The sequence below is a fragment of the Pelophylax lessonae genome (genome assembly GCF_965119305.1).
Source record: "Pelophylax lessonae genome assembly, chromosome: 1".
In the NCBI taxonomy this organism is placed as follows: Eukaryota; Metazoa; Chordata; class Amphibia; order Anura; family Ranidae; genus Pelophylax; species Pelophylax lessonae.
In genome coordinates this window covers 209,733,880-209,867,718 of record NC_138768.1, presented here as the reverse complement: position 1 = coordinate 209,867,718, position 133,839 = coordinate 209,733,880, and the positions used below count along the sequence as shown (strand labels likewise).

Here is a 133,839-nt window from a genome sequence, read left to right as displayed (position 1 = left end):
CTGCCTCATCATTTTTTTCTATTATAAATACATATGCCTCTGCCAGTACCTAGTTCTTCACGAAATGTGAGCCTCTTTTGATTCTGTGTTCAAATATACACTCATGGATGGGAGCAGATGTGATAAAAAAAAGTAGCATTGGTGTGGGTGGTCACAGATATAACAACTGTACACTGTATACCAATACAATATACATTGTTGAACAAGGGAAATTATATAAAAAAAAAAAATCATAAGTATGAATTCCCCTGCATCTAGGAGCAGTATGGCCTACCTGTGCTGCAGTGTCATTTTGTGGCTGCAATACGTATTTCATAATGCAGCCACTCATGTAGGTACCTTCTGCAAATACTTACTCAGCCAAAAAAAAGAAAAACTTTGGGCTATGTATGGTATTTATTTAAAGTATTTACTTACTTTACCATGAGCATAAATGGATAAATATACCTGATCCTGTTTTGTAAATCATGCAATGAATGCAAAAAAAAAAAGAAGCAAAAAGCATCTGTACATATATGCTCCTAAAGGGCAGATTTCTAACAAAGGATGTCATGGAAACCTCCTTGGAAGGTTGCCAGCATACAGTAGATTCAGCTGTAATTTTTTCATAATAAAAATGTCAGTAGGTACTCTTTTATCTAATATTTTAAGAACCCAATTAGCATTATTTATTAACACGGTGCAGAGTACAGGTATTTTCACGAATCCATAGCAACCAATCAAAAAGCATCTTTCATTAGTCTGACTAAACAAGCTGCGAGTACTGTACTTATCCATTGACCTCCATGCCAGATAGATGCCAAAAAGAACTGGACAGTTGGTCCGGTATGTGGTAATTATATGTATAATTAAAGTCTAGGGCTGGAAGAATTAAAAGTAAAAACCCCTCCCCCCCTCATGACAAGGGTTAAATGCTTGTTTCATCTGGGGAGAAATGACAAGACTGCATTTTTCACCTTACCCCTGCAACAGCACTGTCCTTATTCACCTCCAATGCGGTCCCTCTACTGTGGAGTCCGTCTGCGGACTCTGTTTATCTCAGCGGGGGATCGATCCACCGATCCCCCGCTGAGCAGGCGGATGGCTGCTCTGTCTCCGATCTGTGTGCGGAGACAGAGCTGTCAGGTCCCCGCTGTTCTCTATGGGGAAATCGGATGGGAACGGACTGACTGTCCATTCTCATTCGATCCCATTTGATCCGCTGGACGGATAGAAAATAGGGTTTCCATCCGTCCAGATTTGACGGATCGGATGTCAGTGGACATGTCTCCGCTGACATCCGATGCCCCATAGAGATACATGAGGCATCCGTTCAGATCAGCCAAAAAAATGGACAGGTGGATCTGAACGTTCCACCTGTGTGAAAGGGGCCTAACGCAGCATTGTACATAGGGTATGTGAGTGTGAGAGTCCTAGGCGGCTGTGAGGACTCGGTTAGAGAGACTCTGCTGGAGCAAGGAATAAGGTAAGTATTTCACCAAATTCCTCTACCCATTGGCAAAAAAAGAGAATGTTAGCTCTTGCAACATGGATGCCCCCACTGAAATTGTAGGTTTTTTTTTTTTTTGTGCCTGGAGTTGGGATTTAAAGTTTACCATAAACATTTCTTGACATGCCACATTAACATATTTTTATTTTCTTTCACTTTTACGTTCTAAAATGTTGTTTTTTTTTTTTTTTTTTGTAGCTTCTAGCAATTGACGTTGCCTAGCTTGAAGTATAACTAAGGGAAAAACTTTTTTTTTTTGTATTGGATTGAGTGGAGAGGAATAAGAATCCCTGTCCGTTTTTATTGATGCCAGCTTGTGCCCCTGTTATGGAGATTCACCCTCTCTATTTATTCTATTTACCATATTCATTGAAAGTGAAAGTAAAAGAAAATTCCCAATTTTGGGTTGTCCCCAGAAAAGTAATAAAGGGGAAATCTTCCAATGGGGAACACTGGTTCAGGTGACCTGGGTGTCCCCCAGGAATTTGCTTAATCTACAGGGATTTCCTCTCACTTCCTGTTTGGCTATGGGACAGGAAGTGAAGGGAAATCTCTGAAATGGGACACAGATGTAAAAAAAAAAATATATATAACACGGGTTAAAACCTTCTCTTATTCTATCCAAAATGAGAAAAAAAAGTTTTGCGTATAATTGTACAAAACAAAATCCACGAGAGAAATGGGGAGGAGAGAACACCGTGGGTTTGTGATACCAAAGGAAAATGTAACACAAGTATTTTATTGAAAACAATTAAATGACCCTGTAAACACCACTATAGGGGTAAGTGAATGTAAACATTGTTGACAAACCATAAAAGAAAGATTTCATACAACATATAGTAATATTCCTGATTGTAAAATTCCAAGAAGTCCCAACACGTTTTGACCTTGATGGTCTTTCTCAGGGGATTTCCTTTGGATAACAAATCAGGAAACTCTCTAGGGTACAATAGGACAGTAAGTATGTACAGTATATAGACAGAGGACACAAAATGAAGATCATAACACGATGCACTTTCATAGCTTATGATGTACAACAAACAGAGCAGGTTCTATGATGCTGGAGGTCCACAGAGAGAGGAGGAACTGGGGGGAGGGATTTTTTGCCTCAATGCCCAGTATATGTGTCCCCAGCACAAAGGATAACGATCAGTCTGATGGTGTAGTAGAGCTTCCTATAAGAAGAATGGGGTGAATGACCTCAAAAATAAAAAATGGTATAACTTGTAGCTACATGCTATGCTTATGCTACATGACATGTTACATTTTCCTTTGGTATCACAAAGCCCCAGCGTTTTCTCCACCCCATTTCCCTTGTGAATTCTGTACTGTACAAATTCTGGGGCTGATACCTATCATTGGTGTGCTTTAGCTGCATCAGGTATATAGTATACACAGGCCTATAATTCTTAAAAAAATTTGGCGAAGGCGCCTAGCCCTAATAAAAAGATATTAAAACCTGCTGCCCTTTTAATTGTTAAAAAACAATAAACAGGTATAGATGATTGGTAAAAAGGCGCTGGTGATCTTTTTGTGATGTTAAAAAATATTCAAAATATTTTCCATACAAAACATAAATAGTGTATATATAAATAATCAATAGTAAAGTGCCGGTGCTATCCTCTACTTATATAGAAAAATTAAATTAAATTATTCAAGTGCTTGCCAGTGTAGTCACATAATACATTAATATACCATAATAGTGCATATAAAATCAATAAATCCGATTATTAAATTTACTAATCGGATTTATTGATTTTATTTGCACAATTATGGTATATTAATGTACTATGTGACTACACTGGCAAGCACTTGAATAATTTAATTTAATTTTTCTATATAAGTAGAGGATAGCACCGGCACTTTACTATTGATTATTTATATATACACTATTTATGTTTTGTATGGAAAATATTTTGAATATTTTTTAACATCACAAAAAGATCACCAGCGCCTTTTTACCAATCATCTAGGCCTATAATTCTACTTTATTATAATCTCATCAGTCTGCTGCAGGCATGAGGAAACATTTCCTCAGTCTCCTCTCCCCCATTGATCAGACTGCAACACATGGGCATCCGCAGGTAGGGGAAAGAGGGGGGCAAATCCCCCCCCCCCCCGGAATCTCAACGCCCCTTTTAAAGTGGTTGTTAGGCCACTTTATACTATCCTGTCTGGTCTGTTTATTAACCCTGTGTGCCCCTGTGTCTGTGTATGTGTTTTAAAAAATAAGGCGTTCTTTACCAGTTTTCAGAGCGCCGAGCACCGATCACGTGACCCGTCAGGTCTCTCCTCTCCCCATCTGACAGCTACCTGCAGCGGGTGGGGCCGAGGATTCCTCGCTGTCATCAGGGAGTAGAAGGGGTGGAGGGGAGAGGCGGTGGGTCACGTGAGCGGCGATTGGCGCTCTGAAAAGAATGGCTTATTTTTATAAAACACAGACACAGGGGCACACAGGATTATTAAACAGACTGTAGCCAGGATATGAAACCTTAAATGAAACTACAGCAGCTGGAGGGGAGGGGGGGCACTGACAAAGGAGCAGACAGGCAGGGAGGGAGGGGGGGAGAGAGGACAGGACACTGACCACGGTGTCAGGGCTCAGCAGCCATGGTATACCGTGGTCAGTTTACAGAGGGGAGGACATAGCCAGCCAGGTATTTTAGGTAATACGGGGGGGGGGGGGGCAAATTACACAGCACAAGCACTGTGCTGTATAACATGCTTTAAGGGAACAGGATCAATTTTCATGACAATGTCCCCTTCATGACATTGTTAAAAAGTGGTGGAGCATGGGTGACCTTAAAATGATGCCCCCCCTGAAAACAGTTATGCGGACGCCCATGCTGCAACATTGTAACTTCATAGTAACATTGTGAGAAGCAGACATTTATGAACACAGCCAAGCACTGTACATGCTCCAGGATTTACATGATGTTGTACCTGGATATTGCCCATCTGTTTGGAAATAAAATCAGCAGAAGGCATTGTTAAAGGGAATATGTAGCTTTTCCGAGAGATAATAAAAACCTACACTACTTAGCAAGCGTGAGCTTAACATAAAAAAAAAAAAACACATTTAAAATAGGTTTTTTTAAATACAACCAGTTCAACTCCCTAAATTAGTTTTACATTAGCTTCCTTTAACTCCCAAAACAATATGGATCATACTGAAAAAAATAGGGTAGTAATTTGAATCTACACTGCATGGTGCTGCAAATACTGGGAATTTGTTGAGGAGGAGAACATTAAAGCCCCTTCCTGAAAATCAAATGCGTCCATTAAGCAGGCTGGGGGTAGGTTGGGGACCAAGTTGTATTGCTTGCAGTGGAGAAATGTTAGGTCATCACTATGCTGTTTAGGGGGGAGTGTCTGGATCATAAATAAGGGGGAACAGAATTACAAATCTTCAGGGCAGGTAAAACAGTTGAACTGTGTATTTAGGCATTTGCATTAAGTTTTACATTATATAAGAACTAGTGGGCATTGTTGCTTTTCAGTTATATCTATGAAAATAGATATGGTAATATGTAAAAATCACATGACACTGTGAACTTGGTATTTCTACACTGTGAAACATGTAATATTTTGATACCATATTAGTTTGTATATTATCTGCTTCTGCTTTAGGTTTGGGTGGCCTTATTCTGTAAAGTGTTTTTAAGGGAACTATATGGTGGCTTTATATATGAATTTCTTAATTTATTGTGGTCAGGATTATAAAAAAAAAATATATTTTTTTATTTTCTTAATCATTTATATATAGAATATTGCAAACCCATATTTTGTATTTTCATTTCCAGCTAGGAGGTAAACTCAGTTTGCATATATACCTGTCTAATCTTAGCTGCTTTTGTGGAAAAAAATGAGACAGTTTTTACTGTGCTATTACATTCAAAAACCCATTGTGCTCCCTAAATAATATGTCATAGGTGCACTCAGTATTAAATGTTTATTTGTAAATCTGGGATTTTATATACCCAGAAGGAAAACTTGTATAAAAACTGTTTAAAAATTGTTAAAAAAAACTCTTATTTTAGTGTTATAATAAACTTACTCAACACCATAATTGTTTTAGTTCAATATATTTTAACATTAAACTATTATAGTTGACCTTTAGGCCTCGTTTACACCTGCTTTACTCTGTAAAGCATGATCTTTGTTCAGATTGCTCTTTAGGCTACGTTCACATGTCAGCGTAGCGGATTGCGGGCAGAACACCGGGAATCTGCCAGCGATCCGGAAATCATTGCAAATCGCAGGATGCCTATGCGTTGCCGTTGATTTGCAATGGCACCCCAAACGCTGTGCGATGTTGCCGCGATTTCCGCCAGCCGCATCACGGTAACATTGCTCAAACAAAATCGCGGGTCGCATGACGCCCAAAAAAGGTACAAGAGGTTCTTTGGGGCGTCATGCGACCCACAATTTTGTTTGCGCGATGTTACCGTGATTCGGCAGGTGGAAATCGCGGCAACATCGAACAGCGTTTGGGGTGCCATTGCAAATCAACGGCAACGCACAGGCGTCCGGTGATTTGCAATGATTTCCGGATCGCGGGCAGAATCGCGGTGTTCTGCCCACGATCCGCTACGCTAACATGTCTACATAGCCTTAGAGAGCATTAGACAGGCATTGAGGAGGTGCTGTATCGCCTTCTCACTGCCTACTTTGTCCCACTAAATATCGGACAACAGCGCCGCAAACCTGTGCATTGTGTAGGGCAGTTGCATTTGGCAGGCGGGACAGCCTGCTGAGTGCGACAGGGGGTATAACTCCTGCAAGTGCTGCAAATCATCACTGTACCGGCATGTGTGCACCTCTGACTGCTGCCTCTGCAGTGAAAGGGGGGGAACAGTTGAAGGATGGTAAAAAATGCGGCTCAACCTCTGGGTTTTACCCCCACCCCCACCACCATCACCAAATAGAAGTGTAAACAAGCCGTTAGGCCGGGTTCACACATATGCAAATTGGATATGGGTTTCCTCGCTTCCAATTCACATGACGGGACAGTGTGACCGGCTCTCAGTGGAGCTGGTTCACAAAGCTCCAGGGCACAGGTCCGCATTAGGAAAGGGTCCTGTGCGTCTTTGGCTCAGAATCAGATGTGAATTTAGGCAGAATTTGGGACCTGATTCGCAACCGAATTGGTGAACAGGGACACACCAGTTCCCCTGCTGTGAACCGCGGCCACAGCATGTGTGAACCCAGCCTTGAAGTAGGCATTATGCAAATGAGTGGCTGGGGCTGTTGAACATAAAATTTGGGTGTATTTCCTCTGCCGGGACCCACAGATGCTGCATTCAACCTCCCATAGAATCCAATGGCTGCAATGGACGAATGTCCATATACCAAAGTTTGTTTATACAAGTCCCGCCATATACCTGTGTACAGCCATTGATTTCTACGGGCAGCTATATATAGTACCTGTGGCATCTGGGCAGGTAAATACCCCCAAATGTTTTGTTGTGCAGCCCCAGGCATCTGTGTGCAGAAAGCCTTAGTGTAGGTATGACAATGTTTTGCGCAGCAGAGAAGTGAATTAAAAGAATATATGTATATACATGATCTAGTCCAATTTTTTTTTTTTTTTTTTTTTTTACAGCTGTGGCCTGTGATAACATGAATAATTGTCTAACACACAATGGCTCTCTAGTTTTTGTCTACTACCCCTATTTAACAGGGGATATAGGGTCAGTGATGTTTTGGCCTACACAGAATATTGTCCAGTGTGTCACTGGGGTGGATATACCAAAGGCAAATAGACATATTGTGAAATTTGCAAATGCAGCTGCTTCAGAGCATTAAATGAAATCAAGTTTCACTTTGCAAAGAATACCCAATCACATGCAAGGAAAATAAGAAAAAAAAACAGCACTTTTGCTTGCACATGATTGGATGATAGAAGTCAGCAGTGCTTTCCCTCATTTACTAAGCTCTGGAGCAAATGCCCCTGCAGAGTGCAACTGCATTTACAAAGTGCACATTTATTTGCCTTTAGTAAATCAACCCCACGGGTTCCAGCCCATTTTATTCCAGATCATGCTAAGGGAGGGTAAGAAAAATAACTATTTTGTAATGCCAATGGATCTATTTAAAAGGCAGAACAAAGAGCAGTTGATGATGATGATGTTGATGATGTTCAAAGTACATGAATCCAAAGCAACCAATTCTACCAGTTTACCGAAATCAGCTATTTAAAAAATACATTTTGATTGGTTGCTATGGGTTATTGAATTTGTACATTGTACTTAGTCTTAAAAAATGTGCTCACCAGTATATCTTAAATGTGTGTATTATTTATATCCTATGGTACAAATATGTTTACGTACAGCCTGTATTTTTATATGCAGCCACATTTCTGCTCTTATGTCGTGTTTTTTTTTATCTTTTATTAAACATTTTATTATACTTTTTATGTTTTCTGTAAAATTTATTTACAAACAACTATGTAATGATTGCCTTTTGTAGAAAGCAAAGACTATTTTGTATATTACTTCCCACAAGCCATTCCCACAATTAGCAGTAACTGGGGGTTTTGCTACCGACATCAGAATTTAGCTGAAAAATTCACATACCAGATGCCTTCACTTTATTTTATTAATTTGATTTTTTTTTTATGGGTTATGGGTATTGGTACAAGAAACAAGTCTTGGGGATGCAAAATGCACCTAAAGCAGGTAAGAGGCAGTTTGACTACAGGTCAGGCGTACCTGTTTGAATTCTAAATAATTTCTGAAGTGCCACAAACCGACAAACTGATGACATGGACACTAGGCCGAAGCCCAGCGACACAGGTGCTAAAGCTGGTAAGAAGGAGATCAACTGCAGGTAAGATGCACCTGTCACTGGATTCTGATGCATCTGTGTCTTGAACTGTCAAACTGATGACAAAGCCCCAGCGATAAAAGTGCTAAAGCCAGTCAGAAGTCAGAAGAGGTCAACTGCAGGTAAATAGTATCTTAAATGAAATCTGAATGATCTCAGAAGCATCTCAAACTGTCAGACTGATGAGAATGACACAGGATCTTGCAGAGGCTGTAGCATTGGAATGATAGATCAGTATCAGACAGGGACCACCAGGGAGGGGCTGTGTCTTCTGTTGCAGGGAACTGTTTTTCCGAGATGTTTAGTTTGAGATGATGTAAAGGGTGGGGGGGGGGGGGGGTGAGCCTGGCGCACAACAGGGGAAATAGGTGTCCAAAAAACTTCCACAAGCTCCAATACAAACAAATTCTACTCTGATGAACACTGTAGCCTAATAGTATCTGTATAACAATAAGAGTCCATATAGTAGAGAGGGACTTGTGACGAGCTGGAGGGAGAAAACAGGCGCCACTCTAAGTGCAGTATATCATATCGCTGGGCAGTAACGAATGGAAGATCGGTACTTCCCATCTACCCAAAGTACCGATCTTCCATTTGTTACTGCCCAGCGCTCTGAGACCGCTTGTGCCATCCTGAATTCGGACACTGGGATCATCATTCTTATTGTCATGCTGGTTTTAAATAACCGTTTGTAAATACCTTTTCGTTGGTTTAATAAATATGTCATCCTGATATACTGCACTTAGTGTGGTGCCTGTTTTCTCCCTCCAGTTTGAGATGATGTGTAGCCCTACCCTGTTCCAGAGAGGTACACAGCAATTATCATTTATATACTCTATAGTGCAGCGGTTCCCAAACTTTTTGGCCCCAGGGACTGGTTTCATGGCAGCCAATTTCCCTAGGGCCCAAAGGGGGGTGTTGGGGGTGGCGGTCTTGATAAGGATGGTGGTTGTGATGGATGGGTCAGGGGATGGGATATTCACAAAGTCTGTCCTTAGCCCCCTTCACACCACAACCCCCCTTTACACACACTCCCCCCTTTATATCAGTTGTGTCTAAAGTCCCCCCTTTAAAGCAGTCCCACGGTGTCCTCAGTTCCTATTCACATTACAGCCCCCTTTTACATTACAGTGCCCTTTTACAGTACAGTCCCCTTTGAATTAGTGTATTTTGGACTGTTCTGTATAGGGGGCACTGTGATATAAAGGGCACTGCACTGTAAAGGGGCTCTGTAATGTAAAGGGGGTCTGTGAAGTAAAGGGAACTGCACTGTAAAGGGGGCACTGTGATGTAAACGGGCTCTGTAATATAAAAGGGGGGCTGTGATGTAAAGGGAACTGCACTGTAAAGGGGCACTGTGATGTAAACGGGCTCTGTAATATAAAAGGGGGGCTGTGATGTAAAAGGAACTGCACTGTAACAGTGCCCCTTTATATTACAGTGCCCCCTTTACATCACAGTGCCCCTGCAGAGGCTGTTAACAGTCCGTGTGTCCTCTCCCAGCTCCTCCATCTGCCAGCCCAGCTGACAATGTCATCTTATCAGCAGGGCAGGGGGTGGGAGGAGCTCTCCATTCTAATCTGCAGCTTCTCCCACCCCCTGCACTGCACTGCTGATTGGATAACATTGATGGCTGGGCAGACAGAGGAGCCTGGGAGAGGACTCACGAGCATGGCCGTACAGCAGGAGATAAGCAGCGACCGTGGTCTGTAAAAGCCCTGCGTGGACCCCAATCACCGCTCATTTCCTGCTGTGCAGCCTGGTCAGCAACAGGCAGTGGACCGCCACCAGTCCAAGGCCCAAGGGTTGGAGACCCCTGCAATAGTGCATGGAGTCACTGAAATAAGATTTTTTTGTATTTTATGGTTACAAGATTGTACTTTATAAGGCCTTGTTCACAAAGGGCGTAAATAACCGTACTCCCATGGAAGGTTGTGTTTAATCGGATGCGAATGGCAGCGTGTGTCAGTGGACATGTCTCCGTTGACATCCACTGCCCCATAGGGATGCATGGAGGATCCGATCAGATCTGCCGAAAAAACTGACAGGCGGATCTGATCGGATCCTTCGTGTCAAAGAGGCCTATCTCTGATAAAAGCTTAAAGATGCTAAAAAACGTTGCAAAAACAGCTATTCTGTGTTCATCAGCGTTTTTATAGCCATAAGCTTTTGTTGGAGTATAGTTTTTCTAAAAAACTGCTGCTGAAAAACGCTACTGCAAAACTCATTCTCCAGCTACAGCTTTCTACAGCTAATGCTACTGGTATTTTTATAATGTCCAGTCTGCATGAGGCCACTTAATAACAATAATAATAATAAGTAACCACTTGCCGACCAGCCGCCATAGTTTTACTGCCGCAGGTTGGCTCTGTTACGCGAAACGACGTACCTGTACGTCGCTTCCTGTAGCAGATATTGGGGGGGGGGCCACACGTGCTGCCAGAGGCGCGCACACACTCCGATTGGCTAGAGGGGGAGCCAATCGGTAGGTCCGACTAACACGATGTCCGCCAGGCACCCGTGATCGCTCCCCAAGGAGACAGAACAGCGGTCTGCCTTTGTAAACACGGCAGACCGCAGTTCTGTCGGTGATGAACACAGGGATCTTGTATTCCTCCTATTTAGGAACACAGGTCTCTGTATTCATCCAGTGATTACAAGCCCCCCACAGTTAGAAAGCATCCTCTAGGCACACATTTAACCCTTTGATCGGCCCTGATGTTAACCCCTTCCCTGCCAGTGTCATTAGTACAGTAACAGTGCATATTTTTAGCACTGATTACTGTAGTAATGTCACTGGCCCCCCAAAGTGTCAGTTAAGTGTCCGATCTGTCCGCTGCAATGTCGCAGTCCCGCTAAAAATCGCTGATCACCGCCATTACTAGTAAAAAACTTTCCCCTAATTTGTAGATGCAATAACTTTTGCGCAGACCAATCAATATACACTTATTCGATTTTTTTTTTTTACCAAAAATATGTAGCAAAATACAAATTAGCCAAAAATTATGAAAAAAATAGATTTTAAATGTTTTTCTATTGGGAACGTTATATAGCAGAAAGTGAACTTTTTTTTTTTTCAAAATTGCCGCTCTTCTGTTGTTTATAGCGCACAAAATACCACAGAGGTGTTTAAATACCATCAAAAGAAAGCCCTGTTTGTGGGGGGAAAAAAGCACATCAATTTTATTTGGGTACAGTGTCGCACGACTGCGCAGTTGTAAGTTAAAATAACGCAGTGCCGAATCACAAAAAATAGACTGGTCATTAAAGCGGTAGTATCCCGCTTTTTGACACTTTTACCTACAGGTAAGCCTATAATAAGGCTTACCTGTAGGTACAAATAATATCTCCTAAACCGGCACGGTTTAGGAGATATTTACAGTGCATGCAGCCGCTCGCGCGAGCGGCGCATGCGCTCTGAAGGTCCGGGGGGACCTTCAATTTATTTGCCGGGAGCTTGCTGGAAAATCACTCCCGCACGCGTGCGCAGGAGTGACATCATCGCGGCTCCGGCCAATCATCGCGCCGGAGCCGTCTCTTCCGGCCAATCACCGCGCCGGAGCCGCTGAACCCGGAAGAGACGGCGAGGGATCATGGCAGCGCCCGCAGCGATGTCCGGGGGTCCGTGTTGGGGCTTCGTTCCAAGGTAAGTTACACATAATGGGCTAGTATGCGATGCATACTAGCTCATTATGCCTTTGTCTTGCATGTTTTTTTTTTTATTTTTTTATCTTATTTTTTTAGGGTTTACAACCGCTTTAAGGGGGCAAATCCTTCCTGTTCAGAAGTGGTTAAGAGGGTAAATCCTCCCGGTCTTTAAGTAGTTAACAATGAATAGAGAGCGTTATTCAGCAGTGAACAGCTCCTACTAGTGGTGACTCCAATGAAGCTCGGAACCTTTCTGCTCTGGTTCTGTTTCCCGGCGGGGGTTGCACACGGTGTAATGTTGTGTTGGCGCCCGGTTGCTAGGCAACAGGTAAGTCATCGTATGACGGCGGCCTTGGGCGGGAAAGCCGGAGCCGTGGTAGTGAGCGGTGTGTGCCATGGCCGCCCCCCAGGATGCGGTGGTGACGGTGAGCGGCTCCGTGCAGAAATTTGTGACGAAGAAGAAGAAGGTGCTGAGTGCGGAGGAGGCCGAGCTGTACGAGTTGGCGCAGGCGGCCGGCATCGTCATGGATCAGGAGGTCTTCAAGTAAGTGGAGGCCTCCGCCTGACCACCTAGAGCGGGGACATTATTAGTGGTGGACGGGATATATATAGAAGGCACAGTGCTAGTTGTCACCCCTCCTCTGTATACACGTATATGGATCACCTTCTGTTACCATTAAACCCAGCAGAATGGCTTCTCTTGTAGAATTGCAGTCCTTGTCTATCTAGGTTCTCCTTATTTTCTTCTTCTTCCTTCCTGAAGGGACAACAGAAACCAGACAGGGCTAAAGAGAAACTGTCACTTTCTTCAATCTGATACCAAATCTATGCATACTTCCACCTGATAGTCATTGTCTGTAGCAGAGGGATGATTTGTGTCTGACACCTGTGGGATCATATTGCATGGCATCATTTAAACATATTGGACTAGGTGGGACTTTAGATGAGACCCAAGCTGGTGTGGCCCGGCGTCTCCATCCCTATACCAAACACAAAATGAGGTTGAAGGATTGTAAGAGGTGCATGAAAGTCAGCCAGCCCCCAGTTTGATGTACTCACCTTCCAGTCTGTCACCAACCAAATAAGACCTGTCTCTTGGTACAAAGAACAGGGGTTTAGTTGACACACATTTGCAAACGCATGTGAAAGCTGCAGAGCCACTTCACGGCACCCTGTTTAAATCTGCAGTCCTACACTCTTAATTTAGTGTCCTCACACTGGAGGCACATGGCCGCTAATGGGTGGATGGGGAACAGGTGAGAGGGAGACAGCCCAACCTCCCCCAACCCATCCCCATGCACGACTGGCTATTGTCTCAAAAAGTAAATAAGGGATTTCAAAGGCAGTGTGCTTTACAGGCCATGCCCCATATATAAAATCCCTTCCTATCCATATACTGCATCCACCAAGGGGATGGAGGTGTAATGCTTTTCAGCTGGTCTTCTCCAGTTTGCACCATGGTTATATTTTAACCTAATTATTTGAACTTTTTGAGACAATAGCCAGTCGTGCATGGGGATGGGTTGGGGGAGGTTGGGCTGTCTCCCTCTCACCTGTTCCCCATCCACCCATTAGCGGCCATGTGCCTCCAGTGTGAGGACACTAAATTAAGAGTGTAGGACTGCAGATTTAAACAGGGTGCCGTGACGTGGCTCTGCAGCTTTCACATGCGTTTGCAAATGTGTGTCAACTAAACCCCTGTTCTTTGTACCAAGAGACAGGTCTTATTTGGTTGGTGACAGACTGGAAGGTGAGTACATCAAACTGGGGGCTGGCTGACTTTCATGCACCTCTTACAATCCTTCAACCTCATTTTGTGATTGCATGGCATCATGGGCCGCTCCTATGCGGTGTCACCCCTGCGCTCACAGACAATGATGCAGATAGCCCCACTGATGGCCTCCACGCTGTGACAACGCTGACCAAAGATAATCACTTTTTTTCGCTTCTGGAACACCTTGCTGAAGGGGGAAGCCTTACGCTGGCCATATACTATATCAGGGGTCTTCAAACTATGGCCCTCCAGTTGTTCAGGAACTACAATTTCCATCATGCCTTGTCATGTCTGTGAATGTCAGTTTTACATTGCCTCATGGCAGGGCTTCCCAAACTTTTTTTGGGCCGAGACCCAGTGGCGGCTGGTGCTCAAAATTTTTTGGGGGGGGGGGGGGGCGCAAAAAGAAAAATGTAATAGGTATTGCTTCGCGGCAAAAAAACGCGCTAAAAAATTGCGTGATTTTGAGGTCATGGTACAGGCATGGCACAGGTGATGGCATAGGCATGTCACAGGTCATGGTACAGGAGATGTTATAGGCATGGCACAGGTCATGGTAAGGGCATGGCACAGGTGATGGTACAGGCATTGCACAGGTGATGGTACAGGCATTGCACAGGTGATGGTATAGGCATGGCACAGGTGATGGTATAGGCATGGCACAGGTGATGGTATAGGCATGGCACAGGTGATGGTATAGGCATGGCACAGGTGATGGTACAGGCATGTCACAGGTCATGGTACAGGAGATGTTATAGGCATGGCACAGGTCATGGTACAGGCATTGCACAGGTGATGGTATAGGCATGTCACAGGTCATGGTACAGGTGATGGTATAGGCATGGCACAGGTGATGGTATAGGCATGGGCACAGGTGATGGTATAGGCATGGGCACAGGTGATGGTATAGGCATGGGCACAGGTGATGGTATAGGCATGGTACAGGCATGGCACAGGTCATGGCACAGGTGATGATACAGGCATGTCACAGGTCATGGTACAGGCATGTCACAGGTCATGGTACAGGCATGTCACAGGTCATGGTACAGGCATGTCACAGGTCATGGTACAGGCATGTCACAGATGATGGTATAGGCATTGCACAGGTCATGGTACAGGAGATGGTAAGGGCATGGCACAGGTCATGGTAAGGGCATGGCACAGGTCACGGTACAGGAGGTGGGCAGAGGGACAGGTTGGGGGCCACCGTCACAGAAGATGGGTAGCATCACAGGAGGTGGGCTGAGAGACAGGACAGTGGAGAACCTCTCCAGCATCCGGTCATTAGGCAGTGGTGGGTAGTGGGGCTCGTGCAGTCCCAGTTAGGAAGGTGAGCATGGGGGGGGGGGGGTGAGGATAGATAGGCCAGGGGTGCAGTGGTCAGGAGGTGGAGGGTTTCAGGCAGGTGTCTGACTCTGACTGTTGCTGCGCTCCTCCTGCCTGTCTTCTCTCAGTGAGAAAGCTGACCCACATCGTACCGCTTGAAAGAATGAGCCATGTGTCCTCTGCTCACCTCTGATCCCAGATCCCCCCTCCTCCTCCCCGCTGCCTCCAGTCCCGGCGGACTCCCATTCAGTCACTCTGTCCAGGGCTGGGCTGGGCTCCCCGCTGCTCAAACTAGGAGCGCTCCGCTCCTATTGTAGGGCCGGCCCTGCGCACACAGGAGAGAGAGGAGGCACTGAGGCTGCTTCCAATTATCACTTACCTGCTCGTCTTGGGCTGGCTCTCTCATGACCGGGACCGGGTTGACTTCACTGGCGTCTGCTGCTGCTGCAGAGGTGACGGGAGTAGGGAGAGACTTCTCCACCAACAATGTGCGCCGCTGCTCCTCCTCTCTGAAGGCGGGCGGGAAGGTGACGGCCGGGACGGTGAGTGATTGACGCACCGCCCCCATGCGACGTCACCCAGGATGTCCTGTATGATTGGTCCAGGCTGGAGACTGGACCAATCACAGCCAGGAATCCACAAAGTGGGGGTGTCCAAGCAATGTGCCCTGCGCCCAGGTTACGCCCCCAAAAGGCAGCCAATCAGCGCCTCTTGTGGGTCGTAACCACCCCACCCCCAGCCTCCACATAGGCCGACGGCGGCGAGGTTTGCGAACGCAATTTTTTTTTTTGAAAACTTTATTGCTCATTTTGTCTTTTTTTTTCTTTTTTTAGGGGGGGCGGCGCCCTGGCGCCCCCTATGCATGGGCCGCCACTGCCGAGACCCACTTCTGAATACAGTTATTTTTTGGGACCCACTTGCTTGTAATTGAATATTGTAAAACGCTACAGAATTTGTTGGCGCTATATAAATGCAAATAATAATGCATATTTTAAAGGAAGGGGGAATGATAAATTAAAATTTTCAATTTTATTATTGAATACACTTGCCAGATGTTCTAAGTGAGGGGTCAGAAACCTGTGGCATGTGTGGTGTATAAGCGGAGTTGTAAGTATAACAGTAAAACAGTATAAGGCAGGCAGAGGACAGAAATCAACCACCCAGGACAGTGATCAGCAGGCTATATGGCACTCACCCTCCTTCCTCTCCCAGCGGTCCACAGTGAAGGTGAAGCCCCTGTTTGCCCTCTTGAGGGCCCAGCACACCTCACCCAGAGTCCCCATGAGGAGCTCTATTCTGGTCTTGGTGTCCTGGCTCTTCTCTTTCAGATCATCTACTGGGGTCACAGAAGCTGCCACTGACACCACCAGCCCACCTGGTCCTCCTATGAGGACAGCGAGGTTGCCATCTCTGCCCGCTATAGCTGAGAGATTCCCGCCTCCAGTCTAGCCACCACTGCTGCCACCCACCTATCCTACATAACAGCCCACATACATACTCACTGATGCAACAAGTATCCTCCTTGCGGGAAATGCAGACCAGCCTCCATAAACTGCATGGCCGTGGTGCTGAATCCATCGCGATTTGACTGCTCTGGCTCTCTGTAATTTGCGTGGGCTTGCACAGCACAATTTAGGTGGGCCCGCTCTCAGTGATTTCCGGCTCAGCGCGACCCACTCAAACGCAGCTCGCGACCCACCAGTGGGTCCAGACCCACAGTTTGGGAACTCCTGCCTCATGGGACGTGTAGTTCTGCAACAGCTGGAGGGCCGTAGTTTAAGGATCCCTGCACTATATGAAAAATCGTTCAAACTCATTTTTGAATAACGATCACTCAGCCGTGAGAGCAAACAATAGTGCCAATGTGTAATGACCTATAAATCCTTCAATGGACATCTGTTTTTTGTTGTGTTTTTTTCACATAAACCTAGTGCAAACCGTTTGGACTAGAAACGCAACCTTTCAATTTATTGTTCGTTTTGCAGAAAATTTTCAAACTTGTCCTTCGTTTTTGTGGCTCAAAAATGTCACAACCAATTTGTGTCCATTAAATGCCCGAAAAATGAACTAACTGTCCAAATGACCAAATTTTGGCAGATTTTTCATAGTGTATGGCCACCATAAGAGGTGCATCTCATTGGTCGGTACAGTCACTTGGCTGTGACAACCAACCTTGTCGTTGTGTCTTGCGAGCATCAAAAGCAGAGCCAAACTTACCTTTCTTTCAACAGTCCCTGTCCCTCACCTCGATAGCTGGATGCTGGTCTTTGGCCGGCTTCATTGGCTGGTGCAAGAAGATGTCAGTCATCCCAGCACACAGGAACCGTGCCAGCAATGTAAGGGTCCTTTCACACGGTCAGCTCCGTTTTTTTTTTTCCGTTCAGTCACTTTTTTTTTTTTTTAAACGGACACGGATGTCACTTTTGTAGGGTCCGTTCCGTATGTCTGTTTTTCATCCATCCGTTTGCGGATGAGAAACGGACATAATGTATGTCTATGGGCTAGTGGACGTTGGCGGATGACACCGCTGACATCCGTTTTTGCGTCTGTTCCGCTTTTAAAAACGGAAGAAAAATAGGGTTCTGTTGCGCTGCAAAAAACGGAACTTAACGGAACAGACGCAAAATGAATGTCAGCGGATGGTCATCCGCTAACGTCCGCTAGCCCATAGACATACATTATGTCAGTTTTTCATCCGCAAACGGATGGGAGGAAAAACGGATTTACGGAACGCCCGTGTGAAAGGACCCTAAAGTGAATTCTGCATGTGCAGCTCAGTTTCCATTCCAGAGAAGACAGCGAGCAGACAGGTAGGCGTATTGTATTACAAAAGAGACATGCCTGCTCACAGTCTGTGATGGCACAACTTTTAGTTGGAGGATACTTACTTTGGGGCGGTGTAAAGTGTATTGGCAGCACAGCCGCTGTGTCCAGAGGGGTGGCTAGAATGTTTGGCGTTAAAGCTAATCTTCACCTAAAGTCATAGCACTTGCTTTGATATGTAAATAACATATGTTTATTGCTGTCAGTAGCTCCACCCCATGCAGAAGCCCAAATTATGGGTGTTCCTTTGGGGGGAGGTACACGCAGCACTGAAGCCACAGCCCCCTCTCAGTTCTGCAGCCCTCCTTGCCATGGAGTCTGTGCCTCCACTGCTCTGTTTTTATGGATAAAAGACAAGCGTGCAACCTCTAACTTCCCCCTCTCCGTCATGCAGCTGTATATCCTCTGCTACTGTTAAAAGACTGAGCCCGCAAGCTGGCGGCTTTTGCTGTGTGACTGACAGGCTGGAGACCAGAATTGTCATTCACAAAAATGCAAGCATACATGACGGCCGCATACCCCAGCAGCTACTACACTATTCTCTCTGTAAGAAATGTAGCTGCTGGTGGAAATTGTTTTTGTGAATGACAACGCTGCTCCCCAGCTTCTACCATTCACACAGCAAAGCTGCCAGCAACTACAGTAGTCCTTTCCTCATAATTAGCTTGTTGCTATGGAAGTTTGCTGGCTCGGTATTTTAACAGCAGCAGAATGCACAACTCCAGAATGTAGAGGGGATTGCAGGAGGATGCAGGATCAGTCTTCTATGTGTGGAAACAGAGCAAAGGAGGCAGGGGCTGAACGGCACGGGGGGCTGCCAATGTACTGTCTGCAGTCACTGTCAGGGTATTCTGGCAGCAGTGAGTGCTGGCTGTCAGACCACAAATGCCAGGCAGGGAGATTCCTCCATCCACACTGCTTAGCATGGATAGGAGAATCTTTATTTCTCTTGTTCAGCCTGTGGACCATACAAGAGAAATCTTCAGATGTATGGCCATCCTTAAAGCGGAGTTCCACCCTAAATTTATACTTACCTCCATCTTCTCGCTCCGGGTCACCTGAAAAACAAATGGATATTCGCAATTTTTATTTTTTTTTTACTTGCCTCGTTTAGAAGAAAATATACTTACCTTACTTCCTTCTTCCTCCCCTCGGCGGCCACGGCGATTCGTCACTTCCTGGCTGAACGTCATCGCTCCCAGGAATCAATGCGCCTGCACCGGCCCCAACGTCACTTCCGGTGCAGGCGTGTCATTCCCTTCTAAACAGCTTCTGAGCATGCCCAGAAGCTGTGGAGGGATGACGCGTGCACACCGGAAGTGACAGCGGGGCCGGCGCAGTGCATCGTGGGACCGAAGAAGACGCAGAAGAGGATCGTGCTGGCTTCAAGCTGCCCACATCTGAGATGGCAGCACTGGACAATACTTTTTCAAGGTAAGTATTTCTCCTAAAAGGTAAGTGCAACCCGGGACAGATCAGAGGCTAGCCATTGTGGAATGTACTAGCCCTGACTGTCCCTGGGGTATTTTTATTAAAAAAAGTATTCCCAGGGTGGAACTCCGCTTTAAGCTTAGTACACACTAAAAGTTTTTTTTTTTTTTTGTTTAACGTTTAACCCAGCTGGCTATCTGATGTTAGTACATCGATCTCCCCTGCTGTTCTGTTTCGTTCTGACAGGGGGCAGCCCCCTCCCTGCCAGGGCACTCCGGTCAGCGCTCTCAGCCATTGGCTTGACATTCTGCCCATGTGTACTGGGCTTAAGTTCTTCAAGCCAGCTACTGCAATTTATGTTTTGTACTTGTACATGTGCACACCTACATGGTTAATATGTGGTTTCCTCATTTTACATATAGGAAGCACCAAACGGATTTCAGTTGCCATTTTTGCAGGGCAGATTAGAAAAATAATGCATGTCAGTGGTTGACATAGGCGGCAAAGAAACTTTTTAATTTGAGTCATTTTAATATTTGATTTTTGTATTTTTACTTTGGGACCCTTTTGGAGTAGCCCATCCAACTAAAGTCAATCACCAAAGCAATGTGGCTTTTGGTTATTTCAGATGTTTGCAGGGCAAAGGTAATTCAAACATTCGAAAAAGGTTAAAAAAAAAAAGATTCAAACTTGGTGGTAAAAATCCTGAAAATGAGAATTATTTCTGGTTGTAGGAAAGTAATAAGAAAGGTGGGGAGGGGGTAAAAAGCAGTGTAGACTGAGAATTGGAGACCCTATTAATGTAACAAGTTCTTTTTCATCTCTGTATATTTTTCTCTAAGGCTACATTCACACCTGAGCGTAGCGTTTTTCGCGCGTTTTTTAACGGGATTTTTGCGGCGGTTTTTACCGCGATTTTACCGCGATTTTTGTGCAGGCGTTTTTAGATTGAATAGAGATCAATGGAAAACGCCTGTAATCTGCCCAAAAAGAAGCTCATGTACTTTTTTGAGCGTTGGGCGTTTTGTGTACAGCGTCAAAACGCTCAGATGTGAACAGGGGCCATTGAAATGAATAGGATTTGTCTTGTTGGGCGTTTTGAGAGCTGATCCTAGAGCAGAAAAACGCCCCAAAAACGCCCCAAAAAGCCTAGATGTGAACGGAGCCTAAATGTTTTTATCTGATGTTTATTTTCTCCTTTGTTTTTAAACAGGATTCTTGTGGATTTACTAAAGATGAATGTGGCCCCTTTGGCTGTTTTTCAAATGCTGAAGTCAATGTGTGCTGGGCACAGGCTCACAGATTCTGTGTCTACTGAGACAAATTCTCCATCGATACAGGCAACGCATACAGAAACCAGAGGTAGGAAAGGCAACTTGGATGGTATCTTGTAGGATTGCTGTATTGTAAATATTTTATTTTTTTACATGATACTGTACAGCAATTCGAATGTGAAAGTGTCCGTGTTGTAAAACTATATTTTAGATACTGTTTTTTATTTTTTCTTTTAGAACTGAGACGCTTAAGCATTAAAGGTACCCATACACATGGGTTTTACCATCTTTACCATTTTCTCATTCAGGGTGCAAGACTCTACAATACAAAGAAAATGTCAGTAGCATTGCATTAGTGTGCTGGGTTTCTATCCTTCAAAATTCTGTCTCTTCCCCACTGTATTATGCTAGAGTGGAAATCTATAGATCCACGTATCACTTGGTAGGAACTGCGTGAACTTAACCAAACAATGCTCAAGAAAGGTAATAATTGGTACCTGTCTATGGGTACATTTTAGCAGCGCTTGACAAATTCCAGGAGCTAGATAGCTAGCTCATGTACTTTTAAGCCAGCCATAGACCTATCTAAACGGCCAAATTTCAATCCATCTATGAGAAGGCTGTCGCTTTTTTTCGTTCATTCTATTTTGACGTCTGGGAAACCTCCCGCTGTCAGAAAACACTAGCGGGGTGGGAGAGATTCCCCCATCAACACGGGCCGTGTTGATGGGGGAATCAATAAATTTTCTTTTCTTTTCTTTAACCCGTGGTTGAAGGAAAGAAAATTACATAATTTATGGCCTGCCTTAAATTCCAGTTGACTTTCTTTTTGTTATCTATGAAAACAAATATCCCTGGCTCTGTAAAAGTACCTGCGGGCTAGAAGAAGTAACTGCTTATTCTGAGCTGGTGTTTACACTAATTAGTATGCACTATTGACAGGGGATACATGAATATACAGCCTAAGCTGGCCATAGATGAGTCAGTTTTTTTTTTTTTTTTTGTTCACCTGGAGGGTTGAACGTAAAGAACTGACCGGATTCCCCAGCCCACACATTCAAAGTGGATCGGGGAATCTTCCTTTGTAAGACTGTCAAATTACAAAGATCAGCGCTGCAGTCTATAGCCTAGGCCACAGGTGTCAAACACAAGGCCCCGGGCCGAATGCGGCCGCCCCAGGCCATTTCATATGGCCCTCGCACCCCCTTTGTCTTGTCTCTGCCCCCACATTGTCTCAGTAGTCGGCAGCAGAGAGGACAGAACCTCTTTTGCCAGATCCAGCGCTTCTCTGTGCAGCTGCATAAAGGCTCCTCTTTGCCCCTTCCTTCTCAGCAGTCCGCAGCTGAGAGGAGGGCAGAACTCCTCCATCAGAGCCTGCACCTCTCTGTGCAGCCGCAACACCACCTCGTCTCTGCCTCCCCTGGTCTCAGCATTCAGCAGACTCTGGAAGCTGACTCCAGGAGGTAAGGGGGGTGCATTGTGATGTAAGGAAGGGTGGGTGACTCTTGACTTCTGATGGTGAGGGGGCTCTTGACATCTCGTGTAAGGGGGCGTGGGGGTGCTCTGGACATCTAATCTTACAGATATAACAGGCCCTTTGAGGGCAACCATAATGCTGATGTGGCCCACGATGAAATTGAGTTTGACACCCCTGGCCTAGAGTCTTTTTTAGCAGGACAGTTATACAGAACCCCCTTGGTAGCTGGACCTTTGTTCAACCACAGTGGCCATACACTGATCGAAATTAGGCGGTTCCAGCTGGACCAAATTTTGTTCCATGTATGGCAAGCTTTACTTAAGTGCTCAAAAAAAAAAAAAAAAAACAGTCTTTATATAAAAACATTTAGGCATTCAGTGGTGCCTCAACATACCCTTAGATGTCCCCCCAACCCCTACACCTTTCTTAGAACTTCCACAGCTCCCTGTTGTCTAGCACTATAAACTGGGGGCTGAACTTGGAAGTGTTAAGGACTTTCATATTAAGGTACCATAAGATTGTGGATACAAAGGCCTACAACAGAGACTTAGAAAGTATGCACTTGCACTTTATTTCTGTATACAGTTTTACAGGTTTTTAAAGTCAGCGAGTTATTTAAAATTTGCCAGAAACCTAAGCAATTCAAAGTGAGCTTCTATAACCAGAGGTCTGTTTAGTGAGAGCTACATGTTAAAACTAGATTGTGGAACTAACTTTCTAAATTCCTCCCCTAAAACTAAACCTGTTGCTTTAAGTATAACTAAAGTCAAAACTTTTTTTATATAGTTTTGGATAGAGTGGAAAGGGAATAGAACCCCTGTCAGTTTTTATTGCCGTCTGTGTCCCTGTTAGGGAGGTTCACCCTCTCTGTTTGCCCGGTTTACCATTATTGAAAGTGAAAGTAAAAAAAATACCACATTTTGAGTTGTCCCCAGAAAAGTAATAGAGGGAAAATCTTCCAATGGGGACACTAGTTTTGGTGACCTGGGGATCTCTCCCCCACACCTCCTGTTTGGCCATGGGATAGGAAGTGAAGGTAAGGCTACGTTCACATGTGGGTGTAGCGGATCAAGGGCAGAATCGCCGCAATTCTGACTGTGATCTGGAATCCTTGCAAATCGCGGGACGCCTGTGCGATGCCTGCAATGGCACCCCAAACGCTGTGCAATGTTGCCACGATTTCCGCCTGCCTAATCGCGGTAACATCGCGCAAACAGAATCGCGGGACAAGAGCTTCTTTTGGGCGTCAGTCGTCCTGCGATTCTGTTTGCGCAATGTTACCGCTATTCGGTAGGCGGAAATCGCGGCAACACCGCACAGCGTTTGGGGTGCCATTGCAAATCACAGGCATCGCACAGGCGTCCCGCGATTTGCAATGATTCCGGATCGCATGAAGAATCACGGCAATTCTGCCCGTGATCCACTACGCCCACATGTGAACGTAGCCTTAATCTCTGCGATGGGATATTATTGGCAAAAAAAAATCTTGAGGGGTTATATAACCCTCACTTACTCAAATGAGAAAAAAAAATATGTTTTGCCTATAGTTCTACTTTAAGGCTTTCAGCAATAAAGCGGAATACGCTGTACTCTGGATGAACTGTTGTGATCGCTAGATTGTTTAGATCTTTTCGACCTTCTGAGTGACGAGGAGCTACAGCAGCACACTAAACTTCAAATATCAAGATACCATGGGAAATGTTACATTTATGTTACTTTCAGTAAAAGTAATAAAGTAACTTGCCATTTTAATGGTCTACATATGTTTAACAAATTTTCTCTTAAATGTACGTGTATATTTAGGAATTAAAAAAAAAAAAAATCTGTGTTTTTAACACTTAAACTAAACGCCTGGTTCATTTGTTTGATGGCAAGAGCAGTTGTATGTTCACCACATAAACTGAAAGATGTCATCAATGCCGGATCATATCTATCACTTTTAATAGATATTGATCAGCTTTGGGAGTTATTTTTCTACCTTCACAGGCCGCATAAACTGGATTGGATGTACAGTAATCTATACCGCTGTGACATTAAACCAGAACTTTTCACAAAGATTGGGAGAATTTAGGAGATTATAGTCACAGTTTTATTGAATTGACATTAAAAACACAGAAAAAGCACATTTCAATGAAAGTTAAATTCCTGTGCAGCATTGCTAATCCAGTTTATTTTTACCATGCAATAACTTTAGAAAATCTAACCCTGAGCTATTGCATGTGATTGATGTGTGTCATTTATGTTTTGCATTTGTGTGCCAGCCTACCTACTGCCAAAGAGGCCTGCATTCCATTGGAAATGCTGTGCAGACCTGTCTGGAGTGTAAATGATTCTGGTTATCCACAGTTTCTCAAATCAGTCTTGTGCTTCTTCTTAATGTGTGTCTCTTTAAATTAGAGCTTCCATTTATGTCGGTCAAGAGCAGTAAAATTCCTGCACCACTCTGCTTTTCCTCTTCTGCCCTTCGAGCTCCAAGAATTAAAGGCACTAAGATTGTGATCTACAGCCCAGTTGATGCTTGTTCATCTCTATCTCAAGGTCCCCCTGGCTCCTTCCAGCTTTCATGCTGCCTGTTCTCGCCATTCGCAGGTGGCACTTGTTGGTTTATACTTCCTGGGTGACATAGTGCGGCATGAATGAAAACTAGCACACAGGACAAAGGGACAGTTTTTATTAAAAAAAAATAAATGTGTGCCGTAACGGAAAAGCTGCTTATTTTAATATTATTCTGATGGGCTATACTGCTATTCTGTGGGTTAGTTTTCATTTATGTCTCCCATAGCCTGCTATCACACTAGGAATTCTGTAATTCTGTGGCAGCTGCAGCATTATTTAATGGCAAGTATACTAAAATGTACAACTAAACCTTAAAGTGACCATATTTTCTTACATAATACAGTTTGTATTTCTTTTTATACATTGGTTTAAGATGTAACAATTACATATTTTTTAATCTCTATCCTATTTAGACACTTTGAAAACTTTTGCATTGTACACCAGTGCAAGGAATATAAGGCACTATCTGAAATATCTTAAAGAGGACCTGAATTATAGAAGCTCTACCCAAAAAGACAGGCAAATGACACAGGACTAGTCACCAGTATAGTATTGCCTGTAGCTGATCTTTTTCCCATTACTGGCTTAAATGCCTTAATAAAGGAAAAGGAATTGGCAGCACTCCAGGTTGAGTCAAAATCCAGATTTATTGACTGGACATCCAAATAGGACAATCGTGACAAGGTAGACGCGATTCACACACTGGCTGTGTGCTTAATCATAATGTAATGATTAAGCACACAGTCAGTGTGTGAAACGCGTCTACCTTGTCACGATTGTCCTATTTGGATGTCCAGTCAATAAATCTGGATTTTGACTCAACCTGGAGTGCTGCCAATTCCTTTTCCTTTATCAAGTTTTCACGGAGGCGAGCCGGGGCATGCACCGGTGTGAGTCATCAGGCAATTACACCACCTTGAGCAGTGAGTTCTTGTCTTTTCAATTTAAATGCCTTAAGCCTGGTACACACGGGCCGAATATTGGCAGGTTCAACAGAAACTGGCCAACATTTGGACTGTGTGTACATCAGCCTGTCCTACAGAAGTTGGCCAAACGTCTAGCCTCTGTCAAATGGGCATTCTGGAAAACCAGCATCTGATCAGCGTTTGCAGCCAATGGCTGCGAGAGTTGACTGGCAGTCCCTCTGGCAGAACACAATTGCTCAGCGGGGAGATCGCTGTACTAGCATTGCATAGTTAGTACAAGCAAGCTCCTCCTGTGTTTTTTTTTTTTTTTTTTCCCTTCTTCATTCTGCTTGGTTGAAAGAAAAAAAAAAAGCGTGTACCAGCCTTTAGTCTACATTGTGTCTCTGGATGAAACCATCTTGGTAGAGAGGCCTTTGCATCCTCATGTTTAGGCTGCTTGCCTTATGCCTAGTAGAGGTATTATTTTAAAAAGCAACTGAAGAGGTTTCAAAATCACAGATCCACATAATGGATAAAGCAGTGAGTGCTTTTATTGTAGGTCCTTAAATGGGTGAAGCAGGGAGTTTCTTGCACTGTAGGTCCTCAAGTACAGCTTTCTTTCCATCAAGCAGCATAGTAATGGCATCATCAAATCCCACTGCTAGTGTTGTGAGAATAGCACTCTGGGTAATTTGTAGACACCCTTTAAAACTCTATGGAGAGAAGTTCATGATTCTGTTGGTGCCTGCACTGCAGTCGTTATACCCATACTGTACTCTTCTTGCTCAGTGCACCCCCCTCCCTCCCCGGTCACTAGATCCGTCACACTGATGGAAGCATGGCTGAAGATTTTTGCAGTAGGATTGGGTGTAGCCCGATCGGGGAACTAAGAAACAAATTCACCAGGGTGGATCCATACTCTTTCAGTCCAGTAGCAGCATTCGAATCTGCCCACTACTGTGTGAGGAATTGGCTCACACAGTGACCAGTCATATCCCAAACATGGCCCTTTTGTTTACATTTTGTATTCGACCAGGGAATCTCCCAGCTGACTGCTAAATGGGGCCGGGGTCCTGTGCAGGAAGCTGTAACATAAGAGCTTCCCAGCACAGAGAAGACCCACTCGGAGTACTGGCTTTGTATGCCAGCTGAGAGCTGGTTTTAACTACCAGCAGTTTCCTAATCTGAAAACTGTCAGTAAGGATCTGTTGCTTCCGCAGTTACAGGTTTTTATAGTGGTGGCAGTAAGAAATATCCAAATTTGCCACATATGTCAGTATTGTTACCAACACTGGTGCAAATGTTCTCCCGAATAAGGCACAGTTAGTTCTTGAGGAAACTACCGCCAAGACAATTGTTTATAGCTTTAGTCCCGGTTCCCGCATCGCAAACGCACCCCTGGCAGTTCACACTGCCATATGCGATACGCAGGGGGTGTCAATGAAATGTTAACGACACCCCCAGTTTGATCGCATATCGCAGTGCAATCTGACAGTTCGCACAGGATCGGATTGCACAAGTGTGAACCACTGTGCGATCCGATCCTGATGCGGCTGGAAAAAAGGGTCATGTGTGTGTTTGGTGCGGATACAAAGTGTATGGCTGAATTCGCATCCGCACCTCCGATCACGTGTAATGAAGGAGCAGTGCGCTCCGAATTACATGCGATCGGCGCAATCGCAGGAATGTGAACCGGCACTTATTGAATAGGGATGTAACGATATCAAAATCTCACGGTACGATACAATTTCGATATTGACCTCACGGTACGATATTTATTGCGATATTGTGGAAAAGCTCACGGTATTGTTAAATACTATTTAATGACCACAGATACACTACTTAAATTCCATCAGTATGATAGTGGCACTGGCGTCGGTGTTTTTTTTTTTTTTTTTTCATTTATCTTTAGACCCACAATCCTGAGCCTGTTCCTTCCTACTGCTCCAGTTCTCTAAGTTCTCAGTAATAATAACGCCATGACCTTGGGAATAATGCCCAGCAGGGGAGGATTGGGAACAGCTACTTCCTCCCCTGCTGGCTGCTGAGCGAGGAAGATGCCCTACTGAGATGCCATATTGGAATGGTGACGTAGAATGGGCGGCCAACAGGGACACAGGGCCTGGTGGAGTAGCTGCACACGGAGGGAACTGGAGCGTCTTCCCCCCCCCCCCCCCCTTTCTGATAGCTGGAGGCTTTGGTAGGCATGCAGGGTAACGCTGACAGCAGTGTGAGTTCATTTTTACACAGCACCATATTGCTGAAATAAACAGCCACTTCCTCCTAAAATGTTGCACAAGCTCACCTCACTTACACCCATGACATTACACTCACCGGCGGTCCGGTGTCTTGCTCTTGCCTGTGTAGTGTGGTGCTGTTTCCTGGTGCCTGCCTGCCCTGGAAGCTGCTCCGCCGAGTCCGACTCTGCTGCTCTCGTGCGCTGGCTCAGCCTCCGCCCCACAAGCCCGCCCACCCACACTGCTCCAAACCAACTGGCAGCCGCTCGCCTCGGCTCGGCCAGTAAGCAGTAAGCACTGTGCAGCATAGGGAGGTGACAGGTGAGTGACCGTACGTGACAGACGGCGGCCAGACCAGTGAATTTGACTAATAATCGAGTCCCAGCCGCGGCTATTTTTTTTTTTCTTCTAGCGGCCGCCCCTGATCATCTGCCGCCTGCAAAACCATGCCCCAACCACGACGATATCGGGACACGGTAACCATCGGGATACCGCAATGGCGGCAATATCGTTACATCCCTATTATTGAATTCTCTCAACTGTGTCTTAGATGATCTCATACTGCAGAGATATAGCTATGAGGCTAATGGTACAGAAAATGCACTGCTGTTTTTCCTCTTGACAGGTATGGTAATATTTAAAAAATCAACATGATAGGTTTAGAAATCACAGATCCACAGAATGGTTGAAGCAGGGATTTCCTAGCATTGTAGGCCCTCAAATGGATGAAGAAGGGGGGTGTTTCTTGTACTGCAGGTCCTCAGGTACGGCTTCCTCTCCAGCAAACAGCATTGTAGTCGCATCATCAAATCCCACTCCTAATGTCATGACTAGCAGCCACAGGCACTCTGTTTTGCCACAATTTAAATATCTAGATAGCAAACCCTCACTTTTTTTGCTTCAGGTCCACTTTAAGTTTTAATGTATGTGATGGCTCTGTAGCCAGTTCCATGTATTCTGAATGCCTATACTGCAGGCTGAAGAGAACTTGGCAGCCTGGTTTGTTAAATTCTATAACGTTTGTGATCAAAAGTTTTCATACTAAGTGTTCAATGTGCAGTCTACTGTCTTATTCCATCCCTTTCCTAGCTATTGCATACAGCCAGCTCTTTTTCTGTAAGGGTTTGAATAATCTTAAATGCAGTGCCTGTTGTCAAATCCAATTTTAATGATGTCCACATTCAGATGGTGCATCTGTTGACATCCACCCTATTTCATGTTGGCAGGGTCACTTTAATGTTTGTGTCTTTGCAAAATTCATGACATTTATTTGTTCATCGTTTGCTTTTTGTGGCATAATTTTATCAAACGGTAGCACCTCTACAAGTATAGAAGTTGTATAGATCATTTTAGTCACTGTCCTACCATTGTTTCTGGTGAGATCTGACTGCTGCAGTAGAGGTTTGAGTTAATTATCCCTATTTTTTGGTGTGTGATATCAAACTTGTACAAAAGTATTTTTTTTTTTTTGTTAAAGGCTCTTTCACACGGGCGCTCCGTATGTCCGTATTTCATCCCATTTTTTTGCGGATGAAAAACTGACATAATGCATGTCAATGGGATTACGGATGTCAGCGGATGACCATCCGATTTTCATCCTTTCAGTTCTGTTCCGTTTTTTTGGAACGGAACAGAACCCTATTTTTCTTCCGTTTAAAAAAACGGAACGGATGCAAAATCAGATGTCAGCGGTGTCATCCGCTGACATCCGCAATCCCCATAGACATACATTATGTCCGTATATCATCCGCAAACGGATGGGATGATATGCGGACATACGGAGTAGATGACACAAGTGTCATCCGTTTCCGTGAAAAAAAAAAAGTTCCGCAGCGGAAGAAGAAATCGGAGCGGCCATGTGAAAGAGCCCTGAGTCGATATATATTTGGACAGAGGCACAGTTTTCATACATTTGGCTCTGTATGCCACCAGAATAAAATGTAAATAAAACAATCTAATGAATTTTAGGTGCAGACTTTTTTCAGCTTTAATTCAAGGGGTTGAACATAAATATCCTCAAGGTACAAATTTTAGGAACTGCAACTATTTTTCATACACAGTCCCGCCATTTTCAGGGGCTCAAATGTGATTGGACAAATTAATATAATCAATAAATAAAATGTTAATTTTTAATATTTTATTGAGAATTTTTCTGGCAATGAGTGCCTGAAGTCTGGAACTCATGGACATTACCAAAGACTGGATTTCCTCATTTCTGATGCTTTGCCAGGCTCTAACTGCAGTTGTCTTCAGTTGTCCTTGGTTTGTGGGTCTCTCTGCCTTAAATTTGCCTTCAGCAAGTGAAATGCATGCTTAATTAGGTTGAGATCAGGTGATTGACTCGGCCATTACAGAATATTCATCTTCTTTTCATTCAAAAGCTCCTGCGTTGCTTTTGCAGTGTGTTTTGGATCATTGTCCATCTGTACTGTGAAGCGCAGTCCAATCAACATTTGGCTGAATCTGGGCTGATAGTATATCTCTAAACACTGCAGAGTTCATCCGGCTGCTTCTGTCTTCTGTCACATCATCAATAAACACCAATGACCCAGTGCTACTGGAAGCCATGCATGCCCATGCCATCACACTGCCTCCACCATGTTTTACAGATAACGTTGTGTGCTTTGGATCATGAGCTCTTCCAAGCCTTCTCCACACTTTTTTCTTCCTGTCATTCTGGTACAGATTAATCTTAGTTTCAGCTGTCGAAAGAATGATTTTCCAGGACTGGTCTGGCTTTTTTAGATGTTTTTTTGGCAAAGTCTAATCTGGCTTCTCTATTCTTCAGGCTTATGAATGGTTTGCACCTTGGGGTGAACCCTCTGTTTTGTTCTTGTGAAGTCTTTTCTTGATTGTAGCTTTTGACAATAAAGTCCCGTACACACGTACCGAATGTCGGCCGAACGATCGGCTGTCTTTTGTCCGGTGCTGTCCTGTCGGCTGAAAAGTGCTAAAGACCGCACACGAATTTTGTCGGCCAACAACAGCCGACTGCAGAAGTGATGTCATGTGATGGTTAACTTTCCGTGTGTTTTTTCTTTTCTGAGCATGCCCAGTCTTGCTAATCTGCTGTATTGTCGGCCGAATTCTGTACTGACTGGCGAACAATCGGCCATTCTGGTGACAGCCAACATATTTTAAAGTCTGCACGACAGATTCTGTTCGGCCGAAAATGCGCTGTCGGCAGTCGGAAGCATCATACTAACAAGCCTACAATCGGCCGATCGGTCGGCGGCCGAATATTTACGGCCAACAATCGGTACGTGTGTACGGGGCTTTAGTCCACCTCCTGGAGCGTGCCCTTCACGTGTCTGGATGTAGTGGATGGGTTTTTCTTTACCATAGAGAGGATCCTGCAATCATCCACCACTGTTGTCTTCCTTGGCTGTCCAGGCCTTTTAATGTTGCTGAGCTCACCAGTGCGTTTTTTTTCTTTCCTCAGAATGAATCTAGCTGTTGATTTGACCACTCCTAATGTTGCTGTTATCTCTCTGATGGTTTTTTGTTTCCTTTTTGAAGCCTTACAGTGGCCCGTTTCACTTGCATGGACAGCTCCTTTTGAACGCATGATGTAGGTTCACAGCAATAAATTCCAAATGCAAATACCACACTTCAAATCAAATCCAGACCTTTTACCTGCCTAATTGGTAAACAAAGGAGTAGCCCACACCTGGCCATGAAACAGCTTTTGATTCAATTGTCCAATTACTTTTGGTCCTTTGAAAAAAGGGGGGGGGGGAAGGGTGGCTATTCTCAAAGTTCCAGCTGCTGACTTTTAATAAACGCACACTCCCCTGTCCCACGATGCGGCTGCCCGAAGCCTAGATCATCTCCCTCACCTCTCCGAGGCGCTGGCATCATGTTTTATGGAGACTGAAAGAAACTGACCGCATTCTTTAATTGAAGGATTAAAAAAAGGTTAAGGTGAAAAAGGATTTAAACTGCAGTAAAATACATTTCAGGTATAAAAAATTTCAGGTATAAAAATGCCCATTTGTTATACCCTTTAATATTGGTTTTGGATTGACCAAGTTTTTTTAGTGGATGCTTGCAAGTTGAATCAGGCACCACATTTGTGTGCCTTTTTTATGGGACTTTAACAACAAGATCTCCTTCAACTAGTTTAGGCTACGCGTTTATGGACTTCCGTCAGAATACCGCTTCCTCTAGTCACAGTTTACAATATGGAAGATAAAGCTAGTGGGTAGCAACGACTCCTTTGCAAATTGTGGGTGGGGTACATTACAGTGTTGTTTAATTTTTAGGGAGTTTATGTGAAATGAGCAGTGTCTATTAAAGCAGAGTTCCACTCAAAAGTTGAACTTCCGCTTATCTGTTTCCTCCCCTTCCGGTGCCATATTTGGCACCTTTCAGGGGGAGCGGGTACCTGTTTTTTTTCACTGTCGGGTTCCCTTACCGGCAGTGGCGGCGGCAGCACCCGACAGCCGATGGAAACATTGGCTGTGGTGCCAACATCACTGGATTCCAGGACCGGTAAGTGTGCTAATATTAAAAGTCCGCAGCTACAGCTGTAGCTGCGGACTTTTAATTTTTGGAGGGGGGGTGTGGAACTCCACTTTATGCCAGCCATAGACAGTTCAAATCTCAAACGATTCAGCAGAGACCCATGGAGATTCGAACTATGTTTAGGCAAGCTGGTTGTACCTAAGTTAATCCCAGTACAACCAGCATGTTGGATTTTTAATGGGATTATTGTTAACAGTTATAGCTGCTAGCATAAATCCCTGTGTGTACTTCCAGCCAGGGTGGCTCCCTGCAAACAAGTGTGGCTCATACTCGTCTATGCCAGCAAAGAGCACTGAAAGAGGTTAGCAAGAAGGACATTTCAACGTTCAAAAAAATGTATTTTAAGGCATCTTTCACACCAGCCCTGTAGGACTGCATTGGGCAACATTGCCCAGCGCAGTCTAATTGTAGAGGCCTGGTAAATTGCTTCCATTCAAAACAATGCACTGCTTTGGTGTTTGCTAAAAAGTAGGACATGTTGCATTTTTTTTGCATAGTGCATTCAGACATGCCAGAACGCATCACAATGTGCTGCTGTGTATAGAGTCAGACTGTAGAGCTAGATATGGTTTAAAAAATGCCAAGCACTGCGATGCGTTGTATAACAATGCACACATTTGCGCACCTTAAAGTGGATGTAAAACCCCATTCATGAAATTTGACCTGGGCACATGTATCTGTAGTGTTTACTTATCTCCCTCCTAAGCCCTGTGTCTTTCTGCTTCTCCATTCCTCAGTTATCAGCATGATAACTTCTGACAAGTTCTCTAACACAGGAGATAAAAGAAGCTGGGAATTTTGGGGGGGGGGGTGCATAGAGATAGATTAGCAGAGAGCTGGTCTATTCACAGCGCAGCTCTGCATGTTTCTTCCATCCTCTGCCTATGTGGAGAGTGGGGAAGGGTGCCTTTTCCTCCAATCAGCTGTCACACAGTGTATTTCAAGACTCCACACCCGATGCTAGAACAGAAAGAAAAAAAATATCTAACACAATGTTCACTTTCTAGACAGTGTAGAAAGCTGAACACAGCAGATATACAAATAAAACTTATGTAGGGAGATTTGTGTCATCTGAGGCTGTTCACTTAACTGGGTAAATATGAAGGTTTACATCCACTTTAATGTTAGCCCACTAATCTGAATCGGCCTCAAGCGATTCCAAACAGAAATCTGTTAAAATCCATGTATGGGAGTACAAGCTATAAAGAAAAAAATGCAGGACCTAAGTTTGCTTTTGAAGTAAACCCGTGCATTGGCCATAATGGGCAGTAATATGTTCATTTTACTGTATGGGACAAAAGGTTTTGAACTGCTTGCTCCCCCTCTGCTCTGTTCCAGCCTGTCTGGGTAACACCTGATACCTTTGGGTATGGGGTAACTCATGACCGACCTCTTGTCTCCCTATTGTGCACCACTTTGTGCACTCTGTGGATTTTTTTATTTCATGTACACTACGGCTAATACGACATGAGGTGAAGGAATACTCCCAAGGTCAATGGGGAACACCCAAAGCATGTGAAAAATCATGTGCTTGTGTTAATAACTCATGAGAAACCAAAAGCACCAAGGATAAAATCAGAGCCCCAAACGAAAGACCATGGCAGGAGATCTTGTTGCTAAAGTCAACCTTTGGCGGAATTCAGCCTACTAGAATTCTATACAACCGATGTTGCTAAAGTCAACCTTTGGCGGAATTCAGCCTACTAGAATTCTATACAACTGATGTTGCTAAAGTCAACCTTTGGCGGAATTCAGCCTACTAGAATTCTATACAACCGATGTTGCTAAAGTCAACCTTTGGCGGAATTCAGCCTACTAGAATTCTATACAGCCGATGTTGCTAAAGTCAACCTTTGGCGGAATTCAGCCTACTAGAATTCTATACAACCGATGTTGCTAAAGTCAACCTTTGGCGGAATTCAGCCTACTAGAATTCTATACAGCCGATGTTGCTAAAGTCAACCTTTGGCGGAATTCAGCCTACTAGAATTTTATACAGCCGATGTTGCTAAAGTCAACCTTTGGCGGAATTCAGCCTACTAGAATTCTATACAACCGATGTATCACCTTTAGGTGTACTGGCTTTTAAAGCTGCTTATCAGCTGGCATTAATTTAGAGAATTTATTTACTTGTTAGTTGTGATTCATGCTTATGTTTCAGTGGTACATCAGCCACTGATCACATGCCTGTATGTCTTACCCATTTGCGTGCTTTTCTTGGCATTATTGGTAGCGCTTGCTTATGGGCACAGCTAAGTAGAGGTGGCTAATGCTTGCTGCTTGGCTTCAAAGTAGATCAGCATTGTAGCCTAAGGCTGCCTTCCAAGCTACTGTAAACAAAAAGACTCTGACCACTTTGTATTGCTAATGTTCCTTAACAACACTTCTCCAGATGTCCACATTCTTAAATGAAGGAGGAGATGAGTCATTTACATACTCAATGACCCATATGCTCTTAAGTATACAAATGTGCATTTGTTGACATGAAAACTAGATTAGATAAAGCATTTAATCATGCAAACTGGAATACATCACAATATTTTTTTATTCAGAAGTCTGTATGGTGAGCCTCCTTTCTTTTTTATCGCTGCTAACAAAATAGCTGTGATTTGACTGTCTTTAGGCTAGGTTCACATTTTTGCATGGGACAGTGTGCAAAATTGCACATATTCCTGCATCGCACAAATGCATAGAGCCCTTTGGCAGGCACGCAGCAGTGTTGTTAATTCTTAATGGCACCTCCATACACCTTGGTAGCATGTGCATTTAGGCCTGCCAAAACATATGGTTACAATTGGTTATCGTATGGTTATTGTTTCCCGCACCGCATTGCAATCACACAGCGTCCATACAATCTCTGCTGTGGGTGTCAGTTTTATCCTAATGACACCCCAAAACAGATTGCAAAACGCAGTACGATTGCCAGAATCACATTGCAGGGGCCTGAACACCAATGTGATGCGATTCAGGTGTGGGGGGGGGGGAAGGTTCCATCACCATTGTGGTACGAAAGCATGGCTGAAATTGCACTGCACAGACATCGCATGTGATGTGCTCTGGAAAGCGGTGTGATTCCTGCGCGAATCACATGCAGTGTCTACACTAGTGATCTTCTCAAAATAACTTGTCTTACTGTAGACAAAGGGTCCTTTCACATGGGCTGTCCGTTCAGGTCTGCCTGTCAGTTTTTCAGGCAGAACTGATCAGACCCTCTAGTCTCTCTTATGGAGTGGCGGATCCCGCGGCCATCCAGACTGAACCTGCCCGCAAAAAACGGATGGTGGTCCTATTTTATATGCGTCCATCCGGTGGTACGTTTCCATCCAATTTTCCCATAAGAAGAGCTGACTGTGTCCATGTCCTCTTTGCACTGCAGAGCAGACACAGGCCTGTCCTCTGTCTGTTCAGCGGTGATCAGGGAAGCGATTCCCCCGTTGAGCAAGAAGAATCCGCTACACAGAAGCACCTATGTGAAAGGGGCCTTAAAGGTCAAATTTTATTATGAGATTTGTCCTAGCTATAATGTTTCTTTTCTGACTTTGAATCGTTATTGAGACTTTGTAAGATGTGATGCATATAGTGCATGCAGGGCACTGTACAACATGTTTCATTGGAATCATTTTGCACAGAAGAGTGGAAAGGGTTTCTAGTAGAAAGAAGAGTGTCTGCAAGTGCACTAAAAAAAATGTTTTATGGCTGTGTATCTGAAAATGGGTATTACTGACTCCACTGACTGAATAAGTTTAACACTACTTGAAGTTCTTATTGACCTGCACTTGCCAATGCAGATGCTAAATCTGGCCAATAAGCCCATTTTGCTCCTCTTTGGTACAATTCACAATCAAAACCTATATAGGTATATACACATTATGAAAAGATGAACAGATAACACTGCTGCCTAGGTCCATATCACTGCAGCATTTCACCCCACAAGAAGAAGCTTAATCACTGGAGATAATGACAAGTTCAGGTTTTTGAAATATCACTTTTTATCTCTTCTTTTGTCAATCTGTAAATTCAGACAACCAATAGGAATTGTGTTAACCACTTCCTGCTGACCTGATGCATATTTTGGGCCTCTGAACAGGTGGGCTTTAACCCTAATGCCTTGGGTAAAAACTTTACTGTGCTGAGAGCAGGCTTCCAGCACGGTAGTGAACAGGTACCGGAAAGCTCCTGATCTATACTGTACATGCGATCAGGAGCTTTCCGATCATGTGACCACTGTGATTTCCAGTCACAGCAGTCACATGATTGGAATGCCCACCTCTGGTCGATAAGATTCACTTAAAGGGTTGGGAGGCAGTGGCAGGAAGGGGTTAAAATTGGCAAAAATATGTTTTTTTGCTGTTTTCATTGAGGGGGGGGGGGGATAAATATATAATTTCAGATGTGCCCGATAATAATAATACTACTACTAGGTATTTTTGCTATTATATAGGATTTATATAGCGCCAACAGTTTGCGCAGCACTTTACAACTTGAGGGTAGACAGTAGAAATACAATACACTTTAATACAGTAGGAATCAGAGGGCCTTGCTCGTTGGAGCTTACAATCTAAGAATGCACCTATTCACCCCTACCCTACCAGAGGTAAGTACAGACTTCTGCTCCACCAGAACAGATATTTTTGTATAGTCACAAAGTTAAATTCCCTGTTCTACAAATGCACTTTGTCTTCCACATAGACATATCAAAAATAAGGGACATAAGCAATACTTTAAAATGTTTTTTTTTACATTTGTCTTGAGTTTGACTGACAACAGCACTTTTTTTTTTTTTTTTTTTTTTTTTTTTTTCATTTTACAGGAAAAACCAAACTGAATCCTCCAAACACAAGTCAAGGACAAAGCGAACGAAGCAGCAGAGAAGGTTCAAGTCAGAGAGTGCCTCGCCAACCAAGTGCCAGCCGCATGCAGAAAAGCAGCAGCTCAGGGAAAAGCAGTGGAGGGAGCAGTACATAGCAGCTGCTGTTATGGGTCTGTGTTACCGAGGCTATCATAGTGTAGACATTGGCCCTGTGTCTACTTGTGCTATACTGAATGCTGCTTACCCGTCCTGCAGTAACCTCATCAGAGTGGTAAAGAGTTAGCAGATACAAGCAACCTGTCCTCCACATGGATATTTCCCCAAATGTAACAGGCCTGACATTTTACAGATACGACTAATGCTGTAGATCATTTTTCTGTCTGATACTTGTGTACTGTGACTGTGATTTTACATGCAGTTGACACAGAATTTAAAGCAAAAACTCCAGACCAGTATTAGACACCCTTCATTTCAGTTATGCATTTATGACAAAATAGTTAATGTATTTTTTTTAATACAGCTGGTGTGTGTATATACCTGAATCTGTCTTTACATCAGACACCTGTAATCCACAGTACAAGAGCACTTGGACTGGGAGAGGAGGTAAAGCACAGTCAGTCAGATCCCTATCAATTTTTCATTGTGCTGTGCGTCTAAAGTGGGGTACACACTAGTAGAAAATCTGTTGAAAATTCCCGTCCAAGGTAAAATCGATTGTCGCCTAGTGTGTACACAACTTTCAGCAGCCGATGCCGACATTTTCAATGAAAAAAAAACGGAGGGACAAACACCAAAATTTTTACCATCTGCCCCCAGACGACCAATTTTGGTTTAATGTGTATGCAGTACGTCCGCGAAAAATCAGATACGAAAGACCGCGCATGATCTGAAGTTGCTGACAACCCGGAAGTCTAGGAACAAATGTCCCAAAAAAAAATCGGATGAGAAATTTTGTGAACATTTATGCACTGTCAACTAAAAACGGTTATGACCGCTGAGCAAGAGAGAGAGAAATCGGAGGATTTCGTCCGATTTCCGTCAAGTGTGTACGGGCCTTAAAGCTCTGAACATGCTAACGTGCAGAGATGACCTCCTCAATGTGTCTTTTGTCTACTCAGGATAGAGAGTACATGTGATTAAATGCCTAAAAAGTAGAACATCATATAGTTACCCTTTTTGGAAGATGATTTCAGGTCGAAAGATGTAGAACTGTGAACAATAAATATACTTGCAGCTGTATGTGTAAGGTAACGTATACATATAGGGCGTACATGTGTGTGTCTATATTTGACATAGGCCCATAGGGCAAAAGGATTATCGGGTTATAAATATGGCAGTTGTCATTACTGACTTGTTTTTGAAGTTGCATGCTCTGGGGCTGTCTTCCTTACCTTCCTTCTGCTTATAAGTCACTGACTTGAAATGAGCATATGTACACCAAATATGTATGCTCTCGATCTGGGCAATGACTTACTAAGAAATTAAAGAAGGGTAAAGTTCGCCATGCATGTAACAGTCTGACCATATAATGTTTTTACATAGTTTTAAAGAAAACTGTAATATGTGGACCTACCAAAACTCTCCATTCAGTTTGTATCCATTCATGCAGTCCCTTGCACTACATAGTTATGGTTGGATCGTAGGGCTTGTTCACACTTGTGCGGAGATTGGCGGTTTTCTGCACTAGAAAACTGCCAATGTCTGCAAGGGCCCACAGAAAATACTTATGTTCTATGTGCCCTGTTCATACTTAAATAATGCATATATTTCTCCAACCTATAGCTACTTTTGTGTTTTCTTTTTATTTTTCAAAATTATTGTTTTCTTTTGATGCTCTTCCCTCTGCCCCTCTCCCCTCCCCCTCTACATTTCCCTTTACATCTATATACTTGGTGTTGGGTTTCCTGCATTTCCCTTTGCTATAAGATTGATGGTTTTATCCTACCATCCTGTTTTTTTTTTTTTTTGGAACCCTAACATTTGTCCATTACGGCTTGTCTCGTTAGCCTTTTATGGGAATGCATATGTCTGTATTACACCTTCCTTTTTATTTCATTTTTTTTTTTTTTTTGTACACTGATCATAAAATAAAGATTCTTCCAAAAAAGAAAAAAAGAATGCATTTATTGCCAGCACACCATGGATCTTCAAATGGTGTCCAAAAAGTTTAGTGAAAGCGATCACATCCCAGCATACTGTTGCGAAGTCTTGCAGGGCCTCATCATCAGGCATACCTGATAAAGGGGTACTTGGCCCCCGAAATGTTGCAGCTCTTTGCTGTGCTGTGATTGCTTTTAGGAAACTTCAGTAAAGTTCCACAGTGTGATGGCACTATAAGCTTTATTCTTGTGTTGATACCAGTTCCCTGCTGGTTATTGCCGAAGCCCACATTCGTCATAAGCCATTTCAAGGATTGTGTCCAGTGGGATATTTTTTTCTGTTGACACTTAAATCAGCCGTTGAATAAACTGTAGTGTGGTGTGGTATGGAAATCTGCAACATGTCTACATTTTTGCTTCCCGCACCACAGCTTCATTTCAAGCTTGAGTCTTCCAAGTGTGAGCCAGCCCTAAAGGAGTTAGTGCAATCTCATTGTACCCTGTGTAGTGAGCTGAAGCATGATACTGCTGTAATCTGCTCCTTGAAAAACAAGTCACCAGTGCCAGTTGCAATATTTATCTTTTATACAGTTCTTCAAGTATATTTTAAATGCACCAGAAATGTACTTTCAATGTTTTAGTGGAAGGGGTAAGTGGTGAGCTGCTTTGTAATTCTCTCTACAGATTAATGGTACAATAAATTGCTGATGTTTGGGCCTAGAACAAACCGTTCCAATGCACTTCTGCACCTCTAGTGTGTTCAACCTAATCGTAATTTATGTGACAAGGGAGATTCCTCCTTGGGTGTTTTTTTTTTTTTTTTCTTCATTGTATTAAAGTGTCTACTACAGCTGCTCATGTTTTCTGACACAGTACCCAAAACTAGGTTTTATATTTCTACTAATACATTTAGGCCCCTTTCACACAAACGATCCGATCAGATCCACCTGTCAGTTTTTTTAGGTGGACATGATCAGATCCTCTATGCATCCCTATGGGGCAGCAGATGTCAGCGGAGACATCACCGCTGACGCCCGCTGCCATCCGATTCCAATCCTGTCCGTGAAATCCAAACGGATGGAAATCTTATTTTCCATCCGTCCAGCTGATCTGATGAGAACGGACAGGCGGTCCGTTCTCATCCGATTCCCCCCCATAGAGAACAGCGGGGATCTGACAGCTCCCTCTCCATACACAGAGCGGAGATGGAGCTGTCATCCACCTGCTCAGCGGTGATCAGCGGATCGATCCCCCGCTGAGCAGCACGGAGTCCACCGGCGGAGGCGGACTGTGTGAAAGGACCCTTAAAGATTCTTAAAACCTTGTGAAGCAGGGTTGACAAATGCTGGTGTAACTTTGTATCATATGGCTGAAAATCGAGTCAAACATCCGAAAACATTTGCTGTTCCTATGATTTATAAAGTAATTTTAGCATGGTAGTATTCCAAATATTGCCTTGCTTCTGTGAAGGTCATTGTAGCCATTCTGGTACATATATTAGTATCTGTTTCTGCAGATCAGGCACAAGACAGTGTATACAAGGCAACTGTAGGTTTTCTATGAGTATTTGGGGGGTCTAGTGATAAAGCTGTTAAAACTAGGTTTAAAGAAATCATCTTATAGTACAAATAAAAGTAGCGAACTGGGCTAGGATATTTAGGAAGACACATAGGCCTGGGCTTAGAATAGAATGCCATCTAGACACTTTCCTTCCTGCATATTGAGTACATGGTGCCTGATTGCCTTTACAGAGCAGTAAGAGTTATCTCTTAAAGCGGTTGTAAACCCTAAAAAAAAAAAAAAAACCTGCAAGACAAAGGCATAATCAGCTAGTATGCATCGCATTCTAGCTCATTATGTGTTACTTACCTTAGAATGAAGCCCCGACACAGACCCCCGGACATTGCTGCGGGCGCTGCCATGATCCCTCGGCGTCTCTTCCAGGTTCGGCGGCTCCGGCGCTGTGATTGGCCGGAGCCGCGATGATGTCACTTTTTCCGGCAAGCAAAACTGAAGGTCCCCCCGGACCTTCAGAGCGCATGCGCCGCTCGTGTGAGCGGCTGAATGCACTACAAATATCTCCTAAACCGGCACAGCACAGGTAAGCCTTATTATAGGCTTACCTGTAGGTAAAAGTGTCAAAAAGCGGGATACTACCGCTTTAACTATGACTACGAACTAAGAAGGAGTATATTGCTTGGATGCATCCTCAGCCTACAGTTATTCGCAAGCCGATTACTGACGTCTGTTGCTGTAATATTAGGTAGTAGTACAATCCGCTTTGTTTTTATCCCCAAGAAATTCTTCTCCATATAAAGAACTATTTTGATTTAGTCACATTACATGAAATGACCTCTATTCCTGTGTCAGGTCTGTACGCGTTATATCAGTAACACGGGTAGCTAAGGATTCTGCTTAGTGATATGTTGAAATGTATACTGCAGATTTAAATTTGCAAAGCAAACTATTTTGTTAAACAACATTTAGAAATCTTTTTTGTTTTTTGTTTTTTCTTTATTGCAGGTACTTAAGCTAAAGTAGTAAAACTTGAACCATCCTACAGGAAGGATAATGTGCTTCCTGCAGAATGTTCTGTTGTAGCGGGACGATGTGTAGTGGAAAGCTAGCTCATTGGGAAGATTACCCTTTGCTGTTACCTCCATTGTTTTGTGTGCAGTATGCGTGTGATGATCCTGGTGTCTTCGCTTTGTGACTTGTATTTAGCCAAAGCCTTATGATTAAACCTCACCACATCCATTGTGCAATGACAAAGCCTTACTGTATATCATGTAAAAATGAAAATGATGTATATATGTTGTGGAAATCTATTTATTGATGATGAAATGTCATCGTTGTTAATAAGACTAGATAATGCCAAGCAGTAACTGTGTATATTTTCTTTCTGTCTTGTAAGCTTGATATTCCATGATTTGTTTTTCCCTTGTAATATATAAATAACCCAATGTAAGATAAAAATGCATTTATAATGTCCTAAAGTAATTCTATGCCCAAATGCAAGTTGGATTATGAAGTGTTTTATCTCATGCAGTGTGTCCTCCAAAAAGAGAGATTTGTTTATGGCTTGTTCTTTGTAACAGTTGTTTTGTTTTTTTCTTTCTGCTCTTAACACTGGTTGCTGGGTTGGGTTTTCCATTCTCATTTTTTTCTCAACAAGACAAGGCACATCCTAAAGCCCCGTACACACGATAAGAAAATCTGTAGGGAAAATTTGTCCGACGACCGATCTGCCGATTTTCGGGTTGTTAGTATGGTGCTTTCGACAGCCGACTCTGACTTTTCGGCTGACAAAATCCTGATGTGCAGGCTATATAATTTTTGTCGTCCGTCAAAACAACGTCCGATTTTCGTCTCAGTACAGATTTTTACGGAAAAAAATCTTAAGAGCAAGACTAGGCATGCTCAGAAACGAAAGAACACATACAAAACAATCCAACACATGACATCACTTCTGAAGTAGAATTCTGTCGTACGGGAAAATTCGTATTAAAATAACCTCTTCACTTTCCACATCAGACTAGCATGTCACAAAAAACGGACGACAGATCGTTCGATAATCTGATCGTGTGTACGGGGCTTTAGGGTCCTTTCACACGGGCGGTGCGCCTGACAGACTCAGTTTTTCTCAGCGGGGATCGATCCGCCGATCTTCGCTGAGCAGGCGGATGACAGCTCCTTCTCCACTTACTTTGCAGAGACGGAGCTGTCAAAGCCCTGCTCTCCTCTATGGGAGATCAGATGAAAACGGACTGAACACCTGTCCGTTTTCACCGATCCGATCCTCCAGACGGATGGAAAATAGGATTTCCATCCGCCTGGATTTCACAGACAGGATCAGATCGGATAGCAGTAGGTGTTAGCAGAGAGGTCACCGCTGCTCCATAGGGCTGCATGGAGCATCCGATCAGGTCTGCCTGAAAAACTGACTGGCGGACCAGATCAGAAAGCCCGTGTGAAAGGGGCCTAAGGGGGGAATGTATTAAAACTGGAGCAGCTGTGCATGGCAGCCAATCAGCTTCTATGTTCAGCTCGTTCAGTTAAGCTTTGAAAATGAGTGATAGAAGTTGATTGGTTGCCCCATGCACATCTTCCCCAGATTTTGGCTGTCCCCATGTTGATAAATTTCCCTCAAAGTGTAGTAATTGACAGCTGTCTGTTAGTAATTGTGTTTGCTGACTATGAGGAATGGTGACATCTTATTGGTGGTTGTCTGGTTACTGGACTCCATGTTTCATCATTTCTCTAGTCCTTTACTAAGGCGCTGACAATATAAAAATAAGTGATACCAAAACTACATTTGTTACCAAAATTCCCATTAATAGTTTGTCAGCTTTTTTTTTTTTTTTAATTGTTTGGCAGAGCAAATGATCTATAGAGAAGTATATTTAATTGCAGATTATATAATCCTTGCCCGTCATCCCAAAATGGTTACTTTCCCATATATATGCACTTATTTTCATGTATAAATTAAAAAATACATTTTAATTGAATAGGATGTTTTTCTTTTTTAATAAAATAATATTCATCTAAAACTAGTATTGTTGTTTTTATTTTAAATATGAGGCTTCCTTCATACTGGTTTATTGTAAAGCGATGTTTCTCCTGACAGGAGAAGATCAGCTTTAAAAACTCACCTAAGCTTCCTTTTTTTTTTTTTTTTTTTTTTTTTTTTTCCAAAACAGTTTAGCAGCATTTGGTGTTTGAGTGTTTATTTCATTGGCCAGAGTTTTAATTTTGTTCTGGCTATTGAAATTAATAAATGCTGAAGTGCTGAACAAGTCTAGCGTTTAGATGCGTTTAACAGCATCAGACGTTTTTTTTTTTTTTTTCTGCTGCTCCTGGACTCGCTGGCAGTGGGGTTTTATTTCTGCCTCTAAACTCTCTTGCCACTAAACACTACTAAAAGCCTGTGTGTGCATGTGCAGGGGAGTTTAGAGGCAGGAAAAAAAAAAGCCAGACGCCCCAAGGAGCAGCTACAAAAACATCCAGTAAGCAATGCGGCCTTAGGGCCCTTTCACACGGGCATTCCACATGTCCGTATATCATCCTATTTTTTTTTTTGCGGATGATATACGGACCTAATGTATGTCAATGGCATTGCAGATGTCAGCGGATGACTATCCGCTGACATCCGATTTTCGTCCTTTCAGTTCTGTTCCGTTTTTTTGGAACGGAACAGAACCCTATTTTTGTTCCGTTTTAAAAAACGGAACGGATGCAAAATCGGATGTCAGCGGTGTCATCCGCTGACATCCGCAATCCCATAGACATGCATTATGTCCGTATATCATCCACAAATGGATGGGATGATATGCGGACATACGGAGCGGATGACACAAGTGTCATCCGCTCCGTGGAAGGAAAAAAAAGTGCCGGAGCGGATCGCAATGCGGTCCGCTCCATGTGAAAGAGCCCTAAATGAGCCTGAATAACCGTTATTACTGTAAAATCTTTGAAGGTGCTCAGGGAGATGCAATTCCCAGTTGCTGATGGCACAATGTATCAATGTTGGAAGTACCAGGTGCCTTAGAGAAAAACGTACTTTTACTGCCTTTTCTGAGTGACTGTAATGTTGGTCTGTTCATTATTCTTACTGGTTGTCTCCAACCAATTCAAGTTCAGTGCATTTGCTGCAAAAGGTATTTTATTTCAGTAATTCAATTCAAATCCTGAAACTCCTATATTTTAATCAGATGCGTTACACACAGAGTGATAAATTTCAATAACTTTTTTTCTTTTAATTTTGAGGATTATGGCTTACAGCTAGTATAAGCTCCTTTTGGAATGAATTACTGCATCAATGCAGCGTGGCATGGAGGTGATCAGGCTGTGGCACTGCTGAGTTGTTATGGAAGCCCAGATTGCTTTGACCTTCAGCTCCTCTGCATTGTTGGGTCTGATGTCTCTCATCTTCCTCTTGATAACACCTCAGATTCTCTATGGGGTTTAGGTCAGGCGAGTTTGCTGGCCAATCAAGCACAGTGATACCATGATCATTAAACCAGATATTGGTACTTTTGGCAGTGTGGGCAGGTGCCAAGTCCTGCTGGAAAATGAAATCGGCATCTCAATAAAGCTGGGCACCAGAGGGAAGCATGAAGTGCTCTAGAATTTCCCGCTAGAGAGCTGTGCTGACTTTGAACTTGATAAAACACAGAGGACCAACACCAGCAGATGACATGGCTCCCCAAATCATCACTGACTGACTGACTGTGAAAAATGTTGTTTTTTATTTGAAAATGAAGGTATCAAGTGGAGAGGCACAGAATCCAAGTTGCCTGAGGTCCAGTGAGAAGTTTCCACAGTGAGTCATGATTTGGGAAGCCATGTCATTTGCTGGTTTTGGTCCACTGGGTTTTATCAAGTCCAAAGTCAGCGCAGCCCTCTAGCAGGAAATTCTAGAATTTCAAACTCCTAGCAATAAAGTGAGCGTATATCCTTATATACAGTATATTAAAACCGGTGAGACTGTTTTGATGTTTAATTTTGAAAGCCTGCAGTCAGAATGTAACTTTGCCGCTGAGCAGTGCGGGGTGTACCAAGATAGCCGTCGGCATCTTCTGACTGCAGGCTTTCAAAATTAAACATCAAAACAGTCTTACGAGTTTCAAAATACTGTATATAAGCATATATGCTGACTTTTTTGCTGGACTTTTTGGTAAGTCAGCTGAGGGAACGTCCCTTCTGTTCGGTAATCTAACGGGTTCGCTAATCTGACAGAACACCGGCATCATACACAGGCGTCCCCTACCTGGTAAAGCAGAATCAAGCATATATGTGATTCTGCACAGAATGGCTGCCCTGTGGAAGTAAATCTGATTAGAACAGGGACTCTAAAGACCAGTTTCAATTGGTTTCCAACCGCTTCCAAGCACCCATTGTTTACTTTAGAAGGCTGGGAGGCCGCCAAGATTCTGTTTCCATAGAAAATAAGTTGGAAAAGAGCTAGGATTTCAGTGCCTCTGTTGTGGTAAATTTCTTTACAATGCCTATAGCTACAGAATAAGGGCTTGTTTAGTATATGTAAATACTTGAATGTGCATAGTCTAGGCCCATGTTCACTTGCAATCACTTCATCCCTTGTGATGTTAACGTTGAGTATGAATTGCTTCACAATGCCTGGGGCTATAGAGGCCAATAAGGTCTTTTTTTTTAATTATTTAAATCTGAGAATACCTGTCTATAGCTGCGGTCGGCAACATAGCAACGTGTTGATGGTGATCTAACCCTCCCTTCTGTCAGAGGTGGCCGCTTCCTCTCAGACCTCCAGTCAGAGCGTCAATAGGCATTACAGAGCTGAGGGAAGGCCCAGGCTTCTCCTTAGTTCTAATGTGTCTTATGACAGTCAAGGGGAGACCTTGGGAGGACTTTCCTCACACTGCATCTAAGGTCTGGTGAGTGCATTTTACAGAGGGGGGGTGAGCAAGTTTAGCTTAGTAGTAGATGTTTATTTTTGTTGTGGTGTAAGATGTGTTTGTTACTCCTTACCTCTGCACTCCTGCGTTACCTATTACTGACCCTTGCACTCTATTTGCTGCTCACTCATGCACACTTTATTTTCTCCTGGCCTCTAAACTCTACATAATACTGACCACTGAGTTGCTTACTCCTGACCCCTTGCACTACTTATGCTTGCATTCTGCAGTACTCCTGAACCCTGCCACTGTGTTGCTTGCTCCTGATCTCTGCACTCTGTGTTACTTAGCTCTGACCTCTGCACTCTGACTTACACACAACTAGCTTGTAAATTATCCAGTACTTACTCCTTGCAGGAATTAGTAGCAAGACAAAATGTGCACTTCTTTTTTTTTTTTTTATACAGTTGCCTACAGACTATTGCGCCTGCGATCAGTGGATGGCAGGTGCAGTGCCAGGCTCCTGCAGGCACTTCCTCCAGCTTTCTGTTCAGACAGAGGTTTCGGGCTTTTATTTGCTGAGCTGAAGGAAGTGTCAGTGGGCTACAAGTGTGGTGATTGCAAAACACGTGTTCTGGTGAGAACTACAATACTTTTTGCCTGCGATGGCAGATGGGACTTGTAGTTCGTTCATTCATTCACTAATCTCTGCGAATAAATGACATGGCTTTGCGGGCAAAGCTGTAAAATGAGTTTTAGCACAAGTGTTATTCTAGCAGATTGAGTCTGTAGCATTACAAATATCCTGTCCCCGCATCTCTATTATATGTAAAATGAAAAGGAATGATTTTTTTTATGAAGCTTTATTATGCCAAAGCAAAAGGCATATACATATACAAGTTTAAACTGGCATAAAAATGGTCACTGCATAATGATCAGTGAACACACACACATACACTCATTCAATGTACAGACCTTATACTTTTTACAATGTTACATTATGGGGAACTAACAAAGTTCTTGGAAAGAGAACTGTCAGCATACAGCTCACATCCCTCTGTCTGCTCATACTAACAGCCTGCACAGCCCTCCTTCTCCCTTTTGCATTAAAGTGGTTGTAAAGGTAGATGTTTTTTTTTTTTTTTTTTTTATCTTAATGCATTCTATGCATTAAGATAAAAAGCCTTCTGTGTGCATCAGCCCCCCTAATACTTACCTGAGCCCCCTCTCTATCCAGCGATGTCCATGAGTGTCTCAGTTGTCAGGGACTCTCTCTCGATTGGCTAAGACACAGCAGCAGCGCCATTGGCTGCCACTGCTGTCATTTAAATCAGGAGAATGAGGCACAGGGCCGAACGGCAGCTCCATGTTTGAATGGACACACAGAGCTGCAGCTCAGCTCGGGTGCTCCCATAGCAAGCTGCTTGCTGTGGGGGCACTCAAAAGGATGGAGGGGCCATAAGCTGTAGCCAGGGACCCGAGTAGAGGAGGATCCGGGCTGCCCTGTGCAAAACCACTGCACAGAGGAGGTAACTATAACATGTTTGTCATGCTGAGTGAGGGGTAGTGTTGAACAGTGATATCTGGAGTATGCAGCTCCAGCTATACTCTTCTGTGCTGTGTCTATCACTGACACAGCATAGAACGGGGAGCAGATAATCGAGTTCTAATTAACAAAGAGGCTTGCGTTTTCTCATTTTAAAAGGGTTGCACAAGCATTATGCTTGCACCACTCTTTTATTCTCTCCTTTGTGTTCATCTTTCCATAAGTAAAACACATAACAGACATACTTATGGTCTTGCTAATCATCAACAGAATTCCAAACAAATCAGGTTCATTTTCCAAAATGGCCTCAGATTCCTATTAGGAGTTACTGAGGAAACCAGTAAGTCTTGCATTCATTTTACATTTTTTGCTTAAAGGATGACCGCTAGAATCTGGTTGGGTTGCTGCCCACAACCCCCCACTTCTTTTTTTCCTTCCAGTGTTTTATATTGGGTGTAAATATATATGTACAAAAAGTAATGATGGTGTAACAATGTAAATTAACCCTTGGCAACCAATCAAAAACTCTTCAATTGAAATGTGATGGGCTATGAAATACTGCTTTTGTTCTTGGCTGCTTTTTCATCCTTTCGAACATCCAGTGGTCAGAAGAATATTTCCATGAAATTACTGGGCAGAATTCACCAATGCCATGAATGATGTCTATTACAGCCTTGTCTCTGGTTGTTGTCCATTTGCTTCTAAGTCCTGCTTGTTATGTTCATTTTCAATGATGTATATGGAGCTGTCTATGTGGGCTTGTTTCTTTCTCATGAATACCGCAAACTGGTAGAGTAGAGCACCTATAACAAAGGTAGAATAAGTCAACTTTCTCAGGATTTGTGTGTTTTTAAATACAACATTACATTATTAAAATTCATCTGTAAAGATGGGGGCTTCCTTTTACCCTTGTGCTTAATTCCACAATATCAGTATTTGGCACTGAACATCCCTGAGAATTATAGTTGATTATTGAGCAAGAAATGACATACTACAAAACATTTGCAGAATATATCCTTTTATTGGACACTGCCATCTTTGTTGTATTTATTACTTGTAAAAAAAAATAGCACCTTCTAGGCCAGTGATGGTGAACCTTGGCACCCCAGATGTTTTGGAACTACTTTTCCCATGATGCTCATGCACTCTGCATTATGGTGGAGCATCATGGGAAATGTAGTTCCAAAACATCTGGGGTGCCAAGGTTCACCATCACTGTTCTAGGCCTATCTGATACTTAGGAGAAAATACCACAGTTCTGCTATGTCTCATAAAAATATTAGCAACAAGGGTTTGCTCGAGTTCTTATATGTAGTGCCACATCCCTTTAAAGTACAAAAATTGGGGAATTCCCCTGGATTAGGCACAAAGACTAAGGTATATAGAAAAAATGATTATCGTATACCTTAGTCTTTGTGCCTAAAAAGTCCCAATCCAGGGGAATTCTCCAATTTTCATAAAAATATTGTGTTGGTTTGCGTGCATGAATAGGGTTAGACTGATTAGGTATACTTTGGGAGAGATTTACTAAAACTGGAGCCCAGAGAATCTGGTGCAGCTGTTCATAGTAACCAATCAGCTTCTAAATTCAGCTTGCTCAATGAAGCTTTGACAATAACACCTAGTAGCTGATTGGTAGGGATGCACCGATCCGATATTCGGCGCCGATATGGCCAATTTTGCTGGATCGGGGGATCGGTAACATTGACCGATCCACTGGCCGATCCGGTTTTTGCTTAGTAACGGCTCAGCCATCCGTTACTTGGTGCAGTACTAGTATGGGATGGGAGCCGCTACTTCCTGTATAGGTCCAGCTCACAGGTGGAGTGATATCAGATGCTCCGCCTGTGAATGGAGGAGCCGTACACATGAAGCAGCGGCTTTGCTCAGAACTGCAGCTGCATGCTTCGTGTGTAGCTCCGGATCGGTTCCGGTATCAGCGAATTTACAACGCCAGGTATCGGGTCCAAAAAAGTCGGATCGGTGCATCCCTACTGATTGGTTCCTATGCACAGCTGCACCAGATTCACAGTGTTCCAGTTTTGGCAAATCCCCCAAAGTTTTTATTGTGACTGAGGATATTTAGGATTGCATCTTGATGACAATGTGGTATTCCATTCTATTAAAATAAATGTTCTTAGGATTTGATGAAGCACTTGAGTGAGATATAATATCTATTCAATCTCATAATCTAGGTTCCTTATTAACCCTTGCCATTATGCTTTTGCCTTATAATTTAAATGGCCGCAGGTGCTGTGCCAAGAGATCTTCATTATGGTTGCGTTAACCATTCTTAGTCCCCGTTCACACTGGGGCGACCTGTGAGGCGACCTGGTCGCCTCACAGGTCGCTGTAGGTCGCCTTCCATAGGGAAGCTGCAGACCCGTTCTAATAGGAGCGACACAAGTCGCTCCGACTTAGAAAAAGGGTCCGGAGCTTCTTTGGGCGTCCCGGAGCGACCGTCATAGACTTCAATGTTATGAAGTCCGTGCCGGCCGCTCCGAGGTCGCGGCGTGCTGCTCGCACCGCGACCTCGGAGGTCGCCCCGGGAAGTCGGATCGCCCCAGTGTGAACGGGACCTTATGCTATTTGGCTTAGTGTTATATAATACTGTATATGTTTTGGGTAAAGTGGAACTTCAACAAAGTTAACAGCTTGGGAAAAGAAAAATCTCTGTCAGGATTTTATTGCCCTCTGTTCCCTACCTCCCTGTCCTGGTGACAGTGGTCATGTAGGCTGGAAGTAAATAGAAATTCCTAACCTGGAAAAAACAATAACCACACACAGACACATCCCAAAATGTTGGATTTTTACTGCTTTTTGCAGCCCTAATTTGAGGGACTTCTCTCAACTCCTGAAAAACCAAAACAGTGTTGCGCCAAATCTATAATAACACTTAAATACAAAGTGGTAAGAAGTGCTTCCAGGTGAAAAATAAAGAGTCCACAGAAATCAGTAAAATAACGCGTTACGTCAGCCCATAAGCATTGACTTCCTCGGTAGGGGTCTTTTGGATCTGAGCAATCTTCCATATATCCATTGATGTTACCATCTCGTGCATACCCCATTAGAGGGAACAAGCTGTTTTAGACCCTTGGTGATGCGGGGGTCTAAATGTGAGGTGAGAGGCCACATTTACTGGTGAAGGGTTGGTGAGTGAACTCTTTATTTTTCACCTGGAAGCACTTCTTACCACTTTGTATTTAAGTGTTATTATAGATTTGGCGCAACACTGTTTTGGTTTTTCTACATTTTCATTGTGTAGTGTGAACACAGTTAGTGGATGCTGCTAATCATTTATTTTAATATTGATTTAATATTAACACATTTTATATATATATATATATATTTTTTTTTTTTTTGCATTTATATATTTGAGGGCATTTGTTTATTGCTTCTTGCACATTTTATATGCTGCACCATTGTTTTGCGCTGATATTTTCACTTTGTTTTTGATTTCTCTTAACTCCTGCCCCAAAAATTGGTCACTAGAACAGCAAAAGAGGGACGTGTGGAGCCAGATACTAATAAAAACCTAATTATTGGTTCTTACTCTTTTAAAACTATAAGAAAAGATTTTGTTTAAAGCTATATTTTAGGTTGGATAATCGTTCTATACTTCAGAGTTTATACCAAGGTATAAAAAGGTGATGCAATGCGATAATAGCTATAAGTCATCACAGCCAAATTAATGTTTGCTTTAGTGGGATCCTTTCTTCCTCCTATGTCTTCAGCCAGACTTTTATTTTTACATCTCCTCTGTGTGGACCACTTTTGGGAAGATGGATAATGGCACTAGGACAGTAAGTGAGGTGAAATCTTCATGAGAGAGACATATGGCAGTTTTTTTTTTTTTTTTTAAATAGAGCTCGGAGAACGCTTTTTATTGCTGTCACCTTTTGCTCTTGTCCCAGGGATAGTATGAGGGAAATTTCCCAAATAAAGCCTTAGGAGTGATTTTAACTCTTCCCTACTCTGTCCAAATGTTACTAAATTTATTACTAAAAATGGAACTTCCCCTTTGCTACATTTAAACTTATATGTAGAATGAAAGAAACAAGGGCGCCAGGTCAGAGTAGTATTTAAATTAAAAACAAATTTATTGCAATGCACTTACATTTAAGAGAATCCACATCAGCATTCAGGTGAAAAGCATGGATCCCCAACGATAGGTGCCGAGGGGTGGTTGGGACGCAAGCACCTATCGTTGGGGATCCATGCTTTTCACCTGAATGCTGATGTGGATTCTCTTAAATGTAAGTGCATTGCAATAAATTTGTTTTTAATTTAAATACTACTCTGACCTGGCGCCCTTGTTTCGTTTATTCTGCATGTCTGGAGGGATACCTCACCTCTTCTAGGAGCAGCCGGTCTTGCACCTCAACATAATTGGACTCCCTCCCCCACATATACTACAGAGACCATCCCATCTTTCAACCCAGGACACCACACTGAAGCACACCTGCCATCTTTCAACCCAGGACACCACACTGAAGCACACCTGCGGACAGGTTTTTTGGATTTATGACTATGTGCCATATATAACATTATGTACAGTCCTTCATTATGTGATTGCAGTGAGCGCTGATCCTGGTCGGTGTAGTATTGTTTTGCATTTAAACTTATATGTAGTCTCCCACTCTATGCTCCCAGCCCACACCCCCCCCCCCCTCCCCAACTTTGCATTCTCTATCCATTCTTATGCAACTTCAAGTATGAGCTTATACTTGGATGCTCCATATGAGTAAGTGGAGAGTGCAGAGATCATTCATGGGTTTATGATCTAGTGAGCAATATATCCCTGGAGAGGGGACAGTTGAGTATGAAACTGGGGGTACTGTAATGTAAGTGTGACTGTGCCAGATCAAGTAGTTAGTAGAAGCTTAGCCAGGTAGCTGACCATCTAGATTAGGTAGCAGTAGCAGTAGTATCTTTGAATTAAAATGAATATATACTTACTCAGTACTATAGTGAGAAACACAGCTCCTATGACGAGTGCCAGGACCTCAGCATCTGTTAAACTAGAGGTGCGAATACAAACAGATTTGTTCGTCTCCATTTCAGCCGTTGTATTTTCCAGGACTGAGCCCTTTTCAGTAAAGGAAGGTCTCGGAGGGGAGTGTGTGTAATGTGTAACTATGTTTGTACCAGTAACTGTTTCAGTGTTATTATCTGGGGGACTTTGGACAGTAGTTGGGCCCAAACTAATCCACTCCTTGTCCAGATTCTCAGTTGAAGAATTATATGTTTCTGTAGTAGCGGGATAGATATCGGTTACAGTCAGTGTTGAATTGGAAGAAGGTTCTTCGGAGTCAGCAGGGATGTCAGTGAAGATAAAAGTGGTCTCCTCAATAAAACCCCCCTCAATTTCACGTGTCTCTGGAGGGGTACTGAGATTGTAAGTCCTGCTTACATAAGCTCTTGTCTGAGGTAGAGGAGCTGAAGATCCACGGGTTGTAGAAGTGGTAGAATCGCCAGCAAGTAAGAAGAATATGTCTGCTGCAGTGTTACTCAGCCAAAAACCAATAGCTCCCACTAAAGCTGGAAGTTAAAAATGACACAGTGAATAATAGGATTTACAGTCATATTTATATCCACAAGACACAATAAAAAAAATCCTGGGCTTAATCATGAATGAAAGCATCAGAAAGAAGCTCAATTTTTGTTGTTCAGGTCATATTCTCCACGAGTGATGTGAGCAACAAGAGTAGTTGTTCTTCATGTCATGGAAAGGCAAAACAAAGTATGGCTGTGAGAAAACACATACATTGCTACAAACTAACTGTGAAAAAACTGACACGTGTTGATGGGCAATGTAATGTGCATTTTATTACCTTTCTATTCATTGGGAAAATGCATTAAACCCTAAGACATACAGTGCCTTGCGAAAGAATTCGGCCCCCTTGACCTTTGCGACCTTTTCCCACATTTCAGGCTTCAAACATAAAGATATAAAACTGTAATTTTTTGTGAAGAATCAACAACAAGTGGGACACAATCATGAAGTGGAACGTCTCTATCAGTTTTGCACATCGAGAGACCCCACCATGTTTGACAGTGGGGATGGTGTGTTCAGGGTGATGAGCTGTGTTGCTTTTACGCCAAACATAATGTTTTGCATTGTTGCCAAAATGTTTGATTTTGGTTTCATCTGACCAGAGCACCTTCTTCCACATGTTTGGTGTGTCTCCCAGGTGGCTTGTGGCAAACTTTAAACGGCACTTTTTATGGATATCTTTAAGAAATGGCTTTCTTCTTGCCACTCTTCCATAAAGGCCAGATTTGTGCAGTATACGACCTATGGACAGAATCTCCCACCTCATCTGTAGATCTCTGCAGTTCATCCAGAGTGATCATGGGCCTCTTGGCTGCATCTCTGATCAGTCTTTTCTTTGTATGAGCTGAAAGTTTAGAGGGACGGCCAGGTCTTCGTGGATTTGCAGTGGTCTGATACTCCTTCCATTTCAATATTATCGCTTGCACAGTGCTCCTTGGGATGTTTAAAGCTTGGGAAATCTTTTTGTATCCAAATCCGGCTTTAAACTTCTCCACAACAGTATCTCGGACCTGCCTTGTGTGTTCCTTGTTCTTCATGATGCTCTCTGCGCTTTAAACGGTCCTCTGAGACTATCACAGTGCAGGTGCATTTATACGGAGACTTGATTACACACAGGTGGATTCTATTTATCATCATTAGTCATTTAGGTCAACATTGGATCATTCAGAGATCCTCACTGAACTTCTGGAGAGAGTTTGCTGCACTGAATGTAAAATTTTGCACGCCAATTTTTCAGTTTTTTATTTGTCAACAAAGTTTGAAATTTCCAATAAATTTTGTTCCACTTCATGATTGTGTCCCACTTGTTGTTGATTCTTCACAAAAAATTACAGTTTTATATCTTTATGTTTGAAGCCTGAAATGTGGCAAAAGGTCGAAAAGTTCAAGGGGGTCGAATACTTTCGCAAGGCACTGTACATTGCTACAAACTTAGGCCCCTTTCACACGGGCGTTCTGTATGTCCGTATATCACCCCATCCGTTTGCGGGTGATATACGGACATAATGCATGTCAATGGGATTGTGGATGACCATCCGCTGACATCCGATTTGCGTCCTTTCAGTTCTGTTCCGTTTTTGGAACGGAAGAGAACCCTATTTTTCTTCCGTTTAAAAAACGTAAAGGACGCAAAATGGGATGTCAGCGGTGTCATCCCCATAGACATACATTATGTCCGTATATCATCCGCAAACGGATGGGATAATATGCGGACATACGAACCGGATGACACAAGTGTCATCCGTGTCCGTAAAAAAAAAAAAAGTAACTGAACGGAGGAAGTAAACTGAGCAGCCGTGTGAAAGAAGCCTAACTGTGAAAAAACTGACACGTGTTGATGGGCAATGTAATGTGCATTTTATTACCTTTCTATTTATTGGGAAAATGCATTAGACCCTAAGACATAGGAGGAGCTAATGGGTACGTTGAACTTCTGTTGTCTACCTTGAGCTAACATTGGCCAGTGGGCTGATCCATTATACATGACTAAGAACCTGGTGATTGATGAGGGCATTTCATTGTAAGGCTGGGCATACACACTTTGATTCCTCTCATTAAAGTGAAACTTTAGTGAAAAACTGAAGTCCTGCTAGATCACTTCATGCTGGCCCATTTTGCAGGTATAGCTATGTAAAACTAAAATAAGTGCATATACTATTTAAAATCCAGGAATACAGTGTTTCACCCTGCTCTGCACATGCTCAGTTTCTCTCCATTTTTAGGCACTGCTGAGTTTGTAGAAGCCGACCTGCTGATAGCCTTAAACCCTCCTAACCTTTACAGCTAAGGAAGTTGCTTCTGTTTGATCTGTAACTGCCAAGGTGCTGCACATGTGATCAGTTATGACACCAGCCATTTGATGCTTTGATAATTTAGTTGAGGACACAAGCAAATGTGACAGTTAGCAATTCCGGCATTCCAGAAATGTAACTCTTTTGAAACCAATAAATCGATGGTTTTATTTCCTCTTTATGATTTATTGATGTTCAGGGCCTCTGGGCTTCAGCAAAATGGCAACCTCCAGCAAGAAGAAACAGGAACAATGCTGGAGGCAATTTACAGCACACTCATTTGGTAGTATAATTATTAATGTGGAATGTATGTTCCTTGTTAAAGAACATTATTTTTTTTATCAAGTTGTAATGGGTAAGGTGCCACTTTAACTGCTTGCCGACTGCCACAAGTACATATACTGCGGCGGACAGCCCCGTGCAGGCAAAGTGACGTATGGGTACGTCACTCGCCTGTGAGCCAATAGGGGGCGAGCGCGCGCCGCCGGTCACTCGCGATCATCCGTTACAGAGGGAGAAAGGCAGGCGGCTAATGTAAACAAAGCCGCCTGTCATTCTTCCTTGTGTAACAGCAGAGATCATACGGTCCTGCTATGTGGGACCGTAGATCTCGGCTGTTACATGAAAAGCCATGCCCCTTTACAGTTAGAAGCACGCCTCTAGGGACACACTTAACCCCTCCTTCTCCAATAAAGTTAACCCCTTCCCTGCCAGTGTCATTTTACAGTAACAGTGCATATGTATAGCACTGATTACTGTAGTAATGTCACTGGTACCCCCAAAAGTGTCAAAAATGTCAGTCAGGGGTCCGATCTGTCCGCCGCAATGTCGCAGTCCCGCAAAAAAAAAACGCAGATCGCCGCCATTACTCGTTAAAAAAAATAAAAATGACAAAAATCGTTCCCTTAGTTAGTAAACGCAATAACTTTTGCGCAAACCAATCAAAATACGCTTATTGGGATTTTTTTTACCAAACATATGTAGCAGAAAACAAATTGGCCTAAAATGTTAAAAAATTTTGATTTTTACATTTTTTGGGGGGGGGGGAATTTCATGTAAAAAAATGTGAAAAATATTGTTATTTTTGCAAAATTGTCACTCTTTTTTTGTTTATAGCGCATGATCAAAAAATCACACAGGTGATCAAATACCACCAAAAGAAAGCTCTGTTTGTGGGAAAAAAAGGACGTCAATTTCATTTGGGTACAGCGTCGCATGACCGCGCAATTGTCCGTTAAAGTCACGCAAGGCCGAATCGCAAAATAGGCTCTGGTCAGGAAGGGGGTAAAATCTTCCGGGGCTTAAGTGGTTAAAGAACATTCTTTTTTTATCAAGTTGTAATGGGTAAGGTGCCACTTTAAGCTCTGTCGACTGAATGGCAGGAACCCAGCTCAACAAACTTCGGTTGCAAAATTGAATACGCTAGGTGTAAATTTGACGGCCAGAAAATGACAGCAGCCTATCAGATGCAATCACAGTTGGGGTATATATACAGCTCTGGAAGTTGTTCATCTAAATACAGTATAACAGTGCTCATTGAAAATAAACTGACTTCTCTTTAAACTCAGGAGAAAAAGAGAAATGAGAGTGGTGTTAATTCTTATAGTACAAAAATGACTTTATTTTTCCTGTAACACGTGTTGGGGTCTGATGGCGGAGATATACACCCATGGTTGTTGGGGCACATTTTGTCTTGCCCTTTGTACCTCTGAATTTATATGACTTATTGGTATCTACCTGCTTGCCATGACTCGCATAACAATCTATGATTATGATGCTGCCACTGTTTAGCCAACAAGAAAAATATAAGTACTGTACACTAAAAACTGCTGTAAATGCAAGTCAAGATTATAGGAGAAGCAATGATTAAAGGGAACCAGCACTGAGAGAAATATCTAGGTTTCATTTGAGCTTTTGAAAATAATAGCTGCCTTGGACTTGTGGCTTTTTACTTTCTGAGTCACAGACCCAGAACAAGAGCACTGCCAGGGAAGTCAGATCACCGGATTTGCATACATGTTCCAGGTCAGGGATTCAGAACGTATTGAAAATGTATATCAACACGACAGCCGAGCAATTTGCTTTTTCAAAAGTCAGGTCAGCAATGGCAGCCTACATTTTTTCCCCAGCTCAGGTTTCTTTTAAAGCTTATAACAATAAATTGTAATCAGTTTTCAAAATCACCGGATATTAAGCAGTATCTTGGTCATGGAAAGACTTTTCAAGGAATCCCTGATATGAAAGCCTAAGGCTACTAATACATCTGCGTCCGGTCCCATCTAAAATAATATGTATCATATCAAGTGTACTAGAAAATATGACTGTTTTAGTGTTTTATTTTGTTTTTTTATCTCTGCACCTGTCCTAATATTTTAGCAAATATTCCCTTCACTGGTATGTACACGAAGTCACCAACAACATGATTGAAATGATGATTACCAGCTCATTGTGGAATCAGTAGATGCTTTTGAGTAAAAGCTTGTGTAACATCCCTCTAAAGTAGTCTGAGATGTGATGTTTTCATCAATCAGATTATACATCTTTATGTGAATGGTATCAGACCACCTCCCCCTATCTTTGACAACTACACTAAGCCCATGCCAATTAACGGCTTCCCTATGGTGTAGCTGACCGTTGCCTCTTTTGTTGATATTTATTTGCATAAACATACATACATCGTACAATGTGATTGAATCGATCAAGATCAGAATCAAGGATTTTCTATATGTATTAAGAATACTTTGAAATAGCTGGAGCCTGAGGAAGCACTCACAGCGAAACGCGTAGTTCCAGCAACTCCTCGCATTTCCATATAGTCCCATTGTGGGCTTATTGAAATTTAAGTACCCTGCTTTGTGTACAATATATTTATATAAAATTGCAATGAATTTGTATGTTTGTCTGTTTTTAATACATGCTGAATAAAACCTTTTTTATTAACTTTTAAATATGGACTGAATTTGGAAAAAATTATTGTATCAGTGGCACATTGAAATCCCCCTTGGTTCTACCTCTGCCCATTTGGACAGGGTTGGAAACCCCCTCCCTTTTCTTTACACATCTTTATGTGTCTTTTTTTTCTGAGCACCAGGCCTTAGCTGTGAAGACTAACACGTAGTAATTGTTTTTCTGGGTACTGATCTGGTAGATCAGCCTTTCTCATAATTTTCTCCCCCAGAGGAACCCCTAAAATAACTTTAGGCCTTTGGGGAACCCTTACTAAAGCAAATTCATCGGGGACCATTAATCCACTTGTCTGGCCAGAGTTCCATTTTTTCCCCTTTACAGTTCTGTAACCTTTTCAGAAATTCTACGTAACAATGTTCGTTAACTATTGTACCATGTTCTATGAACAGCATGAGCGTTCGAGGGTTCACACTCTGTCCACATTTGCATCCGATCATCGTGTTTTTGGCTGCCGACTTCTTGCATCATCGTGGAATCTTTCCACCCCTCGTAAACCGCCTATGCCATTCAAAAACACTTGATTTCTTCATGAAATATTCACCATAAGTCAGTTGCTACAGTTACATTAGTAACAGTTGTTGACTCTGAATTTTGCCAATTTTCACACAAAATGTTATGCCAATCCGCTGCTCCAGATTCATGTCACTCCTTTTCTACCAACAGTGCACAGCACACGTGTTATTTCTTCTACTACTCTGAAAAGACTGAGTCCAGCTGGTCTGCGACTCAGTCAAATGCAAGCTAAAATATGTCCTAACACACTCAAGTGCGAATGGCAGCGTGACTCACCACCATAGTGCTATGCAGCGGGCATTCTGAGAATTAAATTGTCACACCTCATACAGCAATGGTCAAAATGCCACCCTTACAGGAAGTTAAGTAAAACCCATTGGTGTCATGCTGCTGGCTTTGCCAAGTAGATTCAGAAATATGCAGGCAGAGCTCAAGGAAACCCTAGCAACCTCTGGAGGAACCTTAGGATTCCATGGAAATCTGGTTGACAATGACAATGGTTGTGCTACATCCATAGTTATGAATATCTCTTTTGGCTTTCAAAAATGGGCTGGGAATCTGCTACAATACTTGGCCTACAGTGGCACATGTACAATACTTTGATCATTTCCTCTCCTCCACAGAGGAAGGACAAATCCCTACTTATAAGGTGTTGAGAAAATCTTCATGGCAGACAACGATTTCCTCTGATCTATGAAGACTCTTGTTATTGCCAATCCATGTTGGCCCAAGCAAAACCAAAAATTGTATCAAATATTTGACAAAATTTTCCTTTCCTGCCGCCGATCCATATTGGCCCAAGCAAAACTGAAAATTGTATCAAATATTTGACAAAATTTTCCTTTCCTGCTGCCGATCCATATTGGCCCAAGCAAAACCAAAAATTGTATCAAATATTTGACAAAATTTTCCTTTCCTGCCGCCGATCCATATTGGCCCAAGCAAAACCGAAAATTGTATCAAATATTTGACAAAATTTTCCTTTCCTGGTGCCAATCCATGGCAGGATACTACCAAATGCATGTTGCCATGTTGGTGCCATGAAAACACAATTTGTCTCTTTAGATATTCGCTATAAACAAATATATGTGATAATTTCCCCACAACCACCATTTAGATTAAAATTTTAAAATGCCAGCTGTGATCTACCAGGTTGACAATACATTTGGTGTCCATTAGGAAATTGTCATAGTATTAACCTATTGCTTAAAGTCTAGTTTTTTTTTTTTTTCTATTTAAAATGACAAGCATGTTACACTTACCTGCTCTGTGTAGTGGCTCCTCTTCTTCGTGGGTCCCTTGCTGGCCCTCCTGGCTCCTCCCTTACGGTGAGTGCCCCCACAGCAAACAGCTTGCTATGGGGGCACCCGAGCCAAGCTGCAGCTTCGTGCACACATTCAGACACGGAGCTGCAGTTCAGCCCCCCTCTCTCTCTCCTGATTAGCTAAGTAAGTTTGATTGACAGCAGCGGGAGCCAATGGTCCTACTGCTGTGTCTCAACTAATCTGGAGGTAGAGTCCCGGACGGCGGAGGCACTCGTGGACATCGCTGAATAGAGATGGGTCTCAGGTAAGTAAGAGGGGCTGGGGGCTGCTACACACAGAAAAACCTACCTTTATAACCCCTTTAATGGTGCCTATAATAAACAGCTGCAGGGGTCCTCTTGCTTAATATGTATAGATTAGACAGGTAGAAATTAGAAAATGAGAATTCCAGATGTAAACATGCTGTTCTTTGTGAGTTGCATTACTACTTGAATGAAAGGAAAGGAGGCCATTTGGAATTCAGTGTTGGAACACTCATTCACAGTTGAAAGAGGTCCCTGTTTATAACAGACATGGTAATCCATGATAATGGCCATAGTTGGCCATCTGTGCCAAGCATCTGGTGGCAGGTTACAATAGATATGGTCATACAATAATCTCATGCTGGGGTGGCCTTTATATACATCACATCTGCCACCCCAGACATTCCATATCCCAGCAATCTGTTTTCCTTGAAAGACAATTCATGTCACAAATATATTGCAGTTGGGTTTAAAACAACCTAATCTACCCAATAACTGTTCTATATATGGGTAAAGTGAAGGAAATTAGGGAATTATACGTGTGCCAAGGAAACAAAAATATACCTAGAGACGATACTATAACAAGAGTATAAGAAAAAGGTAAAATGAGCCTACGGGAGCATGCGCACTGTAAGCAATATGGCGGCGCCCAGTTTGTAGAGTCTCCGCTGAGTTCTCCGGTGGGTGCAGTCCTGATTCCACCCTTTTGATGTTGATGCTGGTTTTCCAATAAGGACCAGAGGAGCCTGCTCTAAAGGAACCATCATTGAACCCCTATTTCTACAGTGGAGATCCTGTTACCTTTGGTACAAATGCTCATTTTGAGTGTTTTGGAGGTGAGCGGCCATTTCACTCATTTAAGGATTTCTAGTTCACCACCACAGTATTAATTGGTTTCCCACACCATAAGGAGTTTGCCGCACTTCTGGAATTATTTCCTCACCAGCACCTTCTTTATGAACTTGATGTTTTTTATGAACTGACAAACTTTCTTCCACATTTTTTTCCCTTTATTCAATTTGTCATTTTTTTGCACAGATTTTTTTCATTTTACCCAATTATTTTTTGGGTGTCCTTGTTTATATTTTGACTATTTATTGTCACTTCTCCACCACTGTGACCATTTCTATTGTGCACTACATCACTTTGCAGTGGGTATAGTCCCACTTTCCCCTGCTCCATAGTGGGTTTGATTGTTCTTTGAAGCACGGTGCACTTCATTCATTTTATTTTATCTATCGATTCTCATCATTCTTTCCTTCAGTGAACCCCTTCACTTTTGATCACGCTTAATATGTGTTACTATACACATTTCACCATGCACTTTATCACTCTGTGATATTATTTCACTTCCTATAATATTTCATCTTTTTAATGTTTTACCTATTTATTGTGATTATTTGCACATTATTGGTATCACATATATTGTTTACTATTGTGCATTGTTTTTTGCAGTTGCTTTGCTTGGTTTTAGAGTTATTACTATTTATTCTTGTGATTTTATTATATTGGGGGTGATTGAGCGCCGATTTTATTTATTACTTACCTTGTTATAACAAGAGTAGGAAATTGGTAGAGATATATTTCTGTGTATTTTTAGGGCCAGCAGAGCATGCAATCTGGCCATGCTTAGGTATGAATTCTACTGAATCGTTTGTCAATAAAATAAAACTCTCTTAGTGTTGCTGAGCATTCTGCAAGCGGTCAGGTATGTAACATGCTAGTGTTTATTAATCAGGTTCCCTATTTGAACATATCTCAGATCACATGTCAGTTTAATATATATTAGACAGGCAGAGAGTTATTTATTCACAGCCTGGGTTAATGTGTGATGTATAAGGAGTCTGGTGATGATGCAGTCAATGACAGAGGTAGAAAACATATTCTGCAACATCTGCTTTACATGGCACAAACACATGTTTACATATCTCCTGCTGTACCCGTTATGGCTGGACATAGATGGCCATTGATTTCAGTAGAAAATGTCCTCATCCAAACATGCTCTGGCACATTCAAAGTGAAAAGATCATTTGTTTTAAGCCGTGTTTATATTGGCGTCAGCTTATAATAGAGAAGTGTATACAGTAGGATTTACAAAGCATTTGTGGAGCTTTTAGCAATTTTTGTAGAAATCTTTAAAGAACCATTTAGCTCCAGTTTGGGAATGCTAAATATTGATCCTAATAAGAGTGTTAAGTATCAGTTTAGGCCTCATACAAAAAACTGCCTGGGGCCATAGAATAAAACATTTGGGAGTATTTTTCCTTCTAGAAGCTACTACAATAGAAGTCAATGGCTGCACAACAGTATACGCTGCCCGGGTCATGTGAGGTGGGGGGGGGGGGGGGGGGTTGTGTTGAGAAGGGAAATTTGGGGGCGGAAGGGTATAAGAATTCTTTTAGGAGGGCAAATTTGGGGAGGTGTGCCAGGGGTGGTGATTTAGGAGGGATTTGTGTTGGGAAGGGGAATGGGGGGAAGGGATTTGCACCAGGAGGGGGGATTTGGGGGTTTGTTCTATAAAAGTAATATGGTAGGGGAAATAGTTTTTTGGGGGGGTATCTGTACTAGTAGGTATGATTGAGGGGATATTTGTTCCAGGAGTCAAAATTTGTGGGGTAGAGGATTTGTGCTAGAAGGGGGGAAACATTTTTTTTATTGGGGCGGGGGGGCGTGTGCTCTGGGTATATGGGGAGAGAGAGGTTTTGTGCTGGAAGGGGGAGATTTGGAGTGGGGGGGGGACTTGTGCTTGGAGGGGAAATTTGAGGAGTAGAGGATTTGTGCTAGAAAAGGGAAACCATTTTTTTGGGGGGAGGGGGGTATATGGGGAGAGAGAGCATATTAGCTAAGTGTTTAGGGGGTGAGCATGCAGATTAGTGCTCAATTTATTGAAGGGGGGTGGATTTTGCTGACACATAATGCTCATACATTGGGGGGGGGGCAATTTGGCATGTTCACCCTGGGCTCTAGATGACCTTGTCCCAACACTGTAAACATGTGCATGCATATGGACGTATGTCCCTGGATGCATAAAGTCTGCACCCAGGGTTGTAATTGTACAGCTATTGGATGGCTGTATGAAGCACCTGTAGATCAAAGGGCAGAGTAATATGGCTGAATTTTATGTTCTATGGCTCTGGGCACCCATGTGCATAAGGCCTTAAAATAGCTGCTATTAAGCTTCAGTAAGAGCTTGTTTTCCAGTGTGGCAGCCATTGTTGCTCATGCACGTCAGTGCTCCCAGGTTGTTCTCATGCATACTGAAAAAAATGACAAAAAGAGGGGCGCACTGACCTAGTGCATTACCACTAAAAACATTTATTAAAATAGTAAAACGTATATAATATATTTACAAAACAAGTGTGAATAATACACACATCGACATAATCTATATACGGTAAAGTCTCCAAGGTGGCCAAGGAGCTGCGTGATGCTGGGTTGCATGCAGTGAACCGCATGGAGATGCTATGACTATGGCTGACGCGTTTCGAGGGTGAGCCCCCTTCCTCAGAGCCAAGAAATGCTGTTCTCATGCATATTTACAAGCATTCTGAACACTAACATTGGTATGGCTAATGACCAGTGTCATTCCATCCCAGTCAGTGGAGAGGGCAGACAGATAAACTAGCTATAGCCGGCAGCACTGATCAGGGCGGAAATTTTCTAACAGGGAGTTGTACAGAATTTGATCAGTAGATCTACTTCTGTACAACTACCCTGCCCATACATGGATCGAAATTGGCCCAATCAACACATTCAGTGGTTCCCTGCTTAACCGGCCAGATTTTGATCCATGCATAGCTGGCTTTAGGATGCCTAATTCTTATCTAGCACTTATGTATGTTAAAAAAAAGAGCCCATGTCATGTGAAGGATAAACTGAAGTCCATCCAGCTGAAGAGTGCAGGGTTAGAGACTCTATGAAGTTTCTGCAGCTGTGTCAGTGCTGGGATGACTTCTGCCTCAATTCCTATAGGACCGGATGTCCTACAGGAAAGACCAGTTGTGGACATGCCCCAAAATTCATGGAGGTATGCAGGTCATATGTAGTACACCTTGTCCTTTTGTTTTGCTGCAGCTCCCTTTCCAGCGTTTGGTGCCAATTCCTGGCTGTCATTAGTCAGGAGCTGCCCTTCTGGCATAGTGTTTATAAACACTGTTCAGACCTGAGATAGAGCAATACAAAGTAGAACTGTTAATTTTTATTTACTCTGTTTCATTCATCTCCATCTAAAATGTATTTCTGTTTACCCCTTAGTAACCCTGTGGGGAGGGCCACAGGTGGATGGAAACTTTAGCCGGTTCAGTAGTGAATTTTGATCTGTATGTGGCCCTCCCCTTTCAACAGAAGTTGATCACTAGAGATCAACTTCTGTCAAAGGGACATGCTGAAAAACTTGTTGATAGCAGCTGCAGCCACTGATCAGCGTATTTTGACAGCAAAGAATCCGAGCTATCAGAATACAATGTCTAGGTGTGGAGGATTCCTCCATTCACCTTGTTTGTGTGGATGAAGGAATCTGTTCTTTTATTTTTTATTTTGATGTTTTTTTTTTGTTATGGATTAAAAAAAAAAAAAACAATTTTTGTATGACAATATCATTAACCACTTTTGGACCGGAAATTCCCCCTTAATGACCAGGCAATTTTTTGCGATTCGGCACTGCGTTACCTTAACCACTTAAGCCCCGGAAGATTTTACCCCCATTCCGACCAGGGGGTATTTTGCGATTCAGCACTGCGTGACTTTAACGGACAATTGCGCGGTCGTGCGACGCTGTACCTAAACGAATTTGACGTCCTTTTTTTCCCACAAACAGAGCTTTCTTTTGGTGGTATTTGATCACCTGTGCGATTTTTTGATCACGCGCTATAAACAAAAAAAGAGCGTCAATTTTGCAAAAATAACAATATTTTCGGCCAATTTGTTTTATGCTACATATGTTTGGTAAAAAAAATCGCAAAAAGCGTATTTTGATTGGTTTGCGCAAAAGTTATCGCGTTTACTAACAAAGGGAAAGATTTTTGTCATTTTTGTTGTTTTTTTTTTAACGCGGAATGGCGGCAATCTGCGATTTTTTTTGCGGTACTGCGACATTGGGGCGGACAGATCGGACCCTTGACTGACATTTGTGACACTTTTGGGGTTACCAGTGACATTTCTACAGTAATCAGTGCTATACATATGCACTGTTACTGTAAAAATACACTGGTTGTGAAGGGGTTAACTTTATTTGGGAGGGAGGGGCTGTGTGTATCCCTAGGGGCGTGCTTTCTACTGTGATTGGCTGTGGCTTGAGCTGTAAGGACACTGATCAACGGATTTACATACTAGATCCGTTTGATCAGTGTCTTTACAGCGAGGAGAATGACAGGTGGCTTGTTTACACAAGCTGCCTGACATTCTCCCTCTCCCCCACCGATCGCCGAGTGACCGGCGGACATCGGGTCCGCTGGTCACACGCGCGGGGGGGGTCCGTGACCACGCGGGAGCGGGAGCGCGCCTCCGGGGGCGCGTGCTCGCTCCCTAGACCCTCACAAGCTAGTGAAGTAGCCCTACGTCACTTTGCCTGTGAGGGGCTGACTGCCGACGTAGATCGGCGTTAGGCAGTCGGCAAGTGGTTAACAGAGAATTGCGCAGTCATGTGACACTGTAGCCAAATAAAATTTACAAATAGAGCTTTCTTTTGGTGGTATTCCTGTCCAATTTTTATTTTTTGCGCTTTAAACAAAAAAAAAAACGACAATTCTGAAAAAAAATATATATATTTTTCACTTCCTGCTATATAACATTCCCAATACAAAAAAAATTTAAATCACATTTTTTTCATCATTTTAGGCAAATTTGTATTCTGACACATATTTTTGTTAAAAAAATCCCAGTAGGTGTATTTTGATTGGTTTGCGCAAAAGTTATCACATCTACAAACTAGGGGAAAAATGTATGTCATTTTTATTTATTTATTTATTTATTTTTTACTAGTAATGGCGGCGATCATCGATTTTTAGTGGGACTGCAACATTGCGGCGGAGAGATCGGACCCCTAACTGACATTTTTGGGGGGATCAGTGACATTACTCCAGTTATTAGTGCTAAAAAATATGCACTGTTACTGTAATAATGACACTGGCAGGGAAGGGGTTAACTCAGGGGCGATCAAAGGGTTAAATGTATGCATATGAGGTGTATTCTAACTGTGAGGGGGATGGGCTTGTGGAATCAACACAGAGACCTGTGTTCCTAAATAGAAGCAACACATTATTATTATTATACAGGATTTATATAGCGCCAACAGTTTGCGCAGCACTTTACAATGTGAGGGAAGACAATACAGTTACAGTACAGTTCAATACAGGAGGAACTAGAGGGGGCCCTGCTCGTTAGAGCTTACAATCTTATGCACTCTGTATTGATTCCAGAGAGAACAATGGTCTGCCATGTTTACAACAGCACACCGCCATTCTCTCTCCACGGGGAGCGACTGCGGGTGCCCGGCAGCCAGCCCAGTGAATCAGCTTCCCCGCTGTCTAATGGGGGTGCCCCCAGGATTGCTCCCGCAGATCGCCGTACAGGTACGGCGATTCACGCAGCCGAGCCAGCTTGCCATACTATATATGCAGCGGGCGGTCGGCAAGCGGATAAAGAGCTTTGTTTGTTCTAAAAATGACTTTAATATAATTGGTAATGACAAAGTTATTGTTGTTTATGTCCCAATCTGAAATTTCTCTGACCATAGATGATTACATGGAAACAAACAGATTCCTCCATCCCCACAATCGAGGTGGATGGAGGAATCTCCCCTGCTGGGACATTGATTTTTGACAGTGGGACCTGACCAGTGGTGTATTTAGGTTTTGTGCTGCCCTAGGCCTGACTAAACTTGTGCACCCCCTAATTTAAATACGACCCACCGCTTCCTGTAAAGGCCACACCCCTTCCTGTTTAGGACCCACCCCGTCATCTGTAAACCACAGACCATTACCACAGTCTATCAGTGCCCATCAGCATAGCTTCATCAGTTCCCATTAGTTCAGCCTCTTTACTGTCCGTCAGTGCAGGATATCAGTGTGGCCTCATCAGTGGTCACCAGTGCAGCCTTATCAGTGCCCATTAGTACAGCCTTATGTCACGGGTTTAGTAAGATTACTCTTTTAGGATATTTGGACTTGTGTTTGCTGCCACTAATTGTAATTATAGGATTATTTCACTTATTCGTATAATAAATAGGAAGTCCATAGTCATTATACAAATCATGAAATATTTTTTTGCGGCCCCCCCCCTGCAAAGTGCCGCCCTAGGCCTGGGCCTTGTTGGTGCTGTAGCCACTGATCAACAAATGTTTTCCAACATGTCTATTCCACAGAAGTGGATCTAGCAATTGATTTTTGTCAGACAAGGGTTGTCACACACTGAAATTCCGCAGGTCCCTGTTGAACCGTCCGATTTTCTATGGCCATCTTGACCTTCAGTTCCCATGAGAGATGGCCACCAGGAAAGAAACCAAATGGAATTCCCCCAGGGATGCAGAAGTTGATACAATTACAGATGTTTCCTCAATCTACATTTATATAAAAGATTTGGACTCCAGTTTCTACTTTAAGCTTTAGGCAAACCTGGGGCCCTGCAGACCTATAAGCCTTTGTGCTTGCAGGATTAAACTCTTCCAGTTACATTGTGAAGGCATTTCATGGGTTGTGCTCAGCAGGTGAGTTTATAAAGCAGCATGCATACAGTTCTACCTGACTGCCTGGAAAATCTGTAATTTACACAGAGCCATATGGATGATTACCATTCCTATACACTGTAATATGGCTTGTTAGGCATTAACTGTACCTCCATCTGGGAGGACGGGTCCAGTTGCCACTTAGCACACCTGGTTGGATCCAGACACAGAAACAAAATGAATAATATGCCTATGTAATCCTTGTGTTTGGGCGTAATAAGGTGTGAAAAAATAATTGCAATAGCAACCGACAAAAAGAAGACTCAGGCAGGGGTCCTGGCAGTATTGATGAGTCCATTAATTCTTCATCCACTGAAATCAGAATGACTAACTGGACAAATCCATTAGGAGTTAGGCCTTCGTGCTACATACCTGATAGATGGCTGCATTAGTTTTCTTTTTTAAGGCTTTCTTTTACCTCTGTATTTACCTGGTGATCTGGCCAGTAACACACCTCCTGTATTAGAGTGTCCCTACTCTGGATGAAGAAGCACAGGGGGCACCTTTGGACTGCAGCACTGTCAGTCCAAGGGGGAGGGGAGTGTTAGATGTACTAGCAGATTTAGATACACTTACAAATTGGAGCCAGACTCCAGCTCACATGTTATAATCAGTTACAGCAACTTTTTTTTTTTCCTTTTGGGATGAAGGTTTTACATAAATAAAAGCTGATCATTGTAAGCACCCCTGTCAGTGGTAAATGGTTTGCCTCGACTATATATTTGTTACATCTGCAAGGGGGCTTTTGAAAAATAACAAACTTACTGGCACGATCCTTTTATCCTTGTATCCATGTTTTGGATATCCTGCCTGTCCGGCCCGCACAGCTTTATGTTCTTTGTATGTAGGTGAAACTGCACCTTGCTTTTCAATCCTTTTAAAAAACGGAGAGCACTAGATCTTGTCCTCTATCTTCCCTTTGATTCATACCGAGAATTATCAGGGGTGTATGGAAAGAATGTGATAATCGTCACCTTTTGGATCTATTTACGTTTACCGAAACAGGATTGCCTTTTATCCCCAGAGGGGAACTCTTGGTTCTGATCCGCTGGTGACACAGGGGTCAGAACAGGAGGTGAACGGCCATCCTTTTAAGGTGGAGGAGAGCACAAGCACTTATTTGGGAAGAAATTTATCAGCACTTTTCATTACTGGGTGTATTTTTTCACTGTTTGTTATATTGCACACAATTTTGGAACAGTCATTGTGGAATTTTGATCGGTCACATATCCTATGTACTATTGAGTGTCACATATTACCCTTTTTTACTTTATGCACGTACACAATATTTTAATATAAGTGGCACAGCACTGTTATCAGTTGAGTTTTGTTATTTTATGCAGTGAAAGCATTTTGGAGTGATTGCAGCCTTGTTTAGTATTTTGATTTTTGCCCCTTTCACATGGGCTTTCCAATCCGGTCCGCCTGTCAGGCAGACCGATCGGATGCTCCATGCACCCCTATGGAGCAGCGGATGTCAGAGGTGACATGTCCACTGACACCCGCTGCTATCTGATCCGATCCTGTCTGTGAAATCCGGACAGATGGAAACCTCGCTGACGTAGTTACTGGTGTGACGTAACGCGTACGGGGGCGGAGCCAGCGCACGGAAGCCGCATCCCAGCCGAATATGAAGAGATCATTGCAGCCCACACTGCTTAAGTGCCCTTTGATGTGAGTTTTATTTTATGTGTCCTCGTTAATAATAAAATATACAGAGAGCACTAGGAGTATCCTTCCCTTTGTTTTTATGCACCACTATTGATTGTGTCCTGCTCCCTTGAGCTCCTAAGAGGAAGGTCGAAGAAGACAAAGCACTGATAGTTTCAGCTGGAAATCCTGTCAGAGATCCTGCATCCTTTAGCCTTGGAGGAGGAAGGAGGTGTATGGCATTATTGAATGCTAAAGCTTGTCAGACTCATTGTGATATATGGGTCAGACATTAAGGTGAGCTGCTACTGAGCACAGTATCGCACAGATCACCAGGGTGTGGAGTGAGCACCAGCACTTTATATTTATTCAGCACTGAAAACCCATTTATTTATTCATATTTGATATTCAATAAACATATTAAAAAAATACTTTTTTGATTATTTATTGGACTTTTTTAGTGCACTATTTCACTTTATTTATTCACCATCTATTACTTATTTATTTGTGTTATTTATGATCATTGATTGATTGGCGCTGCATTTTACTTATTTGATATTATTTGGGTGTAGTGAAAGCACTGAATGTAAGCAGCCATCTGATTATGACTATTTAAAATTTTGCTTTGTGGATTGCGCTGATTATTTTCCCTGTTTTTTGCATCCTATTTTCCATCTGTCTGGAGGATCGGATAAGATCGGATGAGAACGGACAGGCGGTCCGTTCTCATCCGATCTCCCATAGAGGAGAGAGGGGCTCTGACAGCTCCGTCTCTGGATGATCCAACCACCAAAAGCCCTTTGTTATAAAAGAGTGTTCCAGAAACATGACTGACCATTAAACTGAATATGCATGCTTACTTGTTCAGTCGATGTCCACAGCATCAGCCTTATTTCAAAGAAACAGTTGTGTGATCGTCCTTCCCCAAATAATCAGTTGGGCACATGCAGAAAGGATTGTGATTTTCATGGACGTTTTTTCACTAGTCTAATTTTTCATTTGCCATCTCATGTTTATGGCTAGCCTAAAGCTGCCATACATACTGTAATATAATCTGATTGCACAATCTCCTTTAGATTTACAACTTTGTAATATGGAGATAAACCCAAACAATCCATTCAATGTGTATCTAGTCAGGCAGGACCTTGTACTACAAAGATGATGGTAGATCTATAGGAGATTGTACAGTCAGAATATATAGTGTATAGTCAGCTTTAGCCTGGGTTCACACTGCTGCGGTGCAGATCCTGCATGTAATTCGCACAGGAATCGCAGCACATTCCTGTGCGAATTACATGCAGTGTCTGGGGTGCGATTTGAGCCATGGATTCGTATAGCTAAAATCGCACCGCATTTAAGCCAAACTAGTGCAAGACCCTTTTGTGAGCAGCTCATTTGTGATATCACCAAATCTCACTCCATTACTTCTAAATGTTTTCTATACTATTGCAAACCTTCACTTCTTGAGTAGGGATTGACTGATTATTGGCAATGCCGATATGCACTTTCCCTGATATATCCCTGATATATCGGAATCGGCCCCTGAGGGGAAAGTGCTGTACCGGAGGGATGCCTGGCGCTAGAGGTATCACCCCAGTACCGGCGTCCATAGACGGCATAGACGGTCGGCTGTCTTAATGACAACCGATGCAGCTGAGAAGCCACTCGGCTGTCATTACAAGGAGCCGGAGGAGACGTCTCCCGCCTTCCGCGGCTCGCCCGGGTCTCCCGTCCCACCGGGAGACCCGGGCATCCTACCTCCACGGCCAGCGAAGAGAAGACCCGATCAAAGCCACATTCGGCTCTGATCGGGTCTCCATGTAAAAACCCGGAAGTGATGTCATGCAGGATTAAAAAAAACGACAGCATTCAAAACAGCCAAACTTGGCGTTTTGAATGCTTTTAAGTGCAGAGGAGGGGTTTGGGGTCTTTTAAACCCACAAATCCCTCCACAACTATACCTGTGAAAAAAAAAATAAGAAAAAATTATTTTTTTTAAATGTCCGAAAATATCAGCTAATATCGGCCGATACCGATATCTGATGACCAACATATCGGTATCAGTATCGGCACTAAAAAAACTATATCGGTCGATCACTATTTTTGAGTTCATACCAGAAAATTGGGAGAATACTTTCCTGTGCTAGGAAAAGATGGTATGCTTCAAATAGAACCTGCCCCGTGGGACATTCCATGAGACACGGGTGACACTAGACAAACTGCAAAATGGGAGGATTTTCCTAGTGAAAGAAGGATACTAATGCCTTGTACACACTATCAGATAATCGGACGACTTATCGTTTGCATTTTATTGCATGATACTAGTATCGAATTCATCAATGCGTACTAAGCGTATGATTTTTTTTCTTAGGATTCTGGAAAAGCTTCCTGGTTGCATAGCTACGTATCAGATAGTGCAAAACAAAAACAATGGCAGCCAGGCTTTTTCCGGGTTATTTTCCTGTTTCTGATCATGTGCCGTCTTTGTCTATTGATTTTTAGCGAACACATACTCTACTGATTAAATGATTGTCGTTCGCTAGGCTATTGTACGACAAAAGTTTTTGTGTCTGTCCCTTCAGATTTTATTGAACGAAATGTCGTGATCGGCTGTGGAAAGCTGTGTACTAACGATCAGATTATTGTGCGATCAATTAAAAAGCGATTTTTTTCGTACGATTATCTGATTGTGTGTACGAAGCATAAGTGTGCCAGATATTACCCAGTGATCTATATGCTGAGCTATTATTGCAGTATTCAACTAAGTGTCCTGTATTAGCATTGACAAAGGCCACTAATGCCTTGTACACATGATCAGAAAATTGGATGAAAAATACCACTTTCAAAGCAATCGTACGATAATCCTTTTGTTAGTACACAGCTTTCGAGCTTTCCAGGACAATTTAAGTGGAATTATCTGAAGGGACGAACAGTTTTAGTTTAATCAGTACAGTATTCATCTGTGTGACCAAGATCACGCATGATTAGAAACTAAAGAATACATTACAATAAAATACAACACATTACATCACTTTTGAAGTTGTTTTCTGTCGTATGAGTATTTTCATAGCTTTAGTAATTTCTTCATTTTCAGCAAGGAGCATGCAAAAAAAAAAAGACGGACAATCATTCGTCCAATATGCTCATCGTGTGTATAAGGCTAAAGGTAGCAATAAAGTTGCTGATTAAAAAACATGCTCTAGATAAATCACGTCAGCGTGTAGTCGGACAATTCTGGTACCCTAATGCCCCATACACACGTGCAGATTATCTGCAGACTTTTGTCTGCAGACTTACCAAAACCATATAATATGAGGTCAAACCTAAACACTTTCAATTTGTATGCAATCCGGCAGGCCCTTGCACTACATAGAAAAGGTAAATCTGAAGACAAAAGTCTGCAGATAATCTGCACGTGTGTATGGGGCATAAGGCTCCATGCACACTGGACTTAAAACATTGCCAGTTCCATTGGCAGAAAAAAAAACGCTCATAGAGAAAGTTTCGTGTACATAGTTTAGGAGAGTTTTGTGTTTTTTTTTTTTTTTTTTGCCAGAAAGCAAAACCTGATGTTTTTTTTTTGTTCTGCCTTTAAACGTTTAGCTTAAAATATGCCTCTAAACGTCCTAATGTGCACGGACACATAGGAGATAACATTGAGCTGCTTCTAGAGGCAGAATACAAAGCTCCTGTAGTAGCAGCGATTTTTAAGCCAGTGTGCATGGAGCCTAAAAGCGTCTATAATTCAAATCATCACAACTACCTACAGTCCCCAACAATTTACTAAAAAATGTAGTTAATTTATTGAACATGCCACTAATACATTAGATATACAGTATATCATACACAATCTTCATCCACATTCTCCCAAATAAGTGAACTGTGAAATGTGTGCAATGAATTCATTGTGATCCTTAAAGTGGTTCTAAATACATAACGTTTTTTAGAATGCATGAAGGTAAAAAAAATTCCTGTGCAGAAGCCCCCCTCAGCCCCCCTAATACCTGAGCCCATCGTGATCCAGAAATGTGCATGAGAGCATCCGCTCTCTGGGGACTCTCACTCCTCATTGGCTGAGGCAGCAGTGGGAACCATTGGATTCCTGTTGCTGTCGATCACAGCCAGTGAGCCAATGAGGAGAGGGGGTGGGCCTGAGCAGCGGGTCTGTGTGTGAACAGATGCAGGGAGTTGTGGCTTGGATGAGATGCCCCCATTGCAAGCTGCTTGCTGTGGGGGCACTCAACAGGAGGGCGGAGCCAGGAGAGTCTGCAAAGAACCCAAGAAGAGGAGGATCTGGGCTGCTCTCTGCAAAACCAACTGCGCAGAGCATGTAAGTATAACATGTTTGCTATTTAAAATATCACTTTAAGGCTCACCTTCCCATCCACCAAATTACATGGTCAGCAAAAGGTTAATAAATTACTTATAGATGATTTTATCTATAGACTCTTTTAGGATACTGGGATCGTCCTCTTGGTGTGATAAAGCTAGAGTAATGGCGCTTTTCCACTGCATGGTACGGCTCGGTTTGGCACTTTTCCATTGCATGGTACCGCATGGTACGTGTTAGAACGGTTCAGTACGGTTTGGTACAGCAGCGCTTTTTCACTACTTGGTACGGCTCGTTGCGGCTCGCTTAAACAGTACCACCTTGGTTGGGGTTCCAAGCGGGCCCTACCGATACCATATCCCACAATCCTTTGCATGCAGCCTTGATTCTTTGTCACTACTAGCCACTGATTGGTCAGAGAATAGTTGTAATCCCACCCACTTACTACTTTAGTGGAAAAGCAAACCGAGCCAAGTAGAGCCTATACAGCCTATACAGTGCTGAAACGTGCCAACTCGTACCACGCAGTGGAAAAGCAAACTGAGCCGAGCTGGGCCAAGCAGTGCCTAGTGGAGCCGAGCCAGTATTTGCAGTGGAAAAGTGCCATAAGTAGTAGGTACATAGGAGGAATTAACAAGCAAAAAATTGGGGGAGCAAACCCTGAACATGTATATCTAAAGCCGGTGCAGCTATGGACCAAGCAACATGTATATTAAAAAAGAATAGCGCAACCATGCAAAAGAAATAGGAGGAATTAGACAGCATGGTGTGCACTACACATATACTACAGTATGCATACATTTATAACAGAATGTTGGGTGGTATTTGATGCTTAGTTGATTATCCAGATACAACAGTTTAGCAGACCATTATTGCAGGCTCTCTGGATATGAGAGGTGTCACGTTTCTCTGTCTGGAGTGACATCATAAAGTGTCCAGACACAGGCTGAGCTATGTGCAGGGTGTCACAGATGGGGGAGGTTTAGGAACAATGCTGCAGCTCTACATATGGCTTGTCTGCATCTGTCTCTAGTGATCTGTGACCCCTTCATTATGGCTAGGAACAAGACGTGCAGCTTCACCCACGAGCACTCTATTTACCTTTGTCTCTTAAACTGATTATATCCAATACCTAATTATTTATTTCTTATCTATAAATATACAGATGTTTTGCAATAGGTATTATTTATGACCTCATGTCAACTTGCAGTGCCCTTTCCTGAACAAAGCCTGACAAATACATCTATAAAAATACATCTATATATATACATAAAAATACATCTATAAAAATTGGAATCACGGGAATACTAGCCATACACTATACAATCACCTTTATATTGTAAAGCGCTTTGCAAACTGTTGGCACTATATAAATCCTGTATTGTGATCTCCTTAAGATCTGCATCAACTATGTAGGGCAGGAGCCAGCCTGATCAGATACAAATTGAATGGATTGTTAATTATTATTATTATACAGGATTTATATAGCGCCATCAGTTTGCGCAGCGCTTTACAATGTGAGGGAAGACAATACAGTTACAGTACAATTCAATACAGGAGGAACTAGAGGGCCCTGTTTGTTAGAGCTTACAATCTAATGTTTCTTCTTATATTAGTAGTGTTGGTTACATCTAAAGATTTAGAAAATTAATTAAAAACTCTAAAGAGAAAATTGAATGGAGATTGTACAACCTGATTGTACAGTGTTTGGGCAGTGTAGGGATCAGCACATATATTGATAGGCATCAATTAACCCTCTACCCCTTATTTTACATGCTGAGAATCAAATATCAGCTAAAAAGTTTTTTGTTAGTTGAGTTTGTTATTTATTTTTTACAATTTTTTTTGCTTGCAGAGAGAGTACACCATTACATACATATGTTACTTTTTCAAATATTGTGGTTTTATATGAGTAGAGTATCACTATGGAGTAAACATTAAACAGCTCTCTACTATACAACAAATAAATACATTGTATGAATACAAAGCACAATATTTCCCTTTTCTAAAAGTATTTGTATCAGTTTGAGGACTAGCCAACACATGTACAGTACATTCTATTGCATAGTGTGCTTTTTTAGGTGTCAGTTTGGAAGTAGAGTACTGACCTGCACACAAGTTTGCTGGAATTGGTAGAGTAGAGGACACTTACCTAGCAGCAGTAGGACTCCCAGTCCAGGTTTGCCTTTCATTTCCACATTGGATTTGTTGGGAGGATATTGGAGTGGGTAGGAATAAGGCACACGACCAGCCTTCTGTGCTGCTGCTACACATCTATTTAGTGGAAGGTCCTTTGTACAATGAATGGGACTGGGGCTCTGCTCCACCTCCAACACTGGAGGCTTAACTCTTTCTTCTGGATGGGGAATGTGCTTTCTTAGATGGGGGAAGTCTTTTATCACATCTCCATCTGAGTGTAAATAAACATGCTGATAATACTGGCTGTCCTGTACACTCCCTCAACTCAACAAAACCATGACTTGTTCAAATGTATTACCATTATTCGTTCAGTTTTATTATTTATTGTATTTATTTATCACAGGTATTTATATAGTGCTCACAATTTACACAATACTTTACACATTGTACATTCGCATCATAGACGTGTAGAAAGAGCGCTACCCGAAATACAATCTAAGTGCCAATCTCATATACATCAATACCTTAAATGCTTAAACATGCTATTAAATTGTCAAACACATACGTTATATGCATCAGATATCCATATAAATGTCTGTGTTTATCAATCTTCCTATATACACTGCTCAAAAAAATGAAAGGAACACTTTTAATCCGAGTATAGCATCAAGTCAATTAAACTCATGGGATATTGAGCTGGTCAGTTAACCTCCCTGGCGGTATTATTCTTTTGGATTTTAGGTGCTGAAAGCGGTATCATTATTTTGCATGTAATTCTTGTGAATGAGCAGCCCAAACCAACTGTATACATTATATATATATATATATATATAATGTATACAGTTGGATTGGGCTGCTCATTCCCAAGTATTACGTTACGTATATATATATATATATATATATATATATGTATATATATATATATATATACATATATACATATATATACACACATATATATATATATACATATATATATATACATATATATATATATATATATACATATATATATATATATATATATATATATATATATATATATACATATATATATATATATATATATATACATATATATATGTATATATATATATATATATATATATATATACATATATATATGTATATATATGTATATATACATATATATATATATGTGTATATATATATATATATATATATATATATATATATATATATATATATGTGTATGTATATGTATATATATATATATATATATATATATATATATATATATATGTGTTTGTGTGTATATATATATATATATATATATGTATATATATACGTATATATATATATATATATATATTTTTTTTTTTTTTTTTTATATATGTATATATATTTACATAAAAAGTACAGTAAGACTGCAGGAAATGGTACTGGGGGGCAATGTAATGTGAATTTATTTTATTTTGAATGGTATCAGTGTGTTTGGTGTGTTTTTACATTTGAATTTGTCGCCAGTTCCACCCCCCGGCGAATGTCACGTCGCAGGAGACGGAAGCCGGGGCACGGAGACGATCGGGAGGAAGATCCGCCGTGAGACACCGCCGAGACACATCGCTGGATCCCGGTGACAAGGTAAGAAACCTCTTTTACAGGATCCAGTGATGCTTCTGGCGGTACCCCGAGTGTGGCTCGGGGTTACCGCTTTTGGCTCTGAAATTTAACCCAGAGCCATGCTCGGGAATACCGCTAAGAATGTTAAGTTGCAGAGGGGGTTGTTTATCAGTTTCAGCTGCTTCGGTGTTAATAAAATTGACAACAGAGGCATTAGATTGGCAACAACCAGATGACCTCCAAAACAGAAATGGTTTTACAGATGGAGGCAACTGAATTTTTTTTTTCCTAATCATCCTTTCTGACTGTTTTTCACTAGTTTTGCATTTGGCTAGGGTCAGTGTCACTACTGGTAGCATGAGGCGATACGCGGACCCTATAGAGGTTGCAGAGGCAGTCCAACTCCTTCAGGATTGCACATTAATACGTGCCATTGCCAGAAGGTTTACTGTGTCTCCCACCACAGTCTCAAGAGCATGGAGGAGATTCTACAGGCAGTTACTCTAGGAGAGCTGGACAGGAACAAAGAAGGTCCTTAACCCATCAGCAGGACCGCTATCTGCTCCTTTGTGCAAGGAGGAACAGGATGAGCACTGCCAGAGCCCTACAAAATTACCTCCAGCAGGCCACTGGTGTGAATGTCTCTGACCAAAAAATAAGAAACAGACTTCATGAGGGTGCCCTAAGGGACCAACGTCCTCTAGTGGGCCCTGTGCTCACTGCCCGGAACCGTAAAGCTCAGTTGGCATCCTGTGCTTTTCACAGATGAGAGCAGGTTCACCCTGAGCACATGTGACAGATGTGAAAGGGTCTGGAGAAGCCGTGGTGAAAGTTAAGCTGCCTGTAACATTGTTCAGCGTGACCAGTTTGTTTGTGGGTCAGTGATGGGTTTCTTCTGGTGCACAACAATGCCTGGCTTCATGTGGTGAGAGTATGCAGCCAGTTCCTGGAGGATGGAGGAATTGATACCATTAAATGGCCCCCACAATCGCCTGACCTAAATCCAATAGAACACCCCTGGGACATTATGTTTCGGTCCATCTGATGCCGCCAGGTTGCACCTTAGTCTGTTTAGGAGCTCAGTGATGCCCCGGGCCAGATCTGGGAGGAAATACCCCAGAACACCATCCGTCGTCTCATTAGGAGCATGCCCCGACATTGTCAGGCATGCATACAAGCACATGGGGGCCATATCACCTACTGAGTACCATTTTGAGTTGCTGCAAAGAAATTTCAGCAAAATGGACTAGCCTGCTGCATCATTTTTTCACTTTGATATTCGGGGTATCTTCGAAATCAGCCCCCTGTAGGTTGATAATTTTCATTTCCATCAAACTATTGGCGCTTTTCCACTGCATGGAACCGAACGGTTCAGCTCGCTTTTGTGCTTTTCCACTGTTGGTACCGCATGGTATGGTGTAGGAACGGTTCGGTGCGGTGCGGTACGGCGGCGCTTTTCCACTGCATGGAACCGAACGGTACGGCTCTCAAAAACAGTACCACCTAGATTGTGGTTCCAAGAGGTACCATACCCGGTACCATATTCCACAATCCTTTGCATGCAGTCACTACTAGCCACTGATTGGTCAGAGAATCCCACCCACCCCATTGTTATACCACCCACTTAACTTTAGTACTACTTTAGTGGAAAAGCAAACCATACCGTACCGTACCGTACCGTACCGAACCGTTCCAACACCGTACCATGCGGTACCAGCAGTGGAAAAGCAAACCGGGCCAAGCAGGGCCGAGTAGAGCCGAGCCAGTACTTGCAGTGGAAAAGTGCCATATGTGACATCCTTTCATTCCTAAAACATTACCCAGTCCATATCAGTATAGATAACCAGCATTATATTTTTCCCTACTGAGATCTGATGTGTTTTCAAAGTGTTCCTTTGAGTAGTGTATATAATTAAACTTCCATCGTGAAGAAAAGTGCCAAGTGCTGTAAACCAGTGGTCCTCAACTCCAGTCCTCGGGGCCCAGTAACAGGCCAGATTTTAAGTATTACCTTGGGGAGATGCAGACTAGAATACTGCAATCACTGAGCAGCAAATGAGATCACCTGTGATGTAATTTAGTTATCTTGCAAACCTGGCCTGTTAGTGGGCCCTGAGGACCGGAGTTGAGGACCACTGCTGTAAACATACATCCACCGGCCACTTCATTAGGTACACCTGTGCAATTGCTTGGTAATACAAATTGCTAATCAGCCAATCACATGGCGGCAATTCAATGCATTAGACATCTAGTCGTTGTGAAGACGACTTGCTGAAGTTGAAACCTAGCATCAGAATGTGGAAGAAAGGGGATTTAAGTTACTTTGAACATGTGCCTAACAGGCTGGTTTGAGTATTTCAAAAACTGCTGATCTACGGGGATTTTCATGCACAATCATCTCTAGGGTTTACAGAGAATGGTCTCAAAAAAAGAAAATATCCACTGAGTAGCAGTTGCTTGGAGGAACATGCCTTGTTGATGTCAGAGGTCAGAGGTGAATGGGCAGACTAGTTTGAGATGATAGAAAGGCAACAGTAACTCAAATAACTTGTTACAACCAAGGTATACAACAGATCAAACCTTGAAGTAGATGGGCTAAAGCAGCAGAAGACAACACCAGGTGCAACTCCTGTCAGCTAAGAACAGGAAACTGAGGCTACAATTCACACAGGCTCACTAAAATTGGACAATAGAAGATTGAAAAAACATTGCCTGGTCTGATGAGTCTCGCTTTTAGCTGCGACATTCAGATGATAGAGTCAGAATTCAGTGTAAACAACATGAAAGCATGGATCCATCCTGCCTTGTAGCAACGGTTCAGGCTGGTGGTGATGGCTTAATGGTGTGGCTCTGAGGAAGAGGCTAAGCCTCGAAACGCGTCAGCCGTCATCTCAACAGGACTATGGACATGGACTATTCCTGATACACAAGCGATTGAGTCTGATATGATCATTTTTAACTTCTGTTTGTGAGTAGCCATTTTTATGATTTATTAATAAAGCCATACTATTGAGGATAATGCGCTAGGTCGGTGCGCTCTTCTTTGTTTTCTTGTGTTTGTAGTACTGTTGGACTACCCCAGTCCTTTTGGGCAGCAAGACTCTAGCCATCCGAGATGCCATATGTGAGTCCCGTGGGAAGTGTGGTCGGGGAGCTTGGATTCTAAGCGCAGGATAAAGGTGGCATCACCATATTGTTTTGTAACACTACGGCCTACCTGAGTATTGTTGCTGACCATGTACCTCCCTTTATGACTACTACTACTATCTTCTGATGGCTACTTCCAGCAGGATAATGCACCATGTCACAAAGCTCAAATCATCTCACCACTGGTTTCTTGAACATGACAATGAGGTCACTGTACTCCAATGGCCTCCACAGTCACCAGATCTTAATCCAATACAGCACCTTTGGGTTGTGGTGGAATGGGAGATTCGCTTCTTGGATGTGCAGCCGACAAATCTGCAGTAACTGCGTGATGCTATCATGTCAATATGGATTAAAACCTCTGAGGAATGTTTCCAACACCTTGTTGAATTTGTGCCATGAAGAATTAGGGCAGTTCTGAAGGCAAAAGGGCGTCCAACCCGGTAATAGCAAGGTGTACCTAATAAAGTGGCCAGTGAGTATATATTCAGTGCAGTCTGTGCTCCCCTCCTGTGTGCCCGCTCACTCACTGCTATGGACCCCCATGATAGGAGTCATTCATAACTAATACTGATCATTGTATTCTGATGGCTGGGAAGTCTCCCTTCTGTCAGAATACAATGCCACAGTGGAAGTGACCCCCCCCCCCCCCCTCATCCCCATCAAGTGTGTGGATAGGGGAATTTGATAATTTTCTTTGTTCAACCTAGGGGTTGAACCAAAAAAAGAAAAAAAAAAAGAAAGATCCATGTATGGTCTGCTTTACAATTTACAAAAGTGACGCTGAACTCTGGGTTTAACCACTTTACCGCTGCTCACTAGAGCTCTACTGCGGCAAAGTGGATCGTTATCGTCTGGCGACGTAGACCTACGTCGCCAGACACTGCCCCTTCTCGGCGGGGCGCTTGCGCCGCCGGAGGCTCGCTCCCGCTGTATTCAGTCACAGCGGGAGTCATGCCAGGGGAGGAGCAGCGGCGATTGCCGCTGCTCTTCCCCGATCGTCGGTGAATTGAGTGTGGAGACCCGCCCGCTTGTGTAAACAAAGCAGGCGGATCTCCTAAGTGACAGGCAGGGTCAGACTGCAGGGTTCAGCATAGCTGAACCTGCGATCTGTCCCTGTGTCACATAGTCCCCTCCCCCCACACATGTCAGTAAGCACCAGGCATACATTAACCCCTCCCTCTCCAATAAAATTAACCCCTTCCCTGCCAGTGTCATTTTTACAGTAACAGTTCATATGTATAGCACTGATTACTGCAATAATGTCACTGGTAACCCCAAAAGTGTAAAAAATGTCAGTCAAGGGTCCGATCTGTCCGCCGCAATGTCGCAGTCCCGCAAAAAAAATCGCAGATCGCCGCCATTACTCGTTTAAAAAAAAAACACCAAAAACGACAGAAATCTTTCCCTTAGTTAGTAAATGCAATAACTTTTGCGCAAACCAATCAAAATACGCTTATTTTGATTTTTTTTTACCAAAAATATGTAGCAGAAAACAAATTGGCCTAAAATGATAAAAAAATTTGATTTTTACATTGTTTTGGGGGGGAATTTCATATAAAAAAAATTTGAAAAATATTGTTATTTTTTCAAAATTTTAGCTCTTTTTTTGTTTATAGCGCAAAAAGTAAAAATCGCACAGGTGATCAAATACCACCAAAAGAAAGCTCTGTTTGTGGGAAAAAATGGATGTAAATTTTGTTTGGGTACGGCGTTGCATGACCGCGCAATTGTCAGTTAAAGTCGCACAGTGCCGAATCGCAAAAAGTGGCCCAGACGTAAGACAGCAAAATCCTCCGGTGGTAAAGTGGTTAAAAAAAAATTCTATTGAAGTATGTATTCTTTATTTAAAAAGTCCCTTCTATTGCTCTCAGCCCCCTCTAAACCTCCAAATCCTTTTTGGTTTTTTTTTTTGCTGCTGTGATCTGACTGTTAGAGGGTTGCTCAGTTGTTCTCCATGGTTCCACATAGCCACTTGCTCCTGAGATGGACTAGGGACTATGACCTATGGACTTTGTAGTATGCATTGAGCTGTGTGTATGACCACAACTAATGTGCACTACTCATTCCAAACAAACAGAAGTGGGGGGGGGGGGGAGGGGGGGAAGCAGGTAGTGGACTGGTTGGGATGTAAAACGAGGAACCTAGTGCTGCAAGGCAGGAGTACAAAGCAATGGGCTACCCGTGTTTTCTTATTACCCTCAGTTCATGTTCATTATTATTAATTAACCTGTCCGGCAACGTATACCCTGGTGCTCAATGTGTATGGTGCACTTTCAGGCTTGGTTAACACTATTGTGACTTGTGTTCTGTGTGTAGGCAGCTTATTCATTTCAATGGGCTACCCTATGCACAGAAATGCAGGGAAAAAGTTGCTGACCCTTTTCTTTAAATCACGCCACAGTGATCTGCATGTTGCTGAGGCCCCAGGCAGTTTGGTACACACAAAAACATGGTGCAGGAGCTAATGCATAAGGGTGCCATTAAGAACTATTTATTTATGAATAGTTAGGGATATTCTTCTTGTGGTTGCATGGGTTTCCCTTGGATACTCTGGTTTCCTCCTGCATTCCAAGGACTCCAAGGGATGTTGGCAAGATACTTGGCTTGTCCGAATTGGCACATGTATATGTGGTCATGGGAGATGGGGACCTTAGTAATGGTCCCCAGGCAATTTCTTTAAATTACCTAAATGTGTTTTAATAACTAAAGTGAATGAGACTTGCTACATTAGATGTATAGACCTGTAATATCTGCTGAGAAATGCAGTCTAGTTGCTGACCGCCGCCCGACTATATACGGCGGCGGTCAGCCCCTTCCAGGCAAAGTGACGTACCGGTACGTCACTAGCCTGGGAGCGAATAGGGGGCGAGCGCGCGCCGCCGGAGGCGCGCTCCCGCCCCTGCTCGTACCCGACAAAGCTGGCGCGTGTGACCGGCGGACCCGATGTCCGCCGGTCACTCGCGATCGTCGGGTAGAGAGGGAGAAAGGCAGGCGGCTAATGTAAACAAGCCACAAGCCGCCTGTCACTCTCCCCTGTGTAAAAGCACAGATCACTCCGTCCTGCTATGTAGGACAGTTGATCTGTGCTGTTACACCTCTAGCCACATCCAATGACAGTTAGAAACACGCCCCTAGGGACACACTTAACCCCTCCCTCTCCAATAAAGTTAACCCCTTCCCTCCCAGTGTCATTTTTACAGTAACAGTGCATATGTATAGCACTGATTACTGTAGTAATGTCACTGGCAGTGGCGTAGCGTGGGGGGTGCAGGGGGGGCCGGCCGCACTGGGCGCAACATCCGGGGGGGGGGCGCGCTCGCACTCGCAGCTCTGCCCTGCCTGGCTCACTCATTCTCTCTCACTACAGTGCTGGGCTGGCTGTGGCGGCGGCGCTGTGCGAATCCGATCCGAGCCGCCGGGTCGCCGCCCACTGTGGAGGGGGGGGGGGGTGCCAGGCGTGCGGAGAGCGAGGGACTATCTGGGGGAGGGACAATGCACTGCAGCGGCCGCCCAGGGCAGCGTTGAGCGCGGGAGCCACACCAGCCCAGCCCAGGCAGCAGCAGCAAGAAGAAGCTGGCAGCGGCGGCAGGTGACAGGCCAGAGAGGAGAGAGCCAGTGGTGACAGACGCAGGAGGAAAACCTAGGAGCCGGAGGACCTGGAGAAGAAGACATAGCCTGCTGTTGTGATTGGGTGCACCTGCAAAAAAAAGGTAGGAGTCACGAGTGACACAGGACAGGAGTCAGGACTGACTGGACTGTGACTGGACTGGAGTTGTACTGGGCTCAGTGGGCTGGCTGTGTACACAGGACAGGAGTCCGGACTGACTGGACTGTGACTGTCGAGTCGCCAGTGTATTGGCACAGAACAAGGTAAGTGATGTCTTGCCAGCCCCCAGGGCCCAGGGAAGTGGGGGGGGGGTGTCAGTGTAGTAGGGGGGTCAGCATAGGTGTCAGTGTAGGGGAAGTGGACATGGGAGGGAGGGAGGGAAGAAGGGGGGGTGGGTCAGTGTAGGGGTCAGTGTATGGGGGGGTCAGTGTATGTGGGAATGTAAGGGGGTCAGTATAGGTGTCAGTGTAGCTGTCAGTGTACGGGGGGGGTCAGTGTAGGTGTCAGTGTAGGTGTCAGTGTATGGGGGGGGGGGTCAGTGTAGAGGAGGGTGTGTCAGTGTAGGGGGGTCAGCATAGGTGTCAGTGTAGGTGTCAGTGTATGGGGGGGGATCAGTGTAGGGGGGGTCAGTGTATGTTGAAATGTAGGGGTGTCAGTGTCTGTGGCGGTCAGTGCAGGGGGGTCAGTATAGGTGTCAGTGTATGGGGAAGGTCAGTATAGGTGGGTCAGTATAGGTGTCAGTGTATGGGGGGGTCAGTATAGCTATTAGTGTAGGGGTCAGTGTAGTGGGGGTCAGTGTATGTGGAAATGTAGGGGGGAGTCAGTGTAGGGGTCAGTGTATGTGGGAATGTAAGGGGGTCAGTATAGGTGTCAGTGTAGCTGTCAGTGTACGGGGGGGTCAGTGTAGGTGTCAGTGTATGGGGGGGGGTCAGTGTAGAGGAGGGTGTGTCAGTGTAGGGGGTCAGCATAGGTGTCAGTGTAGGTGTCAGTGTATGGGGGGGCGAATTGTAGGGGGGGGTCAGTGTATGTGGAAATGTAGGGGGGTCAGTATAGGTGTCAGTGTATGTGGCGGTCAGTGTAGGGGGGGGTCAGTATAGGTGTCAGTGTATGGGGGAGGTCAGTGTAGGGGGAGTCAGTATAGCTATTAGTGTAGGGGTCAGTGTAGGGGGGAGTCAGTGTAGGGGTCAGTGTATTGGAGGTCAGTGTATGTGGGAATGTAAGGGGGTCAATATAGGTGTCAGTGTAGCTGTCAGTGTATGGGGGGGGGTCAGTGTAGGGGGTGTCAGTATAGGTGTTAGTGTAGGGGTCAGTGTGTAGGGGGGTCTGTATAGGTGTCAGTGTAGGGGGTGTTAGTGTTTGGGGGGGTCAGTGTATAGAAATGTAAGGGGAAGTCAGTGTAGGGGTCAGTGTATGTGTCAGTGTAGTGGGGTTAAGTGAAGGGGGGTCAGTGTAGGTGTCAGTGTATGGGGGGGGGGTTAGGTCTGTATAGTGGTCTAGTAGGTTTGTGTAGGGGGCGCAAATGACTTGCCTTGCCCCGGGTGCTGACAACCCACGCTACGCCACTGGTCACTGGTACCCCCAAAAGTGTCAAAAATGTCAGTCAAGGGTCCGATCTGTCCGCCGCAATGTCGCAGCACCGCAAAAAAAAACGCAGATCGCCGCCATTATGCGTTAAAAAAAAAAACAACAAAAATTACAAAAATCTTTCCCTTAGTTAGTAAACGCAATAACTTTTGCGCAAACCAATCAAAATACGCTTATTGTAATTTTTTTTTACCAAACATAGGTAGCAGAAAACAAATTGGCCAAAAATTTAAATAAAGTTTGATTTTTACATTTGGGGGGGGGGGGGGGATTTCATATAAAAAAATGTGAAAAATATTGTTATTTTTGCAAAATTGTCGCTCTTTTTTTGTTTATAGCGCGTGATCAAAAAATCACACTGGTGATCAAATACCACCAAAAGAAAGCTCTGTTTGTGCGAAAAAAAGGACGTCAAATTAGTTTGGGTACAGCATCGCACGACCACGCAATTGTCCGTTAAAGTCACGCAGTGCCGAATCGCAAAATACCCCCTGGTCAGGAAGGGGGTAAAATCTTCCGGGGCTTAAGTGGTTAACACACCCAAGTTGGGACTCGCTAGTAGCGCTTGCTAATGCCTGCACTTACAGGTGGAGGCTGCCGTCACTCTAAATAAATATTAAGGCAGCACTCCGACTTAGAAGTAGGCATACTCTGACTTTATAGTTAACATTACTGTATGTGTCTCTTCTTTATTGTGCACATCTCATATTTGGCTACCCTGTAACTTCTCCTACTGGATGCAGCAATTCCAAGTGGGTACCGCCAAGTCTATACTGCACTCCACCCGCACAGCCTGACATGTCAGCTCACTCCCAATGACATTATGAGACTTCTTCCTGACACAAAGAGATCATCTCTATACATATTCCCAAGTTTCTTCACACAGAGGCTTCTCAATTCCTCTACTTCTCCTCCATGACACCTCAGGCTAGGTACATGGGACACCCTGTGCTGCTATGTCCTTGTATATGGGACACCAGTCACTAGGGAGGGGACTAAGATTGCAAACTCCCTCAGTACCAGGGCTTTCCGTCACCCATGCCTGGTCACCAATGATTCGCTGGCTAGCTGCTTAAACACCTGATATTACTTTGGTTGCCCCTACCAACAGTAGTTCTTCTCCTTCCACTGCAGGTTAGACTATTGTAATGCATCTGCACTGACTTCTCTTCATCCCCCTTCTAAGCCCTGTCCTTTGATATGCCATGCAAGCATCCCTTTTTAAATAACTTCAGAGCAGGCACCATGTTGGAACTTTAGAGCATTTACTTCAAAACGTATGCAGTCACAAGTCAATAGACAACAGTCTTTCACAGACTTCCTCCATACATAGCTCTAGTTAATCCTAGCCTCTGGCTGCCCTGGATCATACCTTATAACAAGTGCAAAGTCCATAGAGTAAGTCTTTGAATCCGCTTTCAGTACCCCAACTGGGTACCCACCAAAGGGGAATCCCAAAAAGGGAGTACAGTTACATATGGCAGCAGTCCTCCATTTAATTTCCCATCCAAGGACCCAGTAATGATACCTCCACTTGTATTTATAGCCTGCCACAAGGGGGCACAGCCATGAACCCCCGGGAATCGGCAGGTTTAACCCCTTCCTAACCTCTGGGCAGCTTGATAGCACACTACATACTAAATATGTTAAACCAGCACAGTAAATGACAAAATGAGGTAGGACATAAGTAGGTATTACCCCAAAGTAGGCACCTGCCTACATGGTGGCCTCTCTGTCATCGAGTTTCAAAGCCTGCGTTTACTTATGGCACAGCATAAGCACTTTTAGAACTTGCTAGTTTAGCAAAGTCTTAATTCTGTCCTATTAGTCCCTTTTCCCGAAAAGAGCTTATCACCTAGAACAGTTACATAAACAGTGAAGGCTATAGGCAGAAGGGAGATGCCAAAGTAAACACTGGAGGAGAACACTACTTTACAAGTAGTGTCCTAGCTGAAATGAAACCCAGGGCTAGTTTACCCTGATCTAAGTGCAGCATGGATAATATAGTGGTCTACTGGTTAGCATCATGACATGGCAGCACTGGGGTCCTGGTTTCTTTTCTCAGAAGGAACATTATGCACATTGTATGAATTGTATGAACATTATGCACATTGTATGAATTGTATGAACATTATGCACATTGTATGAATGTTATGCAATGGCCAAGTCAATCACCTGACCTGAATCCGATTGAGCATGCATTTCACTTGCTGAAGACAAAACTGAAGGGAAAATGCCCCAAGAACAAGCAGGAACTGAAGACAGTTGCAGTAGAGGCCTGGCAGAGCATCACCAGGGATGAAACCCAGCGTCTGGTGATGTCTATGCGTTCCAGACTTCAGGCTGTAATTGACTGCAAAGGATTTGCAACCAAGTATTAAAAAGTAAAAGTTTGATTTATGATTGTTAATCTGTCCCATTACTTTTGGTACCTTAAAAAGTGGGAGGCACATATACAAACTGTTGTAATTCCTACACCGTTCACCTGATTTGGATGTAAATACCCTCAAATAAAAGCTGAAAGTCTGCAGTTAAAGCACATCTTGTTTGTTTCATTTCAAATCTATTGTGGTGGTGTATAGAGCCAAAAAGATTAGAATTGTGTCCATGTCCCAATATTTATGGACCTGACTGTAATTGCTACAGGGAACTTCACTGACATCCTTTGCTCCAGTTGCATTGAAGCAAATCAAGCACACCCTGCATTACTTTCTTAGACTAGATATTTAGTGAATGATCACTAACTACTTATGACAGGGTGACTGAGTCTCTCTAATGACATACTCTGATGTGATTTGCAGATGTGAAAGTGAAGCTATGCTTTATTCCAAGGATGTCTCTCGCCTCGACTATTGCAACTCCCTCCTCATTGGATTACCCTTACATAGATTATCCTCCCTTCAATCCATAATGAATGCTGCTGTAAGACTTATCCACCTTACCAACCGTTCAGTGTCCTCCACCCCTCTCTGCCAATCCCTTCACTGGCTTCCACTCACCCAACGTTCACCCATCTGTACATTACAAGGATTTTTAACAAACTTTGTTGCAGATTTCTACCTTTTGTTATTCTGAAGAAATCATTGTTTGTTCCTCTGTGCCTCTGTGCTGAGTGGGTCTAATGGGAGTGGTTTCATAATTATCTATCAGCTGTGGCATCTGCAGGGCTCTAATGAGGAATGCATCCATTTAGATGTGTTCCTATTGGGAGTATCTCACCAAAAATGACATTTTTATTGCAGGGGATGCCAGAAATCTGACTTGCATCTTAGTGCACTACAGTTCATATTCCTATCGCACACCTTCCTGGTTTGTAGGCACTTGTATACTGGGTGCTGAAGCGATCACCAGCTGGCCACTGGATCAGTTACAAGTACATACATATTTGCCAGCAGAGGCAGTCCAAAAACTTTATTCCAGATAAGATCACATCAAAAAATAATAAGTGCAACGTTTCGGAGCCAAGCAGGACCCCTTCGTCAGGCATGTGATACAGTGCAAATTGTGAGCAAAGAATATATAAGGACATACCACCAATCAAGAACAGTGCAGTTAAGTGACACCCCCCTAAAATGACGCCATTTTCCCGCCTTATTAACACATATTAAATGATCATATCATAAAGCCACATTCTTACACTGAATACTGAGGTTTAAGTGTTACTGGGGACTCACCAGTAGAGATGGAGGCTGATGTGTTCGCAATGATCGGGCGCATCAATACGATGCACTGTTCTTGATTGGTGGTATGTCCTTATATGTTCTTTGCTCACAATTTGCACTGTATCACATGCCTGACGAAGGGGTCCTGTGTGGCTCTGAAACGTTGCACTTATTATTTTTTTGATGTGATCTTCTCTGGAATAAAGTTTTTGGAGTGCTTTTGCAAGATCCTTGTTGTGCTGGCGAATATGTATCTACTTGTATCCTAATGCATACTTCTGGAAAAATTGGTGAGCCAATCACACAAGCAGGAAATTATATTTCTGGGTTGTGGTCAGCACAAATTCTGTGTACAGAACAGCTCCAGGAAGCCATATTGCATTGCATTTTCAGAAAATTACAACTGCAGTTTGAAAAGGAAAGGTAATTTTTAATAACATTCAATTACAATACGATTTGTGTTGCAATTGTATACGCTATATTGTTTTTTCTTTATTTGCTATTTTTTTCTCCCATGAAAGTGGAGTTACCCTTTAATGATTTATGATCTTAAAGCCTCGTACACACGCAACGATTATCGGCCGACCGATCGGCCGTCTTTTGTCCAGTGTTGTTGTGTTGGTTGAAATGTGCTCTAGACTGCACATGAATTTTATCAGCCAACAAAAACCAACTTCAGAAGTGATGTCATGTGCTGATTTACTTTCCGTGTGTTTTTTCTTCTCTGAGCATGTCCAGTCTTGCTCCTCAGATTTTTGTCTGCCGAAATCTGTACTGACTGACGAAAAATCAGCCGTTCTGTTGACGGCCAACAAAAATTTTATAGCCTGCACACCAGATTTTGTTCGGCCAAAAAGTCGGAGTCGGTTGTCGGAAGCATCATACTAACAAGCCGAAAGTCAACACCAGAACACAGCTTCTAATCTTTACAGTGGTCTTCTATAGACAACCTTAGCAATGCTTCCTGACCTATTATTAGGATAAGATGTTTACATCAGTAAATTGTTTTTGGGCCTATGCACACCTGTCTGTTTTGATGCAGAAAAACCCTTGCTTTTTGTTGCATAAAAATGAATGTCAAATAAAAATCCTATTCTTTCCTAAGTGGCTGGTTCACAGGTTTGTGCTGTACGTTAATGTGAAAGACAAAGGAAAACTCTACAGGGCTTATTTACACCTACCCCAGTCTTATCTTATGATAAGTTTTTACTTATGATATTGTGGAAGGAGTTTTTATGTTAGTTTTTTTTTTATAATGTGTGTGTGTTAGAAAACTATAGGGCCAATTCACACTCACACCGGAGTGTCCACTACGTGCGCACTTTTGGTAAGAACTGAAACTTTACATGCAGCCATTCCTAGGAGAGGTGCAGAGCCAAAGCCACGATGATTGGGAGCCGCTCTCAATCACCACTGTGGAGGAGAGGTGTGGCTTTGGCTTTGTGCCCCTCTTGCAATGCCTGTGTGTGCAAAGCTAGTAATGGCTGCAGGTAGGTGTGTAGTTCTAAATGGAAACACGCATGTAGTCGAGACCTCAGCGTGACTCTATAGGTCCTGGCCGACACAAGGAGCACCCACTACTGGAGTCAGGCAGCACGGAGGGGGCAATATGAGGAAGAAGCTCAGATGAGAAAAATATAAATACAACAAATAATTTCTGCAAACACAAAGAAAAACTTTTAATATCACTTTAATCACACGCAATGAAAGTACTTCAAAAGTCATCATACACATACTGTATCAGTTTCACTTCTGTCCTCTCCATGCATGCTAATCTTGTATGATCTTGCTTTCTGTCGTCTCTCCATGCATTGTTATCTTGTATGATCTTTTTTCTGTCGTCTCTCCATGCATGCTTATCTTGTATGGTTTTTTTTTTTCTGCCATCTCTCCATGCATGGTTATCTTGTATGATCTTGTTTTCCGTCCTCTCTCCATGCATGGTTATCTTGTATGATCTTTTTTTTCTGCCATCTCTCCATGCATGGTTATCTTGTATGGTCTTTTTTTTTCTGTCGTCTCTCCATGCATGGTTATCTCGTATGATCTTGTTTTCTGTCCTCTCTCCATGCATTCTTATCTTGTATGATCTTCTTTTCTGACGTCTCTCTATGCATTGTTATCTTGTATGATCTTTTTTGTGTCATCTCTCAATGTATGGTTATCTTGTATGATCTTTTTTCTGTTGTCTCTCCATGTATGGTTTTCTTGAATGATGCTCTTAAGACTCCATACAGCAAATGCCACAGTTTGCTTTTCTGTCAGTTCATATCCTCTGGCTAAAAAGTTGGTCTGCGGAGTTAACACTCAGGTTCCCAGTACTTCTGATACCAGGCAGATTCAACGGCCTCAGCCAGTTTTCACAAAAACACTAGCTCCAGTATTGGCTATTCTAAGGTCTCAAGAGATAGCAGTGGTAGGATACCTGGATGATCTATTACTTATAGACTGGTCGGCTTCTACTCTAAGCCAGAATGTGTTCTAGGCAGTTCAGTTCTTAGAACGTCTGGATTGGATTCTAAATTTGGCAAAGTCAGCGTTGCAGCCGGTTCAGAGTCTAGAGTATCTGGGTTTCCTTGTGGACACAGTACAGGCAAAGCTGTTTTTGCCACCAAGAAAGGTTGTAGCCCTGAAAGATCTAGTTCGGATCATAAGAGGAATGAAGTATCTTTCTATACGTCTTTGTATGAGGTTGCTAGGGAAGATGGTGTCCTCATTGGAAGCAGTTCCTTATACCCAATTCCAATTATGCCCAATTCCATGCAAAACCTTTACATAACAACATTCTGTCAGCCTGGAGAAAGGGCCTTAGATTCCCATTCCCCTGGAACCAATCCAGGCCCTAGATTCTCTCATCTCTCTAGTACCGAGGCTACATCAGAGTCTAGGTTGGTGGTTGGTAGCCAGGAATTTGGAGAGCGGGAAATCCTTTCTTCCAGTAATCTGGAAGGTGGTGACTACAGATGCCAGTCTCTACGGCTGGGGAGCAGTTCTGGAGGAAGCCACTGTCCAAGGGAAATGGTCCTGGTTGGAAAGCAGCTTCCCCATCAATATCCTGGAAATCCGAGCAGTTTGTCGGGCATGAGGGCACTGGACTCCCAGACTTTGGGGTATAATCCAACAATTCCACGGCTGTGAACTATATCAACTATTAGAGGGGCACCAAGAGTCAGTCAGCCCAGAAAGAGGTGGGTCACATTCTGGGCAGAGAAATTTCTTCCGTGCCTGTCAGTGGTTTTCTTTCCAGGAATAGAGAACTGGCAGGCAGACTTTCTGAGTCGCCAGCAGATGGTTCCAGGGGAATGGTCCTTACATCCTGAGACCTTTGCATTTATTTGTCAACGATGGGGGGTCCCAGATGTAGATCTGTTGGCATCCAGGTTCAACAGCAAGTTGGACAAATTTGTGTCTAGTACCAGGAATCGGCTCGCAGTCAGAGTGGGTGCCTTGGTGACTCCCTAGTAGCAGTTCACCCTGATCTATGCCTTTCCCCCGGTTCAGCTGCTGCCATGACTTCTGCGCAGGATTCAGGAAGAAGGGAAACCAGTAATCCTGGTGGCTCCAGCTTGGCCCAGGAGGATTTGGTACGTGCAAATTCTAAGGTTGGCGGTGGAAAGGTCATGGGTTCTTCCACTGCGTCCGGATCTGCTCTCTCAGGGTCTGATATTCTATCCAGTCTTACAATCTCTAAAATTTGACGCTTTGGCTATTAAAGCCTGGATTTTAAGGGAGCGGGGTTTATCTGGTCCTGCAGTCTCTACAATGATAAATGCTAGGAAACCAGTCTCTAGGGGCATTTACTGTTTTACAGAGTCTAGAAGCCTTACATTTCTTGATGTGAGGCCAGGAAGTGGCATCCCCATAAATATATAATTGGGAGAATTCTAGCCTTCTTGCAATTAGGGGTAGATATGAAGCTAGCCTTATGGCTGGAATACACAATAAGAAAATCGGCCGAAAATTTCCGTTCAGCGAGCGATCGGGGCAAAAGCGTCATCAGCAAGAAATACGAAATTTACATTTTCAACCGTTTCCTGTGTTGATGGCAAATTTAGGGTTCCATTTTTCAGAAGGCGGTAGAACTCAGTTTCTTCTATAACCCCTCCATCGGAGTTCCTACCATTCTTACCAACATCTACAAATATAAATTCGTAATTGACATTCACAACAGCAAGAAGGATTCTGAAAAACCCTTTGTAGTTATATTAGGATGACCTGGACTGTGCAGGGGGTGCAATCATGATATGTTTTCCATCGATTGCTCCGCCACAATTTGGGAAATTCCACTTTTCGGAAAATTCGGTTGCAATTTCCATCCAATCCTCTGATTGGAATCTATGTATAAACTAACATAAATAGATGTATTATATTGCTAGACAATTAATGGATTTTTAAATCAACTAAACATTCATGCTTATCACCTACATATGAAATTAACTAAATAATAAGTAGCAAACAGGTAAAGCATAGAGAATAGATGAGAAAATAATACATGAGATATGTAGAGGGTTTGAAAGTAGGTTAATAACATAAATGTGTATTACCTTTATGTAATCCTTCTGCAGGACCTTGATGATTGCACAGCAGGTTTCAGGAATAATCCTTCCTAGTGATTGGGAGGAAATACCGGTACTGAATTTGAGGTCCTGTAGGCTTCTTCCAGTGGCTAGGAACCTCAGAGTGGCAATAAGTCTCTGCTCAGCAGTGATGGAGTCCCTCATAACTGTGTCTTGTTTCCTGATATGGGGACCAATCACAGATAATAATTGTTGGAAACAAGCATCCTGAGGTAGTTCCTATAGTCATCGGGATTGTTCTCCTTTAGCTCTCTAATCAATTCTATATGAGAATATTGATCACGGTTCTGCAGCCATTTTTTGGTCCAAATTCTTTGCTTTCTTGTGCTCTTTTTTTGGTGTTTATGGATGGCTAAAACACCAAGTGCAGTGATGCAAATTTTGGCATTCTGGGCCTCATCCATATTCAATATCGATCGCCCGTTCGTTAACACGAACACTATCCGACGAACGCATGTTGGTGATATAGGGATATATATATACATATATACACACGGCTCTATTGAATTATGCGGTTTAATGTCGGTCCCACGCTCGTTCGTGCTAGGCGGTCGTTGGTGCTAGGAGGAAGGGCGTGGCTTTAAGGTCACACGCACATTACATCACTTCCGCTTAAACGTGAAATGTGAGGACTACGTATGTAATCGATTGGTCTGTAACATTTTTTTTTGGATCGTTAATGTCGGCAACGTTTTCGACCAACGAACACTGTTTCGATGATCGGTGGGCAATGGTCGGGGGCGATATTCGGACCGTGTATGTTCATGTTAGCAACGTTTTCGACCGACAAATACTTTTTCAAAAGTCGGTGGTGGAATGATCGGGCGATATTCTAATCGTGTATTCACACCATTAGGCACTATTAAAGATCAAATTTCAGCCTTGTCAGTCTTCTTTCAAAGTCTGATTGCTTTGCATTCCTTGCTCTGAGCCTTTATACAAGGGGTGCTATGTATGCTTCTGCCAGTTAGGGACCGTTGTGTCCTTGGGATTTAAATGTGATCCTTACGGTTCTACAGAAACAGCCTTTTGAGCCCATACGGCATATTCCTATCTTTTGCAGTAACTTCAGTTAGAAGAGTATTAGAATTAGCAGGTCTTTCTTGTAAGGAGACATTTGAATCAGGACTATATACTACCTTCCTCCTTTCCAAATCCTCAAACAGCATAGGAAAAGTTGTTACATTCTATCGATGTAGTATGTGCATTTAAGGTCTATTTGAAGATGTCAGCTCAGATTCGGAAGACCGACCTTTTGTTCATGTTGCAATAAGGGCCCAGGAAAGGGCAGGCAGCATCTAGGTCTACAATTTCTCAGTGGATTTGCCAGGTCATTATCCAGGCGTATGGTTTAAAGGGGAAGTTTTCTCCTTTTCCGGTAAAGGCACACTCTACCAGAAGAGTAGGTGCTTCTTGGGCAGTTCGCCATCAAGCTTCTATGGCTCAAATTTGCAGGGCCGCTGCTTGGTCTTCAGTACATACGTTCACTAGATTCTATCAGGTGGATGTTAGGACCCGGGCAGATTCTGCATTTGGCCGCAGTGTGCTACAGACACCTATGTAGATCTTTTCGGTCTGATGGTGTTTTTTTTTCCGTATTAATGTCCCCCTCCCCTCAAGTGCATTGCTTTGGGACATCCCAGATAGTACTTATTATGGCTGCTCTGTGTCCCGTGATGTACGATTAAGAAAATTGGATTTTTCATACAGCTTACCTGTAGAATCCTTTTCTTGGAGTACATCAGGGGACACAGAGGTCCCTCCCCTCTTGTCTGGGATGTTTATTGCTTGCTACAAAATGGAGGTACTTCCTGTATGGGAGGGATTATGCAGAGGGGGGCTGCCTGTCTTTTTGGTTGCCAATGTCCAATTACCTGCAGGTGGCATATAACCCAGATAGTAATTATTATGGTTGTTCTGTGTCCCGTGATGTACTCCAAGAAAAGGATTTTACAGGTAAGCTGTAGGAAAAATCTAATTTTTTCTGCTGTCTCTCCATGCATAGTTATCTTGTATGATCTTTTTTCTGCCGTCTCCCTGTGCATGGTTATCTTGTATGATCTTTCATAAATCTGAAAAGGCCCAGAAAGACAGAAGATACTGTAATGCAAAGACAATATATGTACAAAAATATCTAACCATGTCTGAGAATACCTAGCACTGTTATCTAGTTATTATAAACAATGCAACAATTGAATGATTGTGTTAAAATTGTGTATCTTTCATTTAATGTTTATGGGTAACTAGTTACATTGTGTGTTTCTGTTTTTCTAATTATGCTTTAAAAATTGACTAGAATTGCTGTACTTCTGTGTTACAATAGGAGATTGTTGGGTGGTTTATGGGGGATTAATCTCATGTGTGTATGAAGATAGAACCGTCTAAAAAGCTGATAAATTCAAAGTTAATTGTTTCTCAGGTCAGAGGAGGTGACTAATCAAAGAAGGTTAACTGAGCAACTAAAAGGCAGTATTATTTGTTGTACGACCTGCAGGTTTGGACATGTATCTTGTACAAGAACACAGACAGGGTTTTTTTCGTTTTAAATAAACCTGACAGATCGTGAATGATTATGAACATGGATTTTTTTCAAAAATTGCCTGGAGGAACTTAGCCCTACATTTTATTACCTTATGATTATTATTGTTTATGACAAAGTATACATTGCTATCGCATGGGCCTCATGGGATAATAAGAAAGTTCATACACATGGTTCTCTCCATCTATACAGTAAATGGCCCCTTCTGGTGGCCCTTTGGGGCTGAGGAGTTCTCTAACTAGAGACTAATTCAGTTAACTGCTTGTTCATTCCCCGACTGACTCCATGGTTAGGAGTCGTGGTTTCTTGACGTGGCCCGTCCGTCAGTACTAACTTGGTACTTGACACTCACAAGTTTTGTATAACTGAGGTTGTTTACTTATCTCCAAATCCATCAGCCCTTGTTTCCTTTGATATGTTGGTTACTATACACGTCCGGGAGGGGTTTGACCCCACCTTTCTGGTCCAGTTGACCATGTTCATCCTCCAACTAATGTGACCTTTTTGACGAAACTATGTTTAGGATGTTGTTGTCAGATTGTACTGTCTCATTTTTTTTCCCCCCGATGTGCCTTAACTCTGTTTATTCTGCAACCTCTTCTTAAATAAAGAAATTAAAAAAAAAAAACTAGAGACTTCAGAACCTCATGTGGTGCACCTGAGCTAGTTTTTGGTTGCTGAAGTCCATGCTGCATGTGTTTCTCTGCACAGCTGAGCTGGTGTTTACTCACCACACCATTAGAGCATGACATGTTTCTCTGCAGTCTTTGTACAGACCTGTAGACCCCCAGACCCCAGTACTGGTTTCTATTCATTGCAGGGCATAGACATATCAAGGAATGAAATGGTGGATGGGGTCAGGGCTGGGACAAGATCATCTACAGAGCCCAGGGCGAACATGGCAAATTGTACTCCCCCAAGATGTATAAGCATTATATGCCAACAAAATTCCCCCCATAAAAGCACTGAGCAATAATCTGCATGCTCCTCCTCCATAGCATAAATTCACCCTCCTCCCAGTACAAATCAGTCTCCCTGCTGAAATCCCCCCTCCCAGCACAAATATTTGCCCGCCCTCCCCCAAATCCCCCCCCCCAGCTCAAATGCCCCCCCAGAAAAAAACTCACCCCTCCTAGCACAAATCTCTGCACACCTGAGCTCGACCCTGGTGCTAAAGTTAGTGCTGCATTTTGCATTTTTTTTTTTAATCTTCCACAGGTATGTGCTATTCCTTTTTGATTGTCTTCCCTTGCCTCTACCTTCATGAGGCTTCCTCATTTTTCCTTTGTGGGAGTGAGTTGTGTTTTTTCTCTTGCTTGCAGGTTATTCCTTTTATCTGTGGCTTTTCCTGTGACTGGTGTGCATGCATTATCTGGTCCAGGTTTTGTGGCTGCTTTTTGGTCTCTTAGCCAGCTATGCACTGTGCAGAAGGCCTTGTGTAAGTGCTGTATTTGGTATGGCATGTCCAATGTGAACTTATTGCCACATAATCAAGACCTCCATGTGCTTGAGTAGGGACCATCAGTCTGATAAGTAAGAAGCGGAAACAGAGAACCTTCCTATAAACTTGGATCTTCTTGTGCAACCTAGCCCCCATTTCGCTCTTGCTTAACCACTTGCCGACTGCCGCATGACTATGTACTGCGGCAGTCAGCCTCTCCTGGGCAAAGTGACGTATGGGTACGTCACTCACCCACGAGCCTGTAGGGGGCGAGTGTGCGCCGCCACCGGCGTGCTCCCGCCCCCGGCGTGCTCCCGCCCCCGCTCGTTCCCTGCCTTCCCTGCACGTGTGACCGGCGGCTCCGATGTCCACCGGCCACTCGCGATCTCACTCAGGAGAGGGAGAAAGACAGACGGCTGATGTAAACACAGCCGTCTGTCATTCTCCCTTAGATCATCACTAAGGCTATGCGATCCTGCTATGTAGGATCATATGTCTCTGTGATGATCTAACAAGCCACTCCCCCTGACCACCAAAAGAAAGCTCTATTTGTGGGAAAAAAAGGACATCAATTTAATTTGGCTACAGCGTCGCACGACCGCGCAATGGTCCATTACAGTCACGAAGTGCCGACTGCCAAAATAGGGCCTGGTCTTTGAGCAGCCAAATCCTCCAGGGCGTAAGTGGTTAAGGTCAAGCTAAAAGAGCATCACCATGTCATGACAAGCCCAGTATGGACAGCATTTCATCCAGCCCCGCATCCTTCACTGGGAAAAAGGTAGTCTAGATGTCAGTTTTTTCTTATTATCTGACTTGTAGAGAGTTTAATTTTAAAATGTTGCATTGAAATCAAATCAAATAAAAAAAAAAAAAATCCTTGTTTTCCAGGCACAAACTAAATAGTTCAGGTTTCTAACTCACAGGGGAAGGGCTTCTCTCAGTCACCAACAAAACAAACATAATGCAAACTATTTTCTTTCTCTCACAAAGCAATCTCCACTTTGATAGTTCTCTCAGGTTTGGCTTCCTGATTCCCAGGGCATGAGCAATCTGTTGCTCCAGTCTTTCCTTATTTATACCACCTGCTGGTGGTTACTAGTGGACTGCAAAATCTGGTCTGGAACCAACATTTCCAAAGTGGCCCGTATTCCACCTTAGCTTCCTGCATATGAACGCATCCAAGGTGATACATAGCGTCCATCCATTACCTCGCCTTTCATATTGTCACACCTCATATTTGGGCTCAACTGGTTATTCTGCATGAGGTCAACACTGCAGCAGCATCATACGTTCAGAAACAAAGGAGAACTGACAGCAGGTTCCAATATAAATAAAATTAGCTTGTCCCTGACTGAATGTAATCTTCAGGTTCTACAGGCATTGTACCTTCTGGGCACCAAGGACGCCGAAAGGGACTGTCGCTCCAGGTGTTTTTTGGTTCCCAATGAATGGGTCTTTAATTGGAAGATCTTGCCCATATAACTCAAGTATGGGGCCTCCCTCAGCCAAACCTGTTTGAATTACTATCCATTCACAAGGTGCCTCTCTTGCTATCCTCACCTGGAACCTAGTCTGGACCAAGCACTTCAGCTACCAGTGTTTCCACAACACCTGTCCCAGGATGGACTGGAAATTGAGAAGGAAAGAATACGAACTTCCTCTGGAAGTGGTTCAATCCTGGCAAGGTTCCAGAAAGGACGTCAAGGGTGTGTGAGCTGCCAGGGGAAAGCTTCAAGAGGTCGGGTCCTAAGACTTTGCCCTGAGGAGGAATAAAGTTCCCCAGTTTTTGTTTTCTGGTCCTGGATTTCCCTGCCAGGACTCTTTGCATAATCAAAAAGCAGTCCTCAGTGGGACATCACTCGAGAGGCAGTTTCCATTGATAACTTCAAGATGAAAAGTATTGGATCAGCAAGCGTTTGGGGCTACAGAGTCCTACATCTTGTTCCTTCCAGACAAGTTGCAGCCTATGCCCCTCAAGCACCTTTGTTTCCAAAGTGGCTTCTGTTTTCATCTTACAAAGTGGCGGTTCTGTCCTTTCTGGTAGACAGTATCTAACCTACACGAGCTGGATGCACCAAGTGTCTAAAATGCCTACTTTTAAGCCACTTCCTACTTAAAATCCTTCAGAATTCTGTTTATGTTTCCATCAGGCAAGTTCAGAGGAGGAAGCTACTGCAGAACCTTGTCATCTTGGAGCAGTGTCGGCTGATGCATTGGGGGCGCAGGGGCACTGCCCCCCCTATCCATGCGTCCGGCCCCCTAATCTACATGCAGGACGCTGGACGTATGGATTCCAGTGGGTTTTTTTATTTTATTTTGACGCACGTGATTAGAGCCAGAGGCTCTAATAGGCTTCAAAAAAGGGTGGGCTCGGGGCGCAGAGCCCACCCAGTTGTGTGACAATAGCGAATGAATATTCACTATTGCCACACTGATTCTCCACCTGGCCAATCAGGAAGCGGGTCCTGAGACCTGTTTCCCGGTTGGCCGAAAGGAAAAGCCATGCTATTGGCCAAGGAGCAGAGGAGGAGGAGTGGGAGACTGAGGGGGAAGCCGCCGCCGCAGCTGCCTGCCAAGGGTGAGTGAGCCGGCGACTGGGGGGGGGGGACAACGGGCTGGAGCTGGTGGGGGACAGTGCGGGCTGGAGCTGGTGAGGGACAGTGCAGGCTGGAGCTGGTTGGGGACCGGCGACCGGGGGGGTCAGTGCGGGCTGGAGCTGGTGGGGGACTGGCGACTGGGGGGGACAGTGCGGGCTGGAGCTGGTGGGGGACCAGCGACTGGGGGGGGGACAGTGCAGTCTGGAGCTGGTGGGGGACCAGCGACCGGGGGGGGGGGACAGTGCAGGCTGGAGCTGGTGTGGTCCATCTGCCGCCCCCCCGGCCTATGGAGCACCAGCCGCCACTGTTTTGGAGTGTCAAGGTCATCCAGGAAAACTTACAGCGCGGCCAGGCAGGAGCCTCCAGAAGTGATAGAGGCTCATTCAGCTAGGTCCATTTTAGGTCTTTAGGTTCGGGGCATCACATGCAAAATGTCTATGGAGAGATCCGCAAAGCAGCAGGCTGGTTGCTGCAGTACACCTGCCTCAGGCACTCCAGGGAAGATTCAGAGGCTTGTACGTCAATGGACTTGGATAGAATGACGGTTTAGTCTTTCATGTCCATTGTAAAAGTTTGATTATATATTTTAGCCTCCCTGTTTAGCTCGTTATTTATCACATTTATCACATGTATACTGCCATGTTGGCGTCAGGAAAATGGAAAATTGTATTAAATACTTACTGTAATTTTCCTTTCCTGATGCCAATCCATGGCAGCCTATGAACCCTCCCTTTTTTGATCTTGTTATTTTTACGGAGAATGGGGGAGGTTGCGCTAGCTTCCCTTTTATAAATATAAACAGGTCCTGTCATTGGATATAGGGGCGGAGCTATATCACATGTATGCTTCCATGGAATTGGGTCAGGAAAGGAAAATTACGGTAAAAATTTTATACAATTTTCTGTTTTTTCCTTAAGGTGCAGAGTGCCCTCTTATCCTTTGCAATGACCTTAAATTAACAACTTTCATCAAATTCATATAGTGACTATTTATACATTTATGCAAGTTGATTATTCACATGCCCCTTAAACTTTTCTCAAGTGAGGAGAAAATCTTAAGGTGGCCTATATATCTTGACTCATGATCCAGCCTGCTTGCTGCATTACAATACACGCAGCACTTCCACAAAAACTATCTCCACCACACTTTCAGTAAAAAAAAAATGTCCAAAAAAAGTCAAATTAAAGCGGTTGTAAACCCTAAAATAAAAAAAACAAAAAACAAACCTGCAAGACAAAGGCATAATAAGTTAGTATGCATCGCATACTAACCCATTATGTGTAACTTACCTTAGAACGAAGCCCCGACACGGACCCCCGGACATCGCTGCGGGCGCTGCCATGATCCCTCGCCGTCTCTTCCGGGTGCGGCGGCTCCGGAGCGGTGATTGGCGGGAAGAGACGGCTCCGGCGCGATGATTGGCCGGAGCCGCGATGGCGCGCGGGAGTGATTTTCCGGCAAGCTCCCGGCAAACATAATTGAAGGTCCCCCCGGACCTTCAGAGCGCATGCGCCGCTCGCACGAGCGGCTGGATGCACTGTAAATATCTCCTAAACCGTGCCGATTTAGGAGATATTATTTGTACCTACAGGTAAGCCTTATTATAGTGTCAAAAAGCGGGATACTACCGCAAAGTCTTCCACTGTGTAGTTCCTTGCTTCAGCATCGGAAGTAAGATTCCTCAGTGACTCTCAACCACTGGAAGCACCAAGACTCCTACCATATAAATGGACCTCAGAATTCAGTTGGTCAAGCCACGCTTATGTATAGAAATCATCCCCATACAGGATCAGTAAGACCACCAGCTGTATAACCGCTCATAAGCATAGCAGTTTCTTTCCAGTTTGAATGTGAAAAAGGGAGGAAGACTCTGAATAGTGAAGGTAATCTCTTAAGATTTATTATTACAGTAAAAGCTAAAAATGGCAAAAATGCCACTTTACAATACCATCACCACTATATGAAGTATGTGGTGAAAATAGCGTACCATGCTCCGCCATATGTGTTTCATCACAAGATGTTGTCAGGGGCCCCTGGGGACTGTATGGTCGGCTTTTTACTGTTTTGAGCTTGTATGTGCATTTTCACTAATCTGGGATTGACTGTGCAATTAGAAGCCTTTGTCCCTATTTTACATAGTAACTGGAGAGGAGCTGTTGTGCCTTATTACGAACCACAACTCTATGGATGTGGATGGGCCCCGAAGCTAAAATGATGGCAGTCTCCATATAATACTATGGGGCATATTTATAAAGCAGTGAATCTGACATTTACCAAATATTCACCATCAATCAATATTTGGTGAAAGTCACATCCACTTGTTTTATCAATTATCCTGTGAGTGCAGGTGTCCCTGTGGCAATGACTGATATTGGTGTCAGCTCATTAATCTTCCAAAGTGAAATTTGATCCCAAAAAAACTTCTCTTTATTAGAGGATGTTTTTTTTTTGTCAGGAGAACAGTCGAAAAGAGCTTCTGCAAACCTAAGGAGTCATCTAAAACCCCAACACAACCTTGGTTTTATCTTCTCCAGTGATTCCAAAATCCTCCGATTTTAAGCCAAAATGTAGGATAGGCATGTGAGGTTCAGGCAGGAACTCTTTGTTCTGCAAGTGATCTGAGTGGCTATATAGCCACCAGATCACTTTTACAGGGGTTCCTCCCCTTCCTTGCACCACTCACTGCCTTTCACTTAGGTTCCCCGGAGGAGCCTGCGACCTGTTGCATCGGAACCACTCTGCAGAGTGGGACACATTTCTGTTCTTTGATCTCTTCTGTGATGTAAGAAACAAGCAATGGGGATTTCCTCCTCAACTGGTTTCAGTTTTGTTTGTTTCCTAGCTGTTACCGGTTAGTAAAGCTGTTGATCATAATGATCTTGGTTTGATCGGCTGCTTTGGAGGGCAGATGAGAGATCTGGGGTCTACTAACTTCTACTAAGCTTTAGCTGGGGACATCCACTGATATTATCCTGTAGGATATTTTGTTAAACTAGGAAACTTATTTCCCCCTCGATGATGGTTCAGGCCCTGAAGCAGAGAAGCAAGTCCAAATCCTGATGTTCTCTCCACCATACTTCATTGTTGGAATGATGTTTTGATGCTGGTAAGCTGTGCCCTTTTTTCACCACAGACTCTGTGGTGAATTGTGTGGGGTCGGGGTGGGGGCGTGACACATCGGTGCTGAATTTGGTGGGGAGATCATATATTGGTGGTGGTGTGGGGGGTATGACACAGCAGTGGGGAATTAGGGGGGACATCACATATTGGTGGGGGTGTCAGTGATGGTGTAGGGGGGGGGGGGGGTATGACACAGCGGTGGTGAATTTTGTGGGGAAATCACATAATTCCCCACAAAATTCACCACCGCTGTGTCATCCCCCCCCCTCACCACCACTGACACCCCCACCAATATGTAATCTCACCAAATTCACCACTGCTGTGTCATACCCCACACATTTCACCACTGACACCCCCCCTACCCCAACATGTGATCTCCCCACCAAATTCACCACCACTGTATCATACCACCCCCCACACATTTCACCACTGACACCCCCCACCCTAATATGTGATCCCCCCACCAAATTCACCACTGCTGTGTCACCCCCCCTTACACCCCACAAAATGTGATCTCCCCCAAATTCACCACCGCTCTCATTCCCCAACACACAATTCACCACTGCCCCCCCGACCAATATATGATCTCCCCCCAAATTCAGCACAACACTGTGATCCCCCCCATCCCAATATGCGATCCCCTTCAGACCTGATCATTCACTACTACCTATCCCCCCCCGTCCCGACGTCACCTTCCCGCCCGCCGTAAGAGAAGAGGCAGCGGGCGGCGCGCATGGAGGAAGAAGAGTAATTTTTTTACAGTGTTTTTTGCAGCAAAGCAATGCCTATTACATTTTTTTGTTTGCGCCCCCCCCCCACCCCCAAAAAAAAAATTTGAGCACCAGCCGCCACTGGTAATTCGTATGTGTCCTGGATTAAAGGGATGAGGTAGCAACCCTACCCCACCTAGACCTGGCAATTTACTATTGTAATGCTCTGGTTTTGTTTGTTTATGATTTGAATTGCTCTGGTTTTGTCTATTTATGATTTTTGTACTGGTCTTGGTTTGTGAATTATTTATATTGCACTTGTTTATAAATTATTGCACTTTTGTTCCTTGTGTCTAAAGATTGTGTAGGGTGTGTCTGAAGGCGGGGCAAGGGTGTGACTGGAGGCGGGACATGGGTGGGGCCTGGAAGGGGGCCCTTGATTTATTTTGCCTGGGGGCCCTGAGGGTTCTCAGTCCGCCCCTGCATCAGCTTATGCTTCTTATGAACAGCAATCTTAAAATGTGTATATTTTATCAATCAAAGTAGCTCTAATTCACACCACCAAACTTATTTCATTAATTGGACTCCAGGCATGCAAACCACTAACTCCAATTAGCTTTAATTTAAGTAATTAGTCTATGGATTCACATACTTTTTCCTCCATCCATGCATTCAAGGAAGATGGGGGAATCCCTCCCGCTGTGCCTTTGTATTCTGATAGCAGTTAGACTTCCCAAGCATCAGAATACTCTGATCAGTGCTGCAGGCTATAACTGGAGGCACTAAACAAGTGGCAAAAATCCTACAGGGCAGTTGTACAGAAATCGATCAGTACATGAACTTCTGCGCAACCACCCTGCCCATACATGGATCCGCTAAACTGGTCGAATTTTGATCCATATATGGCCGGCTTAAAGCCTGGTACACACTATTAGTTTTTGGGTTGAACATAAAAAAAAACCTTCAGCTCCAGTCGGAGCCGCTATACTAACTATGCAAAGTAAAGCCCCGTACACACGAGAAGAAATTTGGCCGGGAAATTTCGTCCGACGACCGATCTGCCGATTTTCGGCTTGTTAGTATGGTGCTTTCGACAGCCGACTCCGACTTTTCGGCTGACAAAATCCTGGTGTGCAGGCATTAAAATTTTTGTCCTCCGTCAAAACACGTCCAATTTTCGTCTCATTAGTACAGATTTCGATTGGGGAAAAAATCTTATGAGCAAGACTAGGCATGCTCAGAGAGAAAGAACACATACAAAGCAATCCAACACATGACATCACTTCTGAAGTAGAATTCTGTCATACGGGAAAATTTGTGTGCAGTCTAGAGCACATTCCAACCAACAGACACGCACTCTGGACAAAAGACGGGCGACCGGTCGGCGGAAATTCGTTGCGTGTGTACGAGGCTATAGTATAGCCATCTCCTCAGCTGATCTACTGTGTTCTGACAGGGGAACGGCCCCCCCACCAGAACACTCCGATCAGCATTCTCTGTCATTGGCCGAGAGCACTGATCAGAGGTTGGTTTTCCAGCATGCACGCCCAACAGAAGCCAGGCCGAATGTCAGCCGTTTTTTTTTTTTGTCTCCCAACATGCCTGTGCGTACCCAGATTAAGACTAATGCAGGGGGGAAAAGCTGCTGCCTAAACTGAACATTACAAAAGGTTTATCTCTTGACAATGTAGAATCGTGTAAATTGCCTGTTTATATTAAAGTTATCTGCTGTATATGCCACAGGTGGTGTCCAGTTGATGACAATGCTTACCTGCTGGTTATCTGACCTGACCGATAATGTTATCTAGGTCTTTGGGCAAACGTTTGTGTCACTTCACTTTTTGTTGGTTTTCTTATATGGCTTTCAGGCTGAAAAGGTCAAAAACAAAATGTGCAGACCCTTACGTTGTCACTGAAGATAGGACATTATGAGACAGAAATAAAGGAGTATATGTTAATAAATATTACCAGCATTTTATTTGTCATTTTATACGGGTAATTCTACAACAAGTGTATACAGAATGCAAGATACATGGGCATACAATACATGTAGCATACTGCTTGAACAGAGAGGAACTTAAGAGTTGAGGATCTCTTTAGGTATTATTCAGGAAGGGGAGTTAAGCTATACAAATTTTCTGCAGCACAGAGACATGGGCGGTCACATGTAGTCAGGTATTTCGAACTTGTCCTTTACTAAAGATTACAGATGTAAACCTTGAATATTATTAGTATGTACATTTTATTCTACATTAAGCAGAAAATAGCTCTACCTTTAACTATTACAATAGTGGAAAAGCATTTAGTGTCATGCTTTGTATTACTATTCATTAACTGGTAGTAGGGTCACCTACAGGTGCCAGGATACGGTGCTGTGCTAAGAATGACAAGTAGGAAATAAAAGGTGTAATTCAGTGTTTTTGAGTAATTCAGTACAGTAGGAGATGATATTTCATTGTGAATCTTCACTCTTCTGTGTGCCTTTAATATTTATTGTGCCAATGTGAAAAGTCTGAATTGTGTTGTCCATCTAAAGTTACAGACTGCTTGTTTCTGCATATAATCATTCTATAATCCATGCAGATACTGTAAATGTAGACTACAAAAGGCAGATTATATGGTTACCAGCAAACTGAGAATGTAAAGGACATTAGGCTCAATGGATACTTCAGCTTCCTGTACAGGTATACTAGACAGGTTGTAAGTACAGCTGACAGTTTATTTTTAATGACCTGCTTTACAAAAGCACACTGGTCAAGATACTAGAATTGCATTTAGGAATAGATCTATTTAAAGTGGTTGTAGAAGTAAAAGTTTTTTTTTTTTTTAAATCTTAATGCATTCTCTGCATTAAGGTGAAAAAAACCTTTCCATGTCAGCTTCTGTCCCCCCCCCCCCAATACTTACTTGAGCCCGATGTCGACTCAGTGTTGCTCTTCTCTCCCTTCTCTCACAGGTAGCTCAGCAGCAGTGGAGGCCATTGGCTCTTGCTGCTGTCAGTCAACTCCTGTGAGCAGTGCCGGGACTGTGCAACACTGTGTTTGACAATAGATGTACACAACCCACGCGAGTTCCCCCATAGCAAGTGGTTTCCTATGAGAGCACTCAGGAAGCAGGAAAAGCTAGGAGTGCCAGGGGGACCAGGGCTGCTCTGTGCAAAACCATTGCACAGAGCAGGTAAGTACGACATGTTTATTTTAGAAAAAAAAAACCTTTAGAATCACTTTAAGGTATAACTTTAAGACCCAAGTTTACTCCAGAAATCTAAACCAACACAAGGTCCATATCATGTGTCCATTGTGCAGTTGCCTTTATTCTCCATTCCCCCCAGGATCTTCCAGTGTGAAGGGAGGTTAATGGAGCCAAGGGAACTGTGACAGTCACTCATTAAGATTACCCAACTATGCCCAGCTCCTTCATTCATAGAAGCCATACTACAGTGTCTAAGCTTCTACGAGGTGGTATCAAAAAGTTTACAGTCCTTCTAGGTGGTTTGAGTGGCATGCGCAGTTCAAGAATGGAAGATGATCAGAGATCTGGAAGACCTTCAATGAGCTCAGCCCCCAAAAATGTCAAAACCATTCGGCAACTTGTGCATGATGATGCCACTTAAAACACCTCAAATGAGTTGCCCAGTTTCATGTTTGCTCTGTTTTCTAACTTGCTGTTCACGATGAAATAGCAGAAGTGGTAACGCATGTGGTCAGAATAGCACCAGTTGCACAGCTCCTGATGTACACAGGACAATGTCTTTTTAAAGAGAGACAGCAGCACAAGGAACAAACCACATCAATTTTTTTTTATTTTTAAGTTAAGGTAGGCTTTAATGGGTCTGGGGGCAGTTAGGGGACCCTTGTGTGTGTTTTACCATCCTGTCATCTATGTCCACCCATCTGGGTTTTCAAGGTCAACATTGTACAGGAAATCATGGTGGACTCTCCATGGAATTTTAGCTTTTTTTGTAGACTATCACCATCAATAAAATTCATTTTTGCACGGTACCTATGTGAGCCCCATTTATGCAGCCTTTCTGAGGTTGGTCTACACCGCCTCATCTCCTCCTTTTGTCTACTGATTCTCGGTTGCTGAGGGTTCCCGGCTATATTTTAGTTGCTAGGGACCACAGAATGACTCCTAGTATTGTGATATGAATTCAGGAGTATTTTTTCTCTACCATATTCTTTGTTCCCTTGATTTAATGGCTATTTGATCTAAAATGCTAATAATTGTCAGAATCTGTTCCTTTTCTTCAGTGTAAGGTTACAAGGCATGTCACATTTAGAGCCTGTGTAAAGGAGCATTGGGCTTGTGTTGAGTATATCAAGTTGAGTTGCTTTTGAGATCATTCAGAATTAACAGACTCATCTGATCTGCAATTGACTTCCATTTGACCTGCTTTAAAGAATATGTAAACCTACTATTTTTTATTCCTGATATGTGCGGACTGTTACATGTATTTGTATAAAAAGTATCCTTTTCTCTCTGTTTTGCTTCCTTTGTGTAAAATCCCTGGTGTTCCTGGCAGTCATTCTGCTTTCCTATCAAAAACTGACCACATGAGAGCAATGCATGGTCAGTTTTTTTTGGCTGTGCTGGGAACTCAGCCTGCTCTCCTAAAATGATCAGACTTGTTCTGCCACCCCCTTCCCTTAACAGCCATTCACTAGGCAGACCAGTGTAATGCGGTTTCTCCTCCTGCAGCTGAGAACAGAGATTATTTGATTACACACATGTCTATATATAAAAAGGGGGGGGGGGAGGCATTAATAATGTTTTTTATATTTATACACAAATGTTTTGCCTTTCAGTTCTATTCTAAAATGTTTTTTTTTTTTTACAAGGTGAGGGTTTACATATTTACATATATTTTAGGTGGGTTTAGCATTCCACTAGATATACTTCTATGGCAGTGGTCCTCAACTCCGGTCCTCAGGGCCCACTAACAGGCCAGATTTTAAGTATTACCTTGGGGAGATGCAGACTAGAGTACTGCAATCACTGAGCAGCAAATGATATCACCTGGGATGTATTTTAGTTATCTTGCAAACCGAGCCTGTTAGTGGGCCCTGTAGGCCAGGGTTGAGGACCACTGTTCTATGGGACTGCAAATCCCATCTCACGCAAACAAAAAGCTCATCAACATAGGGCTTTATAGTTTTAGTGTGATCGAAGTGGAAGTAAATCATATCATGTAATCCAACTGTATGCAATACATGCAAGGAAGGCAGATTACTAACTGTTGTTCTCAGTGAGAGATCTACCTGTGTATGGCAGCCCAAAACCTGTTAAAGATCTACTTAACAAGCACTTGACTGGACAAAGCTGTGGTAATTAGGGCGCTGTGATTAGGCAACAGTTCATGTCAACATATACAAGTAGGTTTCATTAACATGTGTATTTTCTGCATTGAACGCAAGCTCTTGCTGGCAGAGCTAGCAAAGGATCCTGCGTAAAATACATACCTAAAGTACACATTTAGATGCATACAATTCTTCCAATGACTTTATGTATGTAAAATCTGCAGATACAGTATGTATGGTCTCGGGCACAGCGGTCTCTTCGGTGTACATTTTCATTTAGCCACAGCTGTGTATGGCCCCTTTTAGTTTCCTATAATGCTGCATTTAGATGCGTACAAAACTATACACATCTAAATGCACATTTTAGCAATTAAGACAGCTATAACTTGATACTGAGAATTTCTACAAAAATAGGCTACACTGGATATCAACAGCCATTGGGGGTGGGTGGTGGGGGGGGGGGGGGGGGATTAGAGCAATGCTCAGTGTGTCTGCTATTCCAAAATGCTTAAGTGGGGGCCAGATCATTCTTGATCTTGAGAACCTATTCAAGGAAATCAATTAAAGCCGCTTCAAAATTTCAAGCACAAAAAGCCTAAAACAACGAAATTTTTGTGTTCTTCAGCATTGTATTAGTACTTAACCTAAACCAGGCCCTATAGACAAACCGTATAGAGTACTTGTAATAAAATGATATGTAACGTGAAATAAAGCACTGGGGTTCTTAAAGTAAACAGTTACATAAACATGGGGCATCCATTGCTGACCTGAATGCTAGGCACCTGGCTTTTACACTTACCCTCTGCCTGGAAGCCTTTTTAGCATAACTGTTCTGGGTTAGTCTCAAAACACCCGACTACGCTGACTTTGAACTTGATAAAACACAGTTGACCAACACCAGCAGATGAGTTGGCTCCCCAAATCATCACTGACTGTGGAAACTTCACACTGGACCTCATGCAACTTGGATTCTGTGTTTCTCCACTCTTCCTCCAGACTCTGGGACTTGATTTCCAAATAAAATGCAACATTTTCTACAGTCTGTGATAATTTGGGAAGCCATGTGTTCTGCTGGTGTTGGTCCACTGTGTTTTATCAAGTCCAAAGTCAGCGCAGCCCTCTACCAGGAAATTTTTTAGAAAACTTCATGCTTCCCTCAGCTGACCAACTTCATGGAGATGTTTATTTCATTTTCCAGCAGGACTTGGCAACTGCCAAAAAGTACCAATACCTGGTTTAATGATCATGGTATCACTGTGCTTGATTGGCCAGCAAACTCACCTGGCCTAAACCCCATAGAGAATCTGTGGGGTATTATCAAGAGGAAGATGGGACACACCAGAGCCAACAATGCAGACAAGCTGAAGGCCACGATCAAAGCAAACTGAGCTTCCATAAAACCTCAGCAGTGCCACAGGCTGATCGCCTCCATGCCACACCGCATTGATGCAGTAATTCATGCAAAATGAGCCCCGACCAAGTATTGAGTGCATACTATCTTGTATATGGACATGCTTTTCAGTAAGCCAACATTTCTGTATTAAAAATGCTTTTTTTTTTTGTTGGTCTTATGTAATATTCTAATTTTCCAAGATACTAAATTTTATGTTTTCACCAGCTGTAAGCCATAATCCTCAAAATAAAAGAAAGAAATGCTTAAAATATGTTTAACACATTTATATAAAATACATGAGTTTCACTTTTTGAATCAAATTACTGAAATAAATTAAATTTTTGATATTTTAATTTTTAGAGATGCACCTGTATATCTCTAGTGTTTACTTCTCTCTCTCCATAGCTCTAAGTGTAATTTATCAGGGGTGCTTCTTTCCCCCGGTTATAAACATGAGTCACTTCTAAGAAGTTTTGCGACACATGAGAAATTGGTGCCAGGAGGAGGGGGGGATTTAGAATGGAGATGGTCTATTCACAACACAGTTCTTCTGCTGTGTGGAGGGGTGTGTGTTCCTTTCCTCCAATTAGCTCTCACACAGTGTAACTGTGCTCTCTCCACCCTCTGCTCTGTGCTGCTGGCAGATGAAGAAAGATTTTTAACACGATCTGCACTTTTGAAAGGGTGTAGAGAGAAGAAGACTGCAGATAATTAAGTAAAAACAAAGTAGTAGAGTTTTTATAATCTCTGTGCATCATCTGAAGCTGTTCACGTCACTGGGTATGTGTGAGGATTTACAACCACTTTGGAGCATTTGACCTTATTCACATGGGCATAACAATCTGTACATTCACACGCACTCGGAGTGTACATTTGTGCGGGTCCGATGCATGGATCGGAAGTGTGTGTGTGTCCCCTAATCTGTGCATTAGACCCACATGGATGTACACCCCAGGATGCATGCAGAGATCCATGCAGCCAGCCACCTGTCATCAATCTGAACAAGCTCCCTGCATGGAAATTTGTGCATCCCACACAGGTGAAAATGGCCCCTTCATATGGTTGTATGGATCAGTACACCCATGTGAATGAACGTTTTTCTTTCGTTTCTTTTTAGTATTCTATTGGGTAAGCAATTGTCATGATGTCGTTGTTTGTCATCAAAATTTCTTACAATTAAAATGTACGGTTATAGGTAAAATTAATACTCTAAGAGGTTGTAGGAAACTGGAGCAGATAAAGATTTGGCATTATCCATAGCAATTAATTAGGATATATAGTTTATCTTTGGATCCTACATATATAACAGCTTTGTTCTGATTGGCTGCTGTGGGCAAAATACTTGCTTTCGTAGTAATTTCCAACTACGAGGGCCCAGGAGTACTCTACATAAGCTTTGAGCAGTAAGGTGCCAAGGATCTCACACAAATAGTAGAATTTTGATAATTACTACAATATATGTATCAAGATTTACTGTGGCTTTGCTTGCTAATCCCCACTTCCATAATTATGCTACAAAAAAAAAAAAAAAAGGAAAAAAACAGGGAAACCATAAACACATGCAACTTTTATGTACAATAAACAAATGTAAACAATTTTGAACGGTTAAACAAAAATATTAAATATGAACATAAAGCTATAGTGTCCTTTTTAAGTACATGACTTGTTACTGCCATAAGGGTGCAGGGCAAATCCTTAGTGTGAAACATAATAGGCTACTTATATCAGAAGCTGGTCATCGTTCAGCTGTTAAATGAGGATATATTTCAGTATTATGGTCCCACATGTCTGACAATAGGACACTTAATTACAGCAATGAGGAATGGTTCAACAATTTGCTGGAGACGTCCAAACAGTCCACCCTGATGTGGTAGGGGTTGTCGTTCAAATGTCTGAGCCCAGTTCAGCACACTGCTTGTCCGAGATGTGACTGGCCAGAGACTCAATGATGTTGATGAGCAGATGTTGACTCAGTGACCGCAGGTTCGGTAACTTGGCAACCTTCATATAATGAAAGGGGAAGAAGGATGAGGATTCACTGTGGAAATCACATTGGCTGAACCTGAGATACCCAATTTCACTTAATATATGTACCTGAAACACGGATTTACTAAGAACACCATAAAGTGAACCCCAAACAAATGTAATTCCTGCCAGTAACAGCACTTCATGTTTCAGGGTTCCTTCAGTTGGCTATTGGGCTGCCTATCAAATCTGCAAATGCCTCCTGCAGACCTGCAACTCAGCCCAATAGCCAACAAAAGGAGATTCAAGGGCATGTTGACAACATTGCTGCTAATTGCAAGGCAATGGCCTAGCACTGTCAGCCTGAAACAAGAAGTCCTGTGGCAGGATCTTTAGGCCAGAAACTCTACAACAACAGATACACAAAAAATTAGTAGCTTAAGAAAACCCTATACAGTGAGACATGATGGCAAACACACTGAAAGCACTGCCAGATGCTGGGTAGCCTGAGCTGGATCTATTGGCAGTGCTATTCACTGACCAGCCTGCCCCTTCGTGCAAGCTTTCAGCCAGTACCCCAACAGTTAATATGTGACAGACACACAGCACTGGGCATTGCTGCTTGTAATATGTTCTTCCAGTAATTAAATGTGGTAGCTGGCAGCGTTTTTGTTTTATAGCTTAAGAGGGCTTGTCGCATGCATTTAGTAAAGGTTTAAAATCACCACATTTACACATATTTTCCCAATATCTAGTTACAGTTCTGCATTTCAAAATAGATACAGTTCTGCAGCCAAATAGTAAGAAGCCACACATCTTAGCTGACCATAAAGCTGATAAGAATCTCCCCTCCTCCCTTCCCTGACACTGGTAAATTGGAACAATGGGCAAAACCAAAACGTACATCTATTGGTCTTGTCAGTAGATCCAATATCTTTACTCTAACAGGCTAAGCTCTCCTGCAAAAGTTTAAATTACAGGGTTGGGACAAGCCATATTACACTGCCAGAGGTGCTAATAATGGTCAGGTTTTATTCATATGGCCTAAACCTTCCAAAACAAAAAGACACTGTCTTGCTGTAACTCATTTAAAGCCCAACACCATCTACCACAAACAGCTGTGCTAATGCAAAGGAAAAATAGCAGAAAAAGTGTTAGTTTTAATTTGGCCATAGTTCTACTTTAACTTTATTCAATACACCAAACAAGAAAACTTTTTAGGGCGAGGTGTGGCTGGTGATATCTCTCTATCCCTGATACAGTTCAACAGGTAGGTACATAAACCATTATGAGGAGTGGCGAGTCAATCAGATCTGTAGTCTATTTTTATACTGCCCAAAGGCTTCTTTTAAACAGGGACTAACTAAAATGACTTCACCTGCCCAGAAGAATGAAGAACATCTTCTTTGCAGTCATTACTAACATTGTATTTTACTCTGTCCCCAGCAAGTCTTAAACTCACCTGTCCCAGGTTCAGAGAGATATTGAAGATGAAGCGGAACAACCCGCTTGTCAAAATATTCTGAGCCAGGCTGCACATGAGCATACATTCTACTCAATGCTACTGGACTACAAATCCCAAGTTTTCTAATATTTTAATTCAAGACATAACTAGCTAAATAATAACGTTACAGTGATTAGCCTCAGTTAGCTGGCAATTTTAAAGAAAAAGTTAACGTCAAAAATGTGATTTTTGACTTACCGTAAAATCCATTTCTTTGATGTTCCTTGACAGACACGGCTCCTGATCTTCTTAACCATTGGGTAATACTACCCCTTACAGGAGTAGGTCACTAGGCAGAAAAAAATTCTGGCTACGCCTATGGGCTACTCCCTCTCTCGGCTATAAGTATACAGTTTTGTTACAAGCAGTGTCAGCAGAACTACAACTCCATACAGAGGGGTGGGTGCTGTGTCCACCAATGAACATCAGAGAAATGGATTTTACGGTAAGTCAAAAATCCCATTTTCTCTTTCGTTCATTGACGAACAGAGCTCCTGATCTTCTTAACCATTGGGACGTCCCAAAGCAATGTTAAACATGAGGGCAAGGAACAGCGAAAAATAAATTCCCAAGGCTAAGTATAGCCAACCAGGTAAACAGGAGCTCAACCAAAACAACTGGAGCTCACCTGAAAAAAAAAACAATACATCCTCAAAGAGGACCAGGTCCTTTAAACAGCAGCCTGCAAAACCTTACAGACAAAAGGAAGCATCTGCAGATGCCAACACATACACTTTATAGTACTTTGTGCAAGTGTGCACCGACGACCAGGTGGCCGCCTTGCAAACCTGCGTCACTGACGCCTGAAGATGGAAGGCCCAGGAGGCTTTGAGCGCCCGGGTAGAGTGCGCCTTGACAGGGAAAGGAGGAACCTGACCCCTGATGGAATAGGCCTGGATCACTGTCTGTCTGATCAATCTGGAAATGGTCCCAGAGGAAGCAGACAACCCTTTCCGAGGCCCATCAGTGATCACAAATAGTGAGTGACTTCCTAAAAGACTTCGTAGCTGCTAGGTACACCCTAATTGCCTGGACCACATCCAAGGCATGCAAGGCAATTTCCTTTGGGTATTTTGGCCTGGGACATAGGGAAGGCAACACAATGTCTTAATTCAAATGAAAATCAGAGACAACCTTTGGAAGGAACGACGGACTGGGACAAAGAACCACCTTATCTCTGAACCACCAATTAAGGTGGATGACAGGATAACGCCGCCGATTCCGACACCTGCGCGCAGAGGTGATTAGCCACCAAGAAGGCTAGCTTCTGGGACAGCGTAAGCAGGGGAATCTCCCAAAGATTCTCAAAAGGATGCTTCTAGAGGGCTGAGAGCACCAAATTGAGGTCCCAAGGCAGCAACGAAGACTGCACTGGAGGGGCCGAGTGCCCCTGAAGATAAGTACGCACCAGGGAGTATGTGGCCAAGGGCCGTTGAAAGAAGACTGGTAAGGCCAACACCTGACCCTTGATAGTACTCAAGGCCAATTTCTGCTCAACCAGCCGTTGAAGGAAGGTCAAGATCTGAGTCACTGAGAAAGAGCGAGGATGAACTCCAAGAGACTCACACCACGCAATGTATGACTTCCACTTACAATGGTAGATCTTCCTAGAGATTTTCTAGCAGTTAACAGCGTTGGAATCACTGACTCAGACAAACCTCTATCCATCAGCACCTGGCATTCAGCAGCCAAGCCGTCAAAGCCAGCGACTGTAAAGCAGGATGAAAGATTGGTCCTTGGGACAGCAAATCCTCCCTGAGAGGATGCTTCCAAGGAACGTCGGCGACCAGCCGCACCAGATTGGCATACCAAGCCCGGAGAGGCCAGTTCGGAGCTACTAGGATGACCGGAATCCCTTCAGCCTCGATCCTGTGTAGAAGTCTTGGCAGAAGCCTGAGAGGAGGGAAGGCTTAAATCAGATCCCACAGGGCCACCAGTGCGTCTGTGGCGTCAGCCAGAGGATCCCGTGACCGAGCCACAAACCTCTGCACCTTTCTGTTGAGCCGAGACGCCAACAGATCCACCTCGGGGATGCCCCACCAGAGACAACTGATAAAACCCCTCCGGATGAAGGGACCATTCCCCTTGGTCCAACGCCTGCCGACTGAGGTAATCCGCCTGCCAGTTTTCCACCCCGGGAATGTGTACTGCGGAGAGGGCTGTAACGAACCGTTTTGCCCACCTTAGAATGCTGGCTTCCTCCAGAGCCACCAGGACACTTCTTGTGCCCCCCTTGGTGATTGGCATAAGCCACGGCCGTGGCATTGTCTGATTGAATGCGCAGTGGACATCCCTGAAGACGATCCATCCAATGTTCCAGGCACAGTCTGATTGCTCGGAGTTCAAAGTCATTAATCAGTAGTCTGGACTCTTCCAGTGTCAGAAGCCCCTGAGCAGAATTTTTGCAGAGGACGCCTCCCCAGCCGGACAGGCTGGCACCTGTGGTGACCACTGTCCAATACAAGGGCAAGAAGGATTTGCCTAGCCGAAGTGCTGGAGAACGAAGCCACCATATAAGGGACTCCTTTGTTCCCCGGCTCAGCCAGATCTGATTGTCCAGAGACAGCGGAGTCTTGTTCCATTTGGCCAGAATTGCCCTTTGCAGGGACCCCGTATGGAACTGTGCAAACGGAACCGCCTTGAAGGTAGACACCTAGCACCCGTCCGGAGGGATGACCATCTGCTCGACAGCGGGAGATGAATTGCAGTCTGCAATTTCTGGAGTTTGTCCAGAGGAAGGAGCACTCTGGCTAAGGCAGAGTCCAGAGTCAGACCCAGATAGTCCAGCTTTGTGGACAGAACCAGAGCAGACTTCTGAAAATTCAGAATCCAGCCGAACTCCCTCAGAGTTCATATGAGGATTTCCAGTTTTTCCACCAGAGCAGTAGGAGACTCCGCTCGCAGAAAGAGGTCACCCAAGTAGCCCAGTACCATGATCCCCTGTTGGCGCAGAAAAGCTAGTACCGGGGCTAACACTTTTGTGAAGTCCCGAGGAGCAGAGGAGAGACCACAGGGTAACGCCACAGACTAATGATGCTTCTCTCCCACAGCAAAGCGGAGGAAGCACTGGTGACCGCCAAAATCCCCCTGGTGCAGGGGTGCCACCACCGTGCGAATGCACTCCGTCCTGAACTTCTGTACCCGCACAAAGCAGTTCAGGACCTTGAGGTCCAGGATTGGAAGCACCTTGCCTTCCTTCCTGGGAACTGTAAGCAGGTTTTAATAAAAAAACCCTGAAAACTTTCTGAAGTCGGAAACGGGACAATCACTACTTGTAGTAACAAGTCTTGTACCGCCCGAACAGACCCTGTGATCGGTCCGGGTACAGGTGCAAGTTGGCAGGAAAGAACTTTGCTGGGGGACAAGAGCGAAATTCGATCTTGTAGCTAGGGATGCACCGAAATGAAATTCTTGGCCGAAGCTGAAGAATAATGAAATGCTTGGCCGAAGGCCGAATACCGAACGCGGTGTTTCACATTTTTTCCATTTATTTTTCCAATTTTTAGGGGGCACGCTGATGGGCACATTTTATGTTAGGGGGCACGCTAATGGGCACATTTTATGTTAGGGGGCACTCTGATGGGCAAAACAAAACATTTAAATCAGCGTTGCTCTTAACATAAAATATGCCCATTAGCGTGCCCCTTAACATAAAATATGCCCATCAGAGTGCCCCTTAACATAAAATATGCTCATCAGCATGTCCCTTAGCATAAAATAAGGGGCACGCTGATGGCCACATTTTATGTCAAGGGAGCACTCTGTTGGGCACATTTTTCTTTTTTTTTTTTTTAAGGGGCACTTTATAGGGCACTCTAATGAGCATGGCAAGTGGCAACATATGGCAAAATATGCCAGTCTGCACACTAATGCTTGTGCAGCTACCGTATTCTCCCCCAAATGTGCTCCACATACCTGAACTGCAGCCAGGTCGGAGCCAAAAGCCGCGAACAGGGGGGCGGGGCGTGCACATAGTGTCACGATCGCTGGACCTAGTGTGAAGGAGCCGCAGTCAGGAGCAGGGGGCGGGATGCATGCGTGACGTCACACCCCCTACTCGCGGCCGGACAGGACACCGGCGGCGTGTGAGCAGGGAGCCGCAATGAGGAAGGGGACTGAAGGACTCCTAGGTAGCGGGCTCGCGGTCCGGGCGGAAGCATCGCGCGGACCGCCATTTAGTGACCGCCGCTGACATTGTTCGGCACAAATTTATTCGGCCTTTTTACTTATTCGGCCGAACACCGAAAGTGCTATTTTTTCTATTTTCGGCCGAATAATGTTCGGCCGCCGAACATTCGGTTCATCCCTACTTGTAGCTGGACCAAATTACTTTGTGGACCCACTTATCTTATACCAGGGAAGTCCACAGTTTCGGAAACCAGCGAAAATGTTCCCCCACCTCCTATACGGGTGGGGGCGCACCTGCATGCTGCCCAGGCACAAATACAATCAGTGCTTCCACCAGCGCCTTTTTGTGAGCAGCTGCAGATGTGGAGGAATCATCGCGTGGTCCCAGACCCAGCAGGGAGACCAATATCTGCGGTGGCCAAATCAGATTCAGGATGTGAGGAGACAGATGAGGCAGGGGAAGATGGGTCGTACTTTTTCATAGTCCATCATCCGAAAGCCACCTCCACTGTGACACAAAGGACTCCAGGACCGTCATCAGTGCATCGATGGAAGGTTGGGACCGGGAGGGCCTTGCAGCCTCAGAGAGGGGATCAGTTGGGAGATGTGCTCCAAAAACCACATGAGTCACCAGGGGGACCCCACAAAAAGTGTAAAACACTGCAATGGGACAACCCCCCCCCCCCGCGCTGGTGGCAGCCCCACCCAGTCGCCAGGCACAAAGCACCAAGCGATCCTCAGCAGAGAGGGAGAGGACCACACCAGACTCACCATCCAGCAGAAACAGGCATCAGCAGCCACCAGGATAATCTGCACTCCACATGTGGCGATTAAGAAAGGAAAGATCCAAGAGAGTCAGCAACAGGGGATGAGGAGGGGCTCCCACCGACAAAATCGCCGCCCACAGGGCTCCATTGACATAGCTGCCACTATTTTCAATGGCAAACCACCGCAAGCGACCGCACTACACAAACATGGTCGCCATGCATTGAGCACACAGGCTACAGCAAAATGGCAGCACCGCGAGGCTCCCAGGGACAAGCCCCCACCAGGTAAAATCCCCCCCGCACAGCCGATCGTCTGGTCGCCGGCGGCACACCCCCCTCCATTGCCAGCATAGCGCCCTGCCTCGCACCCCAGGAGGTGGACCAGACCCACCACACAGCCCCAGTATAAGTGGAGGGGGAAGGGGGAGGACAGATGAAGGGGGGAGCCTGACGGAAAGGAGGGAAAACACAGGGGTCGGACCGTCCCGAGGAGGGGCCCAGGTCCACCCCAAAACCCTCCAGGGGGAGAGGGGGGACAGCTACTCACATACCTGGAACAAGACAGAACCCCTCGCCATCAAAATGGGGGGCTGTCGGCCAGGAGGAACGCTGTGACTCGGGCCGAGACCCAGTCGTATACGACCTCGCGAGGCGTTGTAAGTAGCTGTCCCCTCTCTCCCCCTGGAGGGATTTGGGGTGGACCTGGGCCCCTCCTCGGGACGGTCTGACTAGGCAGAAAAAAACCTATAGCAGATAGAGGGAGTATACCCACTGGGACTGCCCATAGGCGTAGCCAGACTTTTTTTTCTACCTTGTGTCCTACTCCTGTAGGGGGCAGTATAACCCAATCGTTAAGAAGATCAGGAGCTGTGTCCGTCTATGAACCAAAGAGAAAATATTAATTTCTACAAAACCTAGTTACCTACTTATTTCGTGTTGAAAGATATGCCATTACCTTGCTGATTCAGGCCATGCTTCTGGGAATGGGCGAGCATGTGACAATGCTCAGGTCTAGCAAATAATCCCAGCCTTAGCACTGTCATGTGACAGAGGGAAGAATGTAAATGCCCTCCTTGAACTGGGGTTCCTGGTCCTGTCTGCAATGGAGGAAGAGATGGCAGTGAAGTGCTGACAGATGGGAGTATAAGTGGGTCGGGTGGCTCCCTAGGTAGACACTTTCAGTTCTTTTGCTCAACTAGCGGATTTAACGAAAAAAAAAAAAAAAAAAAAAAACCAAGTACCTAACAGATCGCTGCATCAACGCAAGCAATGTTGATGAAGCGATCTCTCCTGCTAAGGCAGTGTATCCCAACAGAAGGGACTCCCCCATGGGTTGTGAGTGCGGATCAAACACTGGTTTCCCAGAAGGACTGTTCAACAGAAGCTGGTTGTTAGACTGGCTTCTGTAGAATAGATAGATGTACACACAAACCTAGAGTTGGACTGTCCCTGCTGCAGCGGAAGATTGTCAGCCCGTGTGTATGATGCTTTAACATGTGTATGGTCACTTTGCTCTAAATAGGAAAGATGACAGTATCTCTTTAAAATTACCCTCTCATTTTTTTCTGCAGCCATCATGACTTCCTAAACCTGACATTTCCATTCCTCGTCTACTGTACTCATTTTGTCAATGGCATTTACAAGTAATTTTATCCTTTTGGTTCTGTATTTGGCTCACTACTTGTCCCTCAAATCTGTGCAGGGCTTGTGGTCAAAGCTAATCCTAGCAAAGTCCTGCACTAAGAATTTTACCTTTTGTAGATACTTGTGAAGGTACTGTGCATCTAAAGAAAACTGGTGGTGAAGCACTTATTTTTTAAAGCACAGGGTATGATAAAGTCACATAGACCATTTTCAGGCAGTGCATCGGGCATGGCCTTATATCTACAAAACAGAAGTAGGCACAGATTCTCCTTTGGAAAATGCCATAAACAAAAACGTACAGACTTTTACTGGTGAGTTGAGATTAAATAAATAAGAGAAGCCATGTACAGAGACAGGACAGACAAACTTTTTTTTTTTTTTATTGGTCCACAACGTTAAAGTGGTAAGTGCACGGATATCTAAAAACAGAGAGGAAAGATGTACACATAGGTGAATAGACATTCAGGACATGTAGCTGTGTGTAGCACTGCTCAACCAGACATTACATAATGGAAAAGTGATGAATCAACACAAGCCTATGTCAGTGAAGATCAGAGTATGACAGCCAAAGTGGACCACCTCTGTACAATTACAGTTTGGTAATGGTATAGAAAGACATTGACTTTCATGATCAAATGACAGTGACTGCATAACTTGTATAAAAGGAAACACATCTCTGTTTTATGAAACCATTAGCTAAGATATGCAAAATCCCATATTTTTGCAGTCCCAAACCAGTTAACTCTACCAGAATAAGCTCTACTTGCTACACCAAGTAGGAAAATAAGCATGTACGAAGCAAGTGACTATGACAAATGTCCTATCGATCCTTTATACCCACATGTACACACACATACAGGGTGAAGTTAGGTTTGAGGGCTGGTAGAAAAGACAGCGTCAACACTGAAGATGATTGGACAACATGGTCCCAGAGCCCAAGAAAAGATGCCACCAACCTTCGTGAACTGATGGACAATGATGTGAAGGCAATGCTTCTTCATATCCAGAGCCTGTGTCTTGTCTGCTGCCTCTAGAATCTAAAAACAAAAAAACAAAACCGACTGATCTCATCAAAAAAAAAAAAAAAAAAAAAAAGAAAAAAAAGAAAGAAAAGGAAAAGAAAAGAAAAAGAATCACATTGTACAGGTTTATACCAAGTCTCTCTCCTCTACAAATGAAAAAATTGACAGACAGTTGCTAGTAGCAATCAAGTTGCTTCACTGGAGCCATCTACTTACATGATGTCAGTCTGCTGATAGTAATGAAATGAAGAGGTAAAAGTAGCTCCCTATAATTTACTGTGCAGAGCGCTTTAAATCACAGGCACCTTCAAAATAAATGCAACTTTCTGACTTGTAACTTCTCATTTCCTTATGCTACTCAGTTATCGCAAGTGATACTCTCTGTGCTGCAGCAAAACTCATTTGGGGAAATTATATCAAAACTTGAGAGTAAGACAGAAAACCACTCAAACAGATGAAGAATAACCACTTGATCTCCAGAAGATTTACACCCCTTCCATGACCAGGCCATTTTTTTGCAACAGCACTGCACTACTTTAATGGACAATTGCACAGTCATGCAACGCTGTGCGTAAATTAAGTGCCGGTTCACACTAGTGCGGTTTGCGAGATCGCATGTAATTCGGAGCGCACTGCTCCTTTATTACATGCGATCTCATGTGCGGATGCGAGTTCAGCCATACACTTTGTATGGCTAAATTTGCAGCGCATCCGCAGCAAACTCGCACATGAGGCTTTTTTTGAGCCGCATCAGAATAGGATCGCACAGTGGTTCACACTTGTGCGATCCGATTCTGTGCGAACTTGCAGATCGCAACTGGGGGTGTCGTTAACCCTTAATTGACACCCCCTGCGTATCGCATATGGCAGTGTGAACTGCCAGATGTGCGGATGCGATGCGGGAACACGCTGCATATTCGCAGCCTTCCCGCATCGCACAAGTGTGAACCGGCACTAAATGTTTGTCCTTTACCCACAAATAGAGCTTGCTTTTGGTGGTATTTGATCACCACTGCATTTTTAGGGCTCTTTCACACGGTCCGCTCCGTAGGCGGATCCGTGTTGCTCAGCGGGGATCGCGGATCGGGTGACAGCTCCGTCTCCGCTTGCAGAGGGAGGTGTCTCAGCACCCGCTGCCCTCTATGGGGGATCGGATGAGAGGGATCGCTCTCATCAGATCCGCTCCGCTCCGATTACTGAACGGATGGAAAAATAGGGTTTCCATCCGTCCAGATTTCACGCACAGGATCGGATGCGGATGGCAGCGGGTGTCAGCGGAGGTGTCTCCGCTGACACCCGCTGCCCCATAGAGCTGCATGGAGGATCCGATCAGATCCGCCTAAAAAACTGACAGGCGGATCTGATCGGATCGCCCGTGTGAAAGAGCCCTTATTTTATTTTTTGTTTATAAACAAAAACAAAGACCGACAATTTTGAAAAAAAAAAAAAAAAAAAAAAATATTTTTTTTATACTATAAAATAAAAAAAAAATTTAAAAATGAAATGTCTTAATAAATTTAGGCCAATATGCATTCTGCTAAAATTTTTTGGTAAAAAAAAAAAAAAATATCCCAATAAGCGTATATTGACTGATTTGACGAAAAGTTATACCATCCACAAACTGGGATATGTACTGGAATATTTATTACTAACAATAGCGACGATCAGCGACTTATAGCGGGACTGCAATGTTGCGTCGGACACTAACTGAAACTTTTGGGGAACCAGTGACACTAATAGAGAGATCAGTGCAACCCTTACTGAGAAGGGGTTAAACAGCTAGGGCGAGCAAAGGGTTAAACGTGTGCCTAACCAGTGTTTTTGTGTACTGTGTAAGGTTCTTTTACTAAGGAAAGTAATGGATTTTATACACTGCTTTGTAGGGAAAGATAACCCAAAACGTCCCCACTGAGTGCCGGGTCACACTTGTGCGATGCAGGAAGGCTGCGAATTCGCAGCCTGTTCCCGCATCGCAAACGCCCATCTGGCAGTTCACACTGCCATATGCGATACGCAGGGGGTGTAAATTAAATGTTAACGACACCCCCAGTTTGATCGCATATCGCAGTGCGATCTGACAGTTCGCACAGGATCGGATGGCACAAGTGTGAACCACTATACGATCCGATCCTGATGCGGCTGAAAAAAAGGGTCATGTGCGACTTTTGTGCGGGTGCAGTGCGAATTTAGCCATACAAAGTGTATGGCTGAATTCGCACTGCACATCCGATCGCATGTAATGAAGGAGCAGTGCGCTATAGTGTGAACCGGCACTGACAGGACAGAGCTCAGCCTTGTTTATCGTGTCTTCCGGACGATCAGTGGGTGCCGGCGGTCATCCATTGGCCGGCACCCATTGATCAGCATCTACTGTGTAAACTTCCAGCACAGCCGGGCTGCTGGTGGCGGCACGTGTACCCCCTACCAGGGGTGCTGGATCACGTACCTAGTACATGCTCTGGCGCCACCTTGCCGTTGTATATATGTGTGATACAGTTAGCAAGTGTTTTACCTAAAAATCCAGTAAAAATCAGCTAAACCAAATTTCACTTTCAAAGCAATAATTACTAACATAACTATTATTTGCCTCCACATGCCATCTGCCCAGATGTAGCTTTTCTTTATGCGAAAGTCCAAAAGACAAAAGATACAGACTTATTATGATGCAGAGCAAATAACGGTCTACCTCCAAAATGTATAAACAGGATGAAAACTATTCACAAATTAATAGTACTGTTACTTGCTTACATTTCTAGGGAATGTCAATCAGAACTTCTACAATATAGGACTTGTACAAATGTCTGTAAAGCGCTTATTATGGTTCTCCTGCTTTCACACATGAATCATTAACAAGTAATACCTGCAGCACATTCTCAACTGTCACATTCATTTCCAGGTTCTGTCTGCAATAGGCCTGCAGTCTGTTGCTGAAGAATCCATAGTAATATGGAGCAGAGAACAGGTAGCTAAAAATCAAGTTAAGGATTGGTTTCCATACATTAAAAGTGTTTATATTTTGACAGGCAGTATGTGCTGGCGGTAGTAGTGTTAAAGTGGTAAATTACACAGGGAAAGCCAGTTGTGGCAGGGAGATTGTCTGATAGCTCAGAACAAGAAGCCTAATGGAGGAATGCAATAGGCAGGTTTTACTGACAAATAGTAAGAATCCCAAGTCTTCTAGGGAATCTTTTGTTATTTTGCTTCGTTCATAAAAGTAGGCTGGAGGCCTTAAAAAAATATCAATCTTTAGTTATCTTTTCTTAAATCTATTATTTGTACAATATTATGCTGGTTTTATACTAGTCATTAATAAAGCGGTTGTAGGGTCCACATATTGTTAACTAAAATAAAAAGATGTTATACTTACCTGCTCTGTACAAGGGTATTGCACAGAGCAGCCCCAGACCTGCTCTTTGGAGGTCCCTGGTCAGCACTCTTGGCTCCTCCTTGTGCCACCATAGGAAGCTGTGCACACACCATCATGCATGTATAGGTTGGCTATTGTGCAAAGTAGGGTTGCACTGATACCGGATTTTAACCCGCGAGTATGAGTACCGGTACTTTCAATCAAGTACTCCCTGATATCAAGTTCCAATACCTTTGCAGTGCAATTTGAGCCCATATAAATGAATGGGCTCAAACCGCACTGCAAAGAATCGTATACAATTTGAACAGGAATGTGGTGCGATTTCGGTCTAAATTGCATGCGGTTTTCCGCACTGCTCCTGTGTGAACCCAGGCTGAAGTCACTATGAACAGCCTGGGTTCACACAGGAGCGGTGGAGGAAACTGGATGTGATGCAAACTCAACTCGACTCAAATCACATGCGATTCTTTGCAGTACGATTTGATCCCCATTCATTTTCTATGGGCTCGAATTGCACCACAAATGTATCGGTATCAGGTATCAGAGCACTTGCATGAGTACTCATGTAAGTGCTTGTTATCAGTACCGATATCGGCGCAACCCTAGTTCAAAGTCTTTACAGGAAGCTAAGGAAAGCTGCTTGTTGCAACAAAAACAGCCGGCTTTACCTTTGCAATGAGAAATATTAGTTAAAATTTGCATAACGAAGCTGACAGCTAACCCTTCAGTACATACCTTTTCCCTAATTTACCAGTACAGTGGTGCATGGAGTGCTGAAGCAGTTAGTGACTTTCTCCTGGTAGTTATACGAATTGCCAAAGGCACATCCCTCGGATCTCCTTGAATCATTTCAAGGGCCTAATAACTGGTTCCTGAGGCCCTTGGCATAACACAGTGAGGGCTTTGAACAATGCTGTACTGTCAGATAAGGCAAATAAACTTAACTGCTTACAGCTTAAGGCCCCCATCGATGACTTACATTTTGGCTGTTCATCCAGAGAGACAGTGAGAAGAGAAAAAAAAAAAAAAAAAAATCAATCGATTCCCCCATCTTCAATACTGGCTAATGTTTTCAGGCAGCAGTGGCACCTGTAGCTACTGGCGCTGCCAAACAGTGACTACATCTGATAGGACAATCTTCCACCTGGCTAAATATTTTTAGCCTCCGTTCACATCTAGCAATTTGGGATCGTGGATAGAATCGACAAGATTCTGCCTGCGATTCCTAATCGCACAGCAATGCTGGCAAAACCTTGCACGCTTGTTTGGGTGCCATTCATTTTCAATCACAGTGCAATCTCAACAAACTGTATTACGTGAAGCTTGTCTCCCAAAAAGAAGCATGAGCAGTATTTTTGGTGGCACAGCATTTGGGTGCAATTGAAAATGAATGGCGCCTGAACAAGCGCGCTGCATTTTGCCAGCACTGCGGCAATTCTGCCCGCAATTCCAAATCACTAGATATGAACAGGGCCTAAAACTGATTTGTCAAGCTGTGTGGTGCCTGCAGAGCTAATCATAGCTTAAAATTTGAGCTGTCTATAAAGGCCTTTGAATTGTAAGTTTCTCACTCATATTTTAGTTTGTAATGTACTGTATTTTCTGGCGTATAAGACTACTTTTGAACCTCAAAAAAATCGCCCAAAAATGGGGGGTCGTCTTATACGCCGAGTATAATATCTCCAAGGTAACCTAAGTATAAGTATTACCGGTAGATCAAAATTAGGGGGGGTCGTCTTATACGCCCAGTCGTCTTATACGCCGGAAAATACGGTATTACTTTAAGCTGGCCATACATTAGTAGATTTTTTAACAAACCTTCATATGAGTATTTGTGTGAAAACTCTGGGTAGATTTAATGACTTGACAAATGTTGCTCTAAAGTATTTAAAAATTTTGTTTGCTCTTAACATTGGATTTTGGAGTGAATAACGAAAACCACATACACGGTTAGAAATGTAGCTGTTCAAGAAAAAATTTCCATCCTGCTGCTTCAAATTTTCTCCTCCCTGTGATGGGAACTAATGTCGACTTGACCCCACTAACCATCAGAGAATCAAATTAACATTTTTAGGTGAAATTATACTGGTGTATGGCCAAAGATGGCTCATTAAAAGCAACATTGTTCCCATTTATGAGCATAGCTTTTGATTATTGCCTGAATTTGTAGTGTTGACAGTAATAACAGAAGTCTCTAGCAAGCTCAGCAAAGGCAGGGGGAGCTGTTCCCCCTCCAGGTCACGGCGTAAGAGCTTAAACACTTAAGCCCCGGAAGATTTTACCCCCTTCCTGACCAGGGCCTATTTTGCGATTCGGCACTTCGTGACTTTAACGGACAATTGCGCGGTCGTGCGACGCTGTTCCTAAACGAATTTGACGTCCTTATTTTCCCACAAACAGAGCTTTCTTTTGGTGGTATTTGATCATGCGCTATAAACAAAAAAAGAGCGTCAATTTTGCAAAAATAACAATATTTTTCACATTTTTTTTTATATGAAATTCCCCCCCAAAAAAATGTAAAAATCAAAATTTTTGAACATTTTCGGCCAATTTGTTTTATGCTACATATGTTTGGTAAAAAAAATGTGCAAAAAGCGTATTTTGATTGGTTTGCGCAAAAGTTATCGCGTTTACTAACAAAGGGAAAGATTTTTGTCATTTTTTTTTTTTTTTTTTTAACGCCTAATGGCGGCGATCTGCGATTTTTTTTGCGGTACTGCGAAATTGCGGCGGACAGATCGGACCCTTGACTGACATTTTTGACACTTTTGGGGTTACCAGTGACATTACTACAGTAATCAGTGCTATAAATATGCACTGTTACTGTAAAATTACACTGGCAGTGAAGGGGTTAACTTTTTTTGAGAGGGAGGGGTTATGTGTGTCCCTAGGGGCGTGATTCTAACGGTGATTGGCTGTGGCTCTTCGGTGTAGGAACCGTGATCAACGGTCCTACATAGAAGAACCGTATGATCACTATTCCTACACAGGGTAGAATGACAGGCAGCTTGTTTACATTAGCCGCCTGCCTTTCTCCTCTGCACCGACGATCGCGAGTGAGGGGTCCGTGACCGCACGGGAGCGCGCTCGCTCCCGAGACCCTCACAGGCTAGCGACGTAGTACTACGTCGCTTTGCCTGTGAGGAGCTGACCATCGCAGTAAATAGTCGTCCGGCGGTCGGCAAGTGGTTAACCCACTCAGTCAGAGTTTGCGACACTAGAGCAATGGTGAATACCGACCTCATTGCGGAACCAGCCAGATACATATTGCGGGCTACGGCCTCAGCCTTCCGGTCAGCCATATCCTTAAAGGCCGGGAACTCTTCAACCGGAATCATGGTTGCCTTGTTCAATCTGGAAACCGGAGGGTCTACCACCAGTGGCACAGTCCACTTCTTAAGAAGGGACTCCTCATAGTGCCTAGTAAAAGTGCTTAGGAAGACCACGTGGATGCTTTGGTGGTCCCCACTCTTTTGCGATGATTCTGTCAAAATAGGCAGGGAAAGGAAACACCTTTGCCGCTCTGGATGGCTTGTGGGTGCCAAAGGGTACCTGCGCCTCCGTTGAAGCTTCAGCTATGTCCTCCATCTTTAGGATCTCATGCACAGATACAATCAGTGCTGCATCCATCAGTGCCTTTTTGTGCGCAGTCGCAGACGTGGAGGAATCATTCTCACTATCAGAGGATACCAGGCACGTGGTTGCAGACCCAGCAAGGTGACCCACGTCCGCCGAATAAGATACAGGATCTGATGAGACAGGGGAAAGCGAAAGGGAGCGCTTTTGCTAGCCAGTCGCCCAAAAGCCACCTCCACCCGGGACACAAGGGACTCCAGGTCCGCCGTCAGTGCATCGATGGATGGTTGGGACCCAAAGGAAACCGGACCCTCAGAGAGGGCATCAGGTGGGGAAATGTGCTCCAAATACTCCGTGAGACACCAGGGGGACCCCACAAAAGGTGTAAAACACTGCTAAGGGACAACCCCCACTGTGCTGGTAGCACCACCCAGTTGCCAGGCACCAAACGATCCTCAGCAGAGAGGGAGAGGATCCCACCAGACTCATCACCCGCAGAAACAAGTGCCTGCAGCCACCAGGATAATGCACCACACATGTGGCGATCAGGAAGTAAAATCATCCAGTAGTCAGCACCAGGGGATGAGGAGAGGCTCCCACCATCGAAATTCCTGACGCTATTTTCAATGGTGAACCACAGCAAAATGTCTGCAGTGTATAGAAATACATGGGCTACAATAAAATGGCAGCAACATGAGACATACAGGGACCCAGGAAGGAGACCAGGCCTCAGGTTGAGATCCAGGCAGGATGGGGGGCTCTGGCAAGGTACAACCCCCCAGCTTAATTGATTGTCTGGTCACCGACAGCACCCCCCATCGCTAGCAAACGCCCTTCCCCCACCCCAGTAACAGTGGTCAGACCACCCAAAAAACAGCCCCAGCATATGTGGAGGGGGGGGGGGGGGCAGGTGAGGGACTTAGCAAATGAGGGGTGCCTGCGGGAAGGAATGGGAACCCGGGGGTCCGACTGTCGCAAGGAGAGGCCCACATCCACCCCAAAACCCTCCAGGGGTGCCGCTCCAGACTGAACCCCTCTCTACTGAAATGGAGGGCTGTCAGCCAGGCAGAACGCTGCGACTCGGGCTGAGACCCGGTCGTATGCGACCTCACAAGGCGTTTAACTCACAGGCCAGCCCCCACCCAGTGGGGCTATCTTGCGGCTGACCTAGTGCAGAGCAGAGGCCTGCGCATGCTCGCTGGCCAGACTGGGGTGACCACTGGCTCTAGATTATCCAGCCCGTCGCCCAGTCCGGCAGTTGAGTGTAGATCTCACAGGAAAAATCCAGGAGAAAAATATTTTATCTAAAAAGAAAAAAATTTGCCAGGACCAAAGATCCCAGCAAGGAACTGGGTCCTTACTCCTGACTAGGCAGAAAAAAAACCTGAGAGGCTATAGCAGAGAGGGAGTATGCCCCCTGGGACTGCCAATGGGTGTAGCCAGAATTATTTTCTGCCTAGTGTCCTACTCCTGTATGGGGCAATATAACCCAATGGTTATGAATACCAGGAGCTGTGTCCGACAATGAACGAAAGAGAAAAGCAATTTACTGAGGTTCCACGTTAAAGTGCATAATTGTAAAATGCAAACACGTGGCAGAAAGTACAAAAATACATGGCTTTCACTGTAAATGATAAGTGCTCCTGACACCTGTTAATAGCTATGTACCGTAGTTGCTTTACGCAACCAAGATATTATTTCTCTAACATAAATAAGGTGGCATAAATTAGGGGGTGCTTAGGTTTTATACATATTTCGGGGCAGCTAATCTGATGAAATAAAAAGGATACAGTGAATCTTCAGGGGGCATATTCACCTCCCCATAATAGATGTATCGTAGTAGTGATTCAAAAGCTTGTTTGCTGGGCACCATCTCACCAATAGAGATGTTTACTTGACCATCCTCAGGCATGAAAGATCGGAACATGGCCTCAAAATAGCTGCACAGATAAATAGTAAAGTGGAAAGCAGACAATTATATCCATTTACATGCAAGGCCCAGTCTATTTAATTGTAGATAAAACAGGGCTGTTGCCTCACTGATAAGCTGATAGAATCTCATTGTTCACTGAACTACCCTGCAGTCATTGCTGCCATGCGGAAAATCTACTGCTTAACGAGAGATGCAATTAACAGGATACACAGTGCAATAAAAAAATGTGGTCTAAAAAGGCAACCGCTTTACTTTTATCTAACACGTTTCTAGATTTGTACGATAGATCAGTAACAATTAATTACACGGGACATCTCAAACACTATTAGAACATACACAGTTTATATAAAGGGCTTGCGTACTTGAACATTGTTAATGAATGTCAAACGCCTGTCAGCAAATTCCCATATACCTAAATGGTACATAGAGGATGATAGTTCTCAGGCTGCATTTACCCATGCTTTGTGTTAGTTTCTCTGAAACATATCCTATTAGAGATGCATTTGCACTGCATGCAAAGGCAGTCAAATACATGCTTTTATGCTGAGCTTCTTTAGGCTCCATGCACAATGGCCTACAAATCGCTGCCTCTACAGAAGTTTTGTGTTCTGCCTGTAGCAGCAGCTCAATGTTATCCTGTGTCCATGCCCATAATGAGGATTACAGGCATATTTTTAACTCAACCTTTAGAGGCATTCCTGAAACTGGTTTTCAGCCGACAGCAGGCTAAAGTCCACTGTCGGCTGTCGTCACTCAGCCGGTCCAGCCTGGGGAAAGATTCGGACTTTACAGTCGGAATCCACTCAGATGCCTGGACCGGCAGCTAGCTCAGCCTCTCAGGGAACCAGAAGCTTCAGCCTCCTCCACAGCTTAGCGCTCCAGTGAGTGCTGGAGGGGCAGAGCAGAGAGCAGATGACTGACAGTTAAAGATAAAAAAAAAAAAAAAAAAACCTTCTGTTTGCAGCTGCTCCCCTTAGGCCCCCTCTTACCTGAGCCCCATTGGCTCCCGCTGCTGTTTGTTATTTTTAAAACATTACTTTAACTTATGGCTGTACTGTGTGTTGCAGACTATAATACAGCACAGCCATAACAATGTCAGCATCCAACAGCCATCCAGCACCTGCTGTGCTGTGATCAACATAATGATTATCATAAGCACACCGAAGAGAGTCTGAGGACTGCACCTTCCAGAGTAGCCTGTGTGATGAGTCAGCGTGTCACTCTACAATATGTGCAGGGGATGCTGCACCTGCTTGTCTGTGTAAGCAGAATCCATCCGCTAGGGAAGGCATACAGTGGGCATCAGGAACTATAATGAGTGTAGGTGCACTGGTGCATGATTATCTGCCTGCGCCTGAAAATGGAGAAAAAGTCCCTCCTCTGCTCTTACTTTATGGGCCCCAGGAAATTTCTATACACCCTGGTAATCAAGCGGGTGTGGGTTAATAAAGTCCTATTTTTTTTTAGCTAGAAATTAACTGTAAAGCTGCCCAGGCCCCTCTGTTGAGTTTATGGGGCCTGGGCCCAGTAAAACAGGGCGGGCTGTACTGCCTTATCAGCAGCCCTGGATACACCTAGAAATGTACAGCTAGTCAACTCTATTTTAGCTTTTTCTAACGCGGTGTACAAAAAAGGTATATATTATTACCTGGGTCCTAACAGTTACCTATTGATTACGAATTTTATATTAATTTATAGTCTGATGTTTAGTGAGAATACTAGTTGTTATGCATGTAGTACACACAAATAGTTTAATAGTAGAAACAGATTTAACAGAAAAACTACTCCCAATAGTCAGTTCCTTTTTTTTTT

At 43.6% G+C, this 133,839-nt stretch overlaps 4 protein-coding genes across 8 annotated transcripts in view; 2 read left to right on the top strand and 2 right to left on the bottom strand.

The window, feature by feature from the left end:
• LOC309567826 (uncharacterized protein) overlaps nucleotides 1-43 on the top strand; it is a 121,530-nt gene extending 121,487 nt beyond the window's left edge. Inside the window, exon 29 of the mRNA XM_082273311.1 lies at nucleotides 1-43. This exon is cut by the window's left edge and continues 131 nt beyond it. The gene's annotated coding sequence lies outside the window, so the exon portion shown is untranslated.
• Nucleotides 44-12,251: 12,208 nt separating this feature from the next.
• On the top strand, nucleotides 12,252-42,237 carry LOC309568548 (mitotic-spindle organizing protein 2B-like). 3 transcript variants are annotated; one of them, XM_082274248.1, is made up of 5 exons: nucleotides 12,252-12,509; nucleotides 20,533-20,681; nucleotides 24,468-24,659; nucleotides 37,106-37,275; nucleotides 41,728-42,237. In XM_082274248.1, exons 1-4 carry the CDS (start codon nucleotides 12,361-12,363, stop codon nucleotides 37,258-37,260), a joined length of 645 nt encoding a protein of 214 aa, XP_082130374.1. In that variant the 5' UTR covers nucleotides 12,252-12,360; the 3' UTR covers nucleotides 37,261-37,275; nucleotides 41,728-42,237. The 3 variants fall into 3 exon arrangements, with proteins under 3 accessions (XP_082130374.1, XP_082130373.1, XP_082130375.1); XM_082274247.1 differs by lacking the exon at nucleotides 41,728-42,237 and having other exon boundaries at nucleotides 37,106-37,341; XM_082274249.1 differs by lacking the exons at nucleotides 24,468-24,659; nucleotides 41,728-42,237 and having other exon boundaries at nucleotides 37,106-37,341.
• A 6,189-nt stretch (nucleotides 42,238-48,426) lies between these two features.
• LOC309543329 (uncharacterized protein) lies at nucleotides 48,427-76,910 on the bottom strand (the record flags this gene model as incomplete). The annotated part of the gene is made up of 3 exons (XM_082242792.1): nucleotides 48,427-48,926; nucleotides 53,083-53,664; nucleotides 76,871-76,910. The coding sequence occupies 3 exons, from the start codon at nucleotides 76,908-76,910 to the stop codon at nucleotides 48,790-48,792; spliced, it is 759 nt and encodes a 252-aa protein (XP_082098918.1). The 3' UTR covers nucleotides 48,427-48,789.
• Nucleotides 76,911-113,673: 36,763 nt separating this feature from the next.
• LZTR1 (leucine zipper like post translational regulator 1) overlaps nucleotides 113,674-133,839 on the bottom strand; it is a 63,859-nt gene continuing 43,693 nt past the window's right edge. For 2 of the 3 annotated variants that reach the window (XM_082273327.1, XM_082273328.1), the window contains 4 exons: nucleotides 131,885-132,034; nucleotides 126,012-126,117; nucleotides 123,086-123,166; nucleotides 113,674-114,122 (listed from right to left, as the gene is read on the bottom strand). In XM_082273327.1, the coding sequence (XP_082129453.1) occupies nucleotides 114,006-114,122; nucleotides 123,086-123,166; nucleotides 126,012-126,117; nucleotides 131,885-132,034 (454 nt within the window). In that variant the 3' untranslated portion in view covers nucleotides 113,674-114,005. Of the gene's footprint in view, nucleotides 114,123-123,085; nucleotides 123,191-126,011; nucleotides 126,118-131,884; nucleotides 132,035-133,839 lie in introns of those variants that run through there. The other variant, XM_082273329.1, reaches the window with a different exon arrangement.

Bases quoted from the DNA above. Each gene is read 5' to 3' on its own strand.
- LOC309568548 (XM_082274248.1), top strand. From the start codon at position 12,361: ATGGCCGCCCCCCAGGATGCGGTGGTGACGGTGAGCGGCTCCGTGCAG. The intron at 12,510-20,532 runs GTAAGTGGAGGC...GTTTTTAAACAG, and splicing joins ATGGATCAGGAGGTCTTCAA to GATTCTTGTGGATTTACTAA. The intron at 20,682-24,467 runs GTAGGAAAGGCA...TCTTTAAATTAG, and splicing joins AACGCATACAGAAACCAGAG to AGCTTCCATTTATGTCGGTC.